General features: G+C 37.1%; 2 protein-coding genes, 3 long non-coding RNA genes, 1 other non-coding gene and 1 pseudogene across 6 annotated transcripts; 5 read left to right on the top strand and 2 right to left on the bottom strand.

Annotated features, from left to right (window-relative positions):
- Positions 1–4,522: 4,522 nt before the first annotated feature.
- LOC140182732 (uncharacterized) lies at positions 4,523–5,512 on the top strand. The gene is made up of 2 exons (XR_011878812.1): positions 4,523–4,703; positions 5,088–5,512. It is a non-coding gene; the product is annotated as an uncharacterized lncRNA (long non-coding RNA).
- Positions 5,513–21,317: 15,805 nt separating this feature from the next.
- On the top strand, positions 21,318–22,363 carry LOC112784029 (uncharacterized). The gene is made up of 4 exons (XR_003193710.2): positions 21,318–21,386; positions 21,480–21,544; positions 21,840–22,082; positions 22,169–22,363. It is a non-coding gene; the product is annotated as an uncharacterized lncRNA (long non-coding RNA).
- A 12,852-nt stretch (positions 22,364–35,215) lies between these two features.
- On the top strand, positions 35,216–51,988 carry LOC112785650 (protein PHOX1-like; annotated as a pseudogene).
- Positions 51,989–56,097: 4,109 nt separating this feature from the next.
- On the bottom strand, positions 56,098–57,051 carry LOC112785651 (protein FAR1-RELATED SEQUENCE 5-like). The gene has a single exon (XM_025829099.1). The coding sequence runs from the start codon at positions 57,049–57,051 to the stop codon at positions 56,098–56,100; it is 954 nt and encodes a 317-aa protein (XP_025684884.1).
- Positions 57,052–73,590: 16,539 nt separating this feature from the next.
- On the top strand, positions 73,591–74,220 carry LOC140182856 (uncharacterized). The gene is made up of 3 exons (XR_011879062.1): positions 73,591–73,698; positions 73,848–73,917; positions 74,013–74,220. It is a non-coding gene; the product is annotated as an uncharacterized lncRNA (long non-coding RNA).
- Positions 74,221–74,839: 619 nt separating this feature from the next.
- Positions 74,840–77,123, bottom strand: LOC112783818 (inactive protein kinase SELMODRAFT_444075-like). The gene is made up of 6 exons (XM_072229709.1): positions 76,919–77,123; positions 76,514–76,674; positions 76,190–76,266; positions 75,950–76,097; positions 75,594–75,743; positions 74,840–75,387 (listed from the first exon to the last, which is right to left on the bottom strand). The coding sequence occupies exons 1-6, from the start codon at positions 77,004–77,006 to the stop codon at positions 75,202–75,204; spliced, it is 810 nt and encodes a 269-aa protein (XP_072085810.1). The 5' UTR covers positions 77,007–77,123; the 3' UTR covers positions 74,840–75,201.
- A 35,935-nt stretch (positions 77,124–113,058) lies between these two features.
- On the top strand, positions 113,059–113,166 carry LOC112788465 (small nucleolar RNA R71). The gene has a single exon (XR_003195827.1). It is a non-coding gene; the product is annotated as a small nucleolar RNA R71 (small nucleolar RNA).
- The last annotated feature ends 4,125 nt before the right edge of the window (positions 113,167–117,291 follow it).

Genomic DNA, 117,291 nt, shown 5'->3' on the forward strand with positions numbered 1-117,291 from the left:
ACCAACCAAGGAAGGAACTACCAAACCTAAATACCACCTCATAGACAACCACCTCACCTAACCAATCACAAGCACCACAAATCACATATCCCTCCCCTTATTTAAATCAAGATGAGACACTCCGATCCATACTCTAAGGGCAAAAAGAACTCCAAAATACACTCAACTCAAGTCTCAATGGTCTTACTTTTACCCTTCAAGCCCTCATTGCTCGCATGGAGTCACCTTCTACCTCTACTCCTCAAGCTCCAAACTCTAGTGCCATACCCTCTCAACCTCTACCCAACCCCAAGGGTGGAATCAGCGCCATAACCTTGAGGTACGGAACTTAATTGAAAGAGAAGAACTCAAAGGCACTTAGCCAATGATAGCTACTCAAGAGGAGGATGGAGTTGAGATAAAAGAAATTGAAGAGGAGGAGGAAGCACATGTGATAGTTGAAGATGAAGACCCTCAACCAAGGAGTGAAGTCCCTAGAAAGGAGCAAGTCTTAGAGGAAGTGGCTCAACCAATCCATTCCTACATTGGCAAGAAAGGCTAAGAAGCGTGTAGAACTTGACCCAAAAATGGTAGAGATGTTCAAGAAAGTAGAGGTAACTATCCCTCTCTTTGATACTATATATCAAGTGCCTAAATATGCGAAGTTTCTTAAGGAGTTATGTATGAACAAAGATAGAATCCATGAGTTAGAAACCATTCCATTGAGGAGTTCTATTTCGGCTTTGATGGGAGCCATTCCGGAAAAGTGTGTTGATCCAGGCCCTTGTTTAGTCTCTTGTGTCATTGATGGAGTCCAATTCATTGATTGTATGTGTGACCTTGGTGCATGCGTTAGCATTATGCCCCTTTCCATTTGTCATATATTGAAGCTCCCACCGTTGAAGCGGTCAGCGGCTAGGTTTGTCTTGGCGGACAAGATCATAATAACTGTGATGGGTATTGCAGAAGATGTGTTGGTTAACATAAAGGGTTTGGTATTTCCAATTGATTTTCATATCCTTGAGATGCCACCAAGTGAATCCAAAAGGACATCATCTATCCTACTTGGGAGGTCGTTTTTGAGGACCTCTAGATTCAAGTTGGATGCCCATTCGGGAACCTACTCATTTGAGATAGATGGGAGAGTCGTAAGTTTTAGCTTAGAAGATGCAATGAGGCACCCACCGGAGAATCATTCCATATTCTGGTGTGACTTAATTGACAACTAACGATCGGATTCTTACTAGTAAAGAATTTTATAAGAATAATCACGTTGTAAGTATAGTTTCTAAACCAACAGAGAATCCTTTCGTACAAAAACTTTGGTTATCACAAGTAACAAAACCCAATAAAATTTATAACCGAAGTATTTAAACCTCGGGTCGTATCTCAAGGAATTGCAGGGAGGTGTGATTTATTATTGGTTATGGAAGATTATCTTTTGGGGATTTTGAATAGTGAACAAGAAAAATAAACTGGCAAGAAAGTAAATTAATTATCATGAAAACCATTGCAAGGTATAAGAACTGGAAATCCCATCCTAGTTATCCTTATCAGGTGTGATGAGAATTGTTTATTGCTCCCACTTAGTTAACCCTTACTAAATAAAGAAAAGTCAAGTGGACTAATCAATTTGATTCTTCAAGTCCTAGTCAACTCCTGTGGAAAGACTAGCTTTAGAGGGATCCAAATCAATCAGCAAATTCCAATTTTCAATCAACAGCTGAGTTTGATAACTCAAGTGTCACCAATTACTCAACCAAAGCAAAGGGGAAAAAATCTAAATTATTTATATCATAAATAGAAGAAAGAAATCATAAATCTGAAATACCTCAAATTGCATTAAATAGAATATTCAAATCTAACATGAAGAGTTCATAAGCCAATTTGGAAACATAAGTAATTAGCAATTGAAATAGGGCAACTAAAGTAATAGAGTGAATAAAAGTAGATAAGAGAAACTAAATTAAAAGAACATTGAACCTGGAATTGAGAAGAAGCAATCCTAAAATTAAGAGAAATTCTAAATCCTAAATCTTAAGAGAGAGGAGAGAGCTTCTCCCTCTACTAAACTACATCTAAAGCCTAAAATTGTGAATTATGAATGTTATCTCAATAAATGAATGGATTCCCCCACTTTATAGCCTCGAATATGTGTTTTCTGGGTTGAAAACTGGGTCAGAAATAGCCCAAAAATCGCCCCCAGTGGTTTCTGGTACGTACAGGTCGCTGCAAAGTCACGCGTGAGCGTCGTCCACACGTGAGCGTAGATTGGTTTTTTGCCAGGTCACGCATGTGCGTGATCTACGGGTGCGTGTCGCCTATCTTCGAGGCAGCTATGGCAAATTATATATCATTGTGAAGCCCCGGATGTTAGCTTTCCAACGCAACTATAACCGTCTCATTTGGACCTCTGTAGCTCAAGTTATGGTCGATTTAGTACCAAGAGGTCAGGCTGTACAACTTTAGCAGTTCCTTTAGTTTCTTGTATTCCTTCCACTTTTGCATGCTTCCTTTCCATCCTCTAAGTCATTTCTGCCCTATAAACCTTGAAAACACTTAACACACATATCATGGCATCCAATGGTAATAAGAGAGGATTAAAAATAGAAAATTTAAGGGCCCAGGAAACATGTTTTGAATCGTAACACAAGATTAGGAAGGAAAATGTAAAACCATACAATTAGTATGAATAAGTGTGCAAAGACTTGATAAAAACCACTCAATTGAGCACAAGATAAACCATGAAATAGTATTTTATCAATCTCCCCACACTTAAACATTAGCATGTCCTCATGCTAAGCTCAAGAGAAGCTATAAGAGAGTGAAGAGGAATGGTAGAAAGTATGAAATGTAACCTATCTATATGAATGCAACTACATGCAAAATATTTCTACCTACTTGGTTAAAAGTAAACAAATCCTTCAAGAAGAAATATGAACTAGATTTCACTAATTCAAATCATAAAAATGAAGTACAAATAGACTTGCAGAAGAGAATAGCTCGTGAAAGCCAGGAACAAAGAATCGAGCAATGAACCCTCACCGGAAGTGTATACACTCTAATCACTCAAGTGTTTAAGGTTCGATTCTCTCAATTCTCAACTAACCTTGCTTTCTAAGGCTTGCTCTTCATCTAACAATCAACAAAAATTTAATGCACAAAATACACATATCAAGAGGTCTTTTAAGGGTTGTAATGGGGTTATGGTCAAGGTAGGATTGTATTTGGCCAAGTGGACTAAAATCTGAATCCTTAGTTAACTTAAACTTTCCACCTAACTTAGGACAATGCATGTAATCATAATATAAAGCCTATCTACCCATTGATTATGTTTTCCACATATTCATGCATCCGAATTTCGAGTACAGTACATACGCATTGCTTTCACCATTTACTTTGGGGCATTTTGTCCCCTTTTTATGATTTGCTCTTTTTCTTTTCTTTTTTCTTCTTTATTTTTTTTTTTTGCTTTATATATATATATATATATATGGTGAATTCTACTCTACCCTTCCTATAATAACATGTAATTTACCCTTTGTGACTGTCATCTTTTAATTGGTTGCTATGTTAACTATAGTTAAACTATTAGTAATTAAATTATAGCCCAAAGTGGGTGATTATGTAATTTACTAAAAATTCAATCTTTAATTTTTCCCCAAATTAAGCTCCCACACACCTAATCCTCTGTATCTCCTTCCCCATCTCCGTTTGTCCTTCTGTCTCCTCTCTCCGCCGCCATGGATCCAGACTTTCATCACTACCGTCGCCCAAATTCTTCCCCAAATCAAGCTCCCACACAATGAACCCTAATCTTCTGTATCTCCTTCCTCCATCTCCGTTTGTCCTTTTGTCTCCTCTCTCCGCTGCCATGGATCCCTACTTTCATCACTCCCGTCGCCCAAATATGTACATTCCTCTTCCTCCGCCGTATAACCACCACCATCTCCGTCAGGTTCCCAACCACGTTCTTGTGAACCCTACCGCATTCAATTTCAACCCTCCCGTTTTTTTACCCGCCAATCCACTCTTTGTTCCTCAGGTTCCTGTTCTTTTTGAACATGATTTGCGTCACCGTAGTTTAATGCTATCGCAGTCTCCTTCAAATTCTAATCCTCGCCGCAGTGCTTCCAGGTTCAGTAAGGAGTGCTTTGGCGGAGCAAACCGCCGTTGCCATGTGGTTGTTCCTCCGAATTCCGGTATCGAATCAAAACTTTGCTCGGAAGAGGCGCGAGACTCTTCTCTCGAGACAACGGCTTTGGAACTGGATAGGTACGATTATAATAGAGCAGATAGGGTTCATGATATAATGGCATTCCAAAGAAACAGGTTAAGAGTAAGAGTGTTTTTCTTAGAATCCAGGCGCCAAAACCGAGCAATGGTAAGAATGAGGATGATGAACAATTACATTGTGATGATTGTGCTGTTGTTGACTCATTGGTTATTTTAACACTAAAAAATTATTTGGATAAGTTTTGCAAAGGAACACACTTAGATGCTCACACCCAGTAAGATTGTTTTTGATACACTGGCTTGATGGTAATAGTTTCTTGTGATTTGGAATTTTGTTTTCCCCTAAAGGATGTAATGCTACATGATATGGATTCTGCCAATGCACAACCTCAAGGTGCGCAAGAATCGATTGATGAGTGCAAACAGTGGATATGGTGGCTTAGGAGTACAGGGACAGAATCGATTGATGAGTGTTGTGCTTCCACAAGGTACGTATTTTTATGGATGTCCATTATAATGGTGTTAAACAATACTTATCCACAAAGATGTTCTCATGCAATGACCCCTAATTGCATTTGCTTTGTGCAAGTGCAGCCATAGAGAAGATGACTTTATTTTCTGTTTGCATTGGTTCAGCTTGTCCAACTAGTTGGCCTTCTTCTATGCAACCACATTGTTCGCTTCCACATGTTGAAAACTGTTAAAGAACTGATGGTTGTTTTAGATTTGTATGTAATATGCTTGATGAAATCATTTATATTTGTTTTCATGCATGTTGAATGCACAAATATTTTTCTTACGATTGATACTCATTTGAGCTTATGATAGGTATTGAAGTATTTCTTTGTGGTGACAAGAGCTTTTTGATTCAGGATCTCCGTAGGTGATTTCAATGCTAGGGAACTCTTATCCCAATGCTGGTGGTCCACTTTCACAAAGCCATGTTATGGATATGTTGAATGATGTAAACTCAAGTGATAATTCTCGTTTTGACATGAATGACTTCCCTCAACTGACTAGTCGACCTAGTTCTGCTGGAGGGCCTCAAGCACAATTGGGTGCAAACGAAGATTTCCAGCTTTGCCAGGATTCAAAGGTGTAGTAACCGGAGAAGATATGTAACCTGATTGGCTGTTATGCATTTCTTTCTAGCAATTTTGGCTGTTTTATGTTATCAAATAGTTTTTTTGTATAGTTGCCTTATGATTTGTTGTTTAAAGAGTCTCTTCTTACAGAGTTGAGTTGTAGACTGAATTATGCACTTTCTCTTATGGAAAGTTTTATGGATTTACGTGCATATCTACCTTAGTTCCTTTGGTGCTTGGTTTTATTGCTTTGTTTATTATATTCTGAAATTGTAAGTCATGTAAGGTGTTAAATAAGCATATGATTTTCTGGTTTGTATCTCATCAAGTGTTTGTAGGTTGGAACTACTTAATGTTGTCTTTTTATCACAAAATGTAGAATCACCATTAATAGATTGTTCCAACTCTTACTTCCTTGTGCAATTTGATTTTAACATGCTGATTTTTTATGTTGTAAGATATGATTCTGATTGGACTGAAAAAAAATATTTTTTGCAAATCCTTGTTTGGACACAGAACAGCATAGTGAGTTCAAATTCATAATGATTAATGAGATCTGATAAATAAATGTCCTACTCCCTCCGCAAGTGAATTATGGTTAATATTAATAAACATGGCATAGAGAGTTCAGAATAATTAAAGAAAGGGAACCGAGGAATTTTCACGGTTCTTTCGGATTTTAAGAATTTGTTTAAAGATGGGTTTGGAGCAATGATTGAGTTGTCTTTGTGTGCATAAAAGTAATTATCTTATACATTTTCTTTTAATGTTGAGTGTTTCTTGTTTTAGAGGATCTTGGTTGCCTGAAACTTGAATTTAAGTAAACGGTGGAAATGTGTATAGTAAAGTGGATTTTTTTTACTTCTTTTCATTATATTCCTCTAATACTTGAAATCTTAGTTCATAATCATTAGCAACTGCTCCATTGTAGATTGATTTAAGAATTTCGAAGCTAAGACAATTCATCTGCAAGAAAGAATCCAAGCAACATCTACCTCAGATTAAGGAAAACACACAGGATTAAGTAAAACTAATGCAGATGCTTATAATTTCTATATCTATTTAGTTGGAACCGAACACAATGGACATTTTGAATTCCATCTTGCCTCAAAGAGAAACACAATGTTCAAAACATACATCCCGAGAGAGGCAATGGCTTGATGAGTGTCAATGGCTGAAGCCATTTTACTTGTGGAATACCCTTCTAAAGCTTTTAAATGTTATAGAATTAACTACTATATTAAACATGATTCCACATAAAAATGTGACTATTTTTGTAAAACTCCAAAGTGTGAAACAACTTGTCGGTTGCCACCATTCAAAATTCACCTTTGCCTTAAGATTACATTATGGTCTTGCTTTCGATCTCAATCTTCATGGCTATCTTCATCTTCTGAATCTGCATAATGGAAATGAAGCAGTTCGAAATCAAATAATCAGTTGGAAGAAATTCATATTAAGCTTTTGAAACTTTTACAGGCTGAAGCTACTATTGAAAATAAAGCAATATAGTTGACGTAAATCCATCAAGATTTATTGAATAAAAGTAAACTGCAGACAGCAATGTGTTAAGGCACAAAGATGTCCTACAATCATATACAATTACATTGAAGGAAGCAATTTAAGAGGAAGAAGTCAACCAAAACCTAGCTACCATATCAATACAGATACCAGATTCAGATGACACATTAATAACTTGTGCCAGAACTTCTAAAGCATGTCTACTTCCATGAACATACTAAGCATGCAAAACATATTGAGAACAATGCTCTTTGAATCAAGAGTTTACATTAGCAAGCCAGGATCTTTCAACTTACCAGATCGAACATCATCACTAATTTTTCCTCTTGCTTGAATTTGTCTAACAAGCATCCGAAATATCAGCACCCACCAGTATATATGCAGAACAAGCAAGCAATATAGAAGACTATTGAACACATAATAATATTTTCGACCCTCCACTTTGTGCTTTTCCTTATCCAATGTGAGCCAAACTTCATAGCTGGCAAAGAAAGATGTAAAACTACTGAGCATCGAAAAGCAAGATTATACAGACAACCAACAACTGTAATATTACACTTTGTAATCAATTGTTGAAATTTATGCATGGAAAGATCTTCTTTCTAATTTAGTGAATCTTTTATATGAGCTATTATTTGATAGGAAGGGGAAAATACAACAGAGGATAAAAGATTACCGAAAAGAAACCACAAAGCTAAAGGAAAACAAATGATACCCCGACCCCCTCCCCCTTTTATTCTTTTTCTTCCGCAAAAAAAAAACACACAAATTATTCACAAATGCATTGTTAGGAGGACTGGAGTAAGTTATTATTCACAAATGCATTGTTAGCAGCAACAACTAATCCCTAGTCACACTGAACCTGAAATTTCAATAGCAGCAAGTACAGCAACAAGTAATCCCTAATCACACTGAACCTGAAATTTCAACAGCAGCAAGTAATCCCTAATCACACATTCACACTAAACCTAAAATTTCAACAAACATTACAACATAGTAACAAGTAATCCCTAGTCACACTGAACTTGAAATTTCGACAGCAGCAAGTAATCCCTAATCACACTAAACCTGAAATTTCAACAAACATTACAAAACAGCAACAAGTAATCCCTAATCCCTAAACAAAAATGTCAACAATGATTTGATTTTCAATTTTAGCAACAACAAGAAAATTTCAACAAAAATTTCAGGAAGTAAAGAAAGAGCAGCAGCACAAAATCAGCAAAAATTAGCAATTTCACAGTTTCACATTAAAAATCAGCAAATAGAGGCTATGGGGAGAGAAGACTGAGACACGAACTGAAGAACTGAAGAACTGACGAATTGAATAAGTGAAATCAGCAAACAGAGGCTCTGGCGAGAGAAGACTGAGACACGAACAAGAACTGAAGAAGATAGCTGTGACACTAACCTTCGACGGAGACACGAACGGCGATCGGGGAGACGACGGTGAGCGACGACACGGCGAGCTGCTCCAAGCCAACAAAACAGAGAAGCCACGGAGGACGGACGGAGGACAGGGGGAAGGAGGACGCTGAGCTACAAGAGAGGGCTTGGCCACAGACGATGCCGACAGCACGGACGGCGGCAGCAGTGCGGCAGAAATGTTGTAGGGAGGACCTAGGGTTTTGGTTTGGGGATATAACTTTGCTTTAGAGTAGAGTGATTCACGAATTGGTAAGGGGGTTGTTGGGGGAAGGGGTGAGGGTGTAAACTGTAAATGCATTAACGCAACGTTGGGTTTTTTTTTTTCCTCAAAAAAATCAAAACAGGGTCGTTTATCAAGAACCGGAGAGTTACCGGTCCAGTAGAACCGACCGGTTTTCGGCCGGTTCGACGGTTTGATAGCGATTTTCTAAGAAGAGGTTATTAGAGGTGGACCGGATCGTTTTTACTGCCGATTCCCGGTTGAACCGGTTCAACTTGCCGGTCCGGTCCGATTTTCAAAACATTGGTAATTAGCATGATTTAATCAAGAATCCTCACAGATATAAGTATATAACCATTTCAGTTTGAATTTTGCGAAAAATAAACAAACACAAACAAATTAAGAAAATTATAGATTTGTATCTCCAAAGAAATTACAATTAAAAAACAAAAAAAAATTGCATGACAAGATAATAATAAATTAACACACCTAACAATGTAAGACAGCACAATGAGAATGAAAGTAGCCACATGGTGACCCATGGACACCCCAAAGTCAGAACGCCGTGTCTCCCAAAATATTAAAGCAAAGAAGGAGTAGGAATATAATCCAGCAGCATACATGTAGAGTGCCTTCAGTTTCAACCTGAAATGTTTAGAGCTTACAACTCTATCACCAGACTTAATTTGAACAAAAAATTTATAGCAAGGGAAAATGATTGATGAAAGATATTAAACATTGCAACTGGATAACTATAATAACTGGGCTTGTAAGAAAATAATCTTACTTAATCTTTTGATCTGGTCAGACCTGGCTCCCTGGCCCCACCCAAAAATTTCTTGTATTAGTAAACCAAGGTTCATCATAAGCTACGAACAGAGCAAGTACTTCTGCTGACAGAAAATAAACACATTTCCAGGCTGATTCCTTGAACTTCCTAATTTTTTTTCTTCTCTTATCATTCTGGAAATCCAGCTGCTTATGCCCCTTTCCAAATATCAACCGTCTACCCAATTTCTGTAAAAGTTGTTTACTTCAGTTTATATGAACAAACTAGAACCAGAAATAGAAAATTCTAAAAGTATAGAACGACCACATTGCAAGGCCACCAAATGATGACTCCTATCATCATCACAGTTTGATAGATAAAACAAGTGATGAAAAGCATAAGGAAAAATAACATGAAAAAATGAGACGAGAAGCTTATATGTTACCAAGATTATATAAAGTAAGAATGTAATCACCTAATTCAACATAAATATTTAAAATCAGTTTTACCATCTATCATGAACGAGGGAGGGGGGATGAAGCATGCAGATATTCATTGTCTTTGGAATTTCCAATGATGAAAGGTCAGCATTTTCGCTCTTTTAACAAAAAAGTATGTTAACATCATAAATTTAATTAGCTTGTGAAGAAAGCTAACCAAACCAATGCTCTTTTAACAAAAAAGTATGTTAACATCATAAATTTAATTAGCTTGTGAAGAAAGCTAACCAAACCCTCACTGATAAACACACTAATCCAATAAAGGAAAGCAAAAAAAGGATCAAAATGTTGATGCTGAAGCCCCCAGTAGAAATAAAGAAGATATCATAAAATATCAAGGCATATCTGTGAAGATAGCATAGAATCAATTTTGTTATTTACTTTATATATGATCAAATCACATCAGTGTTATTTTAATCAAAATTATACCATTAATTTGCACTGAATTTTGTGAAAATTGAACATCAATAAGACTGACAACTCATATTTATGCATATTTGAAACTCTTATATATTACCATCAATTTTGATCTATAAAAGAGTATGTCTAATGATTTTAGATTGATATGAAATTTTTTAGATTTGATCTACAATGCACAAACTTCTAATCCAACCTATTTAATGTAATAATTTTGATATAATTCAAGTTTCTATCTCTTCCTCTCCTACCTAAGACCCTCAATCTCAACAGAGCTCCAGATAACAGAATTGAATTGAATTTAGGGATTCAAAAACACATTGAAGATACTGTAATCACCCCCAAGCTAAATAGTGTAGGAACCATCTCACACATCTGAAACTATAATAACAATAACGCCGCACAGAACAACACTCCTTAAACTGATACAACAACTCACACATATTATACTCAAAAACTCCGTTCCTCAACAAATTCTCATGAAAACTCAGTAACAAGTAGCAAACGTAAACAACAATACATTCAAGTCAACGCCACCATGAAAACACTACTGAAAAAAATTACGAACTTAACGTAGAAGCCCTTGCAATCGCAATTGTACTTTCCTCAATATTAAAGGCATTAATATTAAAAAAAAATAGGAACACAAGCTAATAAGAAAAAGTAAAAAAATCCAATATGAGTAACTAAGAGAGAATTAGGGAATATTCAAATAAAGTTTGCCCAAGTTAATTCTTTGGTTGACATGTATGCTAAATGTGATTCGGGGAAGCAAATAGGATTTTTGCAAATTGGGCTATTCAAAGTTCAGTTCCTTGGACAGACCTGATCTCGGGTAATGTTCAGACGGGACACCCTGAAGAAGGTATAAAGCTATTAATTGATATGCAAAGAGCTGAAAATACTGCAGATGCAGCTACCTGTGCCAGCATCCTAAAAGCCTGTGCAAATTTAGCCTCTCAGGCTCTGGGAAAGCAGTTACACTCGCACATTAATATTTTGGGTAATTTTCAGTTGGTCTACCAATCTGATATTTAATACATTACCAGTGTTATCGACAGTATATTTGTGAATCTAGTAGATTCAAACAAATTCTGATAAAGCTTTATGCAGGTGAAAGCCTAAATACCTTACGATATGAATGTAAAAGTGTTCTTTCGAGTTTCTTGTGGAGTCTTTTCAAAGGCTATGCACTGAGGGAAAAAAAGAATATTCAACATCAAATCACATTGCAAGGCTTGAATCACTACAGAAGCACTGGAGGTCAAATCATTCCTGAAGCTCAACAAAATAATAGACACATTACCTCTCTTCAGTTACTGCTCTAAATGCGTCCATGAATACTTCAACATTATGGTTTGAACATTCACATTCAACTTCTAATTATACTGTTCACAAATCAGAGAGGAGAATAGTTCTGATGCTTAAGAAAAACGATATTTTCACCCAACTGGTCGCAACTGTAAATTGAAAAATGGTTGGCAATGAATTACATAAACCTTAACAACAAGATTTGTTGCAAAATTAGAAATGCCATCCTTTCCCTCCAATGCTTCTACAACAGCAAGAGCCTTATCTGCTAGAGGTCTAGGAAAACTCTTGGACTACAAAAGGAAATAATAAACAAAATGTAAGTACTCATTCTATGGCTCCTACTAATGCTCAGCAGCAAACACAAAAGCAATACAGACGTTGATGCAAATAACATCTTATTCTTACAATTGCAACTCTGTCTCCAGGACTAACTGAAATAGATTCAGAAGTTGGAGCCTCCTGAAGCTCAACACCGTTCTTCAATTTGTTCTGTTCATCCTGCAGATGATGAATCTATTGCGTTAGACCATATTAAACCCTCTAGATATATATTACGTTTACAGACAATTTATGGTATAGAATTACCAGATCATGAAGAAGCATATCCACCATAGGAGCTGCTACTGTTCTTAGTAAATGCCTATGTAAAACAACCTGCCATCATTTACATGTCAATTTGCACATTTCAACAATGATAACAGAAAAATAAAACTTCTAAAAAACATAACAGAACTTACATAAGAGTAAAAACTGGAAATGCAATACGTCAAAAGAATTTAAAATTGCTTCCAATTGTTGCCAACCAAACATTGAGAGAAGGATCATCAAGGGTTCAACCAAAACAAAGGCCCAAGAAAGAAACCATAAAACCTTAATCTGGACATCACTTTGACAATGCATAATCGATTGCAAACATGTCAGTTACAGCTGGTGTCCAATGGACTCCTGCACGAACTGATCCTTGAATCTCGCCTTCCTTCACAAGTCCATTAAACAAAGATTGGAAGAAAGATTCATCAATCGCCACACCACCGGTTCCGCCCATTTCCTGCAGTAACTGCTGCAATGAGCTCCATAACACCGTCAAATTTGTTGGCACTGTGATGCCCCTTGCTGCCCCCCGAACCATTGCAATCATGCGGGCTACATAGGCGGGAGTATACAATTGCCCTCCCTCAAGCCTTCCTTTCACCTGCCCCAAAGATCAACATCACGTAAAATATAACTCCGATGTCATTCCAGATCTTACATAACACATGAGAAACACTATTTTTGTGGGTCGTGGCTCAGTGGTCAAGGATAAATAACAAGGAACAGAGTTGACGAGAAGATGGGTTTAGAGAAGGATAGACGATGGGTTTAGGGAATAAAAGCTCAGCAAAATAGAATAACATATATATACCTGGATACATATTACATTTTGTCCTAATAATAATGAAAAATTTAGAAAATGAATAAAGTTGGTTACCGTGATGCCAAAATCATCAGTCCATCTGCATTCTTTCATCCATTGAGCAACCCAGATACCACAGTCATTACTGTTTAGTTAAATGTGTGATTGTACTAATTCATCAGTTTAACCGAACACATGATTCGTACATAACAAACTCAAAAGACATGACAGTAAAAAAAAATTTAAAATTAATATTACTTACGAGCCTTTCCTCTGTTGTGGTAGGTCGGATGGTTCCACGACACGAAACTCAGAAATCCTAGGTACAGTGATTTCACTAGACATGTAGAAAGATTTGTGTTCTAACATTTCTTCGATGAATATAGCTTGTGTGACATAAAATATTGTTGGTTACTGTGTAGTACAAGCAATGTAACGGGTTAATTTTTATTACCTGTCTAAAATGGATAGATTATAAAAAATTTAAAAATAATTAATTCGATATTAGTGTTAACAAATGAACCTTCATTTCAAATTAAACAAACTACTAAATTACTTACAAACCAAATGTAGCAATGATCTTAAATTACAAATTCAAATCGTAATTTCAAACGATGTCGTGTTTTTTTTTTTTTTGTTATATACAAAACATTCAAAATTAATAGAGAATAAACGTTTAAAAACTAAATGTACTTTTAACAAAATCAAACTAGACCACTTACCATGGTTTTAACTGATAATAGCCTACCATAGTTTCTGTCTGGTATTTTACAAGAATCAAGCACAAAGATCTTTTCTTTTTTCACGTCTACGATCATCAGGAACCAATGCTCATTGAGGTCGTTGATGGGGACAAAAATCTACTTATTTACAAAATAATGAGGATTGTGAATCTATGCTATTAAGATAAACATACAATTTGGATTAAATAAATCATATATTCTTTACTAAAAAATAAAGGACTTACCCTTGACAAATACTCAATCTTATGCATGTACTTATCCGCATATTGTTCCCTTAGTTGATTGGGTGGTCTAGACCATGTAAGTGCTAGTTGCTTGAGTATATTGTAAAAAAAAAATAATACATCAAATTATTCATATACGGCTTGAAACTTAATTTAAACAAAATATCAAATACAGATTTTTTTGGGGTATTTTTTTACTGAAACTTACCGAAAAGGTTGTTGGCAGAAACCATATGGATGGCAACTTATTAAGCTTTTTATGCTCTTGTGTGAGAATGCAAGTAAGGGAATCTATAACCTACAAACAAATAAATTTGTACATTTTCAATTTTACGATATATAACATTAACATTTTGTACTTTTTTAATGTTAACTAATAAAAAATAAATATTTACATCCTGAATGACTTGTTCTCCTGGAACTAATGTGGCTAAACTTTCTCTATTTGCATATGCGGTACGAGTTGACACTAGTACTTCATCCCTTTACGAATACACATGCAAATATTTATCTCAGAAAATTGTCGTTACGAAATGATAAATTAGACCTGCATCAAATCGAATAGTGTTATAAGTATTTACCGATTAACTTGCCACTTTAAATCCGGGCAAAAAATATAGGCGGCACAAGCAACTTCATCCGTCGTTAGAATCATGTCCTCCGGTGGTCTAAAACTAATGGGCATCCACTGCAAACACGACACCATCATCATGTGTAATTAGACAATAAAATTAAAAAAAGTTATACTAAACAAAGTCATCACAACACATTTTCATGTTTTTATACACATACCTGTGGAACTTTCGGGCCACATGAACGCCACAGTAGCACAAATGATGAGGTACCTTTTTTACCAATATATATTCCCGTATTTGAATTCAAATCTAATTCAGATGATCTTCGTGGGGAGGCATTTGGTTTGAATATCTCCTTGAGATTCACGTCATTTGCGTGGTTATCAGAATCGTTGCTTGGGGAGAATTTGTGTAGGTGGGTTGTACAACTGTTTTTTGACATTCTTGGGATCGAATGAATTTGCTCATTATTTTATCTATGTCGACTTTATTATCAGTTTTTGAATTATTAATATTCGTGGTATTATTAATAGCTAGATTTTCTATGTACGGATTGTCCGATCTAGTTCTATTAACGGCGTACAATGGATAAGCCATTTGGTTTTGTTTTTCGAGGATATTCGTCAGACAGGTTATGGCTGTTGTCATCTTATCAACTGCATTAGTAAAAATAATTTCACAATGGTGGTGGTACTGGTTGTAGGTGGGTGGTGAGTGAGCTTCAACATCTTGAGAATGGTTCTTCTTAAGGGGTGAACTCACCTCCTTTTGTTTCTTGTTACCCGTATTTAAACTTCCATGAAAACTGTATTTTAAATGTTGCAAATAATACACAATTTAAGAACACTTATTTAAAGCATCAACAGATACTAAATAATTAATAAACATTAATATTGTATTCTAAATATTACATAAAATTTAATAAAAATTAATTCCTATTAAAACATTATCACAAAGTTTGTATCTTATTGAAATTAAAGAATTGATTACTTCGTTGTTCACTAAATGTACGCTGAAATATTAATCTAATACATTGTTCAATAAGCTCTGGTGCAGAATAATTAATTACATAGGAAAAAATGGTTCATGTTTTAAAAATTATAATTAAAATTGATCTACAAAATTTCATAGGTTGTTTAAAATCTTGTACTAAAGATATGTACTAATAAATAATAAAAAGGTTTTTTCCTATTATATTAAATATTACGGGATAATAATTAAGAATTAAATTAATGTTAAGAAAAACACAAAATTGGACGTACATCTATTACTCAAATAAACCGACCATACTATAAAGAAAATATTTAGTTGTATAATAAAATTGGACCGGTCACCTTGAGGATGTATCTATTATTTGTTTTATTGTTCTTTTCCTCTGTTTTGTCCTATTCTTGTCCATGTTGTCCGTTGATTCGCTTGTTACGTTGATGGTAGATCTAGCTTTTTCCTTGCTCGGCCTCCTACCTCTCCCCCTCGAAGACATGTTTTCGTGATAATAGTTAATTCAAGCTAAAATTAACTAAAGTTTTTCTCGTATGAATAGGTAAATTATAAAAACTTTTGACTAGAGTAGATCCATGTGCTCCGAATTTATAAGGGCTACTGATAGAGTAGATTTCAAAAATTAAAATTTTAAATATTGAATTTTGAACAAATCAAATTTAAAGTTACGGAATTTAATTTGTTTTCAATCTACATCATGTCAACCATATTTGAAAAAAATACACTAAACTATTAAATTGAAGTGATAGTTTTCCTTTTTAAATTTATCCAAAAATATCTTATTCCAATATAAAGACGCAAACACATTTTTTTATATATCTTTAGAAATCGCTACTAGCAATAGCGGTTTACGTAAACACATAATCCGCTATAGCCAGCTGCATATTACATGCAAATGGGGGAACACATAATCCGCTAAAAAAAGTCGCAGTTTCTGTTTATCGATGCTTGGCCATAAACCGCTACTGGCAATAGCGATTTATGTGCATAGAGACACGTGCATAAATCGCTGGAGGCTATAACGATTTAGTTTGAAAAAAGATATTTGTTATTTCTATACCATTTAAGAGAAAAAAAATAATGCATTTAAACTCAAAAAGCATTAAATCGAATTTATTTTTAACCGAATTGCTGAATTTCTTTAGTTTAAAATTTAAATGGTATTGTTGTTATTGTTTTCATATATCGTAGTTAATTAAAAAACAACAGAAATTGATAGCGATAATTAATATTATTCTATTACGCCTATACATCTAATATTCTTCAATTTTTGAAACCACATATGTAATATTTAATTTGTAACCATATGGTTTGGGCTTTTTTTTATAAATCATTGGAAATTTTAGTTTTTAAATTTCAGTTTATGTATATCATTTATTTGCAACTCATTTTACACATATTTAATCTTATTTAAATTTTTGTTTCCAACAAATGCTGGAACGATAAACTATCGCTTTTAATTCTTATTAAAAATTGATTTTTTTAAATCGAATTTGTAAATTTCTTAATTTTAAAATTTAGATGGTATTTTTTTAAACTATTGGAGATTCGTTTACGAGTAACGATGATCATGAGATTAACGTTGATCATGAGCCATCCTCTCTGTGTAGAAGATATCGTTAGACAATTCAGTTGGTTAGACTATCTCATTCTTGGACTATTAGATAGTTTCAGTAACAAAATACGTTTGTTAAACTTTTTAAATAATTGTTACATAATTCTTATTTAATTTTAACTATAATTTAATCTTTTATATACTATTTAATTATTAATTTTATCTTTTATTTTATAAATTATTATCTCTTATTCGTGTATCATATTTAATAATGTTAAAAATAGAAGAAACAACGAAACACATCTTCCATTAATCAACAATTTTTTTTCCTTGATCCATCTCTAAACACCAATAAATTCGTGTTTCTTGGTAAATCAATCGAATTGGCCGTACAACACCGTCGTTTGAATATCATATGTTTCTTCAAGATTCAATTGATTAGTGGTAACACCTTTAATTTTAAATTTTATTTAAAATTATACGAATATGTTTATTTAAATAAAAAAATTAAAATAATAAGAGTACATTTATTTAAAAAATTTTAATTTAAAAATAACATAAATGTATTTATTTGTAAGTTAACATTTAACAACCGTAAATTTTTTCTTTTAAACAAAATCTAATAAATAAAATTAATAACATCAGTACAATAATACGAACACATGCAATTTAATAAATCATTAAATTTTAAATTACAAAGTACTACAAATTTTATAATTTAGATTATTAATTATTTAAATAAAATTAAATTTACCAAAAGATAAAAATATACTAATACACTTCAAATTGTATTAGAATTATACAGGTTTGCTGAGTCCATAAACAAACTTTACGTAAATAAATAAGTCTAAGTCAACGGTGAATTTTGGTGCAAACATTTTGAAAACACATTAATAATATTAAATATTAAAAAGTAACATGATTTTTTTCAGAATTGCATTTTTTTAATCTATAACAATATATATCTATAACAATATACCATCAGAATATGGAGAATCTGTTCTCAAATTCTCTCTTCCTATTTTACTCCGATTTTTATAATCTAAAACTAGAAATACGTACTCAATTTCTGTCAATACTACATTAAGTCAGCACAAAAATATATAACTGCTTCACTTTCAACCATCAAAGAGATTTAAAAAGAAAAACCGCTCAGTCTCAACGTAAAATTATAAAGATAGATTCGTTTGCAAAATAATTTTAATACGGTAATTTTTTAAAATAAATCTTCCAGAAAATAATTTTCCTCTTTAAAATAGCTGTAACAATATATAATGGGAATATGAAAAATGTAGTATCCAATTCTTTTTTTTCTATTTTACCCCTATTTCTTATAATCTAGAACTACATGCATGTACTCACGTTCCGTAAAATTTTACATTGACTCTCGAGAAAAAAATATAACTACTTCACTTTCAACCATCAAAGAAATTTAAAAAATCTGCTCACTCTCAACCTAAAATTTAAAAATAGATCCACTTACAGAATAATTTAAACAAGCTGATTTCTTAAATTAAATGTACAGAATAATGTTTCTCTTTAAACTATTATCATACTATGTTAATATACTCTTGATACTTATACAATATATTATGATAATTGGTGTGTACATTCAAGCTTTAATAAAATAGGTTTATTATTAAATAAATTCTTTCGTCAATTATGTTAAATTCAAAAATCTCTAACCATTTTTTCACATATATTTTTGCTGGATGTAAATTAATCTTACAGATTTTCTTAATAGGATATTTTTATTCGTAAAGGATTTAAAATAGTTGAACGAGGCTAGTTTTTTGTTAAAAAAATTTATAAAGACAAATTTTTCTCGCTAAATTATAAACACACTTTTCTAATATACTCTAGGTACCTACACAATATATGATATCAATTACCGTTTATATCTAAGTTCTAATATTGTTATTAATGAGATAGATTTATTATTTTTCAAACAATATAGAGACAATAATTTTTGTGTCAACATATCATGATCTATTTGACATATAATATTTATTCATATGAGTTCATGAGGTGCTTTAAAAAATAATGTTTAAGTAATTTATTTATTTTTGTAATTTTTTTTATTTTGAAATTCAAATTTTAGTACATTTATTTTTATTCAAGGCTTATTTTTTTATTTTATTTTAATTCTGTTAAAACAAGTTATGAATTTTAATTTTAGTTTATAATTTTTAGGATAAATAAAACGCTAAGATTAATTTTTTAAATTAACTTAGTGAAACATATTTAAGATTTAAATTAAATTTTGAAAGGCAACATTTTTAAAATGAAGTTTAAACGGTTTGCCACCTGTGCAAAGACTAACTTAAATTTGAATATTGTCACTACAAGAAAAATACCCATTCAGCTACACTTTTTTTAAGCTACATTTAAAAAGCGTAGCCTATTCATAGAATAGGCTACGCTTTTTTCAGTGATGCCTTTTTATAAGAGAAAAGGAAACACAATTTTGGCATCATTTAAAAAGTGTAGCCTTAGGTATTATAGAAATCACTTAAAAAGCGTAGCCGTATGTTAATATTTATGGGTTCACCTTTTGTATCTAAGGGAACGCTTTTAAAGAGTAGCCTATTTATTAAGTTTTGGGTGCACTTCAAAAGTGATGCCTAATGTATCTAGAGCAAAAAATTTGACACTTAGGAAATTTTTTTCTTCAGTTTTCGAAAGCAAAACTCACACACTTAATGAAATTTTTGTCCCTCCAAATCCAAAACCCAGACTTAGCCTTCATCTCGATCCCCTTTCAGAACCCTCCAAAGCTCACCATCGAAGAAACACTCTCGCTACAGAAACCCTCTCACTCACCACTCACCGTCGCTTCTCTTCGCCCTCCTCCTCGTCGCTGCGCCGCCCTTACCATCGTCATCTCGTCGCTGCGCCGCCCTTACCTTCGCCAACCCTGTCGCGCACAACTCTCACCTTCGCCATTCTTACCATCGCTGTTGACCGTCGCCACCCAATAACCACTCACCGCCAGTCACCACTCACCGTTCACCATCGTCGCTCATCACCTTTGCCATTGTCACCACTGCACAGACCATCGCTCTTCTTCGCCGTTCTGCACAAATCATCGCTGCGCCGCCCTCACCATCGTCATCTCCGTGCTTCTCATCATCGTCATCTCTGTGTTGATTATGTATGTATTGATTTCTATTTGGTTATGAAATTTCAGAGGTTTAGGGTTCCGATTTTAGGGGGTTCTAATTTGGGTGTTTTAATCTGTGAAATATGGGTTTTAATTTGGGGGTTTTATGAATTGATGAAGCTGTATGGTTTAACAGATTAATGAGTATTGTTAGATTATTTGTTAATGAAGCTGCGTTGTTTAACCTTCTGATAAAGAATAGAATAGTGTCCTTACAGTGATTTTTCTTAGTGATTTTTCAAAGGATCATATCAATTCTAGTGACCTATATTATATGCAATGCTACTAACAATTTTCCACAAGCAAAGAAAATCTGGGTTTGCGTATGCTTGTCACTGTTATTAATTTATTTATTATGTCTAATTTGATTTATTTATTTCAGGTTCATAAATCTGGGTGAGTTTATGATTTATTTAATTCAGCTAGTTCTTTTGCCGCTGAATGATTCTGTGAAAAATCACAATTCAAGACGAATAATATAAACTTAGCTATTCTTCAATTAGGACAAGGTTTGAAGGCTTATGCTTATATCTTGAGTGCTATCCATTTCTATAAACACAGCCTACAGATTCCCATAGATTTCTGATTTGCTGGCTTTCTACTTTATGCTTTTCTTGGCACTTTTAACCATCTTTCTTCTTATCAACTATAATTAAAAATTATAATATCAAATCTCAGATTCATTCATAAGACTTGCTGCTACCGATTCCAAATTCCAATGCTCATTTACCTACCTGTTTATTGAGAACAGCCAGGCTCTTGGTGTGCAAGAGTGAAGAAAATTCCTCCGTGAACTAATAAAGCCACTAAATCAAACTTTGGGGCCTTTTTAATTAGTAATAATAGGAGTATTCCTTTTAGTCATTTTTTTAGTACTTTGTGTTTGCTTTCTCAGATTTTACCTATGATTCAGTTTCGTCTTTTAAATTTCAATTCATGAAAATTAATTTCTGTGAGTAAATTTGGTTTCTTTCGCATTAGAATGTGAAACCAGTTTCTACAAATTGGTTTATAAATATACATATTGAAAAATAGTGGTTTTGCAGAATCTTGTGTCTTTCAAGTGGGATTGATTGAAAATTTTTGGTACCCTTTCAAGTAGAATCTTACATCTCTAATTTATGTTGTTATTACTTGAGTTTTCTTTTTTAATTATTATAGTTAACTTGTTATTATTGTGATTCGATCACTTGTAGGCCAAACTCACTAAGCTTCTCAAGAACCTTATGGCAAAGGTTTCTACTATGAAGAATACAGAGCAGGTGCACACTTTTATCTGATGCAGGGTAGTGGATGACTGCAAAAACAAGTTTCTAGTGTGTGTAATGCTGGTTGTTTTGCTTTTCAAATTGCAGATTTTAGAGCAACTTCCTCGGGTGATATCATCTTTGGATGCATATATGGATAATGGATTGCAAAAGTTAGAACTTCCTCTTATCTGATTGGCTATACTTACATGTTTAGAAATTGGAACCTCCTTTTTAATCTATGTTTGATTTTTCTCAACTAGAATCAAATTCTTGTCTCTAGAATCAATTTGGATTGAAGTGAAAATTTTTACTGTGTTAGAATTACATTGAGAGGAAGTAGCAGACATAAAAACCAGTTATGTTAGAATTAATTATACCTAAAATCAATTATACAAAATTGTATTTTGACAATGTTGCTTGTGTGGTTTTATGAGCTTCACTGATGTGCTAAATTGCTAATTATAGGTGATAACCCGCTAGCAAGTGCAAGTAAACCTCGTTCAAAGTCAGGAGGGAGCTGACTGAAGCTTAACAGGGAGCTGTGTTCCACTCACCCAACTGTTCTTCGAGTTTCTTTGCTAGGTGAGGACAGCGACTTCATCTTCTTTCTTTTCTCCTCTAATTCAAAATTCTGATAATTCTCTTGCTCCATTTTTTTTCAGTTTATTCAATTTCTTTTAACACAACTACCACCACAAGCAAAGAGAGGTGAGTGATTTTCTCTCCTTTGTGTTTAATTTGGTCGAATGGCCTTGTGAAATGTAACCAAAATTCTGGTTCTTGGAACGGTTAAGGTTTGGGCTCAAGAGAAAAACAGGGACAAGTCTTGTGTATTTGATCAACAAAGAGGTAAGGGTTAGAATAGTTAGATATTGATTTTAGTTGTATTTGGTGATTAAATGGCAGAAACCTTTCCATTGAGTATGCTTATTGACCAGTCAGCTGCTTGATTCTTGGATCTGTATGTGAATGATTGTTGCTTTCTTAATCAGCACAGTTTACTTTGTAGTGGTAAATGGTAATGTTCTAATAAACAAAAACCAAGTACTAATGGGGACTATTATTCATTTGTCTAGAGTAGTTTACTAATTTCATGTTAATTATTTTTGTTTCATGTGGATTATATATGCTGCAGTATTTTCGTGGCTCATTGCAATTTGTCAACTATTGTAATAACCAATTAGATTGGAAGATGGCGCATCATTAGAATTCCTAGGTTTAAATAAAGGAAGGCATTCAGTTACACAATGAGAAATTACATACTAAATGTGGTGTCCCTTGATGATCCGTTTTAGTCGTTTCAGGATACTTTCTTGAGCTAATTCATTCTAAATGTGGTGGTTAGAGTAGTCTTTTTAACATGGTATTTTTAAATTCAATATTCTAACTTAAAAAAACTGCTCTGCTTCATTAGTGCTTCTGATCACTCTTGCTGGTTTCATTAGTGAATTTAGTTTATTATGCATATTATTTTTTATTATAAGGCATATTATTAGTGCTTTTGATTACTCTTGCTTATTTAATTTTTATTAGTGCTTCTGATCACTTTTGATTCCGAAGGATATGTGTGTGTGTGTGTGTGTGTGTGGCTTTTGATTTTAGGCAAGGTTAGAGTTCTCCGGCAATTGTTTGTAACAAAAAATCCATCTACTATCCCTTATGAAATCACTAAGGCTGGGATGAAGTTACCATTAGGTACCTATCTTTATTTTCTCATTGAGGTCTGTACTTTCTTTTGATTAGGGTGATGATTATTTAGAACGTGATATGTTTTATTACCTGAGATATATGTAGCATTTCAGAAACAAGCCAATCAACCAGGGTAAACAGAATCTATACATATAGACATTTTTTTATTGCTGTTATGCTCCCATATAATTCTCATATAGTTTTTTTTTATTATGGTTATGAAATCTGGGTTCTGATTTTCTGGTCTTCTGAAGGATATGTGTGTGTGTGTGGCTTTTTTCCATTTTTTCTGAATTACTTAAAATGCACAAGTGTTAGCTTGGATCTGTCTTTTGGTTGGTCATCCTAATAAATGGGGTTGCTTGGTGGTTTAGTATTGAGGGTTGTTCTACCTGCTCTGTTTAGCTGTTTTGAGGGTATGGTTTATAATATTAGGAGTATGTACGGTCTATTCCAAAAAAAATTCCTTATTATGATTTTGCTCATGAAATTTTCTAACTCCAGTTTCTTTTCACTGGTTTAGGTGGATACCTTTTTGGATTATGATAATTTATCAAAGGGAATTGTCTTTACTACAGATCGGCCATATCAACCAGGTGAGCAGGTAAACATAGATTGAAAGATTAGAATTTGTTATCTAGGATAAAGTTAGCACAAAGCAAACAAGTTCCAAACAAGTTCCATTTTTGAACTGTGGAACACTAATGAAAAATAACTAAATGTACTACCATTTTTTTAAGTAAATTCGTTATTTTTTAGAATTTTATTTATTTACTGATATAGCTTCTGTTTTCATAATGGCCATAAGCCCATAACCTTTCGTTTCTTACTCTCTCTTGATGACTTTATATTATCTGATATGCCTTTAAGATATCATTCCGATGAATACTTTTAACTTTAATTGTTACCAACTTATTTTGTTCTATTTTTGGTCAGATCTCAATGTTTTCCAATACAGATTACTGGTTGGCCATTGGACTTAATGGCTTATGCTTATTTAGCTGTTAGTCCTCCAAGCATGATAGCGCGATCTGAAGAGGTATGAACTAAACTAACTTTTCTGATATTGTTGTTGTAGAACTCAACTAGTGATTCTTTTGACAGATGGCTGCAGCAGCATCAAATAAAAGTACCGCCAAAAAAGATTTGAGATATCCTGAAATAGAGGAGCAAGCATTGTGCGAATCCAGTATATCAAAATACAACAATAATTTGTAATCCTCTTTATATTCATTGATACATGGAAAGTAGTAGTTTAGACATGTTTCATTTTTTTTACTCTATTGTTGAGTGATTGTTCAATTGGATAGTTGGATCCATTGTTTTATGTACTAATATATTGTAACATTACAGTGCTTGTGAATCTTTAGAATGTATTTGCTGTCTTTTGCTAGAATATTTTTTAGTTTAATATAATTGTGTATTTATTTTTATTTTATAATATTTAATTTATTTAATTAAAAATACATAATTATATATATAATCATATTATTAAATATTATGTTGTACAAAAAATTATTAGAATTATATATATATATATATATATAGAAAATAAAAAAAAACAATGAGGGACCTAAGGCTACACTTATATAGAGTAGCTATAGTATACAAAAAAAAAAAAGAGGGACCTAAGGCTACGCTTATAAAAAGTAGCTATGGTATACAATATGACTACGCTTTACAAGTGATGCAGTAGTGTTAAAAAGCGTAGCCTATTCTAGAAAAATGAAAGTTAAAAAGCGTAGCCTTTGGTCCTGGACAGCATCACTTGAAAAGCGTAGCCTATTCTCAAAAGTCAAAAGCGTAGCCCTTGGTGCAGAAAAGCGTAGCCTTTGAAAATAGGCAACGGCCGAATAGGAATCACTCCAAAAAGCGTAGCCGTAGCCTAAGGCATCATTTTTTTCACTTTTGGCTACACTTTTCAAGTGTACCTGAATGGGTGTTTTTCTTGTAGTGTGTTAAAGGCCATCAGATAAAAATTCGTAACAAATTCCACATGTGTAGTCGAATTAATTTAAAATTGAAAGAAAAAAATTTAACTTAAACCTCCTATTTTTTAGATAGTATTACCTTTTCAAATTTCAAACGACAATAGAAACATTATAAATAACTATTAGAGTAGTCACTACTGTTCAGGCCTCCCTAACAACTTGTTTTATGTTTCTGTGTTATTCACCCTTTTTAGCACTCACATTACCATTAAAGTGACATCATGACTGGTCGTGCAACTAGGAGCAGTTCAAAGAGGTTCGTAATGTCAAGTTTTTTATTAATTTTTTGGTATCTAACTTTATTTCATTTTAATTTTTGTTTAATTTTTATTCGTTCCATACTATGCTCCGTATTTTATTGTCTACGTGTTAGTATTAACCTATAAAATTGTAACTGATGATTAACTTATTTAAAATTCAATCTGACATTATTTACGTGTTTTTACTTTGTTTGAAGAGTAAACTCAACGCAAAAAAAATATGGAAAAAAAGGTCACGCAGAACGAAATCATCACCGTCGCGCAAGATGCTGTTTGTGACATATCCTCCAGGTAAATCTCAATTTAAAGGTATTCCTAATTATTCAATTTTTAGATTACCAACTCCAGTGAAACATTCACGAATTGGAGTCCAAGTCAAAAGGGACGACCAAGAAAATAGAGTATGAGATTATATACTACTATTCTTATTCGAAATTTTAATGGTTCAATTTTCACGCATAACTGGTTAAATTTACACACTCTAATGGTAAGATTATTAGATTACATACAAATATGTATAAACTTAGTTATGGTCATATGATTTAATGGTTAAATTATTAAAATTATATAAAATTATATAATCATTAATCTTTTCAACATATAACTTTTTAATTATGAAGATAAAAGTTATATTTCTCATTTGTTTGTTATTCATCGATAACGTAAAATTATTTTCACTGTTAATTAATGGAACTTGAGAGGGTAAAAAATGGTAACAAAATATATACAAAGTTACGTTCGATCATTAAAACAATGCAACACAAGGAATAAAAATATAAAATTTAGTGTTCAGTTTTTATATTTTATTTGATAATAAATTACACATAAAAACTAGAATATAAAAGTGTATTTATCATTATTTTTCATACAAAATTTTACAAAATATATATAATGACAAGAAATTTAATTATAAACAATTGATAAGAATAATAAAAAATAAAAATTAAGTTGAGCTCCTAATTAATATTTCATGTCTTTCGTATAAAAAAATACAAAATATATCAATTTTATGTTTCTAAATATCATATATGTGTTTATATCTTTTCTACTAAATATAATTTTATAATTTTATTTTCCTGTTTTAAACATACTGTTAACTTATTTATTTATTTACAAAAATTAATCTAAAGTTTAACTACTTAGGCCTGCAAAATAACATGGGAAGACTCAAATAATTGCAATGCATGATTGATTGAAAATATTTATTTTGTTTTCATGAATTTAGATTTTGAAAGTGTTTTTTTATTTGTGTTTGAAAAATAAAAAAAAATGGGATACACAAGTCATAGTTTCCGATATGTGTTTAAAAAATTTAATTAAATTGGAGTACACAGATCTACATTTCGGAGTGTATATTTCAAATTTTTTTTAAATTTTTAAACTCAAATCCGACGATCCGATTTCTACTTCCTAAATAAGATCATCACACTTTTAATACTAGAATAATTTACAATTAAAAAGCATCCCATTGTTAAATCAGTATTAAAATTAATAATGTGGAAATATGTAGTAAAAGTCTATGATAATAGATGTTAGGGTTGGCTCAAGTGAAAAGAAACCTCTAACTTTTAATTACACTCCAATTCGGGGATGCCCCATCGGAGGTGTCATTTCTACTGGAGCAAGCCACAAACTAGTCTCCCCATTTATTGCGTGGGCGCCGTGTCAGAAATGCCGCTCATGTCAATCCTAATTCATGGCTACCACATCTGAACTAGAGTGTAAATTCAATTCGCAGACGCGCCGCCTATGCTTTTGTGAATTTTCGGAACCATTTATCTTCATGCTTTTTTTTGGAAATAATATAGTTGTGATATTTGTTTATATAAAAAAGCCTATTTATGTTGATCACTTATATTAAGTAAACAAATTTTCTTAAAATTGATTTTATACTCAATCTTTTCTAACCACAGCTATGACTTCCTAATTTAATTTACTTTATACATTAGTTATTTGACGTCCAGAAAATAATTAACTAATTATTCTTTATTCTTAAATTTCAGTAACAATAAATTTTTTATAGAGCACTTTCAAGTTTTTTTCCGATCAATCTAAAATTAGACTATGATAATCTCAGCAACTATGTTACACTTTTAAGCCATGTTATATAAATAATTATATATTTGAGTACATTAAAAATATTTTTAATACATATCATATTGTAACTATAATCTATTTTATTACAATTATTATGGCTCCTTTATCAAAAAACTTTATTTTATGAACAAAAATTTATAACGGACTATACTGTGTATTAATTTATCATAACATTTGGTTTTGATAAAAAAATAGCACTTTATATAAGTATAATATTAATTACTTAATTAATACCTTAAGTTTTTAACTGTAATAATATTCGTAATATTATGTTAATCTAAATAATTAATTAGTTTTTTTTATATATCAATGACGAATAAAAGAGTGATACATTGTGCAAAAAATCTTGTAAACTATCTCTTTAATCTTTTGAAAACGTAAGATGTTTCATTCCACTAGTCATTACTGAAGAAACACTTTCATATTAATCAACTGCAACATTTCAATCAACCGGGATTTACAGGATGGATTTGCTGGTTACACTTTTTTTAATAAATTTGTACCGTTTTAATAATTTTTATGCATAAATTCATTAATCAACCATGAATAAATATTTAAAATTAACAACTATATATTTCCGGCTTTATAAAAGTCAATAGTCTTAAAATTATTTGTTTAGTATTTGACTATCAGTTTTATTTTTTACAATTTAATCCTATGTAAAGTAAATTAATATTAAATAGATTTTTGTTACGGTATTTTTTTTTTTTTTGTTATTTTCTCACAAGAAAAGACCTGTATGACAGTCTAAAAAAATTTTTTTAACTATAATTTAATTTCGCACTTGTGTAGCCAGAGTCTTTCCAAGAAGAACACAGAAGCCTCCTTCGACAATTTATTTGTCAGCAATCAACATTTAAATTTACTCACAGAACCAATGTATCAATGTTTAACTGAATACATTGATTCAAAGATTTTGAGAGTGAAACAAGAGGTACAAATAACGATACGCCAAGAGTTTCAGAATTTGGCCCAAACATTAACTCCTGCTGCAAACACCGTAATGTCTACTGTTGGAGGTGAAGAAGCAAATGGCAGTAGGGTAAGTAACAAGAATTAGTAATCTCTGTTTTAAGGATTACTAAAGTTTGCCAAATGCGAATTTCATGCTTAATAGTAGGTGAATATAGTAACATATGAACAGTACAAAATTGTGTTTAATGAAACTGAAAATGATCAAAATAAATATTTGTAATGTATACATTTAATATGCAGGCAACTAACTGTGATGGACAACTGTGTGAGTTGGATGTCGTCAAATGTGAAGTTGAAAGATTGCGTTCATTGACAATACCAGTAAGTAAAAATTATTTTATTAAGAATATGTTCATTATGAATAATTTGACTATGATTTCATGATTATTTTTATTTCAGTTGACGTTTGAAATCCCCAAAGATATGCTGGTCAATGAAGAAGAAGCAATGGTAGCTATATACTTATATAATGCTAATGCCTCTCCCGAGTAAGTATCTTGTTAATATACATATAGATAAAAGTTGTTAAATATTTTATTTCACGTGATAAGATTATTTATTTATTTATCTATTTATTTTTACAACAGCGAGAAAATACTTGTATACGAAGGTGTGGATGGTTGTAGAAGATCATTCGATGCACTTAAGCCTATGCGACAGATAGATGCTAATGTAACATTCCAAATTTTTTTCGTTAAATTTTTTATTTTTCAAACCTCTGAGACTAATGTTACCTTTAAACTTGCTAGATATTAACAATGGTTGCATGCAAAATGACACATGATGAAAAAAACCGTTCCGGAGGTCCAAAGATATGGTTTCTTCCGCCTAGGGTCTCCGTAAGTCATATGAATTCAAGGTCTACTATATGCTTTAATAAAACAACCAAAGTGAATCACAATTTTCATTAACTGTAAAACTTGATAGGAACAAGCACTTTCCTTTTTCTACCCACCATCAGAGGTGGTAATGAACCATTCAGCATACTTATCTGATGTTAGCAGCTTATCAAAGGTAGCTAATGTATTTGTTTTAACTTTGAAACCTACCCATCTACTTTCATTTACCGTTATATGTTTTTATAATATTGGGTTTTTGTGATTTTTAGATTTATGTACCAATTAAGGACCTCTTTAAACACTGGTACTTATTATGTGTTGACGTGAAGAAGAGGAAGTTGATATGTATAGATCCGATGCAACAACGACCAAGGAAAACCATAAGGGAGCGACATATTCGACAACTAGTGAGTTATTCATGCTTCTCAATTGAATTTGTTGCCAGTAACTCATTTAATTTTCAGCAACAATTACTTATAGTTATAATTGCTGTCAATGTAGGCAAATTTCATTGACTGGATGATCCATGAACATTTGGCCGATGAGAGATTAGCGGGTAAGTCAGAGTTGGATGAAGTTGCATATCAACTCGGTGAATTTCAGATCTATTATCCACAGAATCTTCCACAACAAGATAACTCGTAAGCCAAGTTACTATATGAATTTAAGCAAATTCAAATAAGTTTCTAAGAAAGATGAAACAAATACTTTAATTCGTATGCCTCAGGTTTGATTCTGGGATGTGGGTTGCTAGATGGCAGTTATATGCTGAGACCAGAAATTCATTTATCATACCAGTGAGTATAACATTATAATTCCTGATATTGTATCCTTATTGAATAGAATGTTCACTAATTTATTAATTTCACAACATGCAGCCAATGGACGAATCTACTCGCATGCGATTGGCCTTAGACTTAGTGCTGAGTAATTACAATAAGGTTAAAGAAAACACCATCGAAGCCGCAAAGAAATTGGTCACCAAAATTAACTGAAATGCAGCCATTTTTTATGTTAATGATTCGAGTCTTATTTATTTTTCGAAGTTTAAGATTTTTTGAATTATTTACATTGATAGGGTTGGGTATTTTATTTTAGTAAGACTTTATACTATAACCGTTTCTAATTATTTGTTTCTAATTCTGCCATTTTTATCGATAGTATTGTGTTGTTTCCATTTATTTTACTAAAATTGTAAACTAAAACAGAAGAGACGTTGCAACCTCAAAATTGAATGAGTAGGTACACTACACTACACAATAATTACAATTTTACGGAAATTATATAGCAAAGGTGTTAGAGAACTCCGCATGTTCACCCGAAAACTCTGCTCCCTTTGTAATTTAATTGATAGCGGTTGTTGTTCTGAATAGTTTGGGTGGTAGAAACCCCCCAAAAACTAAATCTACGAGAATCAAAATATACTCTCACACACATACCCGCTGATGACAAGTCATCTTAGCCTAGTTTCACTAGCCTTTTTCTTTTGTTTTCAATTGATTTTATGCACTTTCTTAAGCCATAAGCAAGCCAATTGGGAAGATTTCCATGTTTCCTTTGATTCAATCAACCATGGATGAATTCATGCACTTTCATGAGATTTTATGCTATAATTGTCATATATTATGAAAGAAACACAATCTTATGATTTGGGGCATAGCTTTGATTGTTTTGATTGATTGATGATAGGTGAAAAGAGTTTTGAAGAAGGTTGAAGGAAGAAGGAATGGCTAGGAGCAAGAGAGAACAAAAAGTTTGAGCCAAAGTTTGCCTCAAACTTTAGCTCAAACTTTTAGAAGAGTTGAAAACATTCCAGAGGAAAAAAGCTTGAGCCAAAGTTTGCCTCAAACTTTAGCTCAAACTTTTGGAAGAATTGAAAACAATCCAGAGGAAAAAAGCTTGAGCCAAAGTTTGCCTCAAACTTTAGCTCAAACTTTTGGGAGAAAAGCTGGAGCCAACGTTTGCCTCAAACTTTTTGGCAAACGTTGGCATCACAAAACCAACACCCTGGAGGAGAAAAGCTTGCGCCAACGTTTGCCTCAAACTTTTTGGCAAACGTTGGCGCCACACTTGCACACCCTGGAGGAGAAAAGCTTGCGCCAACGTTTGCCTCAAGCTTTTTAGCAAACGTTGGCGCCACACATATACACAAGGGGACCAACGTTTGAGCAAAAGTTTGTCCTCAAACTTTAGCCCAAACGTTGGTAGCAGCAAGTGAAGCCATCTGGTATAAAAAGCTTGAGTAAAAGTTTGCCTCAAACTTTTACTCAAGCTTTTATGATTTACAACCCGGTTCACAATGGATCTTTCTCCAACTCCAAGAGCAATCAACCAAGGCCTTTATCAACCCAATTCCATCAAGAGCAAAGGCCCAATTCAAGGCTTGAAGACCATTTGAAGAAAGTGTATAAATAGCTTAGGATTTAAGTTTTAAAGAGAGCTTTTTCGGAGAGAATTTTCAGAACACTTACAGTGGAGAGCATCTTGACATTTTTGCATTGTTGTTTTTAGAATTCAAGAGAATTAGGGAGGAGAATTGATCTCTCTTCTTCCTTGTTCTTGTTTGAGCACTTTTTACTTTTCTTGTTTCGGATCTTGGGTGGAGAATTGAAGAACTTCTGTTTCAATCTCACCTTGAGATCTCGTTTAATTTTCTGCATAATTGAATTTCCATTTCTGTTAACTGCTTCGGCTTCTACTCTTCTGCAATTTACATTTCTTTATTTCCTTTGCAATTGTTCTTGCTGGATCTAGGAAGGCAGTGAGATCTAGACTTGGCTATCTAGTCTCTTGAATCCTGAGATCTATAGCTTTCAATTTCAATTTCCTTATTTCGTTGTCACACCAAGCTTATTCTTAGTTTCATTTAAGATCCGGTTTAATTGAATCCATCTTTTACGTTCCTGTTTGTTGAATTTTTCTTTTCCTTGTTTAATTTCTACAAATCCAATTCCCAATTCCCTTTACAATTCAAGCCATTTACATTTCTTGCACTTTAAGATTCTGCAATTTACATTTCTTGCGTTCTAAGTTTCTGCCATTTAATTTCTTGTTCTTTAAGATTCAGCACTTTATTTTCTGTTCTCTTTAATTTCATGCAATTTACCCATTCCCTTTACTTTCCATGCAATTTAAATTCTGTTAATCACAAATCACTCAACCAAATCTTGATTCGCTTGACTAAATCAACCACTAAACTGAAATTGCTCAATCCTTCAATCCCTGTGGGATCGACCTCACTCACGTGAGTTATTATTACTTGATACGACCCGGTGCACTTGCCGGTGAGTTTTGTGTGTTTGGAATTCGTTTTCCAAAAATACACATCAAGTTTTTGGCGCCGTTGCCGGGGATTGAAATAGATTGACAATGATTAAGTGAAGTAGAGATCTAGATCAAGCACTTTTTCTTTTCTGTTTCTCTAATTTTTGACTGACGCACTAACTGTTTGAAATTTTGCTTAAACTAAACTTCATTCTAGCAATAGATTGAAGTGTTACTGGTGGTGTTTCTTTTGTTTTGTTTGTATGTCAGGTACAGGGAGATCCATTCCTGTTTTATCTGAAACTGACCAGAGAACTCTTAGAAGGTTAAGAAGAGCTGAAAGAGGGAAAAATATTGTTGGAGAGGAAGAATCTGAGGAAGAATATCACGAGATGGAAGGAGATCCATCTAATCCAGGAGGAGGGGTTAACAATAACCCACAACAGAGGAGAGTACTGGCCTCCTATACCTTTGCAAATGCTAGACATTGTGGAAGCAGCATTCTCACCCCTAATGTCAATGCAAATAACTTTGAACTGAAGCCACAACTCATCACATTGGTCCAAAACAACTGCTCGTTTGGGGGAGGACCATTGGAGGATCCAAATCAACATCTATCTACCTTCTTAAGGATTTGTGACACTGTCAAATCCAATGGCGTGAATCTTGAAACTTACAAGCTTCTGCTGTTCCCGTTCTCATTAAGGGACAAGGCCGCACAATGGCTTGAAACTTTTCCCCAAGGAAGTATCACTAGTTGGGATGACTTGGTGACTAAATTTCTAGCCAAATTCTATCCACCCCAAAGAGTCATCAGGCTGAAAATCGAGGTGCAGACATTCACACAATTAGATGCCGAATCCTTGTATGAAGCATGGGAGAGGTACAAAGCCTTAATCAGAAAGTGTCCTCCAGAGATGTTCAATGAATGGGACGTGCTGCAAAATTTCTATGAAGGCCTGACATTGAAATCTCAAGAGGCATTAGATCATTCTGCTGGAGGTTCACTACAACTGATGAAAACTGCTGAGGAAGCCCAGAATCTTGTGGACATGGTGGCCAACAATCAATATTTCTTTGCGCATCAAAGGCAACGCCAACCATCACAAAGGAGAGGAGTAATGGAGCTAGAAGGAGTGGACTCAATCTTGGCTCAAAACAAGATGATGCAGCAGCAAATTCAACAACAATTTGAGCAAATGGCCAAGAGGATTGATAGCCTCCAAGTTGCAGCAGTTAACACAAGCCAACCATCATCCACATGGGGGCAGAATGAAGAAAGCCAAGAAGAGCAACAACAGGAACAAGTCCAGTACATGCACAACCAAAATTCTGGACAGAATGAAGTGTATGGTGACACATACAATCCATCCTGGAAGAACCACCCAAACCTTAGATGGGGAGATAATCACAACTAGAACCAACAACCATGGCAGAGGAACTCAAACCAAAACACTTCAAGAAACAACCAAAACCACAACCAGCAGCAAACTAACCAAAACCCTTACAGAAAACCTCAAAACAACTACCCCAATCCCAACCATTACCAATCCAATAACCAACCCACCAACCAAAATGCCCACCATCCACCATCCACATCTCACAACCCACCACAAGCATCACCTGAATCTCAAAGACTCACTAACTTGGAAACTTTGATAGACAAAATGTGGAAACACCAGGAAATGACAACCAAGAACCATGAAGCCTCCATGAAGAGCCTAGAGAGGCAGATTGGGCAAATCTCCAAGCAGATTTCTGTTGAAAGACCTTCAAGCTCACTGCCGAGTGACACAATCCCAAATCCTAAGGAAGAATGCAAGGCGATACAATTAAGGAGTGGGAGAACATTGATGAGCAACAATGACACTACAAAGAAGCAAGCAGAGAGCAGCAAAAGACCAATAGAAGATGAAAAGCAAACAAAGGCAGATGAAGCCAAGGATCAAGTTGTGATGCCAAACAAGAGCACTGAGAAACTCAAAGAGAAGAACAACCAACCACACAGTTCAAAAAAAGTGATTCCGGGATAGCAGCAAGTAGGAAAGAGCATCACACCTCCACTGCCATATCCCTAGAGATTCAGCAAAGAGACTAAGGACCAACATTTTCATAAGTTCCTTGAGACTTTCAAAAAGCTGGAGATCAATATTCCCTTGGCTGAAGCACTTGAGCAAATGCCTCTGTATGCCAAGTTTTTGAAGGAGCTTATCAACAAGAAAAGAAGTTGGGACGAGAAAGAGACCATACTGCTTACTGAGGAATGCATGGCTTTGATTCAAAAAGGGCTTCCTCCTAAGCTTGAAGACCCTGGGAGCTTTTTGCTGCCTTGCACCGTTGGGGAATTAACCATCACTAAGGAAATGTGCGATCTAGGAGCAAGTATTAACTTAATTCCCTCCTCTTTGGTGAAAAAGCTGCGTATAGAGGAAGTTAAACCAGTACAGATGTCTCTAGAGCTGGTAGATAAGTCAATGGTATACCCCAGGGGTGTAATTAAAAATCTTCTAGTCAAGGTGGACAAATTCATATACCCTACAGATTTTGTGGTTCTAGATTCAGATGAGGATGAAAGTGACTCCATCATACTTGGGAGACCGTTCTTGGCCACTGCCAGGGCTATCATAGATGTAGAGCAAGGAGAATTAACTCTCAGAATGCATGATAAGAGTGTCACTCTGAAAGTATTACCAGAAGCGCAGTTCAGTGATGAGAAGAAAGACTATATGGAACTCGACAAGGAAGAATCACAGTTAAAGGAAGAAAGCAACAAGGTGATTCACAACAACATCCCAAGGCAAAAGATTGTGCAGAAGGATGAAGAAGTTCAAGAGGATATTGGAATATTAGCCACTAAGAAGAGAGATCTCCAAAGTAAGCCTACGGCCAGAGAAGAAAGATCAACAAAAGAAAGGAAGAAACACAGAAACAAAACAAAAAGAGGTTGGAAGAACAGAAAGATTCCAACAGAAGGGCTTTCCAAAGGTGATAAAGTGCAATTGATTTATCAACAACTAGGAGCAAGCCAACAAACTGATGATTACTACACTGTCAGCAATATACTCTCATTAGAGCATGCTGAAATTGAACACCAAGGAACAAAGAGGAGGATCGCAGTCAGGGGAGACAAGTTGAGGCACTACAATCATCAACCACCATAAAAGAAAGCCCCAATGTCAAGCTAATGACAATAAAGAAGCGCTTGTTGGGAGGCAACCCAACCTGAGGTAATTTTCTTTTCATAGCTATTTCAATAAAAAGGTTAAATGATTGGTATGTATTGCAAGGAGCTAAGTTTGGTGTTTCACACCAAAACAATTTAAGGGAGAATAAAGGATTCTAAGTTTGGTGTTCCACCAAAATCTCATTTAAAAGCACATTCTCACCTTCTGCACAAAGGGTTACTAGCTCCAAGCAATCTGATAAATCATTTAATCATTGTCTGTTTCTAGTTTTTAGTTTTATTACCTTTAGCAAAGACTTAGGTTTTCACATATGGTTATTTTAATGCATAAGAAACATGGCAAGGAACTAAGTTTGGTGTTCCCACACCAACTTAAATCCAAAAGCCGCATTCAATTCATGCATAATAACCAGTCACCTAAGGGCTTGAGAAGCAAGCAACTTTTGAGAATTATGCAGGGAACTAACCACCAATTGAAGACATAATGCACCATGACTCAAAAGGGGATCAACAAAAAGAAGGATAAAAGAACTGCAAACCACTAGGTTGTATCTATACTTAACTTCAGCTGTTGAGAGATGCCATGATTTATATCTTGCCAAAGTGTTCATCTAGTACAAGTAGAATCAATTTTCTTAAAATAAGTAAGCTAGTCTAAGTGTGTGCTTGTGTGTTTACTTTCACTTAACAAAAAGCATGCTTTGTCCTCTGCATCTTTAATTCAATAAAAGAAATGTTTGAATGTGAAGTGAGATAGTTCTCTGTTAGATAGAAGTACAATAAAAGTAAGTAGTGGTATGCATGTGTGATTGTATGATAGCTCACTTTTAGTGCATAAGAGAACTAGGATGTCTCCTTCTAAGTAGAAAGTGGCCTACTGTCTATGAATCTCAATCAAATAAAAGTCCTTGGTTAAAAAGAAAAACAAACAGAAAAAAAGGCCAAAAACTGGCAATAGAATAAAAGAAAAAAAAGAAGTAAAGCTAGACACCAATAGCTTGAACCTTAGAATATATGCCTGTGGTGTCTTTGTACTAGGATCTGCTTGGATTATTAAGTTCTTTGGAGTGCATCAACACTCGGTGACTTGGGTTAACTAACCCGGGATCATCAGCTGAAAGTCCACTATCAAGAGCAACCTAACTACAAGGCATTTAGTAACCCAAAGAGGTGCTGGGCATCAATGTTTTAAGAAGGAATGTGAGCCAAGTGTCTATAGTGAATAATGTGTCAAGTATAAAGAAAGAAAAGAACTTGTTACACATGACACTGAACTAAAGCTTATAGAGAAAAACAATAGTCAAGGACAAATGAATAATGAGAGGTCATAGCAGTGTGTTGCTTGATGCTTGAAGGAGACTTTCTAGGCCTAAAAATCAATAAGAAGTGAGTGTTTACTTATCCACATAAAACCCCATGAACTACCAATAATACTCTGCTAGCATGAACATCCTCTTCCATTTCATTCTTTCTTCTCAATAATTCTTTTCTTGCTTGGGGACAAGCAAGCTCTAAGTTTGGTATTGTGATGACAAGTCATCTTAGCCTAGTTTCACTAGCCTTTTTCTTTTGTTTTCAATTGATTTTATGCACTTTCTTAAGCCATAAGCAAGCCAATTGGGTAGATTTCTATGTTTCCTTTGATTCAATCAACCATGGATGAATTCATGCACTTTCATGAGATTTTATGCTATAATTGTCATATATTATGAAAGAAACACAATCTTATGATTTGGGGCATAGCTTTGATTGTTTTGATTGATTGATGATAGGTGAAAAGAGTTTTGAAGAAGGTTGAAGGAAGAAGGAATGGCTAGGAGCAAGAGAGAACAAAAAGTTTGAGCCAAAGTTTGCCTCAAACTTTAGCTCAAACTTTTAGAAGAGTTGAAAACATTCCAGAGGAAAAAAGCTTGAGCCAAAGTTTGCCTCAAACTTTTGGGAGAAAAGCTGGAGCCAACGTTTGCCTCAAACTTTTTGGCAAACGTTGGCATCACAAAACCAACACCCTGGAGGAGAAAAGCTTGCGCCAACGTTTGCCTCAAACTTTTTGGCAAACGTTGGCGCCACACTTGCACACCCTGGAGGAGAAAAGCTTGCGCCAACGTTTGCCTCAAGCTTTTTGGCAAACGTTGGCGCCACACATATACACAAGGGGACCAACGTTTGAGCAAAAGTTTGACCTCAAACTTTAGCCCAAACGTTGGTAGCAGCAAGTGAAGCCATCTGGTATAAAAAGCTTGAGTAAAAGTTTGCCTCAAACTTTTACTCAAGCTTTTATGATTTACAACCCGGTTCACAATGGATCTTTCTCCAACTCCAAGAGCAATCAACCAAGGCCTTTATCAACCCAATTCCATCAAGAGCAAAGGCCCAATTCAAGGCTTGAAGACCATTTGAAGAAAGTGTATAAATAGCTTAGGATTTAAGTTTTAAAGAGAGCTTTTTCGGAGAGAATTTTCAGAACACTTACAGTGGAGAGCATCTTGACATTTTTGCATTGTTGTTTTTAGAATTCAAGAGAATTAGGGAGGAGAATTGATCTCTCTTCTTCCTTATTCTTGTTTGAGCACTTTTTACTTTTCTTGTTTCGGATCTTGGGTGGAGAATTGAAGAACTTCTGTTTCAATCTCACCTTGAGATCTCATTTAATTTTCTGCATAATTGAATTTCCATTTCTGTTAACTGCTTTGGCTTCTACTCTTCTGCAATTTACATTTCTTTATTTCCTTTGCAATTGTTCTTGCTGGATCTAGGAAGGCAGTGAGATCTAGACTTGGCTATCTAGTCTCTTGAATCCTGAGATCTATAGCTTTCAATTTCAATTTCCTTATTTCGTTGTCACACCAAGCTTATTCTTAGTTTCATTTAAGATCCGGTTTAATTGAATCCATCTTTTACGTTCCTGTTTGTTGAATTTTTCTTTTCCTTGTTTAATTTCTACAAATCCAATTCCCAATTCCCTTTACAATTCAAGCCATTTACATTTCTTGCACTTTAAGATTCTGCAATTTACATTTCTTGCGTTCTAAGTTTCTGCCATTTAATTTCTTGTTCTTTAAGATTCAGCACTTTATTTTCTGTTCTCTTTAATTTCATGCAATTTACCCATTCCCTTTACTTTCCATGCAATTTAAATTCTGTTAATCACAAATCACTCAACCAAATCTTGATTCGCTTGACTAAATCAACCACTAAACTGAAATTGCTCAATCCTTCAATCCCTGTGGGATCGACCTCACTCACGTGAGTTATTATTACTTGATACGACCCGGTGCACTTGCCAGTGAGTTTTGTGTGTTTGGAATTCGTTTTCCGAAAATACACATCACCCGCCAAACCAAAAACCCCGATAGCCCCAAACCCGCGAAAAATAAAGCACTCACCCAATTTTGTGACCCTATCTTCAGCCTTTCCTGCAAATTGGCAACGACATCTGCTCCCCCGAGGGTCATCGCTGTTCATAGTGGCCCTCTTCTCGGACTGATCTTTAGGTTAGTGGGTTTCTTATTCTCTTCCTTGAATTGCTGTCGTATTTCACTTTTTCCCCCTTTTTTTCAGATGACAAGTCAAGTGGAGAATTACATTAGATGTTAGTTTCTTCTCCCTTTAGAAAGTCTTGGAAAGTATAAGAGAAAATTGTTCATCTCAACTCATACTACATAAAATTTTGCCCCTTTCCAGAGGATAGGGTTTACGAAAAGTTTGGTCTATTCATCATGCCATGTCTTCCAGCAGAGGCTGAGAAACTGGAAATTGATCTTCATGTTGCTCATCGTAGATCTGTTATATCCACATTTGTTCCATTTGGAGTTGTAGAATTCGACAATGATGAGGTAAATTGGATTTTATTTTGTGTTAAGCAGAAGAAAAAGAATTTTAAGAGTATGATTGGACTCGTCCTCTTGCAGATTAAGATGGCTGAACATTTTTAAGAGATGTTCCTTAAAATTATTCTTGACCGATCCGAATTTGTGTCCGATCGTGTAACCCTAGGTAAAGGTGCTGAATCTCACAATGATTCTTCAACTAGGTCTTGTACTTTGATTAGTATCTTCTTGTTCATCCCAATTCTTGTGTTCAGTTTTGACACTTGTCGTAGTCCATCAATTTAGTATCACAATTTGACATTATCATGCTTGTGGCAGGTAGTTCAAGAGGTTGTCTGCTATGGAATTATCAGATTTTGGCTGATTTTTTATTATGAGTTGTGGAGTCATGCTTCTGCAGCAGGCAGGTCTTCTGATTCTCTACTCCTATGATCGTATGTTATATCATTATTTTTTTATGTTGATAAAGTATAATGCCATATAATGAATTTGTTTTATTCATCCTGAATATCATGCCGCCTCATATATCAGGTTAATATATCATATGATTCCGTGGTCAAGGAACAATTAAATACTAATGTGGTATTCAATGTTTTAGAGGTGATCATTTTCGTAATACATAAGGCTCATTTATAGGGAATAAGTAGTTCCCTATATGTCGATCCTTATTGTCAATTTTCAATCAAGAGTAATGTTAATGTGAGAAAGATATTGGCGTTACAATGGAAGGGAAATAATTCAACTCAGACATCAGTATAGATGAGATTGAGATTGCTTTGGCTACAATCGCAGAGCCTCCAGTTGCCCGGTTGCGAAAAGTGGTGAAGGAGAATCTAAAGAAGAAGAAAGGTCATCACCAGAAAAGTGACGAGAAGATGGAAGAGGATAAGGAGGTTGTGCACAAGGAGGTGGTGCAAACGGATCATGTGCAGGAGAATGTGAAGAGTCATGTTGAGGATGAGGATAAGGAAGTGGTCAAGAACCCAACTGAGAAACACAATTTGGAAGCAAGACCTGTTAAGCGGTGAGAAACTGCGGTTACAAGGACAGTGAAGTTCATATTTGGAGAGGATATACGATGGGCGCAACTGCCGGTGAATTGTAGTTTGACAATGATAAGGGATACAATAAAGGATCGGTTTCCACAATTGAAGAGTGTTCTTGTGAAGTATAAGGATTGAGAAGTGATTTTGTTACAATAACCAATGTTGCTGATTTAAGGCTAGCTGAAAGTTCCGGTAATGTGCTGGGATCAATTAGACTTTATATTCCTGTGAAGTGGATCCTTCACAGGAACCATCTTATGATGATAAACCATGCGACGTTGATAAACCCATATTTCATGAGTTCTTTTGTGCTTAATTAGAGTGATTTATCCAACTCTTCACCTACTTATTCACATTAATTGCATGGTTTTACTTTCCCTTCCTTATTATGTCATATTGTGAAAAACATGTTTCCTAACCTTTAAAATTGATTAATTTAATTACCATTATTTCCATTCGATGCCGTGATTAGTGTGTTGAGTAGTTTCAGATTTTCTAAGGCAGAATGACTTAAAGGATGCAAAAGGAAACATACAACAATGGAAGGAGAAAGCAAAACGGAGCTTTAAAGAAAGTGGTATCCACGCGATCGCATGGATGACGCGATCGCGTGCCAAGCACGAATCAGCAGCGACGCGGCCGCATGACTGACGCGACCGCGTGGCAAGGAAAAGCTCCGAATGACGCGACCGCGTGACCCACGCGGACGCGTGACAGAGGCCACGCACCAAAAATTACAGAATACGCCCCCAGTGAATTCTGAAGCCCTTTTTGGCCCAGATCCAAGTACAGACAGCATAGCCCAGAGGTTATAAAGTGTGGGAATGCTTCTATTCAAAGAGAGCTTGCATATTTTTACCTTTCAATGATTTAGATTTAGTTGAGAGGGAGATCTTCTCTCTCTCTTTTAGGATTTAGGATTTCTTATTGTTTTAAGAGTAACTCTGGATCCCAGGTTTAATGTTCTTTTAGTATTACTTCTATTTATTTATTCCAACATTTGAATTGATTATTATAATTTGATTTATGAATTCTCTCATGTTACAGACTGTTAATTGAATTAATGATAATTGAGGTATTTTCAGTTTATGATTGTTCTCTTTGATTTAAGTTACCATTGCTTCCCATCTAAGGACCTCTTTATTATTCCAGCAATTTTACTTTTTCCCCTTTTGGTTCTGGTTAAGAATTTAGTAACTCAATAGTTATTAAACTCAACACAATTGATAATCGTGATCTTGCTAATTGAGCTGAACTTGAATAATCCCAACCTTTTCTGAGGAAATAATTAGGATTCAAAAGTAAATTTAATTAGTCCCTTGACTTTCCTTTGCCCTGGTAAAGGTTGACCAAGTGGAGTTTAGATTCAACTTTCATTATTGTTGAGAGAGATAACTAAGTTGGACCTCTAATTTCTCTACCTTACTAAAGGTTGCTTTACAGTTATTATTTATTTTTTTTGCCATTTAATTCACTTGTCATTTAAATTACTTGCTTCTCACCTTCTAAACCCCGATTACAACCTTTATAACCAATAATAAGAACATACTTCCTCGCAGTTCCTTGAGAAGAAGACCCGAGGTTTGAATACTCGGTTAACAATTTCTAAAGGGATTTGTTACTTGTGACACCCAAAACGTTTGTATGAAGGGACTTTTGAAGGTTTAGAAACTATACTTGCAACGAGAATTTATCCGCAATTTTCTAGACCACGCAAAAGTTCTCTCATCAAAATGGCGCCGTTGCCGGGGAACTGCTAACGTGTGCCTTATTATTGGTTATTGTAAAATATTTTTCTTTTGCTTGTTTATTTACTTTTGTTTTTCCTTTTTTATCTTTATTTGCTACTATGAACTCTCACCCCTCTCGCTTTGAGTTTGGTTCTAATATTATTAAAGGAAACGGAAGTTACAGCAGGAATGTGCATCAAGGTCAGACCAATCAAGGATGGATGGAACCAAGAGGATCTAATCAACCCTTTTGGCAGCAACACCCTCCGAGATATCCTGGACAGAGACCATTCTACCGTGCATACCCAGCTGAAAGACATGGTGGACAACCTTGTAATTACCAACAAGCCCCACCCCGTGCATATGAACCATCCTTTCAACATAACCTCGAACCACCACACTCACAAGCTTTTCTTCACCATTCGCCATCATATGATCCTTCCTTACCCCAAAACCAATCCAATCGTTCCCAATCATCACCACCTTCCTTTGTATCATGTCCAAGTCTGGCAAACCGCGAAGCAAAGGATCGCCTAAAAGAAACAGTAATTAAATTTCAAACAACCGTTCAACAACTAGAGCAAGCACTAATTCAATGGGCCACCAGGCGCTCAAATATACAAGGATCAACCACAGCTCCATGTGGACAGCCCGACGAAGAGCGTAGCATGAAAGAAATATTAGAGACTCCAGTGGACAAGACAGAGAATGAATTCGTACTAGAACAAGTGGAAGAAGCTGTCCTTGTTCAAGAAGAAGAGTTGGTTGAAGATCTAGGCGATGCTGAACTTCCTTGGGAATCCAGAATTGAGGAAAACTCCGTCCAAGATGCCATAGTTAATGCTAAGGAGGATACCGTACAATCTCCAAGGCAAGTCGTTTTCGAAGAATCAGACGGAATAATCCAAGAAGCAAATTTCCTTGATGATGATCATCACAAGTCTAGTTCTCCTAGTGATGAACTTGCGTCCGCAAGTGAATTCTATGAGATCGAAGAATCTTCCCCAAGTGAATATGAAAGTGATGCGGAGGTAGATTTCTCTCAACCTCCAATCTATGACTCGAGTGATGAGGAAGACATAGAAGACTTTGACCAAGATACAGATACAATTGAAAATCTTTGTAAGGAAGTGGAAGAATTCATAGAAGAACACAAGGAAACGGAACTTGCAGAACCACCAAAAACACCTATCCCAAGGCCATTACCACCCAATACAAGCTTCAAGTGGGTACAATCCTTAACTTATAATTTTACTTATTCACTTGAATATGGTTTGCTTGAAACAGATGGCCAGCTTAGAGCTCTCTGCGGCTTTAAGAGTAAGAGGGAAATGGCTCGTATTCAGAGCTGGTGCACCAGGTTCAATAAGGTTCCACGCTTCACCTCGAAGTACACGGATTGGTATCATGCTCAATTGCATGGATCACAGAGAACGTTTGGTCACCACGGTGAGATTCCACTTTTTAAACCGCCCGGATGGAGACATGTAGACCAAGACGGAGGCGGATTTAAACGCAAGGCTTGGAACCCTGAGGTTTATTCTGACATTTGTTACCCCAGGAGCCTAAAAATTTATTTGAAGCTGCTCAGAAGCTTTACATGCCTAGTTTGGGACCCCGGAGGCTATTGGCATTCCATGCACTGGTGGAAATTTTTGGACGAATTTAAACACAAACCACCATAACAGGATACTCTTCCAATGTCCAACTTAAGGACTTTAACTAAAAGTGTTAGGTGGGAGACAACCCACCATGGTATGGCCGCTTCTTTTTCAACTTATTTCTTGTTAATTGTTTTCATTTTTCCTTTTTCATTTTAATTTATTAAACCTGGAATCACGCATAAGCATTCATGATAGTCATTGCATTCTGCATTTTTCAAGCATATTAAAAAAAAAAGGGGTTGCACGACGCGACCGCATACCCCATGCGATCGCGTCATATCGCGAAAAACACCACCCATGCGACCGTGTGACCCACGCGGCTGCGTGATATATATATCGGCGTAAGGATCCAATGAACAGAAAGTTGGGCTGGAATCGTGCGGCCCTTGTGCGTTTCGCACAATTTAGCCCACGCGATCGCATGCCCCATGCGATCGCGTCACTTACCCAATACCAATCCCACGCGACCGCATAAGCGACGCGATCGCGTCGCATGGATTTTACATCACCCCAAAAGGAGACAGAGAGTTGCGCTAAAATGGCGCTAGAGTCGTGCGTTTAGCACAACTTCCAGCGACGCGATCGCGCGACCCATGCAATCGCGTCACCCTTCTTTCCCCCCTCTCATGCGATCGCGCACCCCACCCGATCGCGTCACTCCCATTCTCGTCCCAACCACGCGACCGCGTGCTCCACGCAGCCGCGTGGATTCGGAAATATAACCCCCCAGCCCGCGAACCCTATTAGTCGTGAGCCCCCCCACCCCCAACCCTCTTCTTCCTCTCTGCTCCCTCTCCCTCCAACACCACCCAGCACCACCCAACCGCCACCGCCGGCCACCCAGACGCCGCCGCCACCCCGTACGCCGCCGCCCCAACCCCCCTCCCTTCTTCTCCCTTCCTCCTCCCCCCTCCCCTCTCCGCCACTGCCTCCGCGACCACTGCCTCCGCGACCACCGCCACCCAGCCGTGCCCCCCCTCTCCGCCACCCAACCACACCCCCTTCTTCTATCACCAACCCAAAACCCTCGCCGCCACTGCACCCTCGCCACCACCGCGTCGCCGTGCACCACCACCGCGCCGGACGCCGCCGCAGCCACCTTCTTCTCTGTTTCACCCCTTCCGCTTACCAGGTTCCGCAACACGCAACCTTTTTTATCTGTTTGTCACTTTTTTATTCCATTTATGTTCATGATTAGGATAGCTAGACTTGCATGTTGTAGTGGATTTTTTGGTTGTTAGGTAGCTTAGGCTGTGGTTAGTGGATCTAGGTCTGTTTACTTGCACTGTTCTTACTTCTGTTTTATCCTATGTGCAAATCTGTTGCTGCTATAATCATGTTTCATATGCTGCTTTCTTGTATGTTGCTGTTGTTTACATTGAGTTTTTATGTTTATTTTATATCTATGTACATGCAGCTTGCTTTCTTTTAATTCATATGAACTGATCTGATTGCTGTTTATTTTCCGGGACAATCCATTTTTAGCCGGAGTGCTGCCCAAATTTTTTTAAAAATTGTTTTCATTCTTGTTTTGGTTTGGCAACTCTATTTTATTCTGCTTTCCCCAAACCATTTCATGAATGCTAGGGCCACTTTCTTTTCCTCTTTTGATTTCCTGGTTCTTAACATGCATTTGTGATTCACTGATTCCAATTTCTGATTTCTTTATTTCTATTTGAATCAGCATCACCCTGTTTTCTTTATTCGATTATGAGTACTTATATTCTTACCTGTGAATCCTTGTTATATGGAATTTTTTTCTATGCCACTTACTTTCCTAACTCACTGATTTTAATTTACTAATTTCTTTTTCAAATCTTAACCATTCTAACCCTTTTGATCCCTTTTCTGATTATTTTCACTTTCCTCTAACTTTCTAACCATGGCATATTGTTTATTTTCTTTCCATTTAACATTAATTCAATCCCATTCCAATTACTCATTTTCCTTATTTTATTTTTCCCTTACCGCTTTGAGTTTCCTTTGTTTAATTGCCTATTTGCTTTCCTATATTTTTTTATCCATTCCTGGTTTTCTATTTTTCAGGATGTCTGCCTCACAAAGGAAAGGCAAAGGCAAGGCCACCGGCAAGCGCAAGAGAGGAGATTCCTCCCAGTCCATCATTGCTCTAATGCACGATTCATCATGGCGGGAGAAGAACTTCACACAGCAAGAAAAAGCTGACCAGCTGCTCCCTTCGACTGATCTTATAAAATTTGCAAACCGGTACTGTGAGCTGAAGTACCCGACTTTTGCAGACTCCAGAAATCTATACCTGGAACGTACCTTGAAGATTCCAGAAGCCCTCCAGCAATACACTATTGAGCAAATCAAGCAAAGGGGTTGGCTCTTTCTGGAGAGATCACTGACAGAGGTCAATACATCTTGGGTCAGGGAATTCTATTGCAACTACTACCTTACTACCCTTGATGCAGTAAACCTGAGGGGAAAGCAAATTCTGGTCACTGAGGAGGCCATAGAGACCATTCTCCAGCTTCCAGCCAAGTCCGATCAGCCAGATGATTATGCACAGGCTGAGGAGGACATGGGCCAGATGCAGTTTGATTGGGATGCTGTGAAGGCACGGATTGCTCTCGACCCTACTGTTCCTTGGGAGATGGGTCAGAACACCACTATGCCTCGAAGGATCAAGAGAGTGTACTTAAATGATGAGGCTCGGCTATGGCATCAGATCTTGAGCAATTATGTGATGCCGAGTACTCATGAGACTGAGATCCCGGTTTCCATGATCACCCTCCTCTGGTGTGTTCTGGAGGGTAAAGACCTGTACTTGCCTCGTTTTATCCGGCATTATATGGCCAGGGCCCACGTTCTAGGCACCCTCCCCTTTCCTTATCTGGTTACACGGCTAGGCCGTCAGGCTGATGTGCCTTGGGAGGATGCCGATGAGCGACCACCAGCAGCGGACTGCAGGAAGATCATCCCGCACAGCAGGAACTTCCTTGCCTTGGGCTACAGACCACCACCTATCACTGCTCCTGATGAGACAGCCCCTCCGTCTGCTGGACCCTCTTTATCCACAGCTGCCCCAGCTGCCCCTGCTGCCACCACTGCACCTCCACCCGCCTTTGAGCCGGTTTATCGCCTCATGCACCGTCTATTCCGCCAGCTTGATCAGATGGAGCGCCGTAACAGGCGCCGGTATGAGAGATTGGAGCGCCGCAGCAGGCGTCGCTATTCCCACCTAAAGCTGATGATCAGACAGGGCGCCGACATCCCCTCCGAGCCCGAAACCCCTTCAAAGCCATCAGAGGAGGAGGAGGATGAGCACGAGGAGGAGACTCATTCCCAGGCGGAGACTCATCAGCAGGCAGCCACAGAGCAGGCTGCCTCGCATCAGAAGGTTATGCCCCAGATAGAGACTGCAGATCCGGAGATCCCGATCCAGTCAGTCCCCCCTCTACAGCAGCCAGACTCTCAGCTCACCATCGCCACAGAGACCCCAGCCGCTATCCCTACCAGTGATGACACTCCTTCACACCCGGCTTGATTGAGCATCGAGGACGATGCTTTATTTTAAGTGTGGGGAGGTCGCCATCTCTGGCGTTTATTTTGGTGAACTACTACATACTTTTTCTTTTATTTTGGATATTTTTCTGTATTTTTCTCTTTTTCTTTTATTGTTATTTTATGAGTACTTATACATTGCTACTTGTGTATTTTACTCTATTTTCTGCATTTTGCATTTTTTGTTCATATTTTAGTTATTTAGCTCATTTTAGTCATTTAGTTTAGTTTGCAATTCTGATTTATTAGTGGATTAATTAGCATAGTTTACCCTTTTTAGCATAAGATAGTATAGTTTAAATAGAAAAATATAAAAAGAAAGTAAACTAGAAACTTTAACAGAATCAAAACAACCCACACCTTGTATATATAGCATTACATGTTAGTTGACAACATTTCATCAAGGAGGAACATTAAAACTTTAAAAGCTACCCTAAATAATTTTTTCAAGAGAATAATGGGAATTTTTAACTAAACCTGCATACAATATATATAATTAATATATGATGCTTGAGTTAGAGAACACACAGCCTGTGAGTCTTGAGCTTAAATTGTATGGTTGCATTCAAACCATAATTTCATTTTTGTGTGTTACATTTCTTTTTATTCTGATGTTCTTTCCTTTGCTTTAATCTATATGTCCAATTATAGAATATAGAATAGATACATACCAAGAGAATGATTGAGGCCATCAATTGATTTTAGCTCACTCACCCCAAATTAGCCTGCCTTCTACATCACCCTTGTTAACCCCCTTGAGCCTATTAAAACCCCTTTATTCTATTTAGCCAAATTACTAGCCTTAAGCATAAAAACAAAAGAAAATCCCAAGTGAATCCTTGGTTAGCTTAAGATAGAAAATCATGAATAGAGTTAAATGTGGGAAACCTTTTGGGAACATGAGTGATAGAAACAAAAAGGTAGGAAAGTTAAAAAAAAAAAGAGAAATAAAAATAAATTTGGGAAGCATGCTCATGAGAAAATCTAAGTGATTTAATTATCATGTGCATTAAAAAAAAGTTATTTTTCAGCATCTAAATAAGAGGGAATACAAAAAGGAAATTCCCCAATGAAAACAATGCACATGAAATAAAAAAAATAAAATAAAAAGTGAAACATGAGCATGTAACAATAAGTGGGAAATATGGGAAAATAGGTACAGAAATTTTATTTTACTAAATATGTATGTTAGGTGAGATCTTAGTCTAATTAAGGATTCACTTATTAGCTCACTTAACCTTATACATATATCCTTACCCTTTGCCTTGACCCCATTACAACCTTAATTAAAGACCTCATGAGTTTTGGTATGACTATATTCTATAATTGTTGATTGGTTAGATGAAGAACAAAGCTATAGAAATTAAGAATAAAAAGAGAAATAGAGTGAATAAACCCAATAAACACTGAGTGACTAGAGAGTAAACACAAAATCCAGTAAGGGTTCTATAACTCATCAACATATATCTGTACTTAAATTACTAATTGTTTTGCAAGTTTGTACAAAGTTTTCTTTCCCATCTCATTTGCTAAAATGCTTTATTATTTAAGGGTTAGCTATATATATATATATATATATATATATATATATATATATATATATATATATCTCCTTGAGAATGTGAAATAACTTGACTACATGTAGGCTTTATATATAAGTGAATGAATTAGAATTGCATGACTCATTAGGTAGATGCATTTAGCATAGGTTGCATTTCATAACATTCCATCACTTTAACCTTAATTATTTACCTTGGATTTAGCATGAGGACATGCTAGTGTTTAAGTGTAGGGAGGTTGATAAACCCATATTTCATGAGTTCTTTTGTGCTTAATTAGAGTGATTTATCCAACTCTTCACCTACTTATTCACATTAATTGCATGGTTTTACTTTCCCTTCCTTATTATGTCATATTGTGAAAAACATGTTTCCTAACCTTTAAAATTGATTAATTTAATTACCTTTATTTCCATTCGATGCCGTGATTAGTGTGTTGAGTAGTTTCAGATTTTCTAAGGCAGAATGACTTAAAGGATGGAAAAGGAAACATACAACAATGGAAGGAGAAAGCAAAACGGAGCTTTAAAGAAACTGGTATCCACGTGATCGCATGGATGACGCGATCCCGTGCCAAGCACGAATCAGCAGCGACGCGGCCGCATGACTGACGCGACCGCGCGCCTTAAGCAGAACGCATATGACGTGGTCGCATGACTGACGTGACCGCGTGGCAAGGAAAAGCTCTGAATGACGCAACCGCGTGACCCACGCGGACGAGTGACAGAGGCCACGCACCAGAAATTACAGAATACGCCCCCAGTGAATTCTGAAGCCCTTTTTGGCCCAGATCTAAGTACAGACAGCTTAGCCCAGAGGTTATAAAGTGTGGGAATGCTTCCATTCAAAGAGAGCTTGCATATTTTTACCTTTCAATGATTTAAATTTAGTTGAGAGGGAGATCTTCTCTCTCTCTCCTTTAGGATTTAGGATTTCTTCTTGTTTTAAGAGTAACTCTGGATCCCAGGTTTAATGTTCTTTTAGCATTACTTCTATTTATTTATTCCAACATTTGAATTGATTATTATAATTTGATTTATGAATTCTCTCATGTTATAGACTGTTAATTGAATTAATGATAATTGAGGTATTTTCAGTTTATGATTGTTCTCTTTGATTTAAGTTACCATTGCTTCCCATCTAAGGACCTCTTTATTATTCCAGCAATTTTACTTTTTCCCCTTTTGGTTCTGGTTAAGAATTTAGTAACTCAACAGTTATTAAACTCAACATAATTGATAATCGTGATCTTGCTAATTGAGCTGAACTTGAATAATCCCAACCTTTTCTGAGGAAATAATTAGGATTCAAAAGTCAATTTAATTAGTCCCTTGACTTTTCTTTGCCCTGGTAAAGGTTGACCAAGTGGGGTTTAGATTCAACTTTCATTATTGTTGAGAGAGATAACTAAGTTGGACCTCTAATTTCTCTACCTTACTAAAGGTTGCTTTACAGTTATTATTTATTTTTTTGCCATTTAATTCACTTGTCATTTAAATTACTTGCTTCTCACCTTCTAAACCCCGATTACAACCTTTATAACCAATAATAAGAACATACTTCCTCGCAGTTCCTTGAGAAGACGACCCGAGGTTTGAATACTTGGTTAACAATTTCTAAAGGGGTTTGTTACTTGTGACACCCAAAACGTTTGTATGAAGGGACTTTTGAAAGTTTAGAAACTATACTTGCAACGAGGATTTATCCGCAATTTTCTAGACCACGCAAAAGTTCTCTCATCAGACGTGGGGTGCCAACTTATGTTAGCAAATCAGGTGAGGATATAGAGAATGTAGCTAGGCAAAGAGCCAAACCGGTAGCAAACCGGGTGATTACTATGGAGGACTGGCTTGTCCAGTTTGCAAGGCTGTTCAAGAACCCTGTTGGATTTGACTCTGATGCATATCTATATATTCACAAGGTTGGAATGAAGCTATATTCCGAAGCAATGGAGGATACTGCATTGGATGATGATGCTCAAGAACTGTTTGAAATTGCAGCTGATAAATTTCAAGAAATGGCAGCTTCGGCATTGTTTAATTGGGGGAATGTTCACATGTCTAGGGCGAGGAAGCGTGTATCCTTTGCAGAGGATGGATCAAGAGAGTCTTTGGAGAGTATCAAGTCTGCATATGACTGGGCTCAAACTGAGTACACAAGAGCAGAAACGAGATACGAAGAGGCCGTGAGAATCAAACCCGACTTCTATGAACGACTTCTTACACTTGGGTATCAGCAGTTTGAGCAAGCAAAGCTTCATTGGTGTTATTCGGTGGCAACCAATAAGGACCTGGACATTGGTGCTTCTGAAGAGGTTTTGCAGTACTATAACAAGGCAGAGGATAGCATGGAGAAAGGCATGTTGATGTGGGAAGGGATTGAGAAGCAGTGTTTGAATGGATTATCCAAATTCGACAACTCCAGTTAGAGAAAATGGATTTGCATAATCTTTTCCGGTATGTTTCTCCAGAGGAAGCCGAAGAGCAGGCTTCAAAGATGAGGTTACAGGTATATCTTTTAGGGGGAACGTTGTTGTATGAGCGCTCTGTTGTGGAATATAAGCTAGGCCTACCCACATAGGAGGAATGCTTGGAGGTTGCAGTTGAAAAGTTAGAACTAGCTAGAGATTCTTCGTCCGACATTGGCGTCATGATAAAAAATCACAGTTCTAATACAACAGCACTTGGAGGTATGTGAAGGAAAAAATATTAGCCATCATGTTTAAGACTCACATCCATTTTGAGTCTCAATTATTTCAGGGCACTAAGAACACATTATTAAATTTTAATAATCACAGGGTTCAAAATTGACGAGATGGTGCAAGCATGGAATGAGATGTATGATGGGTGGCAATTTGATGTTCCATCATTTCGACATGAAAACATTTTGAGGGATTTCATGGCCTCGTATACGTCAAACTTTAATACAGGACCCGACTTAATTGAGAATTTACATGATTGATATATTTTAACTAAATATATATAAAGCATTAATAAAACAGGAAGCCAAAAATATATTTATGTTTTTTGTGCACTAATTCTAATAATTTTATATAAAGAAAAAGGTATAACTTTTGTAGTTTTTACAAATAAATTTATTGATTTGAATCATAAAATTATCCATTATTTTTCGTAAAATTGGATTAGTTTTAATATAAATTGGTTACTGTAATTTGTTATTTTTTTAAAATTGACATTGCAAAATATTATATAAAATTCGTTTTTAAAAGATACATTACATAAGAATTTTTTAAAATAATTTGTTGAATTGAAATCAGCATTACATTTTTTATTTACTAGATTTTTTAAAATTATGAATAATTAAAATATGTGTCTTTGTTCTTTACAAATATATATAAAGTTAAATGCTATATATTTGGTACAACAATTCGCGCATTGCGCGGGCATTTACCTAGTTGAAAATTATAAGAGAATATCAATCACAAACAGAAAGAGTAAAGCAGAAACCAGGGATTGCATCGCATAGTTATGTGCAAAATAGGATTGGCTTCTGAAATGACATAATTCTTCATGACGATTTGATTTTTGGTCATTGTCAGATTCCATGACGTAACTGACCTCGCCTAGTAGAATAAGACTTTGTTACTGCTGTTGGATTGCATGTTAGTGCATATAATTCAATATTTTATTTTCTTCTAATCCTTTCAGTTAAGTTGTATTTATATAATGTCAATGATGACATTGTATCTCTTTGATTGTAGGGATTTTTTTCATATTCTTTTTTATTTTCTCCCCCTCCATGCTGCTTTGAATAGCTCATTGATGGTTGCTGAGATTGGATCATGTTTTCATTTCCATGTCAATTTTGAATGAAGTTGGGATGTCATTCTAGAAGGCATTGTTATATGTATAATTTTTAAATCTTTTATTAGGGTATTATGGTGTAAGTTTGTCATTCTTTTCGGTTGTAATAGCAGTATATGATTTCATTTATTGGCAAGGTAGTGAGGTGACCTGAATTTTTCAGTTGGAAAAAGGAAAAAAACCAATAAAATGATTGTTCAGTGTGTTGATCAGCTGAGGTTTGCTGATTATTTTGGTTGCCAAATTGCCATTTTGTAACATTATATGATTGTCATATAGCAAAAAGTATGTATTTTCATCCTGTATTCCTTTGTTACTACTTATATACTATCCTTTTCCACTTTTAAATTTACATATTGAGGAAACATTGGTGTTATACTTATAGGTTGTTATTGGCTCATTATGTGTTATGTTGGGGTGTGAAATTTGTAAAACGGTTAGAAACAAATTAGACCATATGAGCTTCTTAATTATTTTATATTTTAAAACCTCAACACTAACCCGGCAATTTTCCAGCCTTATAAATAAAGAAAAAAGAAAAACCTCAAATCGGAGGTTCCGAGTTACAACCCTTCAAATTTGAATTTGTCATTCCATAAATCAAAGCCTCTGGTTTTTATGCTTTTCAAAAACTGCGGTGCAGGGACAAATAATTTTAATATGAATTGTCAGAATATCCCCCAAAAACAGAAAACAAAAAAATAAAAAATTCAGATTCTTCATCTTTAGAAGCTGATAAAGAGTATCTCTAGGGAGAAGTCAGCTTTTAGCTATTTCATTTGTATAAAAAATAGAACTCATACAAAATCACTTTTTCTTTATTCAGTAGTCAGGTTTTGCAAGCCACAAAAAAAACCAAGCAGTTGATCAGATCAACTATCTTCTAGCCAAACATAACAATATAGAATGGTTCTCAAAAGCATGGCCAAGACCACAGTTTACCATACCATCAGAGGAAGGCAAAAGTAAGATAGATGTTAATGCTCACCAAGAGAGGCATAAGCAAACAATACCAAGAAGCCCTGTATTGCTGAGAAGAAGGTATCCACCTGTTAAGATAATATAAATACAAATGTGAGTTGTCAATATAGGTAGAATGGATATCCCTTAACTACAGTTGGGGTAAACAGAATCTTGCATCTCTCCCACAAATTATCTGAAACAATGATTAACTCCTCAGTAGCTACCTTGGCCTGCATTCAACTCTTTTTTAAAACTAACATAGTCATTCTGAACATGAATATCTTTTTTAAAGAGAAATATAATTATAGAAATAAAAAACGCAGCAAAGGCAAGGGGGAAAGACACGGTAGTAAATAGAAGACACGAGTTAGCGTTCGTAGTTATAATTTGGTGGTTAACATCCGTATACGTAATTACTTACTACAGTACATGGGGACACTTCAAATGAACTAGCATTAAGCTCAAATTCGTTTATTGATAGAATAAGTCGAAAAGTAATTTCTACAAATTTAATAGTAAATGAGCAAAATGACATAATCTTCCTAGTTCAATAAATGTCAATTCAATCAATGAATGCAAACTATACAATCATCAATAAAAGGTAATTAGTAAATGGAACGAAATAACCAATCATCCAAAAATCTGAATCATCTTCAAGCTGCCATTCCAGTTTCAGGGGCCACAACAGAAGACCCAGCTGGTATGGAACCCATCCCGGACTCTTCGTTACTTGTAGACGCACAAACCGGGATATTGGGACCAAGACTTGAAGTTTTCACTTGATCAATAAAAGCCGACTTAGCTGCTGAGGTTGGTGCTGTTCCACCACCAATGTTCCTATCTTTTTCCATCTTATGCTGATTTTTCACACTGTCATGTCTTTTGTGCTGATCACAAAGCAAACACCACAGTCCATTACAAATGCATGAGAGTAACATAGCTTATAAATCCATAACACAATATGACAGATTAGCATACAACAAATGTCTAGACATAGTTATAGTATGAGATACCTTAGGGAGGATGCTGCTGATATTCGTTTCTATATCATCGTCTACTGGCTCCTTTGGGATTCTACCAGGAGCATTAGGACAACTTTTGTTGTAGTGCCCTGTCACACCGCAGTTTGAACACTTTCTCTGTTGCTTGAATTTTGAGTTTTTCTTGGGAGCTCCCTTACTCTTCACCACCAATGGGTCACCAACACAGTCATCGTCTAAGTTAGCGTTACGTGGATTTTCACCTCACTTTTGGAGTTTTGTAATTGTGTCGACAACACTATTCATTGCTTCGACAAAATCACTTGAATTCTTACAGGCCAAATCCATCAACCTAGAACACTCAACACCCAACACACCCAAACGACACTTTAGTACCTTATCAGAATCACTTGGATCATCGACGTTTGACTTCATGAAGTCACTCTTCGCATTCTTCGTCCAACGCTTGCACACTAAGCTTTCTAGAATAACTTCAATGTGTTGGTGCTTTAGGCAGGTGAATATATGCATGCAGGGAATTCCTCTATTTTTGAACCACAGACACTCGCAACGGAGAATCCCCCGAACTCTGTCAAACTCAACCACATGATGAATCTCTGGCACTCCAAAAATGTTACACTTGAAGTATAGTTTTTCACCATCCTGAATTACCAACTCTGTATTCATTGCACAAGCACCCTCAATTTCCTTCCTGACCTCCTGGAACATGTTACGAGTGAGTCTTTGCAGCAAAATCTTCAAGTGTCGGCAAAGAAGTCACAAGTACTGGAGCGGTATATTTACTATTGAACTCTGCGACTCTTTCATTGTTCCTGTAATGGCTAACCACGGTCTCCATGTTATTGATGAATTCAAGAAGGGTATCTTTCTTTCTCACATATGCTTTTATTAGAGAGTTAATCCCTTCACACTGGGATGTTGTCCTGATTCGCCCAAAAAATTGGTCCCTCAAATATGCAAGAGCCCATAGATTCCTCATCTCATAGGTTTGGACGACCCAAGAGTTGCTTGATAAGTTATACCTGGCCACCATGTCTTCCCACCTGACCTCAAACTCTTCAACACTCACATTGGCATAAATCAATTGCTTGAAGTCCATTAGAAATCCACTGTTCTTAACCTTCTCACATGCATTCCTATGTAAGTGCCATGCACATAGTCGATGTGTTGCAGAAGGAAAGACCTGTTTAATTGCTTCTCTCATTGAAAGATCTCCGTCGGTGACAACTGCCGTAGGGTGTTTACTCCCCATTGCTTCCAAAAAAGTTTCCAAGAGCCACTTCTATGAACCAATATCCTCATTAACAAGAAGACCACAACCGAATACGACGGTCTGCCCATGATGATTGCTACCAGAAAATATAACAAGTGGTTTATTGTAGACATTCCTATTGTAAGTCGAATCAAATGTCAATACATCCCCAAAGCACTCATAATCAATGCGGCTAGTCCCATAAGCCCAGAATAAATTTTCCAATCGATTTTCATTACTTAATGTGTACTTGCCAAAGAAATAAGAATCGTTCCCAGCTTTACCTCTCAGATAGCTTATTGCAGCATTTGCATCACCACCCTTCACCTTTTCCTTCCTATATTGAGTAATGAGGTTGTACATGTTTTTTTGGTTGAATGGCAAGTTTGCATATCCACCTTTTTGAGCAGCCAAGTATCCCAAGATGTGACAGGTCCTGATGCCTATGTCGTGCAAATTCTTTGCCTGAGCTTTATCCGAGACACTGAATGTGCGATACTCAGGCATCATGCTAACGTCGAGTGGAGCAACTAATTCATGAGAGTACTCTTCGTAGAACGAAACAACCTTCCATTGCTGAATTTTTGTATCTAGTCTTGCATGAATTCTAGCCGGGCAACAACTTCGAGTTAGGGGTCGGTGGTCCCTGATTCTTTCGTCCTTTTCAACCTCTTCCTTTCTTGAGCCCGCCCGATTGCAAACAATTTGGCGCATAATTACGGAACCATCACTATCGCGTCTGACTTCATCCAACCTCACAGCGAAACCGTGCATCATTGCATAAGTCTTATAGAATCGATAGACAGCTTCCTCATCTGTAAACTGAAGTTGCATGATATATTCTTGTGACAGCTTTGCTATTCTCTTATCTTGAGGTCTATCTTCATCAGCCTCTGAATCGTCGTCTAAAAATTCTAGATCGTCTCCACTAGGGAACCCAACATCGGAGTCTGATCCGAAAAAATCGCCATCCGACGGATTCATCTCCCAAAAACGAAGATACACCTCCAATTTATAAAAAATAAACAAACACATCACGACACAATTAACATTTCACAGATATGTAGACTACAAAAATTACCACTAATTCAAATAAAATACAGCAACACCTTTTAAGGAACTAAAAGTTTTTAATACAATCCATCTAATTGTATTTACTTTTATGTCCCTCATTTGGTTGACTATCTTCTTTGTATCTTAAAGATCTAAGCATAACAACATATATTTAGATTAATTTTTTTAAAAAATGAGCATCAATGATTTCATCACTTTAGAATTTCATTTGTAATGGTCTGTACGAAATAGAATGACATTCTCACCAAAATTGAGGTGGCTGCGGTGGTTAGTGTGGCTGCAGTGCTGCGGGCAGTGGGGCTGGGTAAATGGGTGGGTAGAGCTTGATTTGCCTTTTTCTTTCAATTTCAGAGAGGAATGGGGCTGAGGTGCATTGAGTTTCTGCAAAATAATAAAAAAATATAACTTAACTTTTTTAATGCTTACAGAAATTATATATCCAGTCCTCTTATAAAAATATTTAATTACAAAGTTGTCCTATTTTAGTTAAGATATTAACTCAAACTAAAACTAAACATCCATAATAATTAGCATTAAATCATATCCAGATTCAACATGTATAGCATTTAGTTCAGTTAATACAAGTAACTACATTTATCCCATAATACATCACTAACCAATAATAAACTGTTATTTAGAATATCCAAAAATTATGTGCATTTATTTCATCCAAGCCTATATAAATCAGACTTCAGTTCCATACTTTGTTCTTTCCTAGTATAAACAATTCGATGGAGTCCTCAATAAATCTATGTTCTACACAATTCAAATAAGAGACAACGGAGTATCAATTTAAGACGCATCCATGTCCCAGGTTCCCCTCACCTTTTTTTATTTTTAAATATCATTTCTTTTCTCAGTAAAAGCATAAGTAAAACTACATTAAATACAATAAATCAGAGGAATGAAAGAGTCAAAATAATGTCATAGTCCGTACTCCATATAATATCCTCACTGCCTGAATATAGTATGCTGTCTAGTTGAAAATGTGTACTATAATATCGGTGCCCAAGATTCAGAAAAGAGTTCATATAGTTACAGTTTTCAGGATCTCATCCTCTAACATGCAAGATGATTATTAGGTATACATAACATCAGCTAGTAACAAGAAGAGTGTGGCATTCTTATGTCTAATACATTTCAAACTCTTACCAAATCTTACCCTTTGCAATTCTGGAAAAGTTTACTCTATATCAAGTAACGAATTCATATATACTGGATTAAACTGCAAAAATTAAAGAAAAAAAAACCACGTGCAAAAGCACCATTCCTAGAGGATGTAATTTATACAGTCTAACATAATAAATGCATCCATGACCAATTACACGAATTAATCTCGTGACCTTAAGGTCATACAAAGATAACTCAACCATTGCTCCAAGACATCTCTTTTATCAAAATGCAAATAGTTTAAGATAAATTTCAAACCAGCATAACAACACCTTTTCTGTTTGTTGTACAGTATTGTAAGACCTCGTGTAATGCCACTGGTTTGATATCTAACACTACCCTCCAACCAGGTTACAAGAGTAGGATCAACAGCTGCAAGAAATGCAGTGGGGTCATGAAGGTAAACCCCTGCACAGAAAAAAACACATACATTAGAAAAAAAAAAGCAAAAAAAAAACAGGTTAAAGTCAATATAAAATGCAGAGGCAGCAGCTGAAAAACCAAGGATTTTCCCGTTTCAGAAACAGAAACGTCTACCCAAAACATGTTATAGTTGTGAGCTCAAGTAAAAGATAACTATAACAACAAGAAAAGATTATAATTACTATAAGTGGATTATATTAATTTCACAGATTTGAAGTCAAATTCCATCTACTTGCGCAGGGACCCAATTCAACAAAGCAACCGTTGCTTACCAACTTTTCGTTTTTCTATACAGCAACTCGCTGACAAATGCTTTCCATAATTCCACATAATCATCTTTTAATATTTGGTACACAACGCTTACTCTTTCTGTCACTAATTAATTGCAACAAGATAAAATAAAAAAACAAAAGAAAACACCAACAACAACACGACATCAGCAACTATAACATGAAAAGTTCGGAAAAATAACACAACAACATCGAAGGTGTATCTGATCAAAATTAAATCTACTCTTATGCCAATTACATACTTCAATTCCAATTAACTCAGTTCAGAACAAAATTAAAGGACATCAAGCAAACAATGAACAGCACAAAACTCAGGCTAGAATAAACCAATATAAATACTACAAAATGATTCCAAGTCACAGCAAACGGAATTCAAATTCCATCTAACGTAGATCATGAACAAAGTTAAGTAGTTAATCACAATACATGATTCCTATTCCCCAGTCACAGAAAATAAGACATGCAGAACTAAAAATCATGAACAACTTAGGTTAAGGATCTTAATGATAAAAAGTCTATTATTGAATAATGTGTATTTCTTGATTCAAAATTGGTGTCTTAGGCATCAACAAGTTAACGACTGTGACTAGGACAAGTATAAAAGGATACTATAGGAGTATAGTAGATATAGTAGAAAAATTGATCTGATTAAAAACTATGATGAGTTAAATATCTCTTTAATAGAAGTTCCAATGATATACTGTGATAACTTCAGTGCAGTATTATTAGCTGTCAATCCTATTTTACATTATAAGTCTAAATATTTTAAGACATACTTGTATTTTTTTAGAAATCATGTAAATAACAAAGAAATCGGAATATACCAAATCTCAAAAACTGTGCAAGTGGATGATATTTTCACAAAGGTTATACAGTCATAAAACTTTCTACACTTCAGAGACAAACTTAGCATTAGTGATCAAGGTCAAATCAGCACAGCAACAGCAGTTTTCTAGAAAGCATAATTTAGAGATGATGAAGATCAAAGAAAAAAGAAACAGCTTAAAAAATAAGAAAATTAGAGATAATGATAGGAGTTACGGTATGTATATATCTTAGTAAGGACTTTCTTAATTATAGTTAGTAATGGGTTAGCACAAATTAGTTATAATTAGCTTAGTTATAGCTAGAGGTTAGTAAGAAGGAGTACATGCTAACAACTTTTGTTAGTTAGTTTATAATAGTAATTTCCTTTCTCATTGAAATTCACTTGGCTTTCACCTCATGTCATAATAGAATCATCTCATTTTGATTGATTCAATGTATCTCTCAACCAATTCCTCTTCTTCCTTCTCTACCCTCTAAGGCTTGGGATTTTTTATTTCAAACAAAATGATTCTAAGTCGCAGCAAACAAAATTCAAAATACAGCTAACAAAAATTATGAGCAAGATTAAGTAATTAACCAAAAAAAATTATTTCTATTTCCTAGTCACAGAAGATAAGATATTCAGAACCAAAAATCAAGCACAACTTTAAAATTTCAGAATTAGTAACCACAAGCATCAACAGCGCAAAACTCAGGCTAGAATACACACATAAATGAATACTATACAAATACAAGTTTCTTCAAATCCTCTACCAACTCTTTAGGGTTCAGTTATAGCAAAATACAACACAAAATATCTGTTTAATCTTAATACTTATAAAATTAAGCATACTACAGAATAAGAGCAGTTGGATAAGAGGGCCACCATCAACACCGAAACAATCACAAGCATACAGAACATGTGAATATTATTATACCAAACATAATAATAAAATAGCTCTTCTAATGCATCTCCAAAAATATCCCAAATAAAGAAAACTACATAATCTGATCCACCTGGTTCAGAAAGCTACATACATTAGAAAAATTAAGAATCAACTAAGAGAAAAATAAAAAGAAAGCATGGTTGATTCGATTCAATTGACTGAGATGAAGAATCAAACAGGGCTGAGAAGCTGAGAGTTTAAATGTTAAACCTCAATATTCAAGTAACATGACTCCATTATTGTTATTATTACACCCTTCTGATGTCACAAATTCAATACATATTATGGTCCGTTGACACTAGTGTATTCACAACTTGGCCACATCATTCTGATTCATACCTTAAGTAGAAGAAAAAGTCCTAATAAGCTTTCATTACAATTTTTTACAAAGAGTTGGGGCTTTGGTTCGAAGTTCATGCCATTGATAATTACGAGAGGCATGAAGCCGTGAATCAGTAACATAGGCAATGCAAATTTTAACAAAGTTCACCATAATGAGTAACAACAAGCAAAAGCACTGAAGGAACACTCAGTAATATAGGCAGTTCAAATTTTAACAAACCTCATCATGATGATTAACAACAACAAAAAGAACTGAAAGAACAGTGAATCAGTAACATGGGCAGTGCAAATGTAAATTTTAAAAGTTATCAACTTAAAATTTATCATCAAATACAATCAGTGAGCAAAGCCAAGTATTCAAGCACTGACTGAGCATTCTGTTCTGATTCTGTGACTGAGAAGCAATAAATTCAGCAACAAGTGCAAGTTACAGCAATAAATTTAACAAATCCTAGTAAAGTACCGATTTACAGCAAAAAGGCGAATTTATTGATTACCAATTCAGCAACATGCGGGAACACAGGGAGAAACATATGCAAATTAACCATGCACAACCAGTTGTTTAATGCCTTTTTAATCAGAATAAACAACCAAAACTAGTGCATGGATGATATTCACATAAAATCAGATGAAAAAACCTGTTTACAGAGGTTTTCAAGGAACTCAGACTATGTACTGGGTTTCATGTCATTGAATTTAACAATGAATGAATGCTTGATGAGCTCAATTATCATTTCGCATACATATTACCATAGTTCTCACTCACTAACAATGTACCTCCTAATTGCCCATAAAACCCTTATCATAGTCATATCATATTTCATTAAAAAATCAAAACGCATACATAAAATATTTATTAGTGTTTAACCAATGCAACCCATTAAGTCCTAACAAAATTAGAATTTAAATCAAAGGGATGCACTAATCATGGACTTCAACACCACATCTAACTTTCATAGTAAACAATCTCAAATACAATGATCACCAATATCCAGCAAATAAACAATAAATATACAGCAACAAGTTAGCAAATAAACAAGAACAAGACCTAAATAGAAAATCCAACAAATGAAGTCGCAGCAACCGAACAATTTGACAAATTAGGATAACAGCAGCCCAATAATTTAGCAAATCAACTTAAGAAATTCAATAACAGAAAATCACCACAAAAAAAGGTAACACAAGAACACAAGAACAATTAGCAAATTAAGAAGTTCACAATAACAGTTTAAACATTTACCAGAAGAACACTAATGCAAGTGCAATCATCATGCTAACATGTTTTCTGCAAAGATGCTATTTGTACAGCTAAAATTTCCTAATTACTATGATCCAATTATTCTAATTTCACATGCAATCAACTTAATAAGTTTCTAAAAGCTAGAAAGTATAAAACCAACTAGAAATATGGTTAAAGCAATTCATCAAACATGTTGAGTGCGGTAAAATTAAAACGAAATAAGAAAATTCAAAGCTTGATTTCATCGTGATAGAGAAGAGAACATAACTTTTGTAACTTTAATTTAGTCTACCAAAACATCCAAACCAATACCAAATAAAATAAGTACTTACTGTAATATAAATCATAGGTTGCAGAGTTTGAAGAAGAGTATTGGTGTTGTGCGAGTGTATTGTCTGGTGGCGGGTTTAGGGAACTCACGGTGGGGACAAAAGAGAGCAGTTTGAAGGCTGTGTGGAGCGCGCGGGTTGGTCGCAGAGTTTGAAGCAGAGCAACGTGGCTTCCAGACGCACGCGAACTCGAACGGTGAACGGCGATTGAACGCGAACGATGAACGCCGAGTGATAAACCCATATTTCATGAGTTCTTTTGTGCTTAATTGGAATGATTTATTCAACTCTTCACCTACTTATTCACATTAATTGCATGGTTTTACTTTCCCTTCCTTATTATGTCATATTGTGAAAAACATGTTTCCTAAGCTTTAAAAAAATTAATTATTTTAATTACCTTTATTTCCATTCGATGCCGTGATTAGTGTGTTGAGTAGCTTCAGGTTTCCTAAGGCTGAATGACTTAAAGGATGAAAAAGGAAACATACAAAAATGGAAGGAGAAGGCAAAACGGAGCTTTAAGGAAACTGGTATCCACGCGATCGCATGGACGACGCGATCACGTGCCAGAAGCAAAGAAGCAGCGACGCGGCCGCATGACTGACGCAACCGCGCGCCTTGAGTAGAACACCCACGACGTGGACGCGTGACCGACGCGACCGCGTGGAAAGGAAAAGTTCCAGATGACGCGACCGCGTGACCCACGCGGACGCGTGACAAAGGCCACGTATCAGAATTTACAGAATATGCCCCCAGCGAATTCTGAAGCCCTTTTTGGCCCAGATCAAAGTACAGACAGCATAGACCAGAGCTTATAAAGTGTGGGAATGCATCCATTCAGGGAGAGCTTGCATAATTTTAGTTTTCAATGATTTAGATTTGGTTGAGAGGGAGATCTTCTCCTCTCTCTCTTTTAGGATTTAGGATTTCTTCTTGTTTTAAGAGTGACTCTCAATCCAGGTTTTATATTTCTTTGTTTTAAACTTCCCTTTTACTCTATTTATTTATTTCAGTATCTGAGTTGGCTATTTACCTTTATAATTGGATCTATGAATTCTTTCATGTTACAGACAGTTATTTGAATTAATGATATTTGAGGTATTTTCAGTTTATGATTGTTCTCTTTGATTTAAGTTATCATTGCTTCCCATCTAAGGACGTTTTTATTATTTCAGCAATTTTACTTTTTTCCCTTTTGGTCCTGGTTAAGAATTCAGTAACTCAACAGTTATTAAACTCAACGTAATTGATAATCGTTATCTTGCTAATTGAGCTGAACTTAAATAATCACAACCTTTTCTTAGGAAATAATTAGGATTCAAAAGTCAATTTAATTAGCCCCTTGACTTTCCTTTGCCCTGGTAAAGGTTGACTAAGTGGAGTTTAGATTCAACTTTCATTTTAGTTGAGAGAGATAACTAAGTTGGACCTCTAATTTCCCTTATCTTGCCAAAAGTTGTTTTACAGTTATTATTTATTTTTAATTGCCATTTAATTCACTCGTCATTTAAATTACTTGCTTCTCACCTTCTAAACCCCGATTACAACCTTTATAAACAATAATAAGAACATACTTCCTCGCAGTTCCTTGAGAAGACGACCCGAGGTTTGAATACTCGGTTAACAATTTTTAAGGGGTTTGTTACTTGTGACACCCAAAATGTTTGTATGAAAGGACTTTTGAAGGTTTAGAAACTATACTTGTAACGAGGATTTATCCGCAAATTTCTAGACCACGCAAAAGTTACTCTCATCAAAATGGCGCCGTTGTCGGGGAACTGCTAACGTGTGCCTTATTATTGGTTATTGTAAATATTTTTTCTTTCGCTTGTTTATTTATTTTTGTTTTTCCTTTTTATCTTTATTTGCTACTATGAACTCTCACCCCTCTCGCTTTGAGTTTGGTTCTAATATTGTTAAAGGAAATAGAAGTTACAGCAGGAATGTGCATCAAGGTCAGACCAATCAAGGATGGATGGAACCAAGAGGATCTAATCAACCCTTTTGGCAGTAACACCCTCCGAGATATCCTGGACAAAGACCATTCTACCGTGCATACCCAGCTGAAAGACATGGTGGACAACCTTGTAATTACCAACAAGCCCCACCCCGTGCATATGAACCATCCTTTCAACATAACCTCGAACCACCACACTCACAAGCTTCTCTTCACCATTCGCCATCATATGATCCTTCCTTACCCCAATACCAATCCAATCGTTCCCAATCATCACCACTTTCCTTTGTATCATGTCCAAGTCTGGCAAACCGCGAAGCAGAGGATTGCCTAAAAGAAACAGTAATTAAATTTCAAACAACCATTCAACAACTGGAGCAAGCACTAATTCAATGGGCCACTAGGCTCTCAAATATACAAGGATCAACCACAACTCTATGTGGATAGCCCGATGAAGAGCGTAGCATGAAAGAAATACTAGAGACTCCAGTGGACAAGACAGAGAATGAATTCGTACTAGAACAAGTGGAAGAAGCTGTCATTGTTCAAGAAGAAGAGTTGGTTGAAGATCTAGGAGATGCTGAACTTCCTTGGGAATCCAGAATTGAGGAAAACTCCGTCCAAGATGCTACAGTTGATGCTAAGGAGGATACCATACAATCTCCAAGGCAAGTCGTTTACGAAGAATCAGACGGAATAATCCAAGAAGCAAATTTCCTTGATGATGATAGTCACAAGTCTAGTTCTCCTAGTGATGAACTTACGTCCGCAAGTGAATTCTCTGAAATCGAAGAATTTTCTCCAAGTGAATATGAAGATGATGCGGAGGTAGATTTCTCTCAAACTCCAATCTATGACTCGAGTGATGAGGAAGACATAGAAGACTTTGACCAGGATACAGATACAATTGAAGATCTTTGCAAGGAAGTGGAAGAATTCATAGAAGAGCACAAGGAAATGGAACTTGCAGAACCACCAAAAATACCTATCCCAAGGCCATTACGACCTAATACAAGCTTCAAGTGGGTACAATCCTTAACTTATAATTTTACTTATTCACTTGAATATGGTTTGCTTAAAACAGATGGACAACTTAGAGCTCTCTGCGGCTTTAAGAGTAAAAAGGAATTGGCTTGTGCTCAGAACTGGTGCACCAGGTTCAATAAGGTTCCACGCTTCACCTCGAAGTACGCGGATTGGTATCATGCTCAATTGCATGGATCACGGAGAACGTTTGGTCACCACGGTGAGATTCTACTTTTTAACCCGCCCGAATGGAAACTTACAAATCAAAACGGAGGCGGATCTAAAAACACAGCTTGGGATCATAGATTATATTCTGACATTCGTCATCCCGGGAGGCTGAATATCTGTTTGAAGCTGCTCAGAAGCTTTACATGCCTAGTTTGGGACCCCGGAGGCTATTGGCATTCCAAGCACTGGTGGAAATTTTTGGACAAATTTAAACATAAGCCACCATAACAGGATACTCTTCCAATGTCCAACTTAAGGACTTTAACTAAAAGTGCTAGGTGGGAGACAACCCACCATGGTATGGTCGCTTCTTTCTCAATCTATTTCTTGTTTCTTGTTTTCAATTTACCTTTTTTTTTATTTTAACATTAACCTGGAATCATGCATAGCATTCATGTTAATCACTGCATCTTGCATTTTTCAGTTTAAAAAAAAAAGGGGTTGCACGACGCGACCGCATGCCCCATGAGATCGCGTCATATCGCGAAAAACACCACCTATGCGACCGCGTGACCCACGCGACCGCGTGATATATATATCGGCGTAAGGATCCAACGAACAGAAAGTTGGGCTGGAATCGTGCGGCTCTTGTGCGTTTCGCACAAATTGGCCCACGCGATCGCATGCCCCATGCGATCGCGCCACTTACCCAATACCAATCCCACGCGACCGCGTGAGCGACGCGATCGCGTCGCATGGATTGCATATCACCCCAAAAGGAGACAGAGAGTTGCGCTGAAACGGCGCTGGAGTCGTGCGTTTAGCACGAATTCTAGCGACACGATCACGCGACCCACGCGATCGCGTCACCCCTCTTTCCCCCCCTCTCATGCGATCGCGCGACCCACGAGATCGCGTCTCCCCCATTTTCACCCCAACCACGCGACCGCGTGCCACACGCGGCCACGTGGATTCGAAAATATACCCCCCAACCACGCGAACCCTATTAGTCGCGCAGCCCCCCTTCAACCCCAACCCTCTTCTCCTTCTCTATTCTTCTTCCCCCAGCCACCGCCGGCCAGCCACCACGCCACCACCCCTACGCCGCCGCCGCCCAGACGCCGCCGCCGTACCACCCCCTCCCCTTCTCTCTTCTTCCTTCTTCCTCTCTCCTCCCCTCTCCACCACAGCCACCTCCGCGAGCACCGCCCAGCCACCGCCGGCCATCCAACCGCGCCCCCCCTCCGCCACCCACCCCCTTCAGCCAGCAACAACCACCGCCCTCCCTTCCCCTATCCTCTTCCTCTCTCACTAACCCTAATACCTCCCTCCGCCACTGCCCCCTCAAACGCCACCGCGACGCCGTGCACCACCACCGCGCCGAACGCCGCCTCAGCCACCTTCTTCCCTGTTCGACCCCTTCCGCTTACCAGGTTCCGCAACACGCAACCCTTTTTCTCCGTTCGTCACTTTTCTGTATTTTTTATTCCGTTTATGTTCATGATTAGGATAGCTAGACTTGCATGTTGTAGTGGATTTTTAGGTTGTTAGGTAGCTTAGGCCGTGGTTAGTGAATCTAGGTGTGTTTACTTGCACTGTTCTTACCTCTGTTTTATCTTATGTGCAAATCTGTTGCTGCTATAATCATGATTCATATGCTGCTTTCTTGTATGTTGCTGCTGTTTACATTGAGTTTTTATGTTTATTTTATATCTATGTAACTGCAGCTTGATTTTTTAATTCATATGAACTGATATGATTGCTGTTTATTTTCCGGGACAATCCAATTTTAGCCGGAATGCTGCCCAAATTTTTTTTTTTTGAAAATTGTTTTCATTCTTGTTTTGGTTTGGCAACTCTGTTTTACTCTGCTTCCCCCAAACCATTTCATGAATGCTAGGGCCACTTTCTTATCCTCTTTGATTTCCTGGTTCATAACCTACATTTGTGATTCACTGATTCCAATTTCTGATTTCTTTATTTCTATTCGAATCAGCATCACCCTGTTTTCCTTATTCGATTATGAGTACTTCTATTCTTACCTGTGAATCCTTGTTATATGAAATTTTTTCTATGCCACTTACTTTCCTAACTCACTAATTTTAATTTACTAATTTCTTTTTACCATACTAACCCTCTTGATCTCTTTTCTGATTACTTTCACTTCCTCTAACTTTCTCACTATGGCATATTGATTTTTTTCTCTCCATTTAACATTAACTCAATCACATTTCAATTACTCATTTTCCTTATTCTATTTCTCCCTTACCGCTTTGAGTTTCCTTTGTTTAATATTGCCTATTTGCTTTCCTATTTTATCCATTTCCAGGTTTTCTATTTTTCAAGATGTCTGCCTCACAAAGGAAAGGCAAAGGCAAGGCTACTGGCAAGCGCAAGAGAGGAGATTCCTCCCAGTCCATCATTGCTCTAATGCACGATTCCTCATGGTGGGAGAAGAACTTCACACAGCATGGAAAAGCTGACCAGCTGCTCCCTTCGACTGATCCTATAAAATTTGCAAACCGGTACTGTGAGCTGAAGTACCCGACTTTTGCAAACTCCAGAAATCTATACCTGGAACGTACCTTGAAGATTCCAGAAGCCCTCCAACAATACACCACTGAGCAAATCAAGCAAAGGGGCTGGTTCTTTCTGGAGAGACCACTAACAGAGGTCAATGCATCTTGGGTCCGAGAATTCTATTGCAACTACTACCTTACTACCCTAGATGCAGTGAACCTGAGGGGAAAGCAAATTCTGGTCACTGAGGAGGCCATAGAGACCATTCTCCAGCTCCCAGCCAAGTCCGATCAGCCAGATGGTTATGCACAGGCTGAGGAGAACATGGGCCAGATGAGGTTTGATTGGGATGCTGTGAAGGCACGGATAGCTCTCGACCCTGCTGTTCCTTGGGAGATGGGTCAGGACACCACCATGCCTAGAGGGATCAAGAGAGTGTACTTGAATGATGAGGCTTGGCTATGGCATCAGATCTTGAGCAACTATGTGATGCCGAGTACTCATGAGACTGAGATCTTGGCTGCCATGATCACCCTCCTCTGGTGTGTGCTGTAGGGTAAGGACCTGTACTTGCCTCGTTTTATCCGGCATTTTATGGCCAGTGTCCACGTCCGAGGCACCCTCCCCTTTCCTTATCTGGTTACATGGCTAGGCCGTCAGGCTGATGTACCTTGGGAGGATGCCGATGAGCGACCACCAGCAGCGGATTGCAGGAAGATCATCCCTCACAGCAGGAACTTCCTTGCTTTGGGCTACAGACAACCATCTGTCACTGCTACTGATGAGACAGCCCCTCCGTCTGCTGGACCCTCTTCATCCACAGCTGCCCCAGCTGCCCCTGCTGCCACCACTGCACCTCCACCCGCCTCTGAGCCAGTTTATCGCCTCGTGCACCGTCTATTCCGCCAGCTTGATCAGATGGAGCGCCGTAACAGGCGCCGGTATGAGAGATTGGAGAGCCGCAACAGGCGACACTATTCCCATCTGAAGCTGATGATCAGACAGGGCGCCGACATCCCCTCCGAGCCCGACACACCATCAGAGCCATCAGAGGAGAGAAGGATGAGCACGAGGAGGAGCCTCATTCCCAAGCGGAGACTCATCAGCAGGCAGGCACAGAGTACGCTACACCACAGCAGGAGGCCCCACATCAGCTTGAGGCTGCAGATCCGGAGATCCCGATCCAGTCAGTCCCCCCTCTACAGCAGCCAGACTCTCAGCCCACCACCGCCACAGAGACCCCATTTACCATCCCTACCAGTGATGACACCCCTTCACACCCGGCTTGATTGAGCATCGGGGACGATGCTTCATTTTAAGTGTGGGGAGGTCGCCATCTCTGGCGTTTATTTTGGTGAACTACTACATACTTTTTCTTTTATTTTGGATATTTTTCTGTATTTTTCTCTTTTTCTTTTATTGTTATTTTTTGAGTACTTATACATTTCCACTTGTGTATTTTACTCTATTTTCTGCATTTTGCATTTTTTTTGTTCATATTTTAGTTATTTAGCTCATTTTAGTTATTTAGTTTAGTTTGCAATTCTAACTTATTAGTGGATCAATTAGTATAGTTTACCCTTTTTACATAAGATAGCTTAGTTATAGCTTAGTTTAAATTGACAAATATAAAAAAGAGTAAGCTAGGAACTTGAACATAATAGATTTAAATCCACAAAACTTATATATAGCATTACATGATGTAGTTAAGCTGACAACATTTTATCAAGGAGGAACATCAAAACTTTAAAAGCTACCCTAAATAATTTTTTTTATGAGAATAATGGGAATTTTTAACTAAACCTGCATACAATAGATAAATGATATATGATGCTTGAGTTAGAGAACACACAGCCTGTGAGTTTTGAGCTTAAATTGTATGGTTGCATTCAGACCATAATTTCATTTATGTGTGTTACATTTCTTTTTATTCTGATGTTCTTTCCTTTGCTTTAATCTATATGTCCAATTATAGAATATAGAATAAATATATACCAAGAGAATGATTGAGGCCATCATTTGATTTTAGCTCACTCACCCCAAATTAGCTTACCTTTTACATCACCCTTGTTAGCCCCCTTGAGCCTTTTAAAACCCATTTATTCTATTTAGCCAAATTACTAGCCTTAAGCAGAAAAAACAAAAGAAAATCCCAAGTGAATCCTTGGTTAGCTTAAGATAGAAAATCATGAATAGAGTTAAATGTGGGAAACCTTTTGGGAACATGGATGATAGAACCAAAAAGGTAGAGAAATTAAAAGAAATAAAATAAAATTTGGGAAGCATGCTCATGAGAAAATCTAAGTGATTCAATTACCATGTGCATTAAAAAAAAAGGGAGAATTATTTTTCAGCATCTAAATAAAAGGGGACACAAAAGAAATTCCCCAATGAAAACAATGCACATGGGATAAAAAAATTTAAACAGTGAAACATGAGCATGTAACAATAAGTGGGAAATATGGGAAAATAGGTAAAGAGATTTTTGTTTTACTAAATATGTATGTTAGGTGAGATCTTAGTCTAATTAAGGATTCACTTATTTGCTCACTTGACCCTATACACAAATCCTTACCTTTACCTTGACCCCATTACAACCTCAATTAAGACCTCATGACTTTCTGGTATGACTATATTCTCTAATTGTTGATTGGTTAGATGAAGAACAAAGCTATAGAAATTAAGAATAAAAAGAAAAATAGAGTGAATAAACCCAATAAACACTGAGTGACTAGAGAGTAAACACAAAATCCAGTGAGGGTTCAATAACTCATCAACATATATCTATACTTAATTTACTAATTGTTTTGCAAGTTTGTACAATGTTTTCTTTCCCATCTCCTTTGCTAAAATGCTTTATTATTTAAGGGTTGGCTATATATATACATGACTCCTTGAGAATGTGAATTAACTTGGCTACATGTAAGCTTTATATATGAATGAATGAATTAGAGTTGCATGATGCATCATTCATTTAGGTAGTTACATTTAAATTAGGTTGCATTGCATGACATTCCTTCACTTTAACCTTAATTATTTATCTTGGATTTAGCATGAGGACATGCTAGTGTTTAAGTGTGGGGAGGTTGATAAACCCATATTTCACGAGTTCTTTTGTGGTTAATTAGAATGATTTTTTCAACTCTTCATCTACTTATTCACATTAATTTCATGGTTTTACTTTCCCTTCCTTATTATGTCATATTGTGAAAAACATGTTTCCTAAGCTTTAAAAAAAATTAATTATTTTAATTACCTTTATTTCCATTCGATGCCGTGATTAGTGTGTTGAGTAGCTTCAGGTTTCCTAAGGCTGAATGACTTAAAGGATGAAAAAGGAAACATACAAAAATGGAAGGAGAAGGCAAAACGGAGCTTTAAGGAAACTGGTATCCACGCGATCGCATGGACGACGCGATCGCGTGCCAGAAGCAAAGAAGCAGCGACGCGGCCGCATGACTGACGCGACCGCGCGCCTTGAGTAGAACACCCACGACGCGGACGCGTGACCGACGCGACCGCGTGGAAAGGAAAAGTTCCAGATGATGCGACCGCGTGACCCACGCGGACGCGTGACAAAGGCCACGTATCAGAATTTACAGAATATGCCCCCAGCGAATTCTGAAGCCCTTTTTGGCCCAGATCCTAGTACAGACAGCATAGACCAGAGGTTATAAAGTGTGGGAATGCATCCATTCAGGGAAAGCTCGCATAATTTTAGTTTTCAATGATTTAGATTTAGTTGAGAGGGAGATCTTCTCCTCTCTCTCTTTTAGGATTTAGGATTTCTTCTTGTTTTAAGAGTGACTCTCAATCCAGGTTTTATATTTCTTTGTTTTAAACTTCCCTTTTACTCTATTTATTTATTTCAGTATCTGAGTTGGCTATTTACCTTTATAATTGGATCTATGAATTCTTTCATGTTACAGACAGTTATTTGAATTAATGATATTTGAGGTATTTTCAGTTTATGATTATTCTCTTTGATTTAAGTTATCATTGCTTCCCATCTAAGGACGTTTTTATTATTTCAGCAATTTTACTTTTTTCCCTTTTGGTCCTGGTTAAGAATTCAGTAACTCAACAGTTATTAAACTCAACGTAATTGATAATCGTTATCTTGCTAATTGAGCTGAACTTAAATAATCCCAACCTTTTCTTAGGAAATAATTAGGATTCAAAAGTCAATTTAATTAGCCCCTTGACTTTCCTTTGCCCTGGTAAAGGTTGACCAAGTGGAGTTTAGATTCAACTTTCATTTTAGTTGAGAGAGATAACTAAGTTGGACCTCTAATTTCCCTTATCTTGCCAAAAGTTGTTTTACAGTTATTATTTATTTTTAATTTCCATTTAATTCACTCGTCATTTAAATTACTTGCTTCTCACCTTCTAAACCCCGATTACAACCTTTATAACCAATAATAAGAACATACTTCCTCGCAGTTTCTTGAGAAGACGACCCGAGGTTTGAATACTCGGTTAACAATTTTTAAGGGGTTTGTTACTTGTGACACCCAAAACGTTTGTATGAAAGGGCTTTTGAAGGTTTAGAAACTATACTTGCAACGAGGATTTATTCGCAAATTTCTAGACCACGCAAAAGTTACTCTCATCACCGAGCGAACGCGTACGACGAAGAATGCGATCGAAAACACGAACGTGAATGGCAAACAAACGGCGACGGAAGCGGGGCCGAGCAGACAAAGATGACAGACTCCGAGGTCGAGGAAGCAACCGTGATCGGTGACAGCAAACAGGGGTTGAAGATTTAGAGCACGAGGGACGCTAGATGACGGATGGCGAATTGTGAGTGCGACGGACGGCGGCAGTATGACACTCCTTGTGGCGGTGGTGTAGGCTTATAGTGCTAGGGTTTTTTGGTTGGGTTTGGGTGATTTCTCTGACTGAAAGAAAGAAACGGAGAAAGGGAGAAAGAAACGAATGAGCTTCCCTTTTTTTGTGTAAACCGGCCTGGTTCCGGTTCGATCCGACCGGTCGGCTTTTGTGTGGTTCAACGATTTTTTGCCGGTTTTTTAATTACCAGTTTTATATGCCTGCTCGGTCTGTTAGTGTTATTAGTTTGCGATTAAACCGATCCGATCGACCGGTCCGTTCCAGTTTCGAGGTTTATTGTTGAGAACAAAAACCGCTATTAATTAAGCATCAACACATTTCGCGTTCAATAGTGAGGTTGCAATTTTTCATCTTTTTATTGCAATTTTTTTCTGTAGGAGCAGCATGAAAGAGGTCCTGATGGAGGACCATGCTCTACTCTCTTCATTGCAAATCTTGGTCCAAACTGCACTGAAGATGAACTGAGACAAACTTTCTCAGTGTGAGTTGTTGTGTCTATAGTAAAGTTGTTCATATTGGAGCAGTGCTGGACCTACTGGTTCTTGTTATATCTTGATCTTGCAATGTTCATCTTTCACTTGATTTTGAGGTTTTACTATCGAGCTTTAATGTCTTAAATCTATTTTCCAGGTATGCTGGATTCAACATGGTCAAAATCCGTTCTAGAGGAGGAATGCCGGTTACATTTGCTGATTTTGATGTGAGTCATAGTTCTTGTTCAATCCCCTGTTGGTCAGTGTAGTAAATTTTGCTTGCTTACCCCTTATCAATTTACTAACCTTTATTCTTTTACAGGAAGTTGAACAAGCTACTAAGGTCATGGAGCAGCTTCAGGGCAGCATGCTGTCGCCGTCAGATCGGGGTGGCATGCACATAGAGTAACTTCTAACCTAATGGTTTCTATTAATTTTAGATACTCTAGCTAGGATTGATGTCTTATGTCCCTAAATATTTTCTTGTAGATACGCAAGGTCTAAAATGAGGAAGCATTAGAAGAAAGGGAAGCAAGCCAACCAATGAATTTATGTTGTCTGAACCCTCTCAGGATTGTCATCATCAGCCAACCAATGAATTTTGCTTCACATGATTCCTAGAAGTCAAGAATTCAAAAAAGCATAGGACATTGTCAACATCAGCCAACCAAGATTTTTTGGTTTTATCAATTGCTTCAAAATTTTAAGATTTTTAAAATGGATAAACTCTATCAGTCTCATTAACTGCTACTATATATTCAGCATTTTTTGCTTTTGTTTTGTCATGTCTATACTTACCTCTTCTTTAATTATGAGATATTGAGATTAGCGCTATATTTTATAAAATATGAAGATATTGTGTCATGAGTCATGAGACTTGCATATATTAGAGTTTAGTGTACATTTTCATAAATAAAATGTTTCTGATATCATTCAAACTCAAAAAGGTGAAGTGTCATTATTAATTACCCTGTGATTTTAGTACCCTTCATAGATGCAAAAGGCTAACTCTGATTTGTCTGTGTCGCTGTCCAAGTTGGTTCAGAACTTCAGATGACAACCATCAAACCATGTTTGTTTGCTTCTCAACGCATGCATGTGCATGGACACGCACATGGAAAGTGAAAAGGGATAATTAAACCAATAATCTTTGAACTTAGAAGAAGCTACTCCATTTCATTTCATTTCAAGACCCCACAAACTCTCTCAAGTCAAAGAGGCCCTTTTAGGCACAATAGTGTGTACATGATTTTCCCTGAAGAATTTCAAAAACTTATATATTTTTTTACCTATCCTACTTTCACCCTGCTATTATACACATGCAAAATTAGATCACTGCAGAAAGATAGATAGAAAGATGCAAAATTACAAAATAGGAGGGAAAATAAACATATTTAGCATAACAAGAAAAAAGCAATTCTCAATTTTGATCAAGTATCAACCCCTTTCTAAATGTCATCTTCACATGAAGTCCTTCTTGCTTTGTTGTCCCTATCCCAATATGCAGGCCTCTATTTGTCAAGAGATAGCTTCCCACTGAATGATTCAAGTGACTCCTCTAACAGAGGACCCCTGTAATGGTGCTGCCTCTGCAGCGGCTCCGACCAGAGTCGGCCACTCCGGTTTCCCACATCATAACTTGGAGTTGAAATGTAACTTGTGTCCATGACCATGTCGCCGTCCAGTATACGAAGAACCTTGAATAAACAAGCAGAAATAATTTTAAAAATAGTTAGGCGGGGAACATGGTCAAATTCAAAAAACATGATCTAAACATACAGCATTAGCTTTTCCTATTGATTTTAACTTAAAACAGAGTTTGATCAAATTATAATAAATATGTGATTGAGAATTCTTCAAAGCAATTTTTTCCAACAAAAAATAAGTTCAAGAACTTGTTTACCTGTGACATGCGTGGTCTAGAATGAGGATCTCGCCGTATGCATAATGATGCAGCATGCAACATGCAATATACCTCATTTTCTAAGTATTGGTTCCCCAGCCTTGGATCAATCAGTTCCTCAATGGCATATTCTTCCAACAGAGGTCGTGCCTGTTAAATATCAAGACATTTACTCAAATTTCGACAAGACTTGGCATGAACAACCAAAAACATAAAAGGGGATTAATATAGGATTTCTGATTGTTAATTATAGACATAGCCATACTTTAACTCTTAGGCAATGTTTGGTTGGGGATAAAATAAAGGGTGAAAATTTTCACAGAATGGTTCGAGTAAAAATTACAAATATAACTTACCCACTCAGTAAGACACTGCTGTCCCTTAGGCCGCGTGAGATCCACAGCTTTTCTCCCTGTAACAAGCTCCACCAATACCACCCCAAATGAATAAACATCAGCTTTCTCAGTTATTTGGCCGCTTTGAGCATATTCAGGAGCCAAATACCTACACAATAACGACATATCTTAATTGTGAGTTCATATTTCTCAGACAAGTTTTGATTATGAAAACCATTCAGGACAAACACAAATACATACCGGAATGTTCCAATTACTCGGATTTCCACACCCGTGTCTCCATCAGGTTGCCACCTCGCCAATCCAAAATCACCAACCTTGAAATCACAATATAATGCTGTTAGAAAAATTAGGCATGTATGTAATCCAACTCAAATTCAGCATACACCAGAGTTTAGAATGTAATCTATACAAGACTCAAAAAATTCTGTCTTTTACATCCAATGGTAAGTAAATTTAAAAATGTAGATGGGTGGATATTCAAAAGTGAGGTAAAGGTGCCTTTTATAGTGTAAACTACAAACCTACAAGAATGCATTGTACAATAAGCAAGCACTACCATACCAGTGGTTCAAAATCATGAGTTATGAGAATGTTGTTAGGCCGCATGTCACGGTGGATAATGCATCCCACTCTACACTCTTCATGAAGATATCGTAACCCACGAGCAGCTCCAATGGCAATTTTTTGCCGTGCAGCCCATTCTAATGGTTCTCGCTGTCTCCCTGAAATAGTTTGAAATATTAGACTAATTTACAATCATATCAGGAAAATATATGTCTTGTTTCAATCACTGTATTCAAAATGAAAAACATCGTCACATTAGTCCTACTTCACCACCTGCTTTTAGTTGGCATCAGATTAATAAAAATCAAAGTAGCAAACATAAGTCTGATATTATAGTCTAGTGCAATTGAAAAAAATTCTGTAAGAACAGAAGTTCGGATGCAAGAGAGCAAGAGAAATCACCATATAAATGTGAATCCAATGATCCATTGCATATGTACTCGTAAACTAGTAGCCTTCTCTTATCCTCTATACAGAATCCAATCAGCATAACAACATTTCGGTGCTGAGCACAATTCAGGACTTCTACCTCTGAGCAAAACTCAAGGTCACCCTGAGAACTAGCCAATTTATGTTGCTTGACAGCAACGACTTGTCCATCCGGTAGAACCCCTCTGTGAACGGATCCAAATCCCCCCTCAGACAGGAAGTTGGCCTCAGAGAATCCACCAGTGGCAAGTTCTAACTCGGCATAGCTGAACCATCTTCAAGTCAGTCACTGACTTGCCATTATCTTACACAAGAAATTAAGTAAGTATTTCATGAATCAGTTTAACATGAAGCCAACCCTTGAAACTATCTAACTAATACAATGTTAGCATTGGCTGACGGCTCTGTGAGTTATGGTTAACAGATTGGCTTAGAGCATGAGAGAGATTTACTCTCGGTATAGGTAAGAATTTCTCTGACCACGCTCACTATCTCAGATTTTAGAACTATATCAGATTGAAGAAACAAAAAATCATGAAAATTTTCAGAACAATATCAAATCAATAACAAAATTTCCAAACAATATCAAATCAATAACAAATAAATTCAGAACTGTATCATAATTCAGGCAAATCAAATTCATGAAAAATAAGTTATCTAAAAAAAACCTCAGGAGGGCAGTTCCATAACTGTTTTGCTAGAAAAGGGGAGTTGAGGGAAGGGCGAAAGCGAGTCGGCTGCTTGAGGGTGAGAACGACGGCAAGCGTACGGCTTCTTCGACGGTGAGAACGAAGGTTGGGGACTGGGGGGCATTAGTGAGTAAAGCCCGCCTTCCTGGTGTTATCATCGTTCTGCTTCTTCGTCGCCATTGAAGCTCAAGCTCTGAACTCTGAATGGGGATGATTGATTTTGAGTTTGAGCAAGCCGTGAGACAGCTACTATCATTTGAGCCACAAACACAATATCACCAAAACAAAAGGAGTAGTCTGGGTGCTCTACAAGTTCTCAGACGCTCACAGTTTTTTCCATTTTTTCTCCAGCAAAATTATCTTCATTGGAATTGGAAACAGCTTTCCATTGTAGAGAGTTGAGTTGATTTCTTCTTTCAATTTCAGAGAGAAATGGGATCGGGGTGAATTGAGTTTCTGCACAATGATAATAATATAATTTTACTTATTCATGTTTATAGAAATTATATGTTTATCCCTCTTGTAAAAATATTTAATTACAAAATTACCCTACTTTAGTTAAGATATTAACTCTTATTGAGTTAAATTAACTCAAACTAAAACTAAGCATCCAATTAAAACATGCCATGTCACGAGGGGTAATTTACATGTTGAAATAGAGGGGGTTGGGTAGAATTCACCTATATATATATATATATTTTCTTTTTTTTCTTTTTCTTTTTTTTCAATGCATATGATTAAATTATTGAATGCATGAACATGTCCTAAACATTTTTTTCACATTTTCATAAAGATATATAACACCCAATTCTTAAACCAAATATTTCCAAACCCAACTTCCCCACACTTAAATCATGAACACTCTCACTAGTCTAAGCTAACCAAGGATTCAAATTAAGGACATTATTGTTTTCTGCTTAGAGTTAATGATGTGCTAAAGTAAAGAATAAAAGGGGTAAAATAGGCTCAAATTGGTTTGCAAAAGATAATGAAAGGTTAAGGCCATATGGGTATGTAAGCTTAGTGAAACAAGGGCCTCAATCATATAAGTGTATGCATACATCAAACCATGGAAATATAGAATTAATCAAGACAAAGATCACAATTTTAGAGAGAACAACACACACCAAAAATAAAATATTGGTTGATAAGATGCAACCAATCAAGTAGGCTCAAAATCTCACTGGTTTTGTGTGTTCGAGCTCTAAAACCATGTTCCAAATTAAAATTTCTTCAAACAAGTTTTTCAAAAAGTTTAATTCAAATTAGTGAAATGCTATAAAAAGTTTCTTGAAAAAAAAAAGAAAATATTACTTCAACCAAGTGGTAAAATATGCACAAAATCAAATAAACATGCAAATGCAACAACAAATTTAACAGCGAAAATAAAAAATTGGTGTTGAAATAGGAAATAACTAACCCACGGAAGTCAGTATCGACCTCCCCACACTTAAAGATTGCACTGTCCTCGGTGCATGCAGAGATGTACAAGTGGACGGGTGGCTCCAACTGATGCTTTTTCTCCAAAGATTGTGTGGCAGACTTGTCTGTCTCCCCATGTAAACGTCTTCCGGTTCCCTTCCTGGTGGCCATCCTGAAAGAAAAAGGGAAGAAAAGTAACCCAAAAATAAAGATAAGAAAATAAATAAAGTATGGGTGGGTTAATGCCACATAACGAGGGTCTCAATTACATGGTAGCTACAACATACAAGTGAGAAAACAGTAAAAGCAAATGGCATATCAATAGTGCAAAAATTGCAACAAATGGGGGAGAGAGATTGGGTAATGAAAGATGGTGTAAGTGCATAGCAATGCAAATGGAATACAAGTATCATAAAAGATTAGCATTGACTTATGAACAATAATACCCAGTAATATAAAACAAGTCATGAAACACCAGAATAATTCAAGAAAAGATGCAACAGTTGAATAAGAAAATTTAACACCAATAAAAACATGCACAAAATTAGAATGCAATGAATGAAAGTATGCAAATAAATTAAGTAAAATAGAATGGAAAAGAATAGGGATGAGAAGTTGAAGAGATGAAGAAGAAGAAAGTAAGAAAGGAAGAAGAAAGAAGGAGAAAGGAGGGAAGAAAGAAGGAGAAAGGAGGGAAGAAAGAAGCAAGAATTTAGAAACGGAGCGCGACGCGTACGCGTGCATCACGCGTACGCGTGGGTGGTCTGAAAGTAAAATGACGCGCACGCGTCAGGGACGCGTACGCATGGGTGATTTTGTGCCTCTAGCACAGTACCAGCCCTAGACCAGCACAACTCTCTATTTAACACGCTTTTACGCCGATTTTTCATGCCCACGCGTATGCGTCATTGACGCTTACGCGGGGGTTGAACTTTTTGCAGGGGACGCGTACGCGTGAGGTACGCATACGAGTGGGGTGGCCTGTGCGCTACGCACCCCTCCCGCGCGTCTCTCGCGTAACTTTCTGTAAGGTTTAGCGTCGCATGTGACGCGTGCGCGTGGTTCACGCGCACATGTGGGATGGGCTTTTTTTTTAATGCAGAATGCAAAATACAGAATGTAGATGACTATGCAGAAATTATGAATGAACACGAATAAAAATAAAATAAAATAAAACTAAGAACAAAAAAGGAAAGAATATACCATGGTGGGTTGTCTCCCACCTAGCACTTTTAGTTAAAGTCCTTAAGTTGGACATTTGATGAGCTCCTTGTTATGGTGGCTTGTGCTTGAACTCGTCTTGAAACTTCCACCAATGCTTGGACTTCCAATAAGCTCTATCAATACCAAGTAAATTTCTCAAGCTTTGATGGAGTTCTTCACAAGCTTTGAGCTCCCAAATTTGATCCTCATATATTCCCAGATCTCAAATCTTGTTTCTACACCCGTCTTCAAGTGGATCATGATGATTCCATCCAGGTGGTTCAGCCTTAGAATTCTCATTTAGGCACCCAAACATCCTCCTAGAACCATACAATCGAGCTCTACACCAATCCTTGCACTTCAACTTGGAGCATGCAACCGTATTGAACCTTGCATGACAACTTTTACCACTAACCATCTCCCTCTTACTCTTATAGCCACAAAGAACTCTAAGTTGCCCATCCGTCTCAAGCAAAGCATATTCAAGTGGGCTAATTAAGCTTAGAGATGAAAAATTTACCCACTTGAATAAAGGAATAGACGGTGATGGCTTTGGGGGAGAGGTCTCCAACAACTTTGGCAAGGTGATTTCCAGCTCCATTCCCTTGAGCTCTTCCTTGACAACTTCCACCTCCTTGCAAGCTTCTTCAATTTCAACCTCTTCCTCTTGGTAGCCTTCTTCCAATTCGATCTCTTCTTCATTGTTCACCAAAGGCATAGGAGGTTATGCTTCTTCTTCTTTAATCTCTATGTCAAGTCCAATGGGAGAAGATTCAAATGTAGATAAGAAGTCATCAATGATTGAATCCATCTCTTGATCACCCCCTTCAAAGTCTTCAACCATGATATGTCTTGGAGGTTGTACACCCTCCTCAACATCAAATTCAAACTCCTTAGAAGGGAGCTCTATGACTTAACTTTCCCATGGAGGTTCAGCATCTCCTAAGTCTTCAACCACTTCTTCCTCTTCAGTAATTTTGGCTTTCTCCACTTGCTTTAGTACAAAATCAGACTCCTTCTTGATGTCTTCCTTTCTATGATAACTCCTTTCAACTATTCTTTCATCTTCAAGGGTCTCTCCTGCCGCTACCTTTAGGGCCTCCTCTAGCTTCTTATGAAGTATGGATTTGCGAAGATGATTCCTTCTTTCTTATTCTATATCAATAGCATAATTGGGATCATCTTGCTCTTGGATTGATGGATGTGGGTGCTCTTCCATGGAGGGTGGTGATGGGATGGAAAGATCATTATATGGTTGAAAAAGAAGTGCACTAGAGCTTGAGGGATGAATATTGGAGGTAGAGGGTTGGTTCATGCGGGATATAAGATTTTGGAGTGTAGAGGTGAGACCAATGATGTTAGAGATGAGTGTGTTGTTATCCAATAGAGGTTGGGTTGGATAGAAGGGTTCATTTATTGGGAGAGAGGGCTCATAATACGGAGGTGGTTCTTTTTGATAAAGATATAGAGATGGTGAATATTGAGGTGGTAGTTCCGGGTATGGTTCATATGGTGGTTGGTGTGGTAGATAAGGATTAGGGTCATATAGAGGTGAATGGTGGAAAGAGACTTGTGAGTATGGTGGTTCAGAGTTATGTTGAGGAGGGGGTTCATAAGCATATGGTGGGGCTTGTTGGTAACTACAAGGGGATCCACCATATTTATCATCTTGGTACACACCTCGGCATGGCTCTTGACCATAGTATTTTGGTGGAGGTTGGTTGTCACGAAAAGATCCACCATAACTATTGTCTTGGCATGCATTGTAGAACGGTCGTTGTCTATGGCACCTTGGAAGGCGTTGTTGCAAAAAGGGTTGATCAGATCCTCGTGGCTCCTTCCATCTTTGATTGTTTTGACCTTGATGCATGTTCCTGTTATAGCTTCCATTCCTTACAACAACATCAGAACTAAACTCAAAGCGACAGGGGTGAGAACTCATAGTAGCTAATAAAAATTAAAAACAAAAATAAAAACAAATAAACAAGCAAAATAAAATATTTATAATAACAAATAATAAGGCACACGTTTGTAATTCCCCGGCAACGGTGCCATTTTGACGATCGGATTCTTGCTAGTAAAGAATTTTATAAGAATAATCACGTTGTAAGTATAGTTTCTAAACCAACAGAGAATCCTTTCGTACAAAAACTTTGGTTGTCACAAGTAACAAAATCCAATAAAATTTATAACCGAAGTATTTAAACCTCGGGTCGTATCTCAAGGAATTGCAGGGAGGTATGATATATTATTGGTTATGGAAGATTATATTTTTGGGGTTTTTGAATAGTGAACAGGAAAAATAAACTAGCAAGAAAGTAAATTAATTATCATGAAAACCATTGCAAGGTATAAGACCTGAAAATCCCATCCTAGTTATCCTTCTCAGGTGTGATGAGAATTGTTTATTGCTCCCACTTAGTTAACCCTTACTAAATAAAGGAAAGTCAAGTGGACTAATCAATTTGATTCCTCAAGTCCTAGTCAACTCCTGTGGAAAGACTAGCTTTAGAGGGATCCAAATCAATCAGCAAATTCCAATTTACAATCAACAGCCGAGTTTGATAACTCAAGTGTCACCAATTACTCAACCAAAGCAAAGGGAAAAAATCTAAATTATTTATATCATAAATAGAAGAAAAAAATCATAAATCTGAAATACCTCAAATTGTATTAAATAGAATATTCAAATCTAACATGAAGAGTTCATAAGCCAATTTGGCAACATAAGTAATTAGCAAGTGAAATAGAGCAACTAAAGTAATAGAGTGAATAAAAGTAGATAAGAGAAACTAAATTAAAAGAACATTGAACCTGGAATTGAGAAGAAGCAATCCTAAAATTAAGAAAAATCCTAAATCCTAAATCCTAAGAGAGAGGAGAGAGCCTCTCCCTCTACTAAACTACATCTAAAACCTAAAATTATGAATTATGAATGTTATCTCAATGAATGAATGGATTCCCCCACTTTATAGCCTCTAATCTATGTTTTTTGGGCCGAAAACTAGGTCAGAAATAGCCCAGAAATCACCCCCAGCGATTTCTGGTGCGTACAGGTCACTGCAAAGTCACGCGTGAGCATCGTCCACGCGTGAGCATCACCTATCTTCAAGGAAGCTATGTCAAATTATATATCTTAGGATTCTAACCAACTTCATCATAGCAAAGGATATCAAAAATGATGTAGTCTTGGGGACATCTTTTATAATCCTTTTGTTTCCCTACTGTTCCGAGGGTTACTTGAAACTGTAGGTCGATCTCGGACGAGATCTTCTGTACTGGTCAGAGATGACGTGTCCGGCTGGTGGATGGCGATCGGAGCTGTCGTGTCCAAATTGTGAGATTGACTACACTGCTGATCCTTCGTCACCGGAGGGTGGGGGTACCTGCAAGAGACTCTGATGCTTAAGTTAGCATGGGTATTAAACAGGTTTTTTGTAGAATCAGAGTATAAGTTATACCTGGGTGCTCCAGTGTATTTATAATGGTGTGGAGTGACCTTTTTAGATAAGATAAGTTAGTTATCTTATCTTTGAGTTGAGGTCAGCTTATCTTTTAAGGGAACCGCCCTTATCTCTATAGCCTTGGACTGCCTTTGGATTTGGGTCGTATTCCTCTTATTTGGGCCCCTTATTGGGTTTTCCTGTCGATTCGACCGACCTCTTTGAGAAGAGGTCGAATAGCCCGACCTGAAGAGATCGGTCGCTTTATTACTGAACATCCCGGATCAGATAGCTTGACCCTGGGTATGAACAGTGCCCCCTTCTTGAGCTCGGTCTTCTGCTTTGAGGTCGAATCTTTGACTTCGATCTTTCTCTAGTGAAGCCGAACTTGAGCATTTTGTCGATTCCTTTCTTTATAGAGCCTTTTTTGAATGTGGAACGTTTTCCTCTAAAAGCGCCCGATTTTTATATCAGCGCTTTATTCTTGGGAACGTGTGAGGGTTTAATACCTTCATTAATTGATATTAATTGCCCCGTTTTCCTTGGCTTTTATTTTGAATTTTGCAATCAGAAACAGTTTCTCTCCTTCATTTTTCTTTGTAACTTCTCCCTTCGTTCTCTCGCTTTCTGTTTTTCGCCTATAGCTTGCCTTTTCTTGCGTTGTGGCGTCATTCAGCGATCCGGCGATTCCGTCTTTCCATCTTCAACTCTTTTGAAGCTTTCAGCTTTTTTCCAGGTTGGTTCTATTTACAGTTTCTTCACTTTTTTCATTGCTTTGTCTTTGGTTTTCTTTGTCATTTGACTGCATGTTGAAAAAAGCTTGAACCTTTCTATGATCTTGTGTTTACTTGTCGTTGTAATGTGTTTTTTTTTCTTTTTCATTTCTACGCATACTCTTGGTATTTCTGTTTGAGGCTTGATAAACTCATATTTCATGAGTTCTTTTGTGCTTAATTTGAGTGATTTATACAATCCTTCACCTACCTATTCACATTAATTGCATGGTTTTACTTTCCCTTCCTTATTATGTGATGTAAATGAAAAAAAACATGTTTCCTAAGCTTTGAAATTAATTAATTTAATTACCTTTAATTCCATTCGACGCCGTGATTAGTGTGTTGAGTAGTTTCAGATTTTCTAAGGCAGAATGACTTAAAGGATGAAAAAGGAAACATACTAAAATGGAAGGAGAAAGCAAAACGGAGCTTTAAGGAAACTCATATCCACGTGATCGCATGGATGACGCGATCGCGTGCCAAGCACGAATCAGCAGCGACGTGGCCGCATGACTGACGCGACCGCACGCCTTAAGCAGAACGCACATGACGCGGTCGCATGACTGACGCGACCGCGTGGCAAGGAAAAGCTCCAAATGACGCAACCGCGTGACCCACGCGGACGCGTGACAGAGGCCACATATCAGAATTTACAGAATACGCCCCCAGCGAATTATAAAGCCCTTTTTGGGCCAGATCCAAGTACAGACAGCATAGACCAGAGGTTATAAAGTGTGGGAATGCACCCATTCAAGGAGAGCTCGCATATTTTACTTTTCAATGATTTAGATTTAGTTGAGAGGGAGATCTTCTCTCTCTCTCTCTCTTTTAGGATTTAGGATTTCTTCTTGTTTTAAGAGTGACTCTCAATCCAGGTTTTATATTTCTTTGTTTTAAACTTCCCTTTCACTTTATTTATTTATTTATTTTAGTATCTGAGTTGGCTATTTATCTTTATAATTGAATCTATGAATTCTTCCATGTTACAGACTATTATTTGAATTAATAATAATTGAGATATTTTCAGTTTATGATTGTTCTCTTTGATCCAAGTTACCATTGCTTCCCATCTAAGGATATTTTTATTATTCCAGCAATTTTACTTTTTCCCCTTTTGGTTCTGGTTAAGAATTCAGTAACTCAACAGTTATTAAACTCAACATAATTGATAATCGTTATCTTGCTAATTGAGCTGACTTAAGTAATCCCAACCTTTTCTTAGGAAATAAATAGGATTCAAAGGTCAATTTAATTAGTCCCTTGACTTTCCTTTGCCCTAGTACAGGTTGATCAAGTGGAGTTTAGATTCAACTTTCATTATAGTTGAGAGAAATAACTACGTTGGACCTCCAGCTTTTCTTGCCAAAAGTCTGCTTTACAGTATTTATTTATTTTAATTGCCATTTACTTTACTTGTCATTTAAATTACTTGCTTCTCATCTTCTAAACCCCTATTACAACCTTTATAGCCAATAATAAGAACATACTTCCTCGCAGTTCCTTGAGAAGACGACCCGAGGTTTGAATACTCGGTTAACAATTTCTAAAGGGGTTTGTTACTTGTGACACCCAAAACGTCTGTATGAAAGGACTTTTTTTGGTTTAGAAGCTATACTTGCAACGAGGATTTATCCACAAATTTCTAGACCACGCAAAAGTTCTCTCATCAAGGCTTCCTAGGGCTTTGCATGTTCTACTGTCGCTTCTGGCTATTTTTTGAAAAATATGTATCTTGCTCACAATTTCAAAAGATTGCCCCTTGACTTTTGCTCTATTTTGGTGGCTTTCCTTGTTGCTGTACCTTTGTAGGAGATAACGATACCCATAATTTAATTTACGCCTTTTGTTCGAAGTGCGTTGACTTCCTCTTGATGCTTTTGTTGTTTGTTAGTTCTGTCTGAGACTGTGAATTTTGGGAGGTAATTATTTTGATGATTTTTGATATGTAACTCGTGGCTTTTCTTCTCGGAGTGTTATCTTCCTGTCAGGACGTGTAGAGATGTAAACTTGTAGGTTTCCTTGAGTCCTCGCTCCCTAACTTGCCCCAAAAAGGATGCCCCTGGATCTCTAGTGTCAGTCCCGGGGTTTCCTTTTGTTTGTATTGCTCCGTGTCGTGCTTGTCCGAGCTGTTCTGAGATGTTTTATTTTTTATCCGAGATGTTTTTGGGTTAGTAATCTGTTTTTTTCTCTTCTTGCTGTAGGACTAGTTGACCTCATGTCTTCTCGCAAGAACATTGTTGAGACATCTTCCCAAGTCCCTGAGGGCATGGCTGATTGGGTGGATTCAATGGTTCTTTTGTGTGTTTCTTTGGTTGATTCTAAATTTTGTCAGCAGCTTAGGTAATTTCATAGGGTTTGTAGTAGTGCTGGTGAGGAAAAGAATTACGAACTTGTACCTCCCACTTCTGAAGAGAGAGTTTGTTTCTCTACTCGGGTTGCTGGAGATCGCCCATTTTTCTATGCTTACGATTTCTTTTTTGGCCAGATGAGTATCACCCTTCCTTTTACTGATTTTGAGACGAACTTGTTATGGTCCTGTAATGTTGCTCCTTTCCAACTTCACCCCAATTCCTGGAGTTTCATAAAAATCTTTCAATTGTTGTGTCATGGATTTGGTATTCCTTCCTCGCAATCTCTTTTCTTCTATCTCTTTGTTTTGACGAAGCCTGGGGTAGTAAAGAAGAAAGCTGCTTGGGTTTCTTTTCGAGCTTCCCAGGGAAAGAAGGTCTTCTCCATGTTTGATGAATCTTTTCATGATTTTAAAAATTACTTTTTTAAAGTCCGAGCTGTTGAAGGAGCTCGGCCATCATTTCTGGATGAAAATGACGAGCCCGCCTTTCCCTTGGAATGGCAAAAGGACGTGAGGGTATCTAGATATTCATGGGAAATGTTGGATGAGGCTGAGCAAGATTTCGTGACTGTTCTGGAAGAGACCTGGGGTCAGCTTCCCACCTCGACACAAAGAAATTTTTAACCAATCCCTCTCTCCTCCAAACTGAGCTGGGTAGTTAATCTTTTGATTTTCCTCTTTTGTCTGCTCCTATATTGTTTGCAAGCTCTTTTCTAATTTGTTAATTGATTCCTTACTGTTTGTGCTTGCTAGATGATAAGCTTGAGCTCGGTTCTGCTTGAGTCAAATCTTTGACTTCGATCTTCTCTAGTGAAGCCGAACTGATAATTTTGTCGATTCCTTTCTTTATAGAGCCTTTTTTGAATGTGGAACGTTTTCCTCTAAAAGCGCCCGATTTTATATCAGCGCTTTGTTCTTGGAAGTGCGAGGGTTAATACCTTCATTAATGATATTAATTGTCCCATTTCCCTTGGCTTTTATTTGAATTTGCAATCAGAACGGTTTCTCTCCTTCATTTTTCTTTGTAACTTCTCCCTTTCGTTCTCTCGCTTCTGTTTTCACCTATAGCTTGCCTTTCTTGCATTGCGGCGTCATTAACGATCCGGCGATTCGTCTTTCCATCTTCAACTCTTCTGAAGCTTTCCGCTTTTTCCAGGTTGGTTCTATTTACAGTTTCTTCACTTTTTCATTGCTTTGTCTTTGGTTTTCTTTGTCATTTGACTGCATGTTGAAAAAAGCTTGAACCTTTCTATGATCTTGTGTTTACTTGTCGTTGTAATGTGTTTTTTCTTTTTCGTTTTTACGCATACTCCTGGTATTTCTGTTTGAGGCTTCTTAGGGCTTTGCATGTTCTACTGTCGCTTCTGGCTATTTTTTGAAAATCTGTATCTTGCTCACAATTTCAAAAGATTGCCCTTGACTTCTGCTCTATTTTGGTGGCTTTCCTTGTTGCTGTACCTTTGTAGGAGATAACGATACCCATAATTTAATTTTCGCCTTTTGTTCGGAGTGCGTTGACTTCCTCTTGATGCTTTTGTTGCTTGTTAGTTCTGTATGAGACTGTGAATTTTGGGAGGTAATTATTTTGATGATTTTTATATGTAACTCGTGGCTTTTCTTCTCAGAGTGTTATCTTCCTGTCAGGACGTGTAGAGATGTAACTTGTAGGTTTTCTTGAGTCCTCGCTCCCTAACTTGCCCCAAAGGATGCCTCTGATCTCTAGTGTGAGTCACGGGGTTTCCTTTTGTTTGTATGCTCCGTGTCGGCTTGTCGAGCTGTTCTGAGATGTTTTTTTTTTATCGGATATTTTTGGGTTATAATCTATTTTTTCTCTTCTTGCTGTAGGACTAGTTGACCTCATTCTTCTCGCAGACATTGTTGAGACATCTTCCAGGTCCTGAGGGCATGGCTGATTGGGTGGATTCAATGTTCTTTTGTGTGTTTCTTTGGTTGATTCTGAATTTTGTCAGCAGCTTAGGCAATTTCATAGGTTTGTAGTAGTGCGGTGAGGAAAAGAATTATGAACTTGTACCTCCCACTTCTGAAGAGAGAGTTTGTTTCTCTACTCGGGTTGCTGAGATCGCCCTTTTTCTATGCTTGCGATTTCTTTTTTGGCCAGATGAGTATCACCCTTCCTTTACTGATTTTGAGACCAACTGTTATGGTCCTGTAATGTTGCTCCTTCCAACTTCACCCCAATTCCTGGAGTTTCATAAAAATCTTTCAATTGTTGTGTCATGGATTGTATTCCTTCGCAATCTCTTTTCTTCTATCTCTTTGTTTTGACAAGCCTGGGTAGTAAAGAAAAGCTGCTTGGGTTTCTTTCGAGCTTCCCAGGAAAGAAGGTCTTCTCCATGTTTGATAATCTTTTTTGATTTTAAAATTACTTTTTTAAAGTCCGAGCTGTTGAAGGAGCTCGGCCATTTTCTGGATGAAAATGACGAGCCCGCCTTTCCCTTGGAATGGCAAAAGGACGTGAGGGTATCTAGATATTCATGGAAATGTTGGATGAGGCTGAGCAAGCTTTCGTGACTGTTCTGGAAGAGACTTGGGGTCAGCTCCCCACCTCGACACAAAGAAATTTTTAACCAATCCTCTGTCCTCCAAACTGAGCTGGGTAGTTAATCTTTTGATTTTCCTCTTTTGTCTGCTCCTATATTATTTGCAAGCTCTTTTCTAATTTATTAATTGATTCCTTACTGTTTGTGCTTTGCTTGTAGAGATGATTAAGGATAATGAATCTATGAAGGCCTTCAAGAGGGCGAGGAAAGCTATCACAGCCAAAAACTCTCGGCCAAGCGGCCGGGGAGGGATCATCCCAGGCTCAGTCGAAGCCGCCGTTTGAGCTCACCTGGGGCAAGGAAGGTAATCCCGACTCCTGGGTTCGTTTGATTGATCCTCCCCAAGCCTCTATTGCTACTTCTGGTGCTCCTCCCAACAAAAAGTAAAAATCCATTGAGCCTTTCAACCTTGTGCCCCTGATTTTGACGCGGTCGATTTGTAGATCAGCAGATCGGTCCTTACGGTGTCCTTCCTATGGATGATGTATCACTCCTTCGCCATTTGGACTTTATAACTCGGAGTAGTGTTAAGATGGCCACATGGGGCTGCCTTGTACCGAACTTCCCAAAATCTTCCTCTTCATGCCACCAAAGCCTTCATGGAGGAGGCTAAACAGGGTTTGACGGATGAAGGGCTTGAAGGAGGGGCTCGAAGAGAAAGTGACAAAACTGGAGAAGGAGCTGGAGAACGAGAAGGCTAGCTCCCTTGCCTTGGCGGCTTCTGTGAGGTTGGCCGAGGACACGGTATTGAGGCATAAAGACAGCTATGTTACATCCTATGGGAGGTAATGCGTCTGAGGGAGGAGTTGGAGTCTGCCCGAGCTGATTACTCCGAGCTCAAGGTCACCTTGTCGGCAGCGTGAATGCTGCTTATGAGAACCTGAAGGAGCAGGTTCGAATTCTGGTTCCGAGGTCGATCTTTCTCTATTCAGCCTGGACAATGTTGTGAGGGATGGTAAGATTGTCCCTGACGACCCGATGATGATGATGTCGAACCTCCCCCTGCGCCTGTCGCCAAAGTGTCAACTTCTTCAGTTCCTTCAGCTGATGTCGTCATCCCGTATCCGATCCGGACTGTCAAATCCTGAATCGAGATAATGGGACCGTGGATGCTGTGCCCATTCAGACTCGCCCTCCTTCTCCCCGTGCTGATGCTACCAGGAAGGCTTCTGATGTTTAACTGAACTTTTTTATCTTGGTTGTGTAGATAGCCCGGCTTGTGGGCTTTTAAACTCTTTATTTTGTAAATTTTATTTTGCTGACTGTTGATACTTATTTAGTTGCTTGTCTAGCAACCTTAGGATAAAAAACAAAAAATAGCTTCCAAGTTCTTTTTTGGTGAGTGCTTGTGCTCCGAGATGATTGCCACAGATGCCACTGTGTATTTCTTCTAGAACTTCCTTTGTGCTGGAAGTTGGTACACATTTTAGCAATGGTATTGAAATTCCTCTTTTGAATAGAATATTGTTTATGATAGTAGTATTGTGCCTCCCGTTTTAACCTCTCTGCCTCCTTTTCCTCTGTAGGGAGTGTTTCTGTTTTGAGGTAGTTAATTATGGGGTCATCCATCCTTGATCCTGACCTGTTATGGTTAGGACTTTTTCCTCTTCCGAGATTGACGGGTTCTGTAGCATTTTCTGGATGAGGCTTCTATTGTTGCCCCCTGGTTTGGTGCTGGCTAGTTTGAGAGTGCATCAGCTCGGGCATTTTGTTCGCGGGGTATGTGGCGGATCTCATATTCCCCAAGTTGTCCGAGCTGTTCCCTGTTTTATCCAAATACTTTTTCATGGTGGGATCTTTGGCTTGGTAGCTCCCTGTTATTTGTAGGTGACTACTTGTGAGTCGCTGAAGATGATGAGTTTTTTAGCTCCCACCTCCTTAGCCAGCTTCAAACCAGCTAATAGTGCTTCATATTCCCTGGTTGTTCGAGGCAGGGAACCCGAATTTGAGGGAAAGCTCAATTTGAGTTCCTTGGTTGCTTTCAATTATCACACATGGCCGCTTCGGTCTTATTCGAGGAACCGTCCACGTAAATATTCCATTCTATGGGGGTTTCCGTGGTGTCTGTAAATTCTGCAATAAGTCGCTAAGTATTGTGATTTAATGGCTGTCCGAGCTTCGTATTGAAGGTCGAATTCGGACAACTCGACTGCCCATTGTAGGATTCTTCCTGCTAGATCTGTTTTTGCAATATCCCTTTTATGGGCTGTTGGTCCGAACCTTGATGGTGTGAGCTTGGAAGTACGGGCGGAGACGTCGAGATGTTAATATGAGCGCATAGGCAAATTTTTCTATTTTTTGGTAGTTCAGCTCGGATCCCTGTAGCGCTTTACTAATAAAGTATACAGGTTGTTGCCCTTTGTCGTCCTCTCGAACTAGTGCTGAGCAATTGCTCGACTTCCTACCGCGAGGTATAATATGAGTGGTTCTCCTTCTCGTGGCCGAGATAGGATAGGTGGCCGTCCCAGAAATCTTTTGAAATCTTGGAAGGCTTGTTCGCACTCCTTTGTCCATTCGAACTTCTTTCCTTTCTTTAGAGTAGCATAGAAGGGAAGAGATCTTATCGCTGACCCCGCTAGGAATCTGGATAAGGTTCCAGTCTCCCGTTGAGTTGTTGTACCTCTTTGACACAAGTTGGGCTCTTCATGTTGAGTATTGCCTGGCATTTATCTGGATTTGCCTCAATTCTCTTTGTGTGAGCATAAAACCTAAGAACTTGCCTGCTTCTACTGCAAAGGGGCATTTTGCAGGATTGAGTCGCATGCCATGCTTCCTTATAGTGTCGAACACTTGGACCAGGTCGGACAATAATGTCTTTCACTTTGTGTTTTTATTAACATGTTGTCCACGTAGACTTCCATGACTTTTTCGATATGATCTGAAAAGACTTTATTCATTAACTTTGATAAGTAGCTCCTACGTTCTTGAGACCAAAAGGCATCACAATGTAGCAGTAATTTGCTTTTGGTGTTAAAAACGAGGTTTTTTCTTGATCGGATGGGTACATGGGATTTGATTGTATCCGGAATATGCATCCATAAATGAGAGGTATTTATATCTGGAGGAGGTATCTACCAGAGCGTCGGTACTTGGGAGTGGATAAGGGTCTTTTGGGCAGGCTTTGTTGAGATCTGTATAGTCGGTGCACATTCGCCACTTCTCGTTTGATTTTTCACCAAGACGACATTAGCTAATCATAGTGGGTACTTGACTTCTCTTATGAATCCTGCCTCCAGTAGAGCTTGTACCTGCTCTTCCACAGCCTGGGATCTTTCGGGTCTGAGCTTTCTACGCCTCTGTTGTACTGGCCGAGATCCAGGGTAGACTGCTAGCTTATGACACATTAACTCGGGATCTATGCCTGGCATGTCTGCAGCCTTCCAAGCAAATAGGTCAACATTGTCTCGTAAGAACTGTACAAGTACTTCTTTTATTTCTCTTTTTAAAGTCGTGCCAATATTGGTTGTTTTGTCCGGGATGTCTCCGATCTGGACTTTCTCTATTTCACCTTCAGGTTGTGGACGGAGTTCTTCTCGCCTCTACACTCCACCGAGTTCGATTGTGTGGAATTCTTCTCCTTGCCTCTGAGGTTTAGACTTTCGTTATAACAGCGGCGCGCCATCTTCTGATCTGCTTTTATGTAGCTATCCCTTCTGCAGTTGAGAATTTCATGCATAGATGTGGAGTTGAGACTATGGCGCCGAGTTGATTTAATGTTGTTCGACCTATTAGGGCGTTGTAGGCTGAACTCACGTCGACTACGATGTAGTCTATTTTGAGTGTTCTGGATTGGTTCCTTTTCCGAAGGTTGTGTGTAGCGGGATGTATCCGAGTGGTTGCACTGGAGTGTCTCCCAACCCAAACAGGATGTTTGGATATGCTTTGAGTTCTTTATCTTCCAAGCCGAGCTTGTCGAAGGCAGTTTTGAATAAGATATCGGCGGAGCTCCCTTGGTTTATCAGTGTGCGATGGAGATTTGCATTAGCCAGTATAATGGTGATGACCATGGGATCGTCGTGTCCTGAGATGATGCCGGATGCGTCTTCCTTGGTAAACGTAATTGCGGGAATGTCGGGTGCTTCCTCCTTTCCTTCGACATGATATACTTCTTTGAGATATCTTTTCCGAGATGGTTTGGAGATTCCTCCTCCTGCGAATCCTCCGTGTATCATAGGACATGTCTTTCTGGCGTTCGAGGTGATCGCTCGGTTCTTCCCACCTCCTCGTCTCTTCTCCTTTTTCTTTGTTCATCGTCTCGGGTAGCCAGAAACCGATCTAGTTTTCCTTCTCTCACTAATTTTTCTATGACATTTTTAAGTCAAAGCATTCGTTGGTGGAGTGCCCACGAACTCGATGGTATTCACAATATTCATTCTAGGTTTCTCCTCCTCTTTTGCCTTTGAGTGGTCGGGCTGGGGTATTTTTTCTGTGTGGCAAACTTCTTTGTAAACATCCACCAGGGACACCCTAAGAGGGGTGTAATTATGTATTTTTTAATTTTTTTCCTTTGTCGATCTTCCTTCTTTTTGGACTCTTTGTCTTTGTCTCGGTAGGTGAATCCAAATTTTGAGGTTTCTCCTAGTCGAGAATTTTCTTCCATGTTGACGTATTTCTCTGCTCGTTCCTGCACTTCGTCCAGAGATGTGTGGTACTTCTTTGATATGGATTGGCTAAAAGGTCCTTCTCGCAGGCCATTAATGAGGCCCATGATGGCGGCCTCTGTTGGTAAGCTTTGTATGTCTAGGCATGTTTTGTTGAATCTTTCCATGTAGTTGCGAAGACTTTCCCGATCTCCTTGCTTGATTCCTAGTAGCTGAGGGCGTACTTAGCCTTGTCTTTTTGGATGGAGAATCTGGCCAGGAACTTTTTGGCTAGGTCATCAAAGCTTGAGATGGACTTCGGAGGTAGGTTGTCGAACCATCTGATTGTTGTCTTTGTGAGAGTTGTTGGAAAAGTTTTGCAACGAACTGCATCTAAGGCATCGGTAAGATACATTCTACTTCTGAAATTGCTGAGGTGATGGTTAGGATCCGTAGTGCCATCGTACAAAGTCATATCCGGAAGTTTGAAGTCCTTAGGAATTTTGGTCTTCATGATTTTCCTAGTGAATGGATCTTGATCTTTGCGTGAGTTGTCCTCAGGGGTGGTTCGAGTAGCTCTTGCTTTGAGACCGGCTTCGAGTTTTAGAAGTTTATCTTCTAATTCCCGACTTCTCGTTGATCATGGGTTTCTTTTTCGAGTTGCTTTAATCGATCTTGAAGCACTTCTATCACTCCCAGATTTGATGAATTTTTGTCCCCGTTGGATTCCGAAGTGTCTTTTAGCATAGTGTCCGTGTTTTTGTGCAGTGTTCTATCCTCTAGATCTGAATCGTGGTCGTTGTCATGATCGTCTGCCATGGTGGTGGGATGACTTCCAGGTTCCCTGGCAACGGCACCAATGTTCCGAGGGTTACCTGAAACTGTAGGTCGATCTCGGACGAGATCTTCTGTACTGGTCGGAGATGACGTGTCCGGCTGGTGGATGGCGGCCGGAGCTGTCGTGTTCGACTTGTGAGACTGACTGCACTGCTGATCCTTCGTCACCGGAGGGTGGGGGTACCTACAAGAGACTCCGATGCCTAAGTTAGCATGGGTATTAAACAGGTTTTTTGTAGAATCAGAGTATGAGTTATACGGGTGCTCCAGTGTATTTATAATGGTGTGGAGTGACCTTTTTAGATAAGATAAGTTAGTTATCTTAACTTATCTTATCTTATCTTTGAGTTGAGGTCAGCTTATCTCTTAAGGGAATTGCCCTTATCTCTATAGGCTTGGACTGCCTTTGGATTTGGGTCGTACTCCTCTATTTGGGCCCCTTACTGGGCTTTTCTGTCGATTCGACCGACCTCTTTGAGAAGAGGTCGGATAGCCTGGCCTGAAGAGATCGGTCGCTTTATTACTGAACATCCCGGATCGGATAGCTCGACCCTAGGTATGAACACCTACCTAGCAGATTTTCCTGGACTTACCTCTTTTGTGGGAGGACAGGTAACTTTCTATGAATTCCTAGATTCACCAAACCAGAAATCTCTCAACTTAATCGAATCCAAAACCAAACAGATTTGTTTTTTGAAAGAAGAAATCTCTTTTAAAACCATTGAATCACAACTTTCTCAACCAAGGATTCAAGATAAAATTAAAATTCTTTCAAACCAAATTGAAAAGTATATTTGTTCTGATTTGCCTCATGCCATCTGGAATAGGAAAGAACACATTGTTGATCTTCCCTATGAAAAAAATTTCAAAGAATCAAAAATTTCTACAAAAGCCCGCCCTATTCAAATGAATGAGCAGCTTTTGCAGCTTTGTCAAAAAGAGATTAATGACCATTTGAATAAAGGATTAATTCGTCCTAGTAAGATCTTGTCTTCTCGCTTTTATTCAATAAGCAAGCTGAGATAGAACGAGAAACTCCCAGGCTTGTCATCAATTACAAACCGTTGAATCAAGCTTTACAGTGGTTTTGTTATCCTATCCCAGACAAAAAGGATTTACTCAATAGGTTAAATTCAGCAAATATCTTTTCAAAGTTTGATATGAAATCCGATTTTTGGCAAATTCAGATTGAAGAATTTGATAGATACAAAACTGCATTTACAGTCCCATTCGGTCAATATGAATGGAATGTAATGCCGTTTGGTCTAAAAAATGCCCCATCGGAATTTCAAAAAATAATGAACGATATTTTTAACTCGTATTCAAAATTTGCAATTGTTTACATAGATGATGTCTTAATCTTCTCTCAAACTTTACAAGAACATTTCAAACATGTTAAAACTTTTATGTACATCATCCAGAAAAATGGACTTGCGGATTCAAAATCGAAAATTGTCCTTTTCCAAACAAAAATTCGTTTTCTTGGTTATATGATTTTCCAAGGAACAATAACCCCAATCGAAAGATCAATTTTGTTTGCAGAAAAGTTCCCAGACTATATCCTTGACAAACCTCAACTCCAGAGGTTCCTAGGATGTCTTAATTATGTCTTAGACTTTATCCCAAATCTTAACAATCTCATTAAGCCTCTTCATGATAGGCTTAAGAAAAATCCTCCGCCATAGACGGACAAACATTCTAATATCATCAGATTTCTTAAAACCAAAGTTCGCAATCTTTCTTGCCTTTACCTACCGTTCCTCATGCATTCAAAATTGTTGAAACAGATGCATCTGATTTAGGATATGGTGATATCTTAAAACAAAAATTGCATGATAAAGAATGTATCATTGCATTTACATCCAAAAATTAGAATAGTACTCAACAAAGCTATTCCACTATCAAAAAGGAAATTTTAGCCATTATTTTATGCATCACAAAATTTCAATCTGATTTACTTAATCAAAAGTTTTTAGTCTGAGTTGATTGCAAATTAGCTAAAGAAGTTTTACAAAATGATGTTAAAAATCTTACATCAAAACAAGTGTTTGCTAGGTGGCAAGCTATATTAAGCGTTTTTTATTTTGATTTTGAGCACATCAAGGGCAACTCAAACTCTCTGCCTGACTTTCTCACACATGAATATTTGCATGGAGACAAGCACAGAGACGATGCCTAAAAGGCAACATTAGCCTCAGTAAGAGGTAGAGGCGTTCGCCTAGCCCTACTAGGGTCAACCAGAAAATCAGGGTCAAGCACCCCAACTGGGTCATCTACCCAACAATCTACCCAACAACCCTCTAAAAATCCATCCCAACAATCCATTGAACCAGCAATCAATCAAGCCAAGCAGACTAAGGCATACTACACCTTCCCAATCAAAACCCTCTTGGCCTTACAAGACCAAGGCCTCACCAAACTTAACAAAAAATCTTGGGCTGACATTTGCAGTGAGTCAGATGAAAAAATTGACTTAGCTGAACTAATATCCCAAGTAGCCAACCAAAAACTGTAGTACAGAAACCAAGAGAAAAAGGCCATAGTCCTAACACCACAAACATCCACAATTACTACCATAACACAAAAAACCCAAACTAATTACATATGCACAAACAAATACTCAAACATTATCCAAATGGAGCATGAATTTTGGGATAACTCACCAAACAAAGTCATCCCAAAAATCTTTCCTACTGGATTCCATTTCAAGCCATTTGTACCCAATAAAACACGCCAATTTTATGAATTCATTTTAATAGACACCGACTCAGTATCTATTAAATATTACAAAGACAAAACCAATCCTGACTTCATAACCCATTCAACAATCCAAATCCTCAAAGTTTTAACCCCAAAGTAATTTGAGAACAATCTAAAGAAAACCCAAAAGTTTTCTCAAAATTATGACCCAATAGGTTTTAATTATTGGGACTACATGGAAGCCTGGACTAAAGTATTTTGGTTTCAAAATACTCAGTACAAACATTCATGGTTAATCTATTTTAAAAGAAAATCAAATTATGTTTTTTCAAATTGGTTCTACCAATGGTGGGACTTCTTTGGACCAATCCCAGAAATCCTACCATCACCTACTGATGAAGGGTATAAACTTTTTCAATCAAAATTTGACTTTCAAGAAACTAGTGTTCCGGTAATGTTAAAATTTTTCTCAATCTTTTCACTGACATGGGTATTCTCATGGCAGTACAAATATACAAAACCAGACCACCCTAAATCATTTCCAATCTTATAGAGGCATGGTTATGTGAAATGGTGGTCTCAATTTGATTCATCAATGGCCTATCCAAAAAAGGTCAGAGAACGGTTCAAAACCAATCCTAATACTCAGAAGATCTCAGATCCAGAAACGACTTCGTTTCTCAATCAAAAGGCTCAAATTCAGGCAGCACTAGCAGCCTCACAATCGAAAGAATCATTCAAAGGAAAGCTTCAACAAATCCTTCGCTTACTTCAAGAAGATGAAGCATCCTCATCTAAAGAAGAATGTGATGAACAAGATCAAGACAGACAAACTGAAAAATATTGTTTCGAAGTTTGCCTAGGAGAAGATTAAAACCGAAAATATAATTCCCAAAACTATTTAGGGAACTATGTGAAACCGGTACTGTAGCTATAGTTCAGGTCATTCTAACCGACACTGTAGAAACAGTAGAATCTTCAATTATAAAAGGAGGCCTCGCTCTCATTGTAAGGCACCCTTCAGTTTTACACAATTATAGAGAGAAGTTAGAGAGAGAAGTTCTGAAAGTTCTCTTGTAAGCTCTTCATCATCTTCTTCTTTACCCCATTCTTCTTCCAATGCTCTTATTGAGAAAGTAACTCGGACTGAGGAACTTTCTCCCGAACATAACATCTTGAAGAAGAATTTGCTTCAAAGATATCAATCAAGCCATAGACAATTGGAAAATACCCAATATCCCTCAAGATGAGTTATATGTCCCTGATGACAACAAACAAAATATGATTACATTATCAAAACCGCTGAAAACAATATTCCTCTAGGACCTGACTCCGGTGAGGAATTCCATCTTTTAACCAAGCAAACTGTCAGAGAACATGCCCGCCACTACAAATATCTTCACATAGGGTGTGTCCAAATCGCTGTCAAGCCTCTCATTAGAGAAGGTTTGAATGCTTCCATTCTTATGTGCCTTAGAGACATTAGGCACAATGACTTCCAAGACTCCTTAATTGGAATAGTTGAAACAAGCCTTGGACACGGTCCAGTTTACTTCAACTGTTTCCCAAATAAAGCAGTCAGTTTGTTAGATGTTAACATCCTTGACTCCCTTTTTCTAAACATCCGAATTCATGGTCTTAACATGAAGGAAGGATCCATCCCAGCCGCCTTAATCTATAGAATTCAATACAAGGTCATGAACACTTCTAATTCCAGAGTCCTTCTTAAATCCCAAGATCGTGAAACCACTTTGTTTGTCACAGACATGACAAAGGCCAACGTCACGGTCCCAAGGCTCATTAAGTGGGATGAAATTGACCTTCTCCGGTCATGGTCAATTGATCGAGCCATTCCAACGTAACCTAGACAAGCACCTCTCTTGCGAGAGGTAAAAAAAGATGAAACAGGGAAAGTAGAGATTTTCTTCGACTGACGAAACTCTTTTTCTTTAAGATCTGAAACAGGAACGTCTAATGATTTTGCTTTAGCAAGGAGATCTTTTTCGGTGACTTCTCAATCCCAGCTTTCAAAAATTTCAAGACCCGTACATTCTGAAATTAATATTTCTAGGGTACAAAATAAATCGAACATTTCTCAACTATTTTATCAAACTGATGATGATGTTGATTTAGAATCTACACAATCTATTCAATCTCCAACATATTCTTCTATGAATGATGGTGCCCATGAATAGCACATAATTTGTTATAAATAAAGAAGCCCTACGTAAAAATCTTTACTCTAAGGAATATGATCTCCATAGAGAATGGTATTTACATACATATACTGCTTCTCAAATCTCATCATTCAAAGAAAAATATTACAGTTTTCTCAATGAAGTCAGAATGCATATTCCTTTCTTTGAATGGTTTCATGCTTATTCTATTAAAAATAATATCAATTATCCTTTTAAAAATAAAAAACATTCGTCATCAGCGAACGTTATTTCAACCTGGAAAGTTAAAGATGGAAATTTAATCAAATCTGAATTTCCTCCAAAAGGATCTTTTGTTATTTCAACTACGGAGGGACATAACCCGGTTATGGACTCTCCATTTAAAAGAAAAAATGTAGATGAAGCTGTCGCCCCTAAAGATATTAAAAATCTCATTGAGCAATCAAATTATACTAATAGATTTTTACAATATTTAGGTAACAACCTTTCATCTTCAGGATCTCTTTTGTCTTTGAAAAATGCTTCTGAAGCCTCTACTTCCAAAACTATTGAAAAACCGTTTTTCAAACCTTTCAAAATGAGTAGCAAGGCTAAACAAAGTCTTAAAACTTCTATTTTAAAACAAGAATCTGGTGATTCAGAAGTCATGCAGAAGATCGACCAACTTTTAAGTCGTCTTACTACTGTCCCCAAAACTCCTACAAACTCTAGTGAATCTACATCTCGGATACAAACTCGTGCATCCAAAGCCATTAATGCTCTTAACCAAGACTCTAATGAGTCCTCTTCAGACCAAAGTGATGATTCAGGAAAATCATCTCTTAAAGTTAGCCCAATCATGACCAATTCCATGACTAAATGGAAGGGTTTAACCAAACCCTCTGCGCTTAGTTATAATCGTATGTCTGCTCCTGCTCTAGCCCTTAAAGAACGGGAACTAGGTTTTGTCAGCTTCAATGCCCATAATGTCTATGAATGGAACATAGATGGAAAAACTGAATACAACATCATGAGTATGCTTCAGCATATGACCATGGTAGGGATAACCTATCAAGCTGCTCATGACACCTCTGAGGAAGCAATAACCAATGTTATTGTTTCTGGTTTCTCTGGTCAACTCAAAGGTTTGTGGGATAACTACCTTTCTGATGACCAAAAACAATCAATCTTTTTTGCCATAAAGGTTAACGATCAAAACGAACCCATCTTTGGAGATGACGGGGAACCTATCCCTGATGCGATTAATACCTTAATCTTTACTATAGCAAGCCACTTCATAGGGGATCCATCTCTTTGAAAAGATTGTTCTGCTGAATTACTTTTCAATCTCAGATGCAAAACCTTGTCTGACTTTAGATAGTATAAAGACACCTTTCTTTCTAGGGTCTATACCAGAGAAGACATTCTACAGCCCTTTTGGAAGGAAAAATTCCTAGCCGGACTTCCTAATCCCTGGGAGATAAAGTATGGGACAAAATTCGTAGCTTAACTCTGGATGGGATAATTCCCTATGATGCGTTAAGTTTTAGTCAAATGATCTCTTTCATCCAAAAGGTTGCTCTAAAGATCTGTCAAGATGATAAGATCCAACGACAACTTGCTCGTGAGAAAAAACAAAATCGAATCAATTTGGGAACTTTCTGTGAACAATTTGGTCTTCCTGCTTGTCATCCAAGGAAAACTAAAAGACCATCCAATCAAAAAAATTTTAAATCTTATCCTGAAAAGAATTTCAGAAGACCAAGGAAAAGTTTTCAAAGAACCAAGAATGAAAAAGGTTTCCAAAAAAATTTTCAAAAGTATCCTCAGAAAAACCCCATTATTTTTATACATGTAAAAAATCAGGACATGTTAGCAAATACTGTAGGTTAGAAGGAAAGATTAAATCTGAACCTTGATCCCCAGATTGAGGAATAGATTAACAATCTTTTAATTGAAAGTTCAGATGACGAATCTGGACCGAAATCCTCCGATGATATCAATAATATCCAAGTTGATGATATTGAATCATCCTCAGATTCCGATGTCAAGTAAAGTAATGTTTTATCCAAAGATCAAGATCTCCTATTTGATTCTATAGAGGCTATTGAAGATCAAGAACAAAAGAAAGACTTTCTTTTGAAATTAAAAAAATCTTTACAAAAAGAAAAGAAACCCAAAAACCTTGTCCTTAGTAATAGATATGATGTCAAACCCATTTTTAAAAAATTAGAAAAACAAGTTATTCATCCCATAACCATTCAGGATCTCCATACTGAGGTCAACAACCTCAAAAGGGAAATCCAAGATATCAAAAGAAATCAAGACAATCATCACTCATTCTCTCGCAATTAATGCAACAAGAAGGGTCTGATGATGAAGAACTTGATCCTTTTTAAAACCAAACTGAGTTTTCTAAAAAACAAGAAAATGAAATTTCTAACGACAATGACAGAAAAGAAATCTTAAGAATAATAAACGTGTTCTCTTTTATGAAACATCGTGTTAATATCCGAATTGTCGTTAAAGATTTTGTTCTTGAAACCATCGCACTCTTTGACTCAGGTGCAGGTTCAAATTGTATTAAAGAAGGTCTGATCCCCACAAAGTATTTTGAAAAAACTACTGAACGTCTTAGCTCAATAATGGGTGAATGACTAAACATCAAATTCAAATTAACCAATGCTTTTGTTGAAAAAGGTAATCTTAGGATTCCAACCAACTTCATCATAGCAAAGGATATCAAAAACGATGTAGTCTTGGGGACACCTTTTATAATCCTTTTGTTTCCCTACCTAGTAGATTTTCCTGGACTTACCTCTTTTGTGGGAGGACAGGTATCTTTCTTTGAATTCCTAGATTCACCAAACCAGAAATCTCTCAACTTAATCGAATCCAAAACCAAATAGATTTGTTTTTTGAAAGAAGAAATCTCTTTTAAAACCCTTGAATCACAACTTTCTCAACCAAGGATTCAAGATAAAATTAAAATTCTTTCAAACCAAATTGAAAAGTCTATTTGTTCTGATCTGCCTCATACCTTCTAGAATAGGAAAGAACACATTGTTGATCTTCCCTATGAAAAAGGTTTCAAAGAATCAAAAATCCCTACAAAAGCCCGCCCTATTCAAATGAATGAGCAGCTTTTGCAGCATTGTCAAAAAGAGATTAATGACCTTTTGAATAAAGGATTAATTCGTCCTAGTAAGAGTCCTTGGCCTTGCTCGGCTTTTTATGTCAATAAGCAAGCTGAGATAGAACGAGGAACTCCCAGGCTTGTCATCAATTACAAACTGTTGAATCAAGCTTTACAGTGGATTCGTTATCCTATCCCAAACAAAAAGGATTTACTCAATAGGTTAAATTCAGCAAATATCTTTTAAAAGCTTGATATGAAATCCGGTTTTTGGCAAATTCAGATTGAAGAATCTGATAGATACAAAACTGCATTTACAGTTCCATTTGGTCAATATGAATGGAATGTAATGCTGTTTGGTCTGAAAAATGTCCCATCGGAATTTCAAAAAATAATGAACGATATTTTTAACCCATATTCAAACTTTGCAATTGTTTACATAGATGATGTTTTAATCTTCTCTCAAACTTTACAAGAACATTTCAAACATGTTAAAACTTTTATGTACATCATCCAGAAAAATGGACTTGCGGTTTCAAAATCGAAAATTGTCCTTTTCCAAACAAAAATTCGTTTTCTTGGTTATATGATTTTCCAAGGAACAATAACCCCAATCGAAAGATCAATTTTGTTTGCAGAAAAGTTCCCAGACTATATCCTTGACAAACCTCAACTCCTGAGATTCCTAGGATGTCTTAATTATGTCTCAGACTTCATCCCAAATCTTAACAATCTCATTAAGCCTCTTCATGATAGGCTTAAGAAAAATCCTCCGCCATGGACGGACAAACATTCTGATATCATCAGATTTCTTAAAACCAAAGTTCGAAATCTTCCTTGCCTTTACCTACCTGTTCCTCATGCATTCAAAAGTGTTGAAACAGATGCATCTAATTTAGGATATGGTGGTATCTTAAAATAAAAATTGCATGATAAAGAATGTATCATTGCATTTACATCAAAATATTAGAATAGTACTCAACAAAGCTATTCCACTATAAAAAAGAAAATTTTAGCCATTATTTTATGCATCACAAAATTTCAATCTGACTTACTCAATCAAAAGTTTTTAGTCCGAGTTGATTGCAAATCAGCTAAAGAAGTTTTACAAAATGACGTTAAAATCTTGCATCAAGACAAGTGTTTGCCAGGTGGCAAGCTATATTAAGCATTTTTTATTTTGATATTGAGCACATCAAGGGCAACTCAAACTCTCTCCCTGACTTTCTCACACGTGAATATTTGCAGGGAGACAAGCACAGAGACGATGCCTAAAAAGGCAACATTAGCCTCAGTAAGAGGCAGAGACATTTGCCTAGCCATAGCAGGGCCAACCAGAAAATCAGGGTCAAGCATCCCAACTGGGTCATCTACCCAACAATCTACCCAACAACCCTCTAAAAATCCAGCCCAATAATCCATTGAACCAGCAATCAATCAAGCCAAGTAGACTAAGGCAGACTACGCCTTCCCAATCGAAACCCTCTTGGCCTTACAAGACCAAGGCCTCACCAAACTTAACAAAAAATCTTGGGCTGACATTTGCAGTGAGTCAGATGAAGAAATTAACTTAGCTGAACTAATATCCCAATTAGCCAACCAAAAAACTGTAGTACAGAAACCAAGAGAAAAGAACATAGTCCTAACACCGCAAACATCCACAATTACTACCAAAACACAAAAAACCCAAACCAATTATATATCTACAAACAAATACTCAAACATTATCCAAATGGAGCCTGAATTTTGGGATAACTCACCAAATAAAGTCATCCCAAAAATCTTTCCTACTGGATTCCATTTCAAGCCATTTGCACCCAATAAAACCCGCCAATTTTATGAATTCATTTTAATAGATACCAACTCAGTATCTATTAAACATTACAAGGACAAAACTAATCTTGACTTTATAACCCATTCAACAATTCAAATCCTCAAATTTTTAACCCCAAAGCAATTTGGGAACAATCTAAACAAAATCCAAAAGTTTTCTCAAAATTATGACCCAATAGGTTTTAATTATTGGGACTACATGGAAGCCTGGACTAAAGTATTTTGGTTTCAAAATACTCAGTACAGACATTCATGGTTAATCTATTTTAAAAGAAAATCAAATTATGTTTTTCCAAATTGGTTCTACCAATGGTGGGACTTCTTTGGACCGATCCAAGAAATCCTACCATCACCTACTGATGAAGGGTATAAACTTTTTCAATCAAAATTTGACATTCAGGAAACTAGTGTTCCGGTAATGTTAAAATTTTTCTCAATCTTTTCACTGGCTTGGTGATAAACCCCGTTTTTAGGGTTTATCATATATAGATTTTAAGGGTTTTATCAATGATCTTCCACACTTATTCATATAAAATTGCGTGATTTTGTGTTCCTTTCCCCACTTTGCTTCATAGATGAAAACATGCTTCTTTTGCATCAGAATTGATATACTTTAATCCTCCTCTATTACCATTCGATGCCGTGATCCGTTTGTTAAGTGGTTTCAGAAGTTATAGGTAAAAATGGCTGAGAGGAGTGAAGGAAGCATGCATGAATGGAAGGAGCATGGAATAAATTAGAGTTTTGAAGTTTGAGCATGGGCACGCACACGCACCGTACGCGTACGCGCGGATATGCACCCTCCGAGCCCGCGCGCTTATATGCTTGAAGCCTGCGTGTAGGTCGTGAAAAACCCCAGGGACGCGTACGCGTACTGTGCGCGTACGCACCGATGGCGCACGTGATTTTTTAAGAAGAAAACGTGACCAGCGATTTCAGGCAGTCCCAGGCCCTGTTTTGGGGCAGGATTTTGGAGGGAAAAGCATATGAAGACCAAGGATTAGGGGGTTGGGATAATTAGTCATAATTCTAGATATTTTGGGTAGTTAGTTACATTTTTTTAGAGAGAGAAACTCTAACTTCTTTCTAGGATTTTACTCTCTCCATTGCAATTCTCCTTTGATTTCTTGGTGAGATCCATTGCTAATTAACTTTTACTTTGATACAAGTTGTAGATCTACTCTTCTTCTACTCTTAATTAGTGTTCTCTTGATTCATTCACTTAGATCTAGATTTGTGACCTTGTTACTTTGAGTTTTGATTAATGCATTGAGGAATTTCATTCAATTGCTTGATTTTTGATGATTGCTTGGATTAGATAGCTTTAATTCAACTCTTTTCTCTCAATTACATCATGTCTTCCATAATTGCCCACCAATTATTTGTGAAAATAACAACCTTAGCTATGGAGTAGATTTCTCTTACTTGGCTTAGGGGTTGAGTTATTGACTTATTGGAGACACTTGAGTAGTGGATATCAATTGTTGATTAGGAATTGAAAATTGCTAATTGACTTGGAGTTCACTAAAGCTAGACTTCCCTAGGGTGAAACTAGGACTTGTGACTCAAGTTAGTTACTTTCACTTGACTTTCCTCCATTATTAGGGGGTTAACTAAGTGGAGCAATAATCAATTCTTATCACAATTGAAGGAAGCTACAATGATGGAACTTCCAATACTCACCCTTGGCCAAGGCTTTTATTTCAATTAATTATTGTTTACTTTTGTTAGTTTGAATTCTTGCACCAACTCTCAAAACCACAAAAGACTTCCTAATCAATGATGTGAATTCTAAGGCAATTTCTAGGGAGAACGACCTGGGATTGGTGCGCAGAAATCGTGACGGTTCCATTCCTTGGTAACGGCGCTGAAAACTTTATACGCACGTTCATAATCTTAATTCTTTGTCACAACTTCGCACAACTGTCCAGCAAGTGCACTGGGTCGTCCAAGTAATAAACCTTATGTGAGTAAGGGTCGATCCCACGGAGATTGTCGACTTGAAGCAAGCTATGGTCACCTTGTAAATCTCAGTCAGGCGGATTCAAATGTATTAAGAGATTATAGTGTACTAAAAGATAATTAAAATAGGATACAGATACTTATGTAATTCATTGGTGAGAGTTTCAGATAAGAGTATAGAGATGCTTTCGTTCCTCTGAACCTCTGCTTTCCTGCTGTTTTCATCCAACCATTCTTACTCCTTTCCATGGCAAGCTTTATGTAGGGCATCACCGTTGTCAATGGCTACATCCCATCCTCTCTGTGAAAATGGTCCAATGCGCTGTCACTGCATGGCTAATCATATGTCGGTTCTCAATCATACTGGAATAGGATTTACTATCCTTTTGCGTCTGTCACTACGCCCAGCACTCACGAGTTTGAAGCTCGTCACAGCCATCCCTTCCCAGATCCTACTCGGAATACCACAGACAAGGTTTAGACTTTCTGAATCTCAAGAATGGCCATCCATGGGTTCTAACTTATACCACAAAGATTCTAATATCTCGGACTCGGTCCCCTGTATTAGATATCTAAGAGATACTCATTCTAGCTTGTTTGCATGTAGAACGAAAGTGTTTGTCAGGCACGCATTCGTAAGTGAGAATGATGATGAGCATCAGATAATCATCACATTCATCATGTTCTTGGGTGCGAATGAATATCTTAGAAGCGGAATAAGCTTGAATTGAATAGAAAAACAGTAGTACTTTGTATTAATTCATGAGGAACAGCAGAGCTCCACACCTTAATCTATGGTGTGTAGAAACTCTACCGTTGAAAATACATAAGTGATGAAGGTTCAGGCATGGCCGAATGGCCAGCCCCCAAACATGATCTAAAGATGAAACTAAAGATGTAAATACAATAGTAAAAAGTTCTATTTATACTAAACTAGTTACTAGGGTTTACAGAGATGAGTAAATGATGCAGAAATCCACTTCTGGGGCCCACTTGGTGTGTGCTTGGGCTGAGCATTGAGCTTTACACGTGTAGAGGCTTTTCTTGGAGTTGAACGCCAGTTTGTAATCTGTTTCTGGCGTTTAACTCTACTTTGCAACCTGTTTCTGGCGTTTAACTCCAGAATGCAGCATGGAACTGGCGTTCAACGCCGGTTTGCGTCATCTAAACTTGGGCAAAGTATAGACTATTATATATTGCTGGAAAGACCTGGATGTCGAATTTCCAATGCAATTGAGAGCGTGCCATTTGGAGTTCTGTAGCTCCAGAAAATCCACTTTGAGTGCAGGGAGGTCAGAATCCAACAACATCTGCAGTCCTTCTTCAACCTCTGAATCTGATTTTTGCTCAAGTCCCTCAATTTCAGCCAGAAAATACATGAAATCACAGAAAAACACACAAAGTCATAGTAAAGTCTAGAAATGTGAATTTTAACTAAAAACTACTAAAAATATACTAAAAACTAACTAAATTATACTGAAAACTATGTAAAAACAATGCCAAAAAGCGTATAAATTATCTGCTCATCACAACACCAAACTTAAATTGTTGCTTGTCCCCAAGCAACTGAAAATCAAATAGGATAAAAAGAAGAGAATATACTATGAATTCCAAAATATCAATGAAACTTAGCTCCAATCAGATGAGCGGGACTTGTAGCTTTTTGCCTCTTGAATAGTTTTGGCATCTCACTTTATCCATTGAAGTTCAGAATGATTGGCATCTATAGGAACTCATAGTTCAAATAGTGTTATTGATTCTCCTAGTTCAGTATGTTGATTCTTGAACACAACTACTTTATGAGTCTTGGCCGTGGCCCTAAGCACTTTATTTTCCAGTATTACCACCAGATACATAAATGCCACAGACACATAACTGGGTGAACCTTTTCAGATTGTGACTCAGCTTTGCTAAAGTCCCCAATTAGAGGTGTCCAGGGTTCTTAAGCACACTCTTCTTTTTGCTTTGGACCTTGACTTTAACCGCTCAGTCTCAAGTTTTCACTTGACACCTTCACGCCACAAGCACATGGTTATGGACAGCTTGGTTTAGCCACTTAGGCCAGGATTTTATTCCTTTAGGCCCTCCTATCCACTGATGCTCAAAGCCTTGGATCCTTTTTATTACCCTTGCCTTTTGGTTTTAAGGGCTATTGGCTTTTTGCTCTTGCCTTTTGGTTTTAAGAGCTTTTGGCTTTTTCTGCTTGCTTGTTCTTTTTCTCTTTTTTTTTCGCATATTTTTTTCTGTAAGCTTTTGTATTCACTGCTTTCTCTTGCTTCAAGAATCATTTTTATGATTTTCAGATTATCAAATAACATGTCTCCTTTTCATCATTCTTTCAAGAGCCAACATATTTAACATTCATAAACAACAACTTCAGAAGACATATGCACTGTTCAAGCATTCATTCAGAGAACAAAAAGTATTGTCACCACATCAAAATAATTAAACTAGTTTCAAGGATGAATTTGAAACCATGTACTTCTTGTTCTTTTGTAATTAAAATATTTTTCATTCAAGAGAGGTGATGGATTCATATTCATAACTTTAAGGCATAGACACTTAGACCCTAATGATCATGTAATAAGACACAAATATAAATAAACATAAAGCTCAAAAATCGAAAAAAATAAAATAAATAGACAAGGAGATTAAGGAATGAGTCCACCTTAGTGAGGGTAGCGTCTTCCTCTTCTTGAAGAACCAATGGTGCTCTTGAGCTCCTCTATGTCTCTTCATTGTCTTTCTTGCTCCTCCCTCATAGCTCTTTGATCTTCTCTAATTTCATGGAGGATGATTGAGTGCTCTTGGTGCTCTACCCTTAGTTGTCCCATGTTGGAACTTAATTCTCCTAAGGAGGTGTTGATTTGTTCCCAATAGTTTTGTGGAGAGAAGTGCATCCCTTGAGGCATCTCAGGGATTTCATGGTGAGGAATCTCCTCATGCTCATGTTAAGGTCCATGATCTCTTATTTGCTCCATCTTTTTCTTAGTGATGGGCTTATCCTCTTCAGTGAGGATATCTCCCTCTATGTCAATTCTAGCCGAATTGCAGAGGTGGCAAATGAGGTGAGGAAAGGCTAACCTTGCCCAAGTGGAGGACTTGTCAGCAACCTTGTAGAGTTCTTGAGGTATAATCTCATGAACTTCCACCTCCTCTCCAATCATGATACTGTGGATCATGATGGCCCGGTCTATAGTAACTTCAGACCGGTTACTAGTAGGAATGATTGAGCGTTGAATGAACTCTAGCCATCCCCTAGCCACTGGTTTGAGGTCATGCCTTCTTAGTTGAACCGGCTTGCCTCTTGAGTCAATTTTCCATTGAGCTCCTTCCTCACATATGTCTATGAGGACTAGGTCCAACCTTTGATCAAAGTTGACCCTTCTTGTGTAGGGGCGTGCGTTTTCTTCCATCATTGGCAAGTTGAACGCCAGCCTTATATTTTCCAGACTGAAATCTAAGTATTTCCCCCGAACCATAGTAAGCTAATGCTTTGGATTTGGGTTCACACTTTGATCATGGTTCCTTGTGATCCAAGCGTTTGCATAGAACTCTTGAACCATTAGGATCTCGACTTGTTGAATAGGGTTGGTGAGAACTTCCCAACCTCTTCTTTGAATCTCAAGTCGGATCTCCGGATACTCATTCCTTTTGAGCTTGAAAGGAACCTCAGGGATCACTTTCTTCTTGGCCACAACTTCATAGAAGTGGTCTTGATGGACCTTTGAGATGAATCTCTCCATCTCTCATGACTCAGAGGTGGAAGCAATTGCCTTCCCTTTCCTCTTTCTAGAGGTTTCTCTGGCCTTAGGTGCCATTAATGGTTATGGAAAAACAAAAAGCAATACTTTTACCACACCAAACTTAAAATGTTTGCTCGTCCCCGAGCAAAAGAAGAAAGAAAGAAGTAGAAGAAGAAAAAAAATGGAGGAGATGGAGGGTGAGGTGTTTTCGGCCAAGGTGAGAAGTTAGGGTAGTGTTGTGTGAAAATGAAGAAGGAATGAGGGGTTTATATAGGAGGGGGAGAGGGTTAAGTTTCGGCCATTAGGGTTGGGTTTGGGAGGGAACATATTTTGAATTTGAAGGTAGGTGGGGTTTTTGGGGAAGAGAAGATGGATGTGAGTGGTGAGGGGGTGATGGAAAAGAGTTATTGAAGTGATTGGTGAAGGGCATTTGGGGAAGAGAGTTATGAAAAGGTGTGAAGAGGAGAAAATAAGGTTAGGTGGGGATCCTGTGGGGTCCACAGATCCTGAGGAGATCCTGTGGGGCCCACAGATCAAGTGGGGCCAAGGACTTAATATCCCTGCCTCAATTAGGCGTGAAAAACGCCCTTATTGTGCAATTCTGGCGTTTAACGCCACTTCCATGCTTGTTTCTGGCGTTAAACGCCCAAATGGAGCTTGTTTCTAGCGTTTAACGCCAGCTTTCCTCTGGGTGCAATCCTGGCGTTTAAATGCCAGACCGCTGCTTATTTCTGGCGTTTAACGCCAGTTTCATGCTCTATTCTGGCATTAAACGCCAGCCAGATGCTCCTTACTGGCGTTTAAACGCCAGTAAGCTCTTCCTCTAGGGTGTGCTATTTTCAATGCTGTTTTTCATTCTGTTTTGATTTTTAGTAGTTTTTGTGACTCCACATGATCATCAACCTAATAAAACACGAAATAATAAAGAGAAAATAAAATAAAATAAAATTGATTAAATAACATTGGGTTGCCTCCCAACAAGCGCTTCTTTAATGTCAATAGCTTGACAGTGAGCTCTCATGGAGCCTCACCGATGTTCAGAGCATTGTTGAGACTTCCCAACACCAAACTTAGAGTTTGGATATGGGAGTTCAACACCAAACTTAGAGTTTGGTTGTGGCCTCCCAACACCAAATTTAAAGTTTGACTGTGGGGGCTTTGATTGACTCTGCAGTGAGAGAAGCTTTTCATACTTCCTCTCCATGGTTACAGAAGGAGTTCCTTGAGTTTTAAACACAAGGTTGTCCTCATTCAGTTGAAGGATCAATTCTCCTCTGTCCACATCAATCACAGCTCTTGCTGTGGCTAGGAAGGGTCTTCCAAGGATGATGGATTCATCATCATCCTTCCCAGTGTCTAGGATTATGAAATCAGCAGGGATGTAAAGGCCTTCAACCTTTACTAACACGTCCTCTACTAGTCCATAACCCTGTTTTCTTGAGCTGTCTGCCATCTCTAATGAGATTCTAGCAGCTTGCACCTCAAAGATTCCCAGTTTCTCCATTACAGAGAGTGGCATGAGGTTTATCCCTGACCCAAGGTCACACAGAGCCTTCTCAAAGGTCATGGTGCCTATGGTACAAGGTATTAAGAACTTTCCAGGATCATGTTTCTTCTGAGGCAATGTCAGTTGATCCAGATCACTCAGTTCATTGGTGAGCAAGGGAGGTTCGTCTTCCCAAGTCTCATTACCAAATAATTTGGCATTCAGCTTCATGATTGCACCAAGGTACTTGGCAACTTGCTCTTCAGTGACATCTTCATTCTCTTCAGAAGAAGAATACTCATCAGAGCTCATGAATAGCATAAGGAGGTTCAATAGAATCTCTATGGTCTCTAGATGAGCCTCAGATTCCTTTGGTTCCTCAGAGGGAAACTCCTTATTGATCACTAGACGTCCCAGGAGGTCTTCCTCACTGGGATTCACGTCCTCTCCCTCCCTTGTAGGTTCGGCCATGGTGATTAAATCAATGGCTTTGCACTCTCTCTTTGGATTTTCTTCTGTATTGCTTGGGAGAGTACTAGGAGGAGTTTCAATGACCCTTTTACTCAGTTGGCCCACTTGTGCCTCCAGATTTATAATGGAGGACCTTGTTTAATTCATGAAACTTAAAGTGGCCTTAGATAGATCAGAGACTATATTTGCTAAGTTAGATGGATCCTGCTCAGGACTCTCTGTCTTTTGCTGAGTGGATGATGGAAAAGGCTTGCTATTGCTAAACCTGTTTCTTCCACCATTGTTAAAGCCTTGTTGAGGCTTTTGTTGATCCTTCCATGATAAATTTGGATGATTTCTCCATGAGGAATTATAGGGGTTTCCATATGGTTCACCCATGTAATTCACCTCTGCTATTGCAGGGTTCTCAGGATCATAAGCTTCTTCTTCAGAAGATGCCTCTTTAGTACTGTTGGATGATTCCTTCAATCCATTCAGACTCTGAGAGATCATATTGACTTGCTGAGTCAATATTTTGTTCTGAGCCAATATGGCATTCGGAGTATCAATTTCAAGAACTCCCTTCCTCATAGGTGTCCCATTATTCACAGGATTCCTTTCAGAAGTGTACATGAACTGGTTATTTGCAACCATGTCAATGAGTTCTTGAGCTTCTGCAGGCGTTTTCTTTAGGTGAATAGATCCACCTACAGAATGGTCCAGTGACATCTTTGATAGCTCAGACAGACCATCATAGAATATATCCAGGATGGTCCATTCTGAAAGCATGTCAGAAGGACACTTTTTGGTCAGTTCCTTGTATCTCTCCCAAGCTTCATAGAGGGATTCACCTTCCTTCTGTCTGAAGGTTTGGACATCCACTCTAAGCTTACTAAGCTTTTGAGGAGGAAAGAACTTGGCTAAGAAAGCCTTGACCAGCTTATCCCAAGAGTTCAGGCTATCTTTAGGTTGAGAGTCCAACCATACCCTAACTCTGTCTCTTACAGCAAACGGGAAAAGCATAAGCCTGTAGACCTCGGGATCAACCCCATTGGTCTTAACAGTATCACAGATCTGCAAGAATTCAGTTAAGAACTGAAAAGGATCTTCTGATGGAAGTCCATGGAACTTGCAGTTCTGTTGCATCAAAGAAACTAATTGAGGTTTAAGCTCAAAGTTCTTTGCTCCAATGGCAGGAATTGAGATGCTTCTTCCATGTAAATTGGAATTGGGTGCAGTAAAGTTACCAAGCATCTTCCTTGCATTGTTGTTATTTTTGGCCATATCTCCTTCTTTTTCGAAATTTTCAGTCAGATTTTCTCCAGAGAGTTGTGCTTTAGCTTCCCTTAGCTTCCTCTTTAGAGTTCTTTCAGGTTCAGGATCAGCTTCAACAAGAATGTTCTTATCCTTGTTCCTGCTCATATGAAAAAGAAGAAAACAGAAAAGAAAATATGGAATCCTCTATGTCACAGTATAGAGATTCCTTATGCAAGTATAAGAAGAGAAGAATATAAGAAGGAGAATCCAAACACAAGGGTGAGGAGTAGGTTCGAATTCTTAGATGAAGAGGGGTGTTAGTAATTAAATAAATAAATAGAAGGAGGTAAGGGAGAAGAATAATTCAAAAAGTAAACAAAATAAAATAAAATATTTTAAAATTAAAAACAATTAGTTAATTAAAAAGATTTTGAAAAAGGGGAAGGTAATTTCGAAAATTAGAGAGAGTTAGTTAGTTAGGTAGTTTTGAAAAGATAGGAATCAAACAAAAAGTTAAGTGGTTAATTGAAAAGATTTGAAAATCAAATTTGAAAAGATAAGAAGTTAGAAAAGATTTAAAATTGATTTTGAAAAAGATGTGATTGAAATTTATTTTGAAAAAGATTTGAAAAAGAAATTTAAAAAGATTTGATTTTGAAAATGAATTTGAAATTAGCAATCAAAAAGATATGATTGAAAAATTAAAAAGATATGATTTTGAAAATTAAAGTTGATTACTTGACTATCAAGGAACAAAAAGATTTGATTTTAAAGTTTAAAAATTGAACCTTTCTTACTAGGCAAGTAACAAACTTAATATTTTTGAATCAATCACATTAATTGTTAACATTGAATTCGAAATATGGAATAAAAATAAGAAAAAGATTTTTGAAAATCATTTTGGAATTTTCGAAAATTATGAAAGGAAAAATGAGAAAGATTTGATTTTTGAAAAAGATTTGAAAAAGATAGAAAAAGAATTGAAAAAGATAAAATTTTTAAATTGAAAATTTGACTTGACTCATAAGAAACAACTAAATTTTAAAAAGTTTTGAAAAAGTCAACTCAAATTTTCAAAATTTATGAGTGAAAAAGGGAAAGATATTTTTTTTATTTTTGAATTTTTAATGATGAAAGAGAAAAACATCAAAAAGACTCCATGCATGAAAATTTTGGATCAAAACATGTGATGCATGCAAGAACACTATGAATGTCAAGATGAACACCAAGAATACTTTGAATGTCAAGATGAACATCAAGAACTTATTTTTGAAAAATTTTCAAGAAAAGAAAAATATACAAGACACCAAACCTAGAAATTATCAAACTTTAGACACTAACAAATTGAAAATGCATATGAAAAACAAGAAAAGACACAAAACAAGAAAATATGAAGATCAAACAAGAAAACTGGCCAAGAACAACTTGAAGATCATGAAGAATGCAATGCATAAATTTTCGAAATAATTTTAGAAAATTAAAAAGATGCAATTGACACCAAACTTAAAACTTGACTCTAGACTCAAACAAGAAACACAAAATATTTTTGGTTTATTATTTTATTAAACTTTTTTTTATTTTTTTTCGAAATATAATTAGGAAAAAAGAAAGAGAGGAAAATTTTTTGTATTTTCGAAAATAAGAAATAAAAAGCTTAAAATTAAAATAAAATTACCTAATCTGAGCAACAAGATGAACCGTCAGTTGTCCAAACTCGAACAATCCCAGCAACGGCCAAAAACTTGGTGCGCAGAAATCGTGACGGTTCCATTCCTTGGTAAGGGCGCTGAAAACTTTATATGCACATTCATAATCTTAATTCTTTGTCACAACTTCGCACAACTGACCAGCAAGTGCACTGGGTCGTCCAAGTAATAAACCTTACGTGAGTAAGGGTCGATCACGGAATTGTCGACTGAAGAAGATGGTCACCTGTAAATCTCAGTCAAGCGATCAAATGATTAGAGATTATAATGTATAAAGATAAAAAATAGGATAGAGAACTTATGTATTCATTGGTGAGAGTCTCAGATAAGAGTATAGAGATGCTTCGTTCCTCTGAACCTCTGCTTTCCTGCTGTCTTTATGTAGGCATCACCGTTGTCATGGCTACATCCCATCCTCTTCTGTGAAAATGGTCCAATGCGCTATCACTGCATGGCTAATCATCTGTCGGTTCTTGATCATACTGGAATAGGATTACTATCCTTTGCGTCTGTCACTACGCCCGCACTCGCGAGTTTGAAGCTGTCACAGCCATCCCTTCCCAGATACACTCGGAATACCATAGACAAGTTTGACTTTCGGATCTAAAATGGCCATCCATGGGTTCTAACTTATACCCGAAGATTCTAATATCTCGAACTCGGTCTCCTGTATTAGATATCTAGAGATACTCATTCTAGCTTGTTGCATGTAGACGGAAGTGTTTGTCAGGCACGCGTTCGTAAGTGAGAAGATGATGAGCGTCACATAATATCACATTCATCATGTTCTTGGGTGCGAATGAATATCTTAGAAGCGGAATAAGCTTGAATTGAATAGAAAAAACAGTGGTACTTTGTATTAATTCATGAGGAACAGCAGAGCTCCACACCTTAATCTATGGTGTGTAGAAACTCTACCGTTGAAAACATAAGTGATGAAGGTTCAGGCATGGCCGAATGGGCCAGGTCACGTGATCTAAAGATGAACTAAAGATGTAAAATACATAGTAAAAAGTCTATTTATACTAATAATAGTTACTAGGGTTTAAAAGTAGCCCTAGATGTCTACTTTCCAACGAAATTGAGAGCACGCCATTTGGAGTTCTGTAGCTCTAGAAAATCCACTTTGAGTGCAGGGAGGTCAGAATCCAACAACATTGCAGTCCTTTTCAACCTCTGAATCTGATTTTTGCTCAAGTCCCTCAATTTCAGCCAGAAAATACCTGAAATCACAGAAAAACACAAAATCATAGTAAAGTCCATAAATGTGAATTTTAATTAAAAACTAATAAAAATATACTAAAAACTAACTAAATTATACTGAAAACTATGTAAAAAATGCCAAAAAACGTATAAATTATCCGCTCATCAGGGATCATTACTCTCGGTCATAGATTTTAGGATTGTTTGATGCGATATTTTCATGTCGGTTAGACTATACTCACGATTGGACTCATTGTTAATTTCTAATCCGGCATGAGAATATAACGTTCATCAAAATGGCGTCCGTTGCCGGGATTTACTTATGTGTGCCATTCTATTGGTTAGTGTGAATATGTTAATATGTGGATACTTGCATTTCTCTCTGGATTTTTTGTTTGTTTGATTGTTAGTTAGGATTAATCTTTGCTTAAATACCACTTGATGTCATGAGCTTCTTATCTCCTTCATTGTATGACGCGTTCACTACCAAATCCGAGTTTATCCCCATTTGATTCGGAAATTGAAAGAACTATGCTTCATATTAGGCAAGCTCGGAGGCGTTAGCCTTTGAGGAAGGTGAAAAGGTTTTTACCAATTCACCAACCATATCCGAAGTAGATTCCGACTCGTCATTCAAGGAAGGCACTAATTACTCTTCCATTGATACTACTAATAGTTTTCTTTTGATCTAGGTGTTGACAACATGGCTCCAAGGAGAGTTACTCTCAAGGAAGCGGGTGCACCGGACTTTGTTCTCCAAACCTCTTCATGTACTTCATCCCAACTTGAATGCAAACTTTGAACTCAAGACCGCTCTCATCAATCTTCTACCAAAGTTCCATGGACTTCC

Source organism: Arachis hypogaea, chromosome 20 (assembly GCF_003086295.3).
Source record: "Arachis hypogaea cultivar Tifrunner chromosome 20, arahy.Tifrunner.gnm2.J5K5, whole genome shotgun sequence".
Lineage (NCBI taxonomy): Eukaryota > Viridiplantae > Streptophyta > Magnoliopsida > Fabales > Fabaceae > Arachis > Arachis hypogaea.

Excerpts from the sequence above, each read along its gene's own strand:
- LOC112785651 (XM_025829099.1), bottom strand. The coding sequence starts at position 57,051 with ATGAATCCGTCGGATGGCGATTTTTTCGGATCAGACTCCGATGTTGGG.
- LOC112783818 (XM_072229709.1), bottom strand. The coding sequence starts at position 77,006 with ATGCTGATTGGATTCTGTATAGAGGATAAGAGAAGGCTACTAGTTTAC. Across the intron at positions 76,098-76,189 it reads CGAGTAATTGGAACATTCCG|GTATTTGGCTCCTGAATATG; the intron begins GTATGTATTTGT and ends GTTATTGTGTAG. Across the intron at positions 75,744-75,949 it reads AGCAGTGTCTTACTGAGTGG|GCACGACCTCTGTTGGAAGA; the intron begins GTAAGTTATATT and ends GATATTTAACAG.